The sequence below is a fragment of the Siniperca chuatsi genome, linkage group LG19, assembly GCF_020085105.1.
Source record: "Siniperca chuatsi isolate FFG_IHB_CAS linkage group LG19, ASM2008510v1, whole genome shotgun sequence".
Classification (NCBI taxonomy): domain Eukaryota; kingdom Metazoa; phylum Chordata; class Actinopteri; order Centrarchiformes; family Sinipercidae; genus Siniperca; species Siniperca chuatsi.
In genome coordinates this window covers 20,345,203-20,482,629 of record NC_058060.1, presented here as the reverse complement: position 1 = coordinate 20,482,629, position 137,427 = coordinate 20,345,203, and the positions used below count along the sequence as shown (strand labels likewise).

Genomic DNA, 137,427 nt, shown 5'->3' with positions numbered 1-137,427 from the left:
GTTTAATCAGTCTTTTTGTGGCATTAAATGGCTGTTGGCGATTGCATTCATAAATCATAAGAGATGTAGCTCAGGCTAGATGCCCGCAGGCTCCGTTTGCTCTCATTCATGATAAACGATAAGGAAACAGCGCAGGACATGACAGGGTTGCAATATTGTAATTAGTAACGGATAATGTGTGGAAAAAGGCTATGATACTATTTCAATTCCTATTTTCTTTTTTACATTAGCCTATCCAAAATCTACAAACCAGTGCCCATCCAAATTCATAATTAGTAAACCGGAGGATTTTAATTTTATTTTAGGGTGACAAAACCTTGGATGGTTAATCCATATTGGGGTGAAGAAAGTCCTGGATAATCATGATATGTGCAAAAAAAACCCAAAAAATGGTGCAACAAAAGAGAGCGATGGGAATTATTCTCCCTGAAACAAGTAACGACGAAAAAATACTTTTGGAGTAACGCGCCCCACTGAGAGGAGAGAGGAGGGACCCATGAGCACTTATGTATTTCAACCAAGTCTCCTCGCCGCCCCGCTTTTTCCTCCACCGGAAGCGGGCAATTAGAGAAATAGATCTGCAATCGCTGGGCAGATGAATTAGTTGGCATTCACTGTCTGTATGGAGGGAGAGTTCAGCGCGCAGGGGACAAGATGTTGGGGATGTATGGAGTCACGACGCAACGCAGTTCGTCATGACTTGAAGTGAATCACGATGGGATTTCTGTAGTGACGTGAAATTTAGGTTAGATGCAATTAGTCTTGGCTTACGTGCTGCATATTTACCAGCAGCTGTAGCATATAGATGCTTACTGAAACCACTTCTCATCACCTTTCGGCTGCAGTTCATTTTTGCTTTTGTTTTATTTGGGAAATTTGGCAAATTTCCATCCAAAGCAGAAATTTCACTGCGCCTGAACTTATTCTTGCACTATATTTTCTATGAAGTGAAGAGAGTGGCTGCGCTCTGCGTGGAAGCGCTGACCGAGTGCGCCGGTGAAGTCAAGTGTTTGCGGATTTCTCTGGGAAGACGCTGCTTTATGCTTCGTGCACCTGTAGACGCCTGCAGAAAGAGCACCGTGGACGCCTTTTGTGCTTCTTTTCCCCCAAACCTTTTATTTTCTAGGTGCTCTCCTGCAGCATAAAGCGTCTATTGGATGCACGGCTGGATTTTCAGCAGTCGGAGAGGTCTGGTCACATTCAGCACCACATCAGCTTTGAACAGCTCCGGGTCGTCGCGTGTGGATGGGCTCTGTCGGTCTCCGTGTCTCCTGCAGCTCCTAACTACCGGCAACAATGGCATCACACGGTTTCTGGTCTCTTGGCGGAGATAATGCGGGGGCCAATACCGGGAGTCAGAGCCCCAGCATGAGTGAGTGGCTTTTTGTCTTCAAACCACCTCTGGTGGACCGGGCGCAGCACTAATTCCAGTGCATTGTCTCAAGCCAGTGCGCTGCATTTGGTGTTACTGCCGCCGAATGAAAACCCAAACAGGCCTGCTGTATTTATAGTCGACACATCTGCCTTGACACCTTTCCTTCTTCCACCTTTCCTTCTTCCACCTTTCCTTCTTCCACCTTTCCTTCTTCCTTTGTCTAAAGCGTTGTTTTCCTACAACTTGCATGGCGCTTTTTGTGTTTCGGCTGCTATCTTAAAGTTGGACTCTGAACTCGAAGCCTGCGCATCCTTATTTGATTTATCTTCTCTCTTCCAGCCAGGGCTTGGTGCCAAGCGGCGGCCCAGAAATTTCCTGGAGGAATTGGATCGAAATTATGTGGTATGTTGGTTCACAGCGATGGGAGTGCGGGGGGGTGCTGAGGGGTGGGAGTGGGTGGGGACGCTATTTGGGCAGACGTGTTTCCGTTATTTCCATCATTATGTTTACGGCCGGGCCTTGTTGACAGATAATAAAATTATGTCATTGCTGTTTTGTGATTTCCAAAGCGCTGCTCAATGTCGGGGAAGTGGAGAAACCCGCCGAGCCGGCCGCCAAGCAGCCGCCGCAGACGGAGGCTGCTGGCACCTGCGGCTGCAACAAATCCTGCAACTGCACCAAAGCTGCTGTGGGCTTCTCCGACCTCTATTCAACAGGTACAAAAGCAGGCTGTAAACCTGGACTTTTAACACTGTGAGGCAGAGCTTGGCCTTGCTTTGGATTGTCCAGATTTATTCAGTGTAGAAATGCCACAAACAAGTTTTTTTTTTTTTACAGTAAGTGTAGTCATTTCTTCAAATAAATCAAAAAATACCAATATATGAATTTATTGCACTTGACATTTTGAAAATCGACTTTTTTCAATATGTGTCCTTTAAATGTCATTTTTATTGAGATTCTTAGAGGTGTTTTATTCTTTGTCCTCACCTTGAAAAAAATACACGACACACATTAAAAAGAAAATGGAAACAAACGACAGAACATACGCCTGTTTTCGATGAAATAAATCATTATCTGTATCTATATATTTAGATTTAATGTCTGCAATATTCAGCGAGTTGAACATTTTTGCAGTGGTGGACTATTTCTGGAGAGGTCACCTTCAGCAGAATCTCTTGTTTTGAGGTGTTGAGCGTCGCAGAAACTGCGGACTTTTTTTTTGTTTGTAGGCCTAAAGGAGAATTTCACAGCGAAATCTCCATTTTAAAGGCCTACACATATGCAACTTAATGTTGCATGAACACTTGCGAGACTCCTCTCCACAGATTCATCTTTCCAAGTCCCTGAAATCCAAATCACAAAATGTCCCCCTTTTTTATTGTTTGTTTTGTTTTACAGACCTGTTACCTGCCATGGACGGTGACACCAAAACAATGACCTTCCTGCAGGAAGTTGTGGATATCTTACTGGCCTACATCGTGGAGTCTTTCGACCGGGAAACTAAAGTTATTGATTTTCATTATCCAAACGAGCTGCTGCAGATGAACAACTGGGAGCTGCAAGAGGAGCCGGCGACTCTGGATGATATCTTGATCAGCTGTCGCGCTACTCTGAAATACGCCATCAAAACAGGTAGGCCTGAGTTTGAATGCTGGGATACATTCTAGATAAATAGCCTACTTATTTCTGACTTTTCAAATATGCCAGAAACATGATCAGTTTGGCACGTTAGGAAATATACCCCGCTTTAAAGCTTCACCTTTTAAATATATGTAGGCCTAAATCCCGGCCTGCTGCCTGTCTTTGTGTTAAATATGTCTAAATCACAATAGACATTTAATGGCTTTCTAAAATGCACAGAAATATAAGAAAACGTATAAAGAGAAAACAACTAGGCCATGCATAGTACAGAGCCAGTCCTAAATTGTAGCACAGAAAAACAAAAATACGTAACAGATGACAGACTCTACTAGAAAATCACTAATTGGCGAATATGAGTTAAAAGAATTTTAGGTGAATACTGTCTACATTTTTATTGAGGGATATCCTCCAGAAATTTACACGGTGAAGACAGACGAAAAGAAAGGGGGAAAAAAACAGAAAACAATCTGTGTTTAAAGAAAAATATATAATAAATGATGTCTATACAAAACAAATCAACCTGGAAGTTGTCCTCCTTTCCCTCCTCCTGGCCACTAGACCGATAAATGCAGTGACGCAGTAAATCTGGTTCACCATGTAGGAGATAATGGGCTAATAACCAGGCTTCATGGGCCAAGTCCATTATTCTCTCCTGACTGTCACACGCAGGAGGAAATTTACAGCAACAAAAAACAAATATAGATATATTTTTTTATCTTTACTTTAACCCCCCATTTAGCATTTATAAACAGTTTATAAACATTTAATAAATGCTATATAACACACTGTAGTGCAGTTGTAAGCAGATATAAGAACCTTTTTGAGTGTTTATTAATGTACAGTATTTGTCAACGATTATAACTTTTCCTATGAAGACATTTATTTTTTCTATTTTGTCATTCACTATCTGTCTAGACACCACCGTCCACTTATACAGTAGTTGTAGACAAATGCATTAACAAACACTTATCTGCTTAAAACTACATTATAGTGTGTTATAAACCATTTATTACAGTCACTGTTTATATGCTGCTTATAAATGTTACATTGGGGGGTTGAAGTAAAGTGTTACGTTGCATGTTTATAATATAGAATAAAGGAAAATTCAAGTGTGTCTAACTTTCATCATGAATCAGACGCTTACAAACATTAAGTTTGTCTTGTTTTTTTTTTAAAAAAACATCCACATATAATTTCCTCATTTTCAAAGCTTTTTGGTGTGAGATGTTGCCTGTATTATAAAACAAAGGTGGAAAAACTCAATTTGGGCGTGTTTATACCCTCCACTAAACTCCTACATTACCCTTGCATTATTTCTCAAGATGATTTTAAAACGCCACCGCAGCTGCATATCTAACCTGCAATTAAAGCGTTTAGCAGATGATAGTTTCTGGGCCTTTTGCACAAACTCAGCATAAACACATAAAAAGCACATTTCAATTTTCTTGACACCAGATAAAAAAATGTTGAAATTGCAGCCATCTCACACCCTTCCCCTCTCATTTTTCCTTTGCTCCTTTTCATTCAGCCCACCCTAGGTATTTCAATCAGCTCTCTACAGGATTAGACATGGTCGGGCTAGCAGCCGATTGGCTAACATCCACTGCCAACACCAATATGTAAGTATGTGGCCCGTGCTTCATCGTGATTTTAAATGGTGATAATGGTAATGACAATGAATTCTATTTCCGGTCCATCCGAATGCACTCTGCTCTGCGTCTGCACGGGCTGATAGCAGCTTTTTTTCACTCAATCATGCCAAATGAAAAGGGTGAAATGAAAGGCAGACCCCCTCCTCCTCCCCTCCCACCTCTGCCTTTTATCCCTCCCCCCTCACCTCTGATCCCCATGGAGATTCAAGGGGAGAAAATTAGCTCTGAAATTAAATTCAGACTAATCTGAGGCTAATTTTGGTGTGTGTGTTTTTGGGGTGATAAACTCTAAAGTCAGCCTTGGCAACTGTGAGCCGCCGCAAAACCAGCCTGCTGTTGACACTGTTTTTTTTTAAATGACTGCAGCTAATACATTATGCATTAATAGAAAAATATAACAGGAGGCACATACAGGAAATTTTACTTTTTACTGCAGCAAGGATGATTAAAACGTCAGACTTCTGTACAACAGAGAGCACATTTTGTAGCCTACGACGTGGCAAAAGAAATGTAAATCTTCAAAAAACAGTTAATTTTTATGTGGATGCTGGTACATTTTGTTCAAAAGCATTAGTACAAATTAAGATATTTTTACCGCTTCAGAAATAATGGACATCTTTAGTACACAAAATATTGGTTTTTGTCCTTCAAGAATTAGAATTATTTTGTGTTTTGTCAGCCTCTGCAAGAGCCATCAATTTCAACTCTAAATATTTCCTGAAACAGCCAAACGGCAGAGGGAAAAATGTCTGTTTACTGGCTATTTTTCGGTGATGAGTCATGGCACATTTTGTGTAACCAGCACCATGTGATGTCCCTTGTGTAACGCAGGTTCACCTATGAGGTGGCTCCTGTCTTTGTGCTACTGGAATACGTCAGTCTGAAGAAGATGAGGGAGATCATTGGCTGGGCGGATGGAAGAGGAGATGGCATTTTCTCTCCTGGTATGTACGTGAGGCGATGCCAATCCCACCACCCCTCTGTTTTACTGAAAATGGAACAGCCTGTGTATGCGTGCTGTAATGTGTCAATTTGCATTTTGATGATATAAATGGAACTCGTTTCAAAGCCAATTAGCATAAAATAATTTTCTTTTTCCAACTTAAGCCCCCACCTCGTCACCCTCCAGTCTTTAATTTCTCCCATGCATTTCCGTTTGACACATGATGAGGAGCACTCATTGGAGAATTTAATGAAAAACACTGTGATTGGCTCTGACACTGTGGACAGTGAACTGTGATTTTGGATGCTGTGTCATCTCCCGATATGCTCTTGATACGCTGCAAACAAAGGATTTGTGGTTTTGTTTCATTATTTTAAACATGCACGGACATTTTTAAAATCTGTTACGCTTTGTGTCAGTTAGAAACCCTGCATAATTCCCATGAGACTTGCTAGTTAAGGCTGTGATGTGGACTGACACTGACTGGCTGTAAATCACTGAGCCCTGTCCGTCCTCTAGGTGGTGCTATTTCTAATATGTATGCCATGCTGCTGGCCCGCTTCAAGATGTTCCCTGAAGTGAAGGAGAAAGGAATGTCATCTGTTCCCAGACTGGTGGCCTTCACGTCCGAACATGTAGGCATTTATGTCTCAATTCAGCTGCATTGTCAATGTGTGTCTTATTGGATCAAATAATGAGTACTGATCACAGTTTTCTGAAGTCAAATGTCAAAGATCTTCCTCTCCAGTAGTAACTTTAACTTGCACATTAGCTGTGCTTGATGTGTGTTTTAAAAGTGACTTTCACACCACCAGCGCTGATATGAAGCTGACGTTATGCGTCAGACGCTGAAGGACACAAGGTGGCGACGGGTGTGTCTGTTACATTACATGTCACCTCCTTCATCCTCCAACATTTGAAAGATGTTGTGAGCAAAAAGCCATTCAATAACACACAAACCTTTCAGCATCAAAACTGTTGGACAAGTTTTATTATTTCTATATTTTCTTCCCTCCTGTGACCTGGTGTACAGACAGTTAAACGCATCATCTGTGTCATCTTTCAGAGCCATTTTTCAATCAAAAAAGGTGCAGCAGCTCTTGGCATCGGGACAGAGAGTGTGATCTGCATCAAAGCAGATGAAAGGTAAAATATTAGAAATTAGTTTATAAATTCCAGTGGTGGAAAGTAACTGAGTACATTTACTTAAGTACAGTTTTTACTTGCACTCCATTTTCTGCTACTTTAAACTTCTACTCCATTACAATTCAGTGGGAAATATTGTACTTTTACTCAACTTCATTCATGTATTTATTATTTATTTATTTATATAACAGCTGTAGTTACTTTGCAGATTACATTTTTACCTAAAACAACATGTGATGAGTTTAAAACCAGTGGTTTCCCATTTTTTTGACCTGTGACTCCTTATAAAAAAGTAATGTCTCGACTGGGCCCTTTGCCAACTTTCAGAAGTCTTTGAGAGACTCTAAACTTCTCAGATGGTCTAATTTAAATACTGTTTGAGGCCCAAAGGTAAAATTATCCAATATTTCACAAATAACAGCAAAGATTTTGAGAAAAGTCCAAAAACCGAAAACAGATTTGTATATCAGAACTTTGTGTTTTCTTTTTTTCTCTCCTATTAATCATCTCATGACCCCTCAGATTTATCTTGTGACCCTTTGGAGGGGTCAGACCCCTAGGTTGGGAACCACTGGGCTAAACTACCTACAGTAACTGTATATAAAGTAGTTAATACAGTAAAATGCAGCTTACACATTTATGCATCAGTATTAACAATCTTATAATATCATATATAATATTATATCAGATAAAGGGGCCATTTCTTCCAGAACAAGTACTTTGATACTTTAAGTGCATTTTGCTAATAATACTTAAGTAGGATTTTGAATGCAAGAGTTCGACTTGTAATGGAGTATTTTTACGTTGTTGTATTGGTACTTTCATATAAGAAAATGATCTGAATAATTCTCCCACCACTGATGAATTCACAAACAACTCAAGAAGCAACTAAAGCTTGTTTTTGCTTTGCAGTGGTAAAATGATCCCAGCTGACCTTGAGAGGAGAATACTGGAGGCGAAACAGAAAGTAATGTGTTACACACTTACAACACAGCTATTAATAGTGTAGACAGTCTGATTTTATGGTATTTGGTCGACTGAGTCTGCACTGATGATGGGGGAAATTTGGAACCACATTGGCATTGTTATAATTGCATCAGTAGCTGCTTTATGTACAATAATTTTTTTGTTTGTGATTTTGCAGGGATTTGTGCCTTTCTTTGTAAGTGCGACTGCTGGAACAACAGTGTACGGAGCATTTGACCCTCTCATTGCCATTTCTGACATCTGCAAAAAGTACAACATCTGGATGCATGTGGATGTGAGTAAAACAAATTAACCTTTTGTGTGGAATCTAAAGGCTGCAGACACAAAACTGCATAAACATTTCCTTTTGCCCCATTTAAAACACTGTTATTACCTGAAACCTCTGTGATGCACAATATTTGCCCACAGCAGGGATTTTTGTGAAGGAATGCATAGAAATGCAGAGCTCAACAGTGAGTTTGACAAATCTATTATGTCTGTCTCGCCTCTAACTGCTTGCGGTTGACCCAGATAGGAGCCAGCCATTTCCTATCTAACACTGGGGATTAGAAAAACTGGAACAGAGGCTGTAAATCATCTTCTCCCCTGACTTTGCTATCATGGGCCCTCTTACTGAAGAAACTATCTATTAATGAAGGTGATTTAGTCCTGACAGGGGGACACCTCTATTAAGAGACATAAATGGCCTTATCTATCATTCCTCAACTGGCTGAGATGGGAAAAAAAACATTCTGCTTCGGAGTGTTGTGGCAGCTGCTGCTTTTGTCGGAATATGTGCTTTTGTGGATGCCGTGATACAAGTGTGTTTGGTGGCTTTCTTAAATCTCAATAGTAAACATTATAATCCACAAATGCTTGCAAAAACATCCACACAAGCTTCTGACATGTAGACTTACAGTATATGTAAACCTTTTTGAAAGCTGACAGCCAATATTTAGAGTAAAGATGCCAATCATGTCGTTTATTCCTCTAAGGGTACATTTCCCACAATGCAACTTGATATTATCTATTGTTAGACCCTCCACACCTGGTAAATGACAAAGCTCCTCCAGAGATACAGAAGACTTTATGCATGTTAAATCAGTGGAGTGTCCCTTTAATAAAAGTTTGAACATATATGTTGGACAACTCTTTGACACTCTACCGCTGTCTTGTGGCAGTGCTGAATGACCCATAACCAAGTGTCACATTATCATCTGTCTGTCCTGTCAGGGTGCATGGGGAGGAAGCCTCCTCATGTCCAGGAGACACAGGTGGAAGCTGGACGGAGTTGAGAGGCAAGTGACATTTTTTTGGGGCGGTGAATACAAACTTACAAGCGTGAGACGTTAACGAGCATTTGCAGTAATGATGCCTGGTGGATGTTTTTGTTAACTGCAGGGCCAATTCAGTAACATGGAACCCACACAAGATGATGTCCGTCCCTCTGCAGTGTTCGGCCCTGCTGGTCAGAGAGGAGGTCGGCCTTGTCCCAGTTAACAAAATCTCTTTGTCACATACAGTGAATATTTGTTGTTGTGTTCTTGTGGTAATTATAAACATTCTGGATCTGACTCCACAGGGTCTGATGCAGAACTGCAACCAGATGCACGCTTGCTACCTGTTCCAGCAGGACAAACACTACGACCTTTCCTACGACACTGGAGACAAAGCGCTGCAGTGTGGACGCCACGTGGACATCTTCAAGCTGTGGCTCATGTGGAGAGCTAAGGTAAGGAAAAGCTAGCATGGACATTAGCGCTTTTGCTCATATTTGCACACAGTTATTTGAAATGCAGACTGATTTTGTGGTGATAGACATCCTGGACAGGTTTAGTTCTGCCTATGGTCATAGTGTGGCATCAGCCTCTACATTATGTTACAAAAGCAGTGGTTTCAGGGATTTTTTCTCTACACATTTTGAACCTAACTTTTTCATCTTTTAACCAAAGCAATTCACAGGAAACAACATGGAAAATTTGATGAGACAGAAAAATATTGTAGTGTAAAAGTTAAACATACTAGGGATTTACCTAATTTCATTGGAGTCAAACTACCCTGAACCAAATCCTTATTTTGTCTTGTATTCAAGTCTTGGATATTTAAACTCTAATAGATGTTCTTATACTTCCTTTAATTTAGTTTTTGCACTATTGTTTCCTTTTAATGTTGCTTTTTGACTCATTTTTATTATATGTTCATGACAGATGTGTGTCAAGAGACTGAATTAAATGCAAATTTTGGACATTCTTAACCAATTTTCTAGCAGAAAAATATGATTTGCGCCTGTCTCTTCTTATTTACACAGCCATAATACCTTCAGTTTCTTTAAATGTTTCTAAATAAATGTTTCAAAACTAACACTCTTTCCTTTGACAGGGCACTATTGGGTTTGAGGCTCAGATTGACAAGTGCTTGGAGCTGTCAGAGTACCTCTACAACAAGATCAAAGACAGAGAAGGATACGAGATGGTCTTTGATGGGAAAGTATGTACACATTTAACTTTGACTCTCCACAAAGATAATTTATCTGCAGCCACATTATCGTAGAAAAGTAGCTAACATTAGTGCATGTTGTTTCTTTTACCTCAGTGTATTCAGTGCCATTATCGTTGACTTGATTGGCATGCAGTGTGCTCTTGCTTTGTGTTGGATGAATGCTACTTTTACCTCTTGCTGCCAGTATAATGTGCTGCTATTATGTGTAATGAATAGCATAACAGCCTATAATTGCTCATATGCATATGAATAGCATGGCGTCTGAAATGTCCTCTACCGAGCAAAACTACAGCAACACAAACATATGCAGGGATGACAGGGTTATTAGCTAAAAACTCTTTTATAAAAGGAGTGCTTGGACACCCAAGAGTCATTTATAGCGAACGCTCTTTAATTTTTCAAGGCTTATTGTTTTCCTGCTGAGCCACAAAAGGCAGAGCATCATAACCCAGAGGGTGATGGGGAAAAGCCAAGTCCTCTGGGTTTTGGCCCAGGTGTTCACTTGTCTATGCCTCCCATTGAGCCATTACATCAATCTGATGTTGAATATACTACCGCCGAACCAGCCCGGCTGTATAAATGAGGCTGGTGTGCATGGCTAGTCAGCTGTTGGTAATGAATGCTTTCCCACTCACAGGCAGGCAGGCAGGCTGCTCCAGCAGGGCTTCAGATGCCAAAAAATAGAGCTGTATGGGGCTTTTAGACAGATAGAGAGTATCTTAGAAAGAGGCAGGATACCTGTCTGATGCTGGGAACACCTAATGGATTTCCTATTTGAGCTGTAAAAAGCCATTTTCAAACAGAATCTGCTCTTGCTTGAAGAAATGGATGGGCTACGGTTACTTTCGGCACTTTTTATTTTGAGGTATCAGTAGGATTTCAGGCAAGAAAGATTGGTGTAGATGTATGTATGTACTGCATATGTAGATGTATAAAGTTGTAGGTATAGGTATATCTATATCTATATGTAATACGTGTCTTCATAGAGTATGTCTACTTGCGCATAGGGCTGGTTGGTATGTTTGAAATGAATTTCTGGCCCTTTAGCTGCTAAATGCTCCACTGTGTTTACTTGCTATTTGCTAACTTTGTCTGTCTGCTAGTCTGTCTACAGCGGCTTTATGCTACCTGCTAAAATGACCCCACTGAGAGACTGAATCAAAGCAGTAAAGTTGCCATAGAACCAAAACAATGAACTCCAAAAACGCTCCATAAAACTGAGGGGAACTGCAGAGTCGGGTTATAATTCTCTGGGTTCATTATTATGAGCAACTCGATATCTTAAGTGTTTTTATGGAAAAATGAGTCAATCCCGGTGATTAAAATACTACCACTGAGGGGCGCCAAAGATAAGAAATGTTCAAATTCTACACATAGTGGTTTTAATTTTAACCACAGAATTTTTAAAAACAATAGCACATCATATCGTCATGATACAATTCCCCTGAAAGGCAGTGATATTGAATTATTTCCCAGCCCAAAGTGTGCATGTTTTGCTGTCACACGACTGTGGAAGTGTATTCCTCTCATCTCTTGTCAACTCTGTGTTTTCCCACAGCCTCAGCACACCAACGTCTGCTTCTGGTACCTCCCTCCTGGGATCCGCTACATGGAGGACAAAGAGGAGAGAAAGAAACACTTGCACAAGGTGGGCGAGTGGAGATAAGAAGCCTGACAGCAATATCTACCAAAAACACCTTCCACTGCACCTTTCATATCCTATCCAGCTTGACCATCACATGTCCTCCTCATTAGGGACAACAAGGACTTATACTCAGGATTAAAAACATAGTTTGTGATGCACGAGCTATACTTAAATTGTGACGCTGTCACAGAGGAAGGGCATCACAGGCCAGACTTGAGTGAGGCTATTCAGTTAGCTAAAGTGACGGCCATTCAGAGGATCCCATAGCATCAGGGGCCTACTAATTGACAATTAGGACAAACAGATGGTGTAGATGCCTGCCATACAAAGAGCTCTCCTCTCTCTCTTTCACCGTAAAACCATCCACCGTAAATTGTTGCCATCTTTGTCATAGCACATTAGATAGAGAGATTTCCTTTTGTTTTCCAAAGTTTGATTGAAAAAACACTGGATATGCTTCACTGAAGATGAGTGTTTCGCCAGCTCACTCTTTTCCACAGACTCTGACACCAACATTGAGAGATGATGTAATGTTGCCCGATTAGCTCGTTTAGGAAAAAAGAGCTTTCCTCAGTTTCCACTTGCCATAATGACTACTCCTAAAGGACAAGGATAACTGGAAAATTGTCAAAGGACTGATTTGACGGAAATCTCCTGCTGCTGATTGATTATTTTACAGAAAGTGCAGGCCTGCCAACTGCAACAGGACACCTGCAAGAGATTTAGAAGGAATGATGGATTATGTGATGAAAACTACAGTACTAGCCACAGCACCGTAGCCTTTATGTACTGTAAGACCTGTGGTGGAAGAATTACTCAGATCCTTTATTTAAGTAAAAGTAACAATACCACAGTAAAATAATACTCTACAAGATAAAAATATGCAAGATAATAATTTCTGCATACAAGTTATCGCAACAAGATGAAAAATACTTCAAATCGGGACTTCAGGGGCTCATTCTTATAAATACATGATGACCTCATGTGAATCCCAGCATAACTTAGGTGAAAACACCTGGTAGGGAATATGGGGCCTTTAATCTATAAGAATGCATCATATTTAATAAGTTGATCGTATGTTTTGTGTGTAAAATCAAAGTAACTGGTAACTATTGCAGTTATATAACTGTAGTGAAGTAAAAAGTACAATATTTCCATCTAAAATGTAGTGGAGTAGAAGTATAAAGTAGTATACATTGGATATACTTCATTAAAGTAGTACTTAAACATTAAATGTACTTTAGTTACTTTCCACCACTGTGTAAACCGTTTATACACAAGTAACTACTCCAGCAGACTCAGATCATACAGCTGACATTGAAACCAGCTGCGGCTGCTTGAGGAGTTAGTAGAGTTTTAAAAGTCTATTTTAATTTTTCAACTTAATACACCCAGATTTATTAAAATTCTTGCTAGATTATGGTGGACCTCGAGGATCCTGTGTGTCACAGTTAACTTAAGATCTTAAGCTGAAGCGGCAGCAAACTGTCGCCTCAAGTTTTGAATCTGATGTGCATATAGGCCTACTTAAGTTGATTATGGGTCACAATACTGCACCAAGTATGACAATTTTTAGATCCTATAATATTCACAAAAACAACAAGCACTAGCTCTAAAATTATACTTTTTTTTTTTTTTTTTTACTGTTTTTCCTCTGTAAAATGTCTTAATATGTTTTGTGTTGGACAAAACAAGGAGTGTGAGTTCCAAACTTGTAATTGAATCTGTCACAGCTCATCACAGCACATAATCCACACCGCCATCAAAACTCTGCTGAGCACAAAATAAATGACTGTCACAGTATTACTCTCTGAGATAACCTCTCAACTTGGCAGCAGCAGTCAGAGTGCTGTGTGAACCCGGCTGCTGTCAGATTTAGCTGTCACACTGGAGGGAGATAATGGCCTACATGGACCAGGATCAGAGAAGTCTGAGGAGAAAGTGTGACTTGTTTAGTTGCTGAAAAAGCAAACAAAAGAGGAAACATAGAGACACTTCTCCAAAAATGTATGGTATTGAAAGGATGCAATTGGTTATCGTTGGTAATTTTTCACACAATCACTACTCACTTACTCATGAGATCACACCTTCAGTTCATTTTCTTTGGTTTATTGCAGTGGGAAAATGCTTATATTACTCAGTTTTTTATTGATTTGGTTGATTTAGATTCACACTGTTCATTTCCAGATGATCTAGTGTTTGTAACCTTCTTGCATTTGTGTGAACTTTGTTTGAATTAAGACGGTGTAGTCCCTCATTCGTCCAGGAGTGTTCCATCGTAGAAAAGGTTTCAGTCGTAGTCATCTGGACACTGTTTTCAGAATCAAGACGTTTCGGCTCCCATCCGGAAGTCATTCTCATTGAGAATAAACCTTTGTTTGAATTGTATTTTTATTGCAGACTACAGATTGTTTGACAAATGACCGACACTCAACATTTTCATTCTTTTTAAACAAATTAATTAGTACCAGCTGAGTTCAAACTGCATTGTTCTCCCTATGGCAGTTTATTAATGGGAAAACTAATGAGTAAACAACATAAAAATTAAGCATTAATCAGTCAGTAGGCAAGATGTTTGAGTCTGCAAGGAGGGATTTAAGAACAATCTAGGGAAAGATTTAAAGGAATAGTTTGACATTTTGAGAAATGCACTTTCTTGCTGAGAGTTCGATGAGAAGATCGATACCACTCTCATTTCTGCCCATTATATTATATTAAGATGGAGTTAGCGGCTCATTAGCTTAGCTTAGCAGGGGGGAAACAGCTAGCCTGTTTCTGTCCAAAGGGAACAAATTTCACCTATTAGCACCTAAAGTTAAAATGTCAAGATATTGCTTTAAGTCCACAGGTACATGTTTCTCAGCATAGGTTTTTTAGTTCCTGAGATCAGTTCTCAAAGCCAAAACTTAGTTGCACAACATTAAAGGTTGCAAGAAAAGTAAACGCTGTTACTAACTCAAATCTACAGACACAGCTCCCCTTGGCTGATCAGGACATCTATTATGCTCACAATTCTGACTCTGAATGCTCTCAAAACTTGTTTTGCACTTCAAATCTTCACCCTAAAAGCTCATTTCATCAGTGATATAATTTGTTTTGTACTCGCTTGGTAGTTTTAACATTAAGAATGCCATACTCATGATGGACATTGTCTCCAGAGTTTATACAGTATATTTTTTCCTGTATTCCTCTGAAGCAATAATAATTCATGCTGTACTTATTGGATCTTTCAGGTGGCTCCAGTGATAAAGGCCAGGATGATGGAGTACGGGACAACCATGGTCAGCTACCAACCACAAGGGGACAAGGTCAACTTTTTCCGCATGGTGATCTCAAATCCCGCTGCAACCTTCGAGGACATCGACTTTCTTATTGAGGAGATTGAACGACTCGGCCAAGATCTATAAGACTCATCTCACCAAATCCTCCTGTACTTTTCCCCCTTGACGGATGAATTTTTTGTCGTGAATGTACTGGTAAACTTTTTCTTTTCTCTCTGTTTCCTCCAAAGTCACATATTTCAGAGTATATTTGAGAAAAAAGATACACAGATATATCTCTATATTATGTATTGTAGCTTTGCAGTGGACTAACTTGGTCCAAAGCTATGTTAAAGTACTTCTGTCTGCCTTTCCTATAGTGTAATAGATCCCAGATTAGTGTAAGTGATGTAACTTTATATGTACTTTTTGTGATATGAAATGCTTGTGCAATAGGTCGATGAGGAAGAGTTTATTTTTGAATCATTTATCATTTGCCAAGTATGTTGTTAAGTGCCAAACGTGGTTGTGTTCTATTGTAACTTTACATTTTAAACTTCTGGTTTAAAACAAAAAAAAGCACTTCACCTTACCTCAGCTTAATCAACTGCCTTTACATCTGCACACAGTTCTTCGAGCAGTGATTTTGGCCAATATTATCTTGACTGGTGATGTATAGCAGTACCAGCACATGTTAAATAAGTATCCCAACCAGAACAGGCCATCCTAGGGATTTAGAAATATGTACAAAAGATGGCAAGGAAAATATTTCCATCAAAATTACACACCAGTAAAGTCAATTCAAAGCATTTATGAAGGCATGTCGGTCCATCATGCATCACCTCGGCCTCTGACAGTTTGGTCTGCAGCTTATGAAGCTAATTTAATTTTGTTGCTTATTACTTCTGACACTTTCTACTCTTTTTACACACACTTCGTTCTAGTGTATTTAAGTTGGTAAAGGCTTGTTAAACCCATTTTGTTTGATGTCACGAGCTACATGCACATATCAAAATGGGTACTATTTCCAACCAGGCTGTAAATTTAGCTGGGCTCAGTGTGCTTTACATGTTATAATGATGAATCATGAGAAAATGAGAATAATCAACACTTCAGAGGTAACATGAAGTTATAATCCTTAAGAATGTATTTATTTCATACACCATTTTTTGCTACGATGAATGCCCAACATTTGTTTAACCACAAGCAAGTAATTCAATGGACATTCTGATAATACAAAGCATCATGTCAGAGTGTTTGTGGCAAAATTAAATCATTGTCTTCTTTTCTTGTTTTATGGGAAGCAAGGCTGGATTACCAACTGGGCAAAGTTGGCAACTGCCCAGGGGCCCCAGACCCCAAGAGGAGTTCACTGTATGTGAACTGGTTTTGGTCATTTGGTTAATTGCAATTTTGCCGCACTAAAGAACAATATCGACGGGCCCTGCAATGTTAACTAATCTTGTGGCCATGTGTTTTAAAGGGACCCTAAATCAAAGTCTTGATGTAAGACTTTTATTATTTTACTTTATATTGTGCTTACCTGAAGCATATTCTCTAAAACTGTATCTAATTTCCACAACACTAACACCACTAACACAAATTAAGTATTATTCCAGTATAGTACTGGTTGCACTGGACTTCAAGGGAACTTGGAGGTGACAGGGTACATTTGCATTGCACAGAGAGCAGTAAGTAGGGGCCCAATTGCAAATTCTTGCCCTGGGGCCCACTGATAGCTTAATCCAGCCATGATAGGGCTTTTTGGGCCAGTGGGCATCGCATGACCTGCAGTACCAACTGTGGCCACTACTCCAAAATCTGGTCATTTGGAATGGAAATCTGGGACCTGTATTATTACACTTGCTGTTATCACCAGTAACCACAGGTGTCTCCAAATCAACCAGTACTAAAATTTTAAGGATTATAACTTTGAAGATGTAAACATCTCATCCACAGTACCATAATGAGAGAGGCTATTTGTCAGTGGTGTTTTGGATGAGCACTTAATGAAAGATCAAAGATCTTAAGAAACGGGGAACGGGGCAAGAATGGTGTTTTGTCTGAATATAGGAACTTCCCCAGATTTGCAGCTACTGTATACCTGACATCACTTGCACTAATTCTTTGGGGGAGGAGGAGCATCCCTTAGCATTGCAACTGAGATTTCTTCTTTATTCATTCACAAGCAATATTCGAGTATGGGTCCAATCTGTATACCCTGCAAAATATCAAAAGAAACAGTGAATTCGAGTGTACAATAGTTAATGATAATTAAGTTTCCTACTACGCACAGTAGTTAGCAAAAAATAAACTAAAAACATGCTTACTGTAGGCAGGTTAGTTGATAGAATGTGAACCCTGATTTAACAAGCAGAGGTTCTGTAGCATTTTCATTAGAACAAGTTAGAAAAGCACAATTTGCTCAACATGGTCGGTCAGTGTACAATCACTTTTGATCATAGATTGTAAATAGTATTTCAAGATGTCCTAAGTACATATCTTTGTGTATACATATGTGTATATAAGACATATAACCAGAGACTATTTGTGAGGTAAAAGTATTAATATTTTCTCTATCTCCAATATAGATTACCTGTATTTTCATCCTGTTAGTCCAAAAGGCTTTTTTCCTGTGTGTATGTACTGTATGTATGTCAGATACTTGACTTGGTTTGTGACTCATCTAGCTATTTCAAAGAAAATGTGTTTCAGGGACTGGCTTTAAAGAAATGGACAGACTTCACCTTGGAATATTACGAGTCTTGCTCAGAGACTCTGGTGTTTGGATTTTAAACGAATATGCAAAGCCGTTTGACTCTGAAGCACTGTGTTTTTTGTGCACAAGTGATACTTGACAGTATGTGCCAATGTGTACCTTAGTGTGTTTGTAACTGTGTTGCCTTAGTATAAATTTGCCAGTATTGTCTAGTTTTCCTCCAAAGGGGAGGTTGTGCACTTTAGAGTATACACATGACCTAATAACGTGCAATGTCCAATGGTTGTTCATAAGTTGATGTTAAAAAAAATTACTCAAAAATGTAACTTAAGCTCTTTGGCCTGAATGTGAGGGTCTGTTGGAAATGAAAGCATTTCATTTTTAGCAGTTTGTAGATATTACAAAGCTTCTTGTTTAACTGTCTTAAATCCCAACAGAGAGCACCCAAGAGTTTAAAATACTTTTTAGATTTATTTGTCCTAATTCTGTTCATTTCCCAGAAAAAACTGGCGTACACACTGTGACACAGACAACATCAGATTTATTACAAAGGAATCTCACTGTGGTAGTCTTTGGAAAGCCAGACATTCTGTTTCTCTTGCTGCTGCTGCTGCTGCTAGACTTGCTTCCTTTGCACGTGCATGCAATGCCTCGCCTATCCAGCTTGTTTGATATACGGTCTCCTATATACCTATTTCTATATATATATATATACATATATACAGTATGTGTAGCTCCTGTAATTAGCTTTAGTGTCTGATGTATAGCTTAGCCTGTAGATTAGTGCACTGTCGCTCTAGCCTTTATATGTGATCTCTGTGTCTTGGGCTTCCTGTAAAGTTTCTCCGTGCCGCAAGCATGCTAACCTCGCCTAGCATTGTATTCCTCTCCGCGCTTGAACTGACTATCTCTATCCTCCGTCTTTCTCTTCTGCTTGAAGACTGTCGCAGCTCAGAACGTAGAGTATTATATCTATATGTGTAGTCCCTCAGCATGTCTCTCTTAAAGCTCTTCTCTGCTCTGCACCTGTACGACCTTTTCTCTCTTTCTCTTCGCCCTCTGGTAGCAGTAAAAATGTATCCTCGCGCTTTCCTCTAATGTTTCTTGGCTACCCGCTGTCGTTCTGTTTGTGTGTCTGAGACAATATGTTGACTCGTGTCATGGTGCCATAACGTCACCGTTTCTGATTTTGTTTCACAGAGACCCTTGACTCTATGGGATGTACGAGAAACAGAATTAACAGAATTTAGATTTGATAGTCCAAATACTTGTCCAATGCAAGTGTTGTCAGCCTTTAACACAGAAGTATAGAAAAACTATAAATATATACCCTGGTTTCTTGCTTACAGGAAATATTGTTTGTTTATGAGAACAATTAAAATCCCTAGTCAGAGTGCAGTTCATTTTCACTGAATATGGTGCAATTTTTAATCATATATTCTGCAAACTGCTGTGCTAGCTTCTCTAAAACATTCATTTGTCCTGAACTATATGTTACTATTGGGGAATATAAAAATAAATATTGTCAAAACAAAGATTATTGGAATCTTCTTTTTTCTTCATACATACATACAGTAACATTTTTAAAGCTAACTTTGTTGTGCTTCATACCGTAGGCCAAAATCACAGTGTTACGTGAACAGAAGAGTTGAAATTGTTACATAAACTGGTGAGAAAGTCCTTGAACATGCAAAGTGGCACTTTTACAGCACCACAAGGTAAGGATGTATCAGTGGTGCCAGTACAGCATTGGTCCTGTTTATGTCATCTTTTTCTGACCTCTAAGATCATTGTTTTAGTGCCTCTCATATTATAAATTGATGCTAATCACTAAGCAGCACATTAGCATAGAGAAGGGCTTTGTAATCATTGCCTGTAGCAAGGTATCTAGATTCTGTGTCCAAACTGGACTCAAAAAACACAGCACTTGTATAATTACATGCAATCGAATACAATAACCTTTCAAAGCTAGCACCTTTGTGGTATCTTTATGAAGTTTATAACCTAAGAAAATATTACCTTAAACAAAATTACCGATTATGTACAATAGTTTATTTATATTGCACATTTCATTTCATTTTCATTTCACATTTCATAACAATGTGCTTCACAGACAAGTAAAGAGCATTAACTATACCTGTATGTACACATGCATACAGAGCTACTTACAAGCAGTCAACAGTCAAAGCAGATTAAAACAAACAAAACAATTTATCAAACGTGCATAAGAAAAGATATTTTATCATGCATTCCAATACAACACCATAAACTTTGAACACTTCTCTCACACAAAATATCAAAATAATAATGTAAGCATCACAGTAGTAAATAATTATGCTTCTTGTGCCACTCCAGTAAAAAATGTGATTTCTCTCTCTCTCTCTCTCTCTCTCTCTCTCTCTCTCTCTCTCTCTCTCTAGGTGGCACTGCTGTCCCACAATTTAGTCATGAGGGAGCAACAGTGAGTGTATTTTTTAACTTGCCTCAAAATAGACATGTACTGCAAATGTGGCTGGAATTTTTGGCAAATAAAAATGATTTTCCGTTTATTGTCTCAATGAGCTGTTGTTTTTACATTTTCCTCTCAATCATTTCTGATTACAACATCCTTTTATATCCAAACTCAAGAAGCAAAGATGAAAAAAGACATCCCAAACTATGTGAAAGGTTCCCAGATGGTTTGCCTCATCTCTCCTTCTCATACACAGACGCACATACAGCAGATAAAGAGGAAAATACCACATGGGAATAATCGCCATCTCTCTGACAAAGACTCGACGCACAATCACGCAGAGAATGACCATATTTGTTTATTTAAGTGACATAAAGGCCCAGATAACAAAGAGATATATATGTATGTTTCAAACAAAACATCTGGAGAGCACACTGGAAATGGATGGATGGTTTTAACATTACACATATGACATGTAATCATTCAGTTAGTTAACTGTTTCCACACAGAAGTTTGTGTGGTTTTGTATGATGAGGTCCAAGATAGTTCAATGCAGTCATTAATCAATCTCCAACACCTGAACAATACACAACAGGAGAGTGTACAATAAGAGGTAAAATGGTTAGTCTGCATCTTTGCAGCTTCAGACTAGGTTGTGGTTACCATGTGGTTTACCACAGCTAAATGGATATTTACAAATGTGTGTGGAGGGGGGGGGGTTGTTTTAGTTTGGGTTTTTTTTTTGTTTTTTTTACATAAACAAGTTCTCTTTTGTTTGCTTAGTTGCAAAATGGGTGATATGAGTCCTGGTTAGCTCTTTCTAAATCTGTGCTAAAAGGCTCTAGAGGCTGCGATGTCAAGTTCCACAATCTGAAACAGTTGAAGGGATGGGCAACATGCTGGTGATGTTGTATGTACATTTGTCCTAAGGAAAGTTTTTTCCCCTGGGAAGCATGAATGTGTCAAGCAAATCTAATGGCAATCTGCCTGTTAGATTACGAGATAACTAAAACTAATGCAGTCTAATAAAAAGTCAGTACGCTGAACTGCAGGACGCTGTAGTTTGTAGTGCTGTTGAATTGTATTGCATTATACAGAGAATATTAGTCTATCATTAATTATATAAATGGGGTTGACACTCTGACCTGAGGGTGGTTCATCTTCTGGGGATGACAATCTGCCCATTTGATTTTGATATTTGCTGCATACATATAAGAGCGAGTAGAAATGTTGGCCTAACGCTGGAACTAGAGGAAAGGCCAGAGGGGTTACTAGAGACATTAGGATCCTTCCTCTGGGGACAGTGTATATTTAACAAATTTCCATTTTTTGTCTTAATTTCTCAATTATTTTTCAATACCTTTGTGTACAAATTTGCCCGAGTGTGGTGCTACAGAGCAGCTCAAGGAGTATCCAATACGGAAAGGGTTCATCCTCTGCATGAATGTGTTCCATAATTTTTAATGCAATCTGGCCATTAAAGGTAGGGTAGGTAACGTTGGAGAAACTAGCAAGAGACAGCTAGATTTTGAAAGTATTCAACTGAAAAAATCCCACCCCCTCCCTTCAGGCCTCCCTCCAAAGCCACTCCCCCAAAACACATTTTCATCCGCAATGAGTGCACTGGCAGAGTGCACGCAGCGAGGCAGGCAGGTAGGTAGGTATACAGGCAGGTAAGTCAGCCAATCATTTGAAATGATAGGATGAGCTTATTATAGGCCTGCAACAGCCACAGATAGAGGATTTAAAAAAAAACAATTCAGAGCAGTTGATTTATTGATTGAGAATTTCAACAAATATAACTAAATGCTTCTGAAATACATGACCTAACCTAGCTTTAACATTTTGATATTTCTTGAGTTGATTCTGGCCTGATGGTTGCGCTAGAGGAAAGGTCAGGGGTCTCACCAAAATTTAGAGGATTCAGCTTTTGGGGATCACAACGAAGTTTCGAAGTTTCTTTGAAATTCAGCCGTTCATTTTCAGTATTGCTTATCACTGACCGGAGGGTTGGTCAAGAGGAAATTCTGACAAGATGTGTGGTGGTAAATAAATTAATTGACCAGATATTAAATTTCATCTAATAAAAATAACAATCTATTTGTAGAGCATTTTTTAAAACCCAATTTACAAAGTGCTTCACACAAGCCAGCAAATTGATTAGATTTTACAATAAAAAGATAAGACCAAATCTAGTAATATAAAATAAAAGAAATATGAAACATGTTCAAGTAAAATCAAAAAGTAAAATCTAATACCTATATCATCAGAAGTTTTACTGGACTGAAGTTTTAAATGGACTGACCAACCACCTGACCAACATCAGCTCCCACTGCTAGCAAGGCAAAAATCACAGGTAAGCATTTAGAAATAGACTGTAGTTTAACATGAATTGGTGAGGCCAATGAACCACAGTTTTTGGAGGGAAACATAGCAAACTTAGCTGACTTAGCTAACTGCAAAAGAGGAACTCTGGTTTAAAAAAAAGATAAAAGACAATTGGCAATGATGTTGGAAGATCAGGAAGGTAGCCATAGTGATTTTAACCCCACAAGACTTTTAGGTTATATATGGGTTTCACAAAAAACACATTGAAGACATAACAGGGACACTACAAATGCACTGACATATAAATTAATGGACAAATATACAGTATGCACACATGAAGTCATTATGTGAGCTATCCTCCATTACAGCCCACAAGGGGAGTTTTACGATCCACTGTTCTTGCTGCAGAGACAAAATGACTTGTCAGCTCATCCTCCATTAATTATCATCAAGGAACTACCTATGTGTACTCTTGACATCACATTTTGGATTCTGGTGTCATGAGACAAAATTAATTTCAATCAACCTTGACACGCCGTCTCAAGCGGCCTTTGCTGCTGTTATCTTCCTGACAGGCAACTCAGTCGTCCACAGAGTGTAAATATTTTCATCACTGCCTTTAACTCTAAGAATAATAAGAATAATAACTAAATGACCAGGTCTGACATTTCTCAGAGATTGACCCTGCAAGTTTCCTTCCTCTCAGTGAAGAGATGTTCCCACATGAGCAGTTTATCACCAGAGTCACATGGATGATCTGCTCAGTTTTTGCAGCAATCCCGACCATGTGGAGCACATCACAGGCCCTGTAAAGTCCCAACACTCTAATCCTACATGTGATTACACAAAGAAGAGAAGAGCTGCTCTATCCAAACACACGGGTTGCAGAAAGGAGAAATGTAGAAAACATGTCATAAAGTTTAAGTCAAAGAAGTTACTCTTTTCTCAAACTTGGCAGTGATTTATGAGCAAACCAGCAGATGGTAAAATCAGGGTGGCTGGCTTGAGAGAGGCTTACCAAAGCATTTTGACAGAAAGGCCAAAAGGATTCTCATGCTTCTATAAACGACTGAAGTCTTTCCTGAAAACAGACTGTGTGTATGTGTGTGTAGGGCAGCTAAGCAAAGCCAGATGTTAGTGTCTGTTGGATTTGGTGGCATTTACCTCACAGTCCTCTGAGCCGTACGTTGCCTGAACTCTGCCTCTACCCTAATGTCAACCCAGAAGCTGGTAGGTCATCCGTTAGTGTTTGGTTTCACTCTGACACATAAAAGCCTGGTCAACTATAGGGGAGAGGCTGCATGCTTTGTTGACAGCAGAAAAAGTTGCAAAGACACATTTGGACACAAGTAATCCACATTAAAGCTGCTCTAATCGATATTTTTAAATTTACAGTGGATCAAATGACTATGTGTAATAAGAAAGGGGTCACTTCTAGTGACAAACCCACGGACAATTTTCACCAAACTCTGCAGTTGCCCTCTACAAAGCGTTTCAGTGTGTTCCAGCTCATTGTTTTGGTTTTATGACCCGCAACTTTACTTTGTTTTGATTGATTCTCAATGCTCTCATACCGCCATCGCCAAAGTTGATATAACTTTATAAGGTGATAGTATGTCTGTGTTATGTTTAGAGCTTGTTGTGTTGCCTCCAGGTGGCCCAAAAAATCAGTTAATGCAGGTTTAGGGATAGTTCCAGTTTATTACAACGTTGGTCTTATTTTTAAAGGTGTGATCATCATTTGTATCGGCACACTGTACTTACTGTTCAGATGTGGGAAAACTGCTACATCGCTTAAACAAATCTAATGAGGCAAGAAGCACAATCAGTCAATCAGACTCATTTTAAACAAACATTGAGGTTATCCAAACTTCTTTAAAAGAAACTACGAAGTTGATGGGTAAGGTTTACAGTCCGACTCCTGGTTCAACTTTGACTTATTGCTCTTGACTCAACTGTGCATTCACACAGTTTTCATGCACAATGGGGAATAATTACCAACATTTCGGGTGTGCTCACTTTTGGTTTTAGCTCCAAAAAAGGGCTGAAAACATTCTGGTTAAAGTGTTTGCTTGTTCACAACCTGCCTGATCATCTGACCTCTCATGTTTTTCGTAACCTTATGGCCAGACAAGAATTTTGATACTGGATAATTCTGCAAAACCATGAATTACTCATGACGATGTTTTTAAAATTCTCGCTTTTTTAACAATATCTGCAAATGGCAACTACAGGTTAAGGTAATGGAAAGATTATGACAAATTAACTATGGTTAAGATAGCCCGACATGCTACATGCCCATTCACCACACCCTTACTTTCCACCTCGCCACATAAAGGGCACAGTCCACCCTGCACTAACACTGAATGTTGGCATTGGACATAAATCATGAGCTGTGAATTCATCCAATATGGAAGTAATTCTTATGGATACTAGGCTGTTTTTTTTGCCCCATCTGACTAAGTCATAAAAATGTCTCCATGTTCCCAGATCTTAGCAGTTATTTTAGGAACGTTAATGTTATAATGTTAATCATAACCAAAAGAAATGATGGCCAAAACTACAAAATCAAGACCAAAGGTGTAATAAATTGAAACTATCCTGGGCTTAAAAATGTTCCCTTTTCAACCAAATTTCATCTTGTTACAAGATAGATAGGCCTAGTTCTTTTCATCTGCAGATTACCAAATCCATGCTTGCTCGGTTGCATCCACTCCAATAATATAAATGCTGGACTATTACACTTTTGTTGAAGACAACTTCAGCCAAAGATACTCTGTTGAGCCCACTTCGTTAGTCAAAGTCAGTCATACTCATTAGCTTCTCTGACCTCGCTGTGCACCCTGCATGCTACCTTAGCATACACTATGTTCTGTTGCAAAGCACTGCACACGCCACTGCGCTCAACTTATTGTGGTATATGCAGAGTCATTTGTATGGATGCATTCAGTGAGATAGTTAATGTGTAAGCGCCTGCCAGAGAAAGCAATTAACCTCACAGACCACCAGGGAGTTGATATGAGGGAGAGAGCATCTCTCCGCCATTTAAATATACACCAGAGGGACTCATTCGCTCACTTTCATCCAACCTATTATTCACCATCAACGCTTTAAACAGCTTTTTCATGGAGACAGCAAGACAGGCCTTACTCCTTTTTACATATACATGTGTATATTATACACACACACAGGTATTCATTTACACAGCCAGACTGACTGATCCCCATGGCTCTGGTGTTTCAGATTGCCCTTGACACAGAAATGATTAAGGTCAGCTAAAGAACAAGAAAATTAAATGCTGCATTCCTGGTGATCAGGGAGTTTAACCAGTCACTGGAGGGAACTATGCAGAGCCCTTGCCAAGTCTGGAAAAGTTAGATACAGCAAGATTATTTTCAATTCCAGTATAGGTTTCAGTTGGCCAAAATATCCTATACAAAGCAAGTATTGCTTATGCTATACTATGAAAGACACAGTTTTCTTTGATAGACTTTTCCCTGTTCAATGATGTAGAAAATCTCAGGAATTTAAAGAGCTTGGTGGTCAACTTTTTTCTGTTTGTCAGACCGAGAAACTTTCCACAGGCTGTTCAATATGAATCCCACTTTGTGTTTGTGTCTACTGACCTGCCAGCCCATTCCCTCATGCATCAGTAACCTCTCTAATGAGGAGAAAAACACCAGCACAGATGGACGAAGGAGGGGAGGAGATTGCGACAGATGAGTGGATGCACAAGAAAGGGAGGATGATGGAGAATTCATGATGAAATGAAGACTAAGAGAGATATGATGCAGCAGTTTTGCACTTAAGCCCAGACACATCTGAGTAAGTCACATATTGGACTTTTGGTTAAATGTTTTAGGTAACGCCTCTCTTTCAACTCCAGAGAGAAACTTTAAAAGCTCTCAGAGCAAACCTCATCTGGAATATCACCAGCTGAATGATGTAGCCTCATACTTTTGACTTGAACACAAAATCTCTTTTCAGGCACAAATGACACCACTGAGTTTCCTGTCTAAAGGAAGTAATCCACTTGATGTCATCCAACTAGCATATGGTTTAAAGTTTTTGGCATAACAGCAAACCAGAAAAATTAAAACTTGTTTTAAATAAGATCTATAAACAATGTTATCAAGTCAGCGATTGTTGGCCGCATATATATATATAACATACTAAAAGCACAATTGTTTTACTCCAAAAATTAACATAATTTAATACAGTACAGAAGTGGTTTTCAGTGGTATATTTTAACTGTTGCAGGCAAAATCTTCCAGAATTAAGACATTTCAAATGCGCAATGGATTTAATTTCTGTATTTGGACTATTTAGAATGATCAATTCTCAGGCAAAAGCTGGATAAAAAATCAACAACATCATTACAAACCTTCTTCTCACCCTATAAATCCACTGTAACACACTGTGTGGAGGACTGCAGCATCAAACCTGACCACATGGTCTAAACATTTCTCTGCAGACAAGAGGCCTTGGCTCTTACAGTAACATCCGCTTCTGATTAAAGCAAGCTTGTCTCCAGCTCTGTCCTTTTTAAGTCAACATCGGAGCACACTGGGGCCAGGTTTGGGTTAGGAGGGTGATCACCTCGACCACAAATCACTGTGACTTATGTGTCTATTGACATGACACCATATTGCATTTTTTCAGTACACATGAACAAATGATGCAGATTCACGTTTAGAGCATTAAGTTAAATACTTTCTAAAAGCAAATAGGAGTAATATTAGACATATTGGATCATTTAGTTGTTGAAACAGTTGTTCTTTTGGAATCATCAGAGATTTCTGTTGTGTTGAAGTAACTTCCTTGCATGCCATTGACTGTTTGACTGAAATCCAAACACAAAAACCCTCAGAAAGCAAATAAACTCACAACAGATGCATTGTGGTGATGAATGATGTCTTTCTGTTTTGCCACAGATACACTGACATGCAAGTCTGCAGCCCATCAAACTGCATGGCACCTTTTGTGTTTTTACATCACAACATTTAAGTTTACTGAAATTCTTTGGCTGATTAATTTATGTTGGCTGAGGCATCCGATCTGTGCCAAACTTTTATTAACTCTTGGTTTTGTGTGTATGTATGAAAGATGAATGTGTATGTTACCCTGCATGATAAAATGATAAATAATATGCACCACATCACTATAATCAATATTTTTATATAAACAATGGACATGACTACTTGTATGTGAAAGGTGTTGCTCATAGTGATGAAGCCACAAAGAATTATCACCTGACGGCAGTTCCCCTCAGCTCTACAGAGCTTTATAGCGACTTTCAGCTCATAATTGTTGATTGGACAAAGTTCTAAAAACCGATTGTATGCCTCCTGCCCAGTACCGAACAGCAGACGGACAAAATTAGAGACTAGTTTTTGAACATAGTGGAGCATTTAGAGAGTGAATATTGGACTTAAATTCAACAGGTGGACAGAAACAAAACTCCAAATGAATGCTAATTTTGTTCTGTGTCTGCTGGGTCTTTATATCAGTTTTGTGTGTTCCACTGCCTCCAAGTAACAAAAAAATCAGTTGTTGTAGCTTTAAATGTTTAAATGATCTGTAAGAACTGCTCAGGTTTTACACTAAAATAGGTAAAAGCTGCATGAATCTCTAAAATTGCCTATTGCAGACACACAGCAACATCAGCATTAAATTTGTGGCCAAGTCAACTTTTTGATGTTGTTGTGGGCGAATTTACAGCTTGAGTTGAGATACTTTTTTTTGCCGTGGAGTGTGACAAGCGAGTCAAGTTTACTACTGATGAATGACCTAGATATATGTAGTCTGCAGATTTCTTGTCTCTGTGGATGATGTCTTTTTTCACTTGTTTGGGTTTGATAAATCTTGCTGGGGTGTGTTGCAAGTAGTTAATAATTTGTGCTGTAGATCAACGTTTGCTTCCAGGTCTGCTACTTCCTCAAGCACGAAAAATGTGAGCTGACTGTGGTCTATGGACTGGGGTGTGGGTTGTTACTGAACTGTTGGTGGTCACAAGAAAGTGGGTATAAAAGTAGCCCAAAAGTAGCTAAACTTTGTCGAGTGCCGCCATGATGGATCTCACCTCTGTGCATTAGGTCTCACAACAATCAGTGTGCCATATCCCAGAGTCTGGATGTTTTGTTTCTGACCACCTGATGACTGTAAGCACATATTCTCCTTTTAGCTTTGGCCTCCACCCATTTCAGGAGAAAATATCTGGCTCACTACAATAGCTGCTAGATGTTGGGCTTTGCAGCTTCACCAGCTTATCGCTAATGGTCTGTCTGCCATTTGGTGCTAGGCAGGTAGCATTTAGTGAGCGCATCAGAGCTTTTTTGGCTGGAAAAAGCTGCCGGCTGCTGGAAACAGGGTTGATGAGAGTGGAATTTGTCAGTTGTACAACCAAAACAAAACTAAAAGAGGCTAACTAAAAGAAGTATTGTTGAGCTAAGGGGAACTACAAAGATGGGTGATAACTCTCTGTGGCTTTGTCAATAAAGTACAAGTGACCCCTTTCACATTACATGTAGTAATTTGATCCATTGTTAATATAGAAAAGTTATTAGAGGAGCTTTAAAGACAAAGTTTTCAATACACACACCCCTCTGTTCAGTTTTTTCTCTTTCCTGCTCTGTTTCTCTGTCCCAGTTTCACTCTCAGATGTCTCTGAAACTCTGCAAGTGCTGTGGGTCTCATTTGATCTATAGCGTCTGACATCTGGAGCACTGCTCAACTGAAACACCTGTTTTCAATTCAGGCAACCGACAGAAACATTTGATTGTTTCTCACAACCAGACCTTTTTTTTTCCCTCTCATTGACTCACAGGCTATTTGTTATGTTTAAACCAACGAACAGCTCTCCTATAGGTAATAGATGGAAGAATAATTTGAACTTGATTAAGACCAATTGAGAGAAAAATACATTGTATGATTTTCCAGGTATTATGTGCTCAAATTTGGCACCTTAGCTGCTGAATAAGGCTGCTTTCAAATAGGTTCAGTATGTTTGAGATTAAATGGAATGAGTAACGTCTGAATGTTAAACTTTTACCCTTTAACTTAATGGAAAATAATATCTGTTCACTATGAAATGTTGATTGTCATGATACGTACGTCCACTATAAAATCAATGCCATGATATTGGAATTAAGGTCACGTGAGAGGTCAAATGATGTGGCTGGACAGGAATGCTTTAGGTGCACATTATGTAATTACATTATTATGTAAATTAAATACATATACTGTAATCATCCAACAAAACTGTGAAATATCTTTCATCCGATTGTTGTGGATTAACGATGAAAGTATTAGGTCCTGTTTTCTGCCCTAAAGCTGACGTTTTTTTTGGAATAAAACCAACAAGGCAACTTAGCTTTTACAAGCTAGACTGAAATATCTTTTCTGGCAAAATATATGTACATTTTATTTGGTGTTGTTGAACAAGTATGCATGCATTGACGTTCCACAAGACATGTGCAGGGAGCCCAACCAGAAAAGAAAATCACTAAACATAATGAACTGAGAATAAAGCTGAAGAATTTCAGTGGCAGCTTTGCTGCCAAGTCCCTGAAACACTTAATTATGCCTAATTGTTTAGAGGACAGAACACACACAGAGGCAATTAGGAAGGATATGCATGGGCAACTCTTCACAGGGAAACAGCATTTAGGCAAAAGAATAAGAAAGTATGATCTTTGCACATTCCATAATATTATGTTAAACTATATGTGTGCAAATAAACGTATGATAGAGGCTATCACTGCATATATTTGAATATCAACACTGCCTACAGTGCTTTACCATGTACTTGACATATTTTTATATTTTTCTCATGTCTGACAAACTATTCATTCTATAGTGTAAATGCAAAAGTCTTGTTTTATAAAAGGAAAATAAATATCATCAAAAACATAATCAAATACCAACTCCTGCTTATTGAAAGTTTACTACATAGCATTTGTGTATAGCTCTTTCATGACAAACTCTTCAGAGCATTAAAGAAATGGTTTGACATTTTTGAAAATGCATGCATTCACTTTATGGCATAGGATTAGATGAGAAGATTGCTGCCTGTTAGCTTAGCTTTGCACAAAGACTGGAAACTGGGAGAAATAGCTAGCCTGGTTCTGTCCAAAGGTAACAAAATCTGCATTGCACCTCATTTTTTGTACCTCTTTGTTTAAACAATTCACCATTTCAGGAGCTGTTATTTCTTGGCTCTGAGCGTTTGCCAAAACTCCAGGAAGTAACTGGTCTTGGCCAAGAAATACCCCCCCCCCCCCCCGTTACACTGCAGTTTTTGTATGGATTAAACAAATGAGATATAACGTGTTAATTAGTGAGCTTTAGAGGTGCTGGTAGGTGGATTTTGTTACCTTTGGACAGAGCCAGGCTAGCTGTTTCCCCATTTCCAGTCTTTGTGCTAAGCTAAGCGAACCGGCTGCAAAAAGTGATATCAATTGCAAATAAGCTTATCACCAAATATGTCAAACCATTGTTGTAAATGCCTAACGATATAATACAGAAAGGTTTGTTATATACAGTACGCAAGTAAAATATGTGCAGGAATGAAAGGATATACATATTTATGACTCACACACGTATGCAAAATGCATGCCAATGTGTGTACTGTGTACACACACACACACACACACACACACATACATACATACATATATATATATATATAAGCACCACTGCACATGTATGTGCACACACTCACACATACTGTACACACACACACACACACACACACACACACACACACACACACACACAAAGAATTGGTCACTGCTCAACCAGCCGAAGTACTTCAAGCAAAAACAGTACTTACAGTTTGTAAATCATACCCAAAAGAGATTTCACAATAAAAGTCTAAACAGGTGATGCATTTAAAACAATAATATGACAAAATATGTGTAATAGAGGAATAAAGTTTTTCATCAACCAGTATTCTTCCTTAATTTGGTAAATTGTTGAATCGGCTCTGCAATTCAATATCGTGCAATTCAATATCGTCTTTTTTTCACAAAGTGTATTAATGTCAAAGGCTTCATCCCTTCTTGGGTCACACTGCAACCCAGAGGATTGAAATGTTAGTGCCGCCCTCATGTGTTATCTGGTTAACGCGTCCGCGGATACAGTCCAGAGTAACATAGACAGCTGTACCATTCTGGACCTGAAATGAGGCCCTCAGCCCAATACTGGCCCACTCACTCCCTTCAGGCATATATCCAGACACCTGCTGAGCTACAGGACCTGCCTGCCCGCCCTGACCCCCCACCCGCTGCAAAGTGAGTTTTACAATATTGCAAGAGTGTATCAGCTTCAGGTTAAGGGCTATGTTTGCTGTCCCTTTCTCGTGGAATATAAAGTTCTTCCGGCTGCTTGGCTCCCCTGAGCGGGCCAAATGAACCTGCGTCGTGTCCGGGCTGATCTGCTGGAATAACAGCGGTTTATTCCTGACTGCACCAAAGGGCAGACCAGTCCTGGACACAGTAGCAGTCAGAGTTGACGACACTGTTGAAGGAATCCAGATAAGGCTCAGCATACTGATCCCAGTGCTGTCCCCAAAGTAGCGGATGTTGCACTGGGACGGAGATGTGATCTCAAAGCTAAGTGTGTCTCCACTGTCCACGCTCACAGTGCCAGAAAGGGTGATGGAGGTGTCTCTGTAGTTGACCCCCGTCTTGAAGGCTTGCATCGCCTCCTGGCCAGTCCCATTGTGGTTAGTGTAGGCAATCAGTGAGAAACCCTCTCGAATGCAGGTGTGCCCCATAGAGTAAAGAGCCTGTTGGAGGACGAACTTCACAACACCACTTTCTGTGAAGCGCACACCGCGGTTGTCATGGGTTAGAATGATCATATACGGGTCGGACACTGAGGTCATGCGAAAAGTTGGGCGGTAGCTGGTCTGGTAGTGCGCCAACAAGGACATCTGAGCCGTCATAGCTACAGCACCGGTATCATGCGACAACCAGAGCAGGCTGAAGGCTGGAGTGGTGATGTCATAGACATGAAGATCCTTGCTCTGGTTGCAGTGTTGATTCGGACTCTTCAGCAGCAGAGTTAAGGTGTGGTTAGGCTCCACTTCGACTCCACTGCTGACGCTGACACCCTGGAAGTACTTCCCATCCGGCTGTTCGATGCGAACACTACTGAGGTCCTGACCCTCCTCTTCCTGGCTCCCATTCAGCCTCATTCCCACTTGAAGGAAGTTCCTGCAGCTGTGCTTAATCGCAAAATTATGATCCAACCACACAAGGCCATGCTGCAGGAACATCACCTGCCCTGCCTCGTTGGACAATAGCTCAGTGCTTTCTTTGCCTCGGATGTTTAGTTGAAGCCCGGGGAAGATGTGTGTGCCAGAGGTGCGGGCAGGGGGAACTGCCACTTTGGCCCCCCAAGACTGCGAGAGTCGGCTCTCTGAAGGCTGGCCGCAGACAGAGTCACTGATAGCTGTGCAGGAAACAGCGACAGGCTCTCCATCACAGTCAGAACAAGCCTGACACTCCTGCAGCTCCTGGTTGTAGAAGTAGTCGTGACCACAAAAGCCCATCACTGCTTCTCTCTCAGAAACTCCCAGACACCTGAACCCCCCTGTGCAGTTAAAGACCAGAGAGAATTGAGAAACCAAGTTGTAAAAACATGGTTTAACAGCTCTGCAGACATTTGATTCAGTACATGTTTGTTTTGTCAGGACAAAAAAATGTCTCTGTTAGTCAGCATTGTGCCCAAAATGGTTCCAAAAGAAAAATACTAAGGAGCTAATATTATTTTTTCACACTTCCCACAATTAGGGGAAGTTAATTATAAATAAAAACTCACCTGGAGTATTAAGGCATTTCACTCGCTCTCCACAAATGTTTGGTAATTCAAGGCATTCATCTCTGTCCTGCAATTCATACAAATTAATATTATCATCATGAATACATTTCACCCGCGAATATTAATAATAGGATTCAGTCAATTTTGACTGTATTTCTGAAAGCTGATACCAATATAATTGCTTTTGTACTGAAACTGCAGAGCTGATATGTTGTGCTAGTGTTCACTACCTGATGAGCTGACTTTAAAATTACAAAAATAGAAAAAAGTATCCATGTTTTTCCTTGAAGTTTTTATTATAATCAGGGATGATATTCGCCATCAAGGCCCAAGAGTATGAACATATTCACTCCAAATCAGCTGTTTTTTATCTTTGGAGTTCCTGACCAAGCCCTGTGACATCACAACTATCAGCTGAAACCGATTCACACTTTTGTTTGCAGTTGGTTTTCATACATCACAGATAACACCAATGTATAATAAATATCAGTCTCACCATCATATAAACAGTAATGTATTTAAAATACAGATACAACGGTGTTAGCCAAAAAGGCAATATCAGTATTTTAAAGGACAATACCTGGCACATCCTGTCTGCAGTAAGAGAACACTGTGAGATCAGAAAGAAGCCCGGTGGACACATGGTGCACTTCTCACACTGAGGTGGGTCCCTCTGAAAATCACAGAACTCCTCCTGCCCACAGGGGGAAGGGCATCCCAGCAGAGGTTGAGGAAAATGAGCCTCTCCGACTACATCCATCACCTTTGAGCCCATGTCCATTTTGTGGACAGCATAGGACTTCTGCAGGTGGCTGCGGGCCTGGCTCTGCAGACCCGCCAGGTGGTTCTCAAAGTAGCTCTGCAGCTCACCCTGCAGGCCCTGGAAGGAAACCTGTTTGACGGTGTCTGAGAGGAGGCCGTATTGGGCCTTCACCACATCCATCTGCTCATACATGCGCCGCTGCTGTTCCAGGATCTCCCTCTGCTGGGAAAGTAGCGCCTCCTGTTGGTCAGCGAGCTTCTGCTGCAGGTCACGAATGATCACCTGCTGGGCTCGCAGGGCCTCCACCAGCTTCTCCTGCCCCTTGGCCAGCTGGAGGTGCAAGATGAGGGCATCTTCTGAGGGAACTTCATTCTCCCCTGAGAGGAAGATAATGCAGAATGAAAGATGGAATCAGACAAGTTCTTATTGTTACACGCTGCAGTGGAGGAAGTGATTAAATGAGATTAAGACTGATTCGTTTGATTTCTGCAAATAATGCTGGAACAAAGTGTGAACACCCAGTGACCCTATTCTATTGGTCTAGCCATGGTAAGTGCAATGGAAGTTTCCTATATGGACCAACATCAAAGCACTCTACATTTTCTGGACAATTGACTCTGAGACATTTTTCCAGTTCAGCTGCTCTAGTTGGTCTGCAGATATCATTTTGGGCTGAAGGTCAACAAAGTCTTCCTTTGCTTTTAGACCATAACCCCCTTTTGCTGATCACTGGTGGGTAAAGGGAGTTAAAGTCAATAAAGAGTAATATGCATTTGGTTAAATTATAGGCATACTGCTTTCAGTGTAAAATAATGATTCATCAACTTCTTTTGAAGATTGTTATTCAACCAGAAGTGTCTCACAGTGGTTAGACTGGTGCGCAAGTGTGCACTTTTGAAGAATCAGCATATAATCATCTAAACACAACAGTTAACATTTTAGATGACAATGATCATGATGATAGCAGACCTGGCTTGATGTCACATGTGAGCTGGACACCCAAAGGCGCGCTGCCAAGTTCCGGCGACGGATATCCAAGCTCCGGAAAATCTCCCAGAAACTGTGCGGCTCTGTCGGACAGATGGACAGGAAGAAGCTGGCTGGCGGCGGCAGAGGAGAAGCTCTCCTCTGAACCGGCCAGACATCCCTCTCCCACACAAGACTTTGTTCGCGCTTTTGGCCGTATCCTCAGTGGCAGTCTGCACTCGATCCCTCTGCAGTCTCGGGTGTCATTAGTGGGCTGAAATTGTTTCACAAGAGCGGCGCAGTCCGTATCGGTGCACCCTGCAAGTAAAACTTCAGGCGCTCTTATCCGTGCGCCACCGCTGTTGTCAGCGTGCCGCCCGCGAAGTGGCTGGGCAGCCGGATAGGCTTCCGATGCTGCTCTTGGAGAGCTCGGGTACGCATGGTGTTGGCTGGCAACTATCTGCGCCGCTCGCCCCTGCGTTGTCGGGTTAAAGTGCCGCGGCGGTCTGGAGGATCTGCTCCCCGGACAGTGCGCTCCGGTGCACGGTCTTGGATCTCCGGTTTCCGCGCCGTAGCAGTGAGTCCCCCGACAAATCTCTGCGACAGCTTGCAGTGATACCCAAGACAGCAACAGCACTGGTGTTACTAAAACCATTTTGCATCAGCTATATCTCTCTTTTTCCCTGTAAAAGAAGAAAATGCGAGTTAAGATTTTGATTCCCAAATGGCAAATCTGGAAAAATATCCAAAACGGTTCTAGAAAAAGCTTTAAAGCCCATCACTGATCGTCACCTTTCAGTTTAACCCCCTCTCTGTCACAACTGAAAACGAACTTTATCATATTTAACACATATATAACACACACAGAGACTCTTGATCTGCAGTTTTTGACGGAACCTTACCTTGAGCTCCAGGGTTGTGTGAGACTGGCTTTCTGTCAGTAAGGAATAAAAACATTAGACACACGCATCACTGCTGGCTCTCTCACCCACTCTGAGGGCTTCTGCACTACAATGTCAGTATGTGGCATTCCTAAGACTTAATTAGTATCAGGTTTCCCCGGCCACAAATTAACCCTTCACCTTCCCTGCACTCCTTACAAGAATTGAGGTGAAAGAAGGCACAATGAAACATTTTCTAAATAATAAAATAGAAATATTTGCTCCCATTTTCATGTTAAAATTAAAAACAAAGGGGGATTTTTGTCTACGTATTGCCAAAATGATGTTCTACAGTCCTGTCATCTTTATTCCTCCAGACTGCCACTTTTCATTTTGCTCATTGTTGACTTTCCTTGACCTTATGGCCATCCAAGTTGCAAAAAGTGGTTGTTTAGCACATTCTGAATGTTGAGACAGCTGCTGGTCTTCAACCCAGTGTCTTTCACATTATACTGGCCTTGTCAACACCGAGCGCCCCTCTTTATAGACAGAGCCAACAGAGGTCAAACTTTTGTTGAAGGGACCTATGGCAGAAGTCAGGAATGTGAAACCCACAGCTGGTTTTTGGTCCTTCTATACTCTCATTTTAGTGCCTCAGTACAACCACATGTCCAGTTGGAGGTTATCTGAGGCTGATGTGTGGTGGGATGTTTGTAATTTGGCAGGTTCTGATGTAATTTTCTGTTTGATTATTTCAAGGTCAGGCAGGTATGGAAGCCAATTTCTGCCAAGAAGAGAGAGAAAAGGATGAAAAATTAGACATTAGGCTATGACAATAAAAGTTATGTCAAAAATTTGACTTATGTCATAACTTTCACTGAGACTCTCTCGATTTTGACTTATAATTCTGACTAAGTATCTCATCATTTTAACTTAATAATTAAACATTTTAACTTATTGTCTCAAAATTTTGACTTCAGGCCAAAACACACCACTGCCCCTATTATTTTCTATGTACAACCCCCCCACACCGATGGCAGCTGGACGCGCAGCGGCACATCCCTCACGCCACTGCCTATTTCCAGCGTAGCCGGCCTTGAAAAAAACGCTTTTTTTTTTTGGAAAAAGCTGTTTTGTATTTCAATACAATGTTGGCCCAACTACAGATGTTATTTACTAGTTTGTTGCTTGCTTTTCACAGTAGTTTTAATTATTTCACTTGTGCCTGTATCTACATGGCAAAAATTTAGTAAATAAATAAACGCCACTCACTTGTACATCCATGGCAGCTCGACTTCCTGTCCTCACCTTTTGCTGTCGCTGTCTCTCGCGTGTGTAGATTATTGACTATATATAATATATATACATATACAGTCTATGGTGTAGATCAGTGGATGAGCAGAGACAGTTGTTGATGTGCTGCAGCGCGGCACTTCCTATTGGTGCTAGGGGCGGCACTTGACACGCGCCATATGCCGCGCCACTGCGGCGACAGTATGTTTTCCACTTTAGTATCTCATAATGTTCAATTAATATCTCATATTTGTACAATCTGGCAATTTTGCCTTAGTTTTTCATAATAATGCGAATTATTAATTAAAATCTTGACTTAGTATTTCATAATTTTTACTTATTCTCTCACAATTTTGTCTTAATATCTCATTATTTTGACTTGGTTTCTCATAATTTTGATTGAGTATTTTTTAATGTTGACTTATCTGATAAATTTGACTTATTCTCTGATTTACTCTCACATAATTCTGACTTATCTCATATGTAACATTTCATATTTGACTTATCATCTAATAAATTTACCTTAGTTTTTCAAAATTTTGAATTAGACATTTTTGACTCACTATCTCACAATTTTGACTTAATGTTGATTTAATATCTCATAATTTTGACAGTATAAGTCTGACTTATTATCTCATAATTTTGATTTACGATGCGTAAAGCATGAGTATTTTTGTTCTTATCATGTCTAACTTTTCATCTTTTTTTTACATGGCAGGAATGGGCCTCTATAGCCAGGCGAGTTTGACTCATATTAGTAAAAACAAACCTTTTTGTTGGATTCTGTTGGCAAATAAATCCTGCTGAGCGGGGGGGGGGGGATTGGAAACTTAAATTAGTTGCATGCATACAAAAAGATCCTGCTGAATGTTTGTTATTTTCCTGGTGTAAACATGCAGTGTGGATCGGTGCTCCATAAAGAAAATAAGAAGTGCAGGTTGGTAGCATGAGCTGCTCTGTGCCACCCACTGAGTTCAGAATTGTTTGGCATGTACAGTACAGCAGAGTACAAACAGAGGGCACTACAACACTCCTATATGCATCACTTTTCACATCATCATAGTGACAGGTTTGTCCTCTGCAGTACTACATTTGACAAATGCTTTATTGTGTTGCAAGGTGCCCACTGGTTTTGTCATTATCACCCCATTTTCTTTTAGTGCAGAAAAGCCCAAGACAGGTATTTAGAGGTGTGTCGGAGCACTCAGATTTAACATGATGGAGACTAATGGCTTAAACGTATGCCCTTACACCTCACACCGTACCATCTGGGGTTCTGCAATAAAACCAAAATACTGCTCTTTGTCAAGTAGGGCTTTGTTTTGCAACCTGTAAATGCTTAACCTTGCAGCTCCTATTTTATTTGAAATGCACAAAATTTGATAAACACACTAAAACATAATAATCCTCTACAGTTTCTTGACTCCATGCCATGATGTATGAGCTAAAGCATACATGGGCAGAAACCATTATAAATATCCACTCTGTTGGACCCCTCCTCAGTGACTGAAGAGTGACTGCAAAGACAAAACAAAGTGGAAGGTCCCGAGCTCCGCAACCGTTAATCAGTGTATCTATTTGAAAAATGTTCTCCGAGGCCCCAGCGTGCTAGTGTTTAGGAGATGCTTGGAGCTAATGTGAGGCTGCCGTTGTTCCATCTGTTTGTCAACCCTTGAGAGAGGGAGGAAATGAGCGTGGTTGGGACACATGCCTGTACCCGAGTGTTTGTTTAATACATCACGAGTCATGAAAGGCTCTTGGACACGTTCAAGGTTATTTGGTTTTCCCCCGTGGTGTTCAGCTTCACTGTATGATGACAGGATTTGCCACAGAGAGGGTGGTCTGCCTTTCCCGTTGGAGCTAAACAGATTAAGGAGTTGAAAATGAGGGAAAGAGAACATTAAATGTTAATAACAGCATAATAATGGAGGCTCTGTAAACTGAGATTTTAAAAAAAGATGTGAAATCCTGTTTTTTGGCCTCCCAAGTTGACTCAAGGAGAAATGCAAATAAATAGAGCTATCTGTGGCTGCATGGTCAGATAAGAGCCAGAGGCTATTCATAGCTTGACAGCTTGACTCTCCTTGGTTCCCCCTGAAGATAACTGATCTTGTTGCACCACACCACTGTCTTAAGATATTTCTTCCTGATTTTTTTCCTTTATTTTTCCATACAATATTGTGCGACAGCATTAACAGCAATAAATATAACAGACAAAAAAAAGCAAAAGAAACCCCCAAAAAACAAAGACAGGGATAAATACAAGAAAGCTATGCAACTGTATAAACATAAAGGTCATTTTAATATTTTAATGACAGAACGAGCCTGTCATACAGCAGTGGACTGTTTCTGTCACAGATACATAGGTGCATGAGTATATTGGGGGGGAAAGGGGAGAAAAAATGTAACACAATAACAACAGCTGAACAGTACAGGACATGTATGCAGGTTTTTCACACTCGAGAAAAAGAAAGAAAAGAAATTAAATTGAATCAGGTCAGAGTATCAACTTGTGTATATAATTTGACGTCAAACTGCTGGGAAGAATCGATTGTTTTAACTTTATTTAAAAATTGTACAGCAAATAATTCTAAATGTATGGATCTGTCTAGAGGCAAAACTGTATTTTTCAGAAGAATTTAGATCACTGGAGTCTGATATCCTTTACTGCTGTGACGTGCCACATTACCACTCCTTCTTAAAGTCCTGCTGTAAATCATTTTCAGAGAGGTGAATTGTTAACCAAGACTCATGCTGATTCAGCAGTTCTCTCGACCCCACAGAGACATTGCTTTTTAAACATTTCTTCCAAAAACTTCATCATCTGCTCAAGTAGTTGTCAATCAGCACCATGATTGGAAGTCACAGCAAACTTGACTGCTAGTTTTCTCTGGGTCTGTCCACGTCTGCAGCTTTGAAACAGTTGCAGTACAATGCAGATAAGGTGGCAGTTAAGGGGGACGGCCCAGTGCTGCCTAGACAAGACTGTTGTGAAAATGTTGAACTCTTAGCAGGAATGCAATGACAGGTCTGGACCTGAACTTCCGCATTAAGCAGGAAGAAGTTAGTCAGAGAGCCAGATGCAATCCACATCAACACACCCAAATCTGCCTGTATATGACTGTTTTTGGTGTTGAGATTTATTAGAGAATAATATTTTGAGGTGGAATCGATGTCCATGAAGCTGTTATCTTGAAACTAACTGGTGAAACAAGGATTAATACATTTGAAAAGGTGAGTTAACTCTGTTAAGTTGGATGTTGTACCTTCAGTTAACGGTGAACACCCATAGCTGCTTTCCGCTGCTCGTACATGACTTTGACTATTGTGTATATGAAGCTTTGTTGTTTTCAGTTTATTATGCTTTTCTCCTCCAGCTACAGCAATTTGTATTTAACTGGAAGTATAATACAGATAATGTTCCTTAATACAGACTGAAAATCTTAGACATCCTGTCAAATAATGTGATTTAAAGACTCCTATGTACAAAAATGACACAAAACGGTTATTGTCACCCAATGTATCTTTGTACTCATAAGATAAGGCTTAATTAGGTTGCTGTACAGTGATAAGGCAGCCATTATTCATATTTTCATATAATTAAAGGGGGTTAGTTCAAATGTGTTCTTGTCTGCTTCCCAACTAGGTGGACCCGACTCTAATTTCAGACTGCTGTATGACTCAATAACTACATGAAACCAATAGGGTTGGCCTCTTATTTTAAAGCTAATAGTGCTGTCAGTTTGTCACAGATGATAGGAACATTTTGTACATTTGGCTTTTGAGATGAGATTAAGTCACAGAAAAATGGACTGAATTACTTGGAAACTTTATCATTGCAAGTGTCCATTTGGAATAACGGTGTATAAACCATTTAGTTGACAGGCTGTTTACTGTCTTTGACTGCTGTCAAGCCAGAAAACACTGCAATATATGTTTAGACAGACTGTCTAATGACTCATGTGTAATGTTAGAAAAAGGTTGAAGGATTATTTTTTCCATGTAAATATAACCTGTTGGTGGAAATTAGTGCCCATGTTTTATTTCTACGAAAACAAAAATTGTCAGTTCCTGTTTTTATGCCCTTCAGTGCTTTGTTTCTGCTGCCGAGCCCCTAATTTGCCTACTTACCAGTTCTGTAAACACATCTGCCAAAGACCCAAATACAGATATTTGATCCGAGTAAGAGAGGGAGTTTCTGTACATTATGGTAAACATGCTGTGCTTCGATATGGCCACTTAGAGTTGTTGTCTGGTTTCCATTTTCTTGCCTGAAACTTGAGTTACACACATTTGGACTGAAGGCTGAACCATATATTTGAGATTATTTAGGGGGGAATCGTTGCCTGGAAGAATTTAGTGGCTTGCATGCTATATTTTTGTCTTTTTTATTTCTTTGGATAACAGAAGTACAGTGGCGTGTTTTCACAATGTATTGTGTGGATTTGGAAAGGTGCCAGATTTCATGCCCAAGTGTTTCCAATAATATTTATGAATGCTGACAAATCGCATATTTTCTGAGTGGTTTCTGGAAAGAAAATGGCGCAAAGAGGCAACAACATACTTTCATGATTGTTCTCCTTTATGCTGTAACATCACCCAACGTAATGTGAATATGAATCATGAGTTTACTTGGTTAAACTTTGTTGTACAGTAAATGCAGTTATTGAAGGGAAATTAAATTATCCCATTATTCTCTCCATCTCACCTTACAGAGTTCAATCTACAGTCATCAGTTTGTAGAAACATGTTCGATTAAAATGGAAAAGTGAACTCACTGCAGAGCACTTTATGCATCAGTAATGGTTCTTTCAAATAGCGTTAGTCATGCCAAACTTTCTCTTCCAACTATGAAGGTTCTCCAGTATTACTGATAAAAATCTTTTGCATGATTTCAGAACAGATCCATGTCAACCCTGATATCTTGAGCCAAAGATGTTACAATTTTTTATTCATGATCGTTTTTTTGAAGGAATAGCTGGACATAAGAAGGGGAAATAAGCTTATTCGCTTTCTTGCTGAGGTTTTGATGAGAAGACTGATACCACTCTCATGTCTGTACGCAAAATATAAAGCTGTAGCCAGGAGACGATTAGGTTAGCTTAGCATAAAGACTGGGAACAGGGGCAAACAGCTAAAAAAAATCTGTCTACCAGCACCTCTAAAGCTTGCTAATTAACATAGTATCTTGTTTGCTTAATCCATAAATTATTTTACCTTTAGACAGAGCCAGGCTAGCTGTTTTCCCTTGTTTCCAGTGTTTATGCTAAGCTAAGCTAATCACCTCCTGGCTCTAGCTTCATATTTAACAGACAGATATTAGAGTGGTATCAATTTTCTCATCTAACTCTCAGCAAAAAAGCAAATATGCTTATTTCTCAAAACGTCAAAGTATTCCTTAAAGTAATACTAGTAGGCTCTACTGATTCTATTGTGGTTGTAATGACACCAGTTTAAGATGAACTCCTTTTTCTGTGGTTGTCTGTGTTTTATTTGCAACGTCACACCTACAAAAAAAAGTGTTGATTCAATCATACATTTATCTGAACAGAACTGACTATAAACTTAGCTTTCACCAAAAAAGAGCAACTTTTGTCTCCATCTGCAGAGGCGTATTTGTTTTCAAGGTTTGACCAAAGCTACACTCACCCTCTCTGACTTCTCTTGACTATATGAGAGTTGGGAGCGCTCCATCTAATGCATTTGGCCTGTAAAAGCAGCTGCTGGGAGTGACCTGACTGACAACTTTTTCCTTGTGTGACTTTTAAAATACACAGTGTTTATGTGTTCTGTGTGGTTGTTTGTGACCAAAGAGCTACGTGGACCAAAATCATAATGTGGTTGTTAAAGGGAAATCTGTTGTATTGCGATTGTCATAACACAAAATAAAATGTGACACCACAAGAAAAAGAGGAAAAATTATTCAGGGATTGAAAATAATTAAGGAGTTTTTAATTATGAGAACATCTGCTTTAGTGTTTTATATCAAGTTTCGCATTTTTGAGACTGCAATCGCTTAACGTTATGTTTTGTTTAGCCATTATGCACAATATCACATACGTAAACAACAAACTAGGTTCATGCAGGTGGCTGTTCATGTCACCATTTCCTATACGATTTCAACATTGTAAGTGGCAGGAAGCTCAACCTTTACCACTTCCTTCTACAGGGACAAACCATTCGTATAAAGGGGTGGAGGAGTGGGCCCATGCTACAACAGTTAGAAAGCCTCAAATGGAAATTGTTGCCTGACACTCATAGAAATGTAGTCATTATGGAAAATACTTCGTGCAATACCATCACAACCAGAGAAGTTTTGTTTCAAACCATTCATGCGCTCGCCATGTGTTAGATGTTGGAACAACACTGATCCGTTTCACATTCAAATGAGAAACATCATGTCACAGAATGGTATGAACTCTTGCCTGGAACAAAATAAGTCAATCTTGTCTCCTCCACAGTGTGACGAAGGGTTTGCCTTGTGTGTCTTAATTTGTTTTTCATTAATTCTCTGCAAATGACTTCTTTTTTCTTGATGGATGCAAAAGTTTACTAAACAGATTTACAGAACTAAATCTTTGTTTAGTTCTCTGAGGGAGAGAAAATCTATTGGTTTAACTCAACCAAACAGATTAAATTAAAGGGTGGGTGGAGCTTAGAAAATATTTGTTTCTAGGTTAGTGGCAAAAGGAAAGCCTATAAAAACCGGTAGAGAGTGTGTAGCCTCCATAAGGTCTGTCTGAAGTGTGTAGAAGTCATAGCTCATTGTTACTGATTGTTACTGCAACTTTAACCACACCAAACCTTTGCGTAACCCAAGCTATTTCTAATATTAACCTGAACACAACCATATTCAACTTCATATTCAAATATAAGCATCTCAAGTCTTACAGTTAAACCTAACCATGTTTAATCATTATGCCACAACCTTCCAGTTTTACAGACCAATGAAGCCACAGTATGTCAAGTGAAATTCACACCATGAAACTTTCACATAAATCAAATGCCGATTGTCACACAAGGCTTACTTCCTGTTGTCAGTAGGTGGCGCAATGACTATGACTCCTAATTGGCTTGTTGGTGAGCTGGTGAGCCTACCTGCTCTTACACTTTCAAGATAGCCTAGCTCATAGCTAGACTGTACCAAAATCATCAATGCTAACGCCTTGAGTGAACAAAAAACTTAGTTTGGTTTATTCATATTTTGTTTCAAACTTTATACAAAATATGTGAATGTGAATTAAGTATTATACAACAACAATAACTGGGTTTGCTCTTGCTGCCATGTTCCCATCTTTGTGTCTCATCTTGTGTAATCTGTATAAAATACTGATGGATTTTGACATAAGACTCTATAGCCATGCTAGAAAAATTTGACTTCATGGAGGAGCAAGAGGAAAAGTCAGGGGATCACCAAAGTCAGTAGGATTCATTTTCTAGGGATCATAAATGTACAAAGTTTCACGGCAATCCATCCAATAGTTGTTGAGATATTTTAGTCTGGATCAAAGTGGTGACTGACAGGCTGACTGACACTGCTATCAATAATATCTGAAGGAAGAAGGTAAAATGAAGCACCAAAATGAAACAAGTCTGGCATTTCAAGTGTTTATTTAAAAAATGTCATTTTCTAATTCACAATTACTAGGCCAGTAGTAGCCCAGTGAAACTCATTAACAGCCACAGAACCAAACACTAGTCACTACTGGTAATGGGGCTCATCCAAAAACTCAGAATTGACTGGTTCAGCAGTCACAGCAGCCATACTTTCTGTTGAAATGTCCTAAATCAGAATATTGTACCCTTACTTGCTCAGTCACTGTAGGGCACGAGGGACCATCAACATGCTTTCGATTCGGTTAGTACAGTAGCTCAAATACAGCGCATTACATTTCTGGAATTAATGAAGTGAAAACCCCATCTAAGCACCACTCTACTGTAACTGAGTGAACTCCCACTGACACCTCCACACTACTGGTCATGTTCCACTGTAAGAAAACAGGTCCTCTGTTTTGACTGCACATTCTAGCCCATCATAACATTTGCTCTGAGAAATGGGGATTCAAGTAATACATGTGTGAGAGACAGCATACTGTACATAATTTCAGATGGAAATCTCAAGTGAATCTTCTGGAGTTGTTTTCAGGGAAAACACAGCTACCACAGTCGTTCCACGGGCTATTTTGTTACTTTAGACTGAAATTATTAACAGTGATGATGCTGACATTTCACTCTATGCATCTATGTCTGGGTTAAATTATATCAGTCTTTAGCAGTCAAGTGTATGAGTCTTGAGACTTGATCAGCAATTTATAGCTAACCACAGTATACAAACCTGCATACTTTCAGGCATCATTTTTTGTCATAAAGTATTTGAAACGGATTGTTACTGTCATACACAGTGATTGAAACTAACTTTGCACATTGTAATTGTGTAATATGCGTGCATGATTCAACACATAATGGTCTTTAATGACATCATAGGACCGATTGCTGTAGTGAGTTGCAAGATCCTGTGTGAGATTTTGTTTCATTCAGTGTTAGTGTAGCATTCAAAAGCAGGAGGGTTAGAAGATGGAATTTATAAACATGTCAGAACTGTATCAGTTCAGTGAAATTAAAATCAGTACCAAAAAAAAAAACACAGGTTTGTCAAGAAAAAAAGGACATTTTACTTCTGACTCTGAACGATAATACAAAAATGAAACAATATCCCACTCTCCAGTTCAACACAACAAGTTCTGGCAAAACATGAATGCCGGAAAGTTGTGCATGCATACTTTTCTTCCTCCAGTCTGGGCTGGAGATGTTTTGCAAGATATCATAGCCTCGGGGCACATATTACAACTGCACACATTTCAGAGTAAAGCAGCAGTACTGTGTCTTACCACTGGCTGCGTAACATGCATGTGTATTTAACATTTGTTTCACCATGCAGATGGATTTTCATTCCACATATTCCTCCACTGTCATTCGTCATGACAGCCATATCCAATCAATGAAAAATTCTTTGCGTCCTTGCAGCACAGATCAATACAGGTCATCGATACATACACGCACAATCAGTTTTTGTCACGTGATAAAATATTTCACAGTCTGATCTTTCTGATGTTTTTGTGCCTGACACTTCTGCTGTCACTTTCAACAGATGGATGACATTGACGCCATGTTCAGTGATCTGCTGGGGGAGATGGACCTCCTCACTCAGGTGAGCTAAGGCAGTTGTCATAACAACTATAAGACATAAAGTATGAATGGTCCTGCAGTTTTATTCTAGCACTTCACTCTACATATTAAGTCTTTTGCTTCTTATTTATTTCTTTGTTTCCTATTTTATTACTTATCACTCATTATTACTTATTATTATTGTTTATTATTTATTGGTATGTAAGTAGTATTGTACCTAATTGCTGTTTGCTTTTTTCAACCTATTATGTATTTCATATCAATTGCTCAGAACAGTTAGCAAAGATGAACTCACAAGGGTAGTTGCAGGAATAAAAAAAACCCAACAATACTTAGTTAAAGTTAAATTCATTTTAAAAAGGACAAATAAACAGTGAGTAAATGATGAAAATGAAAGTAAAAGAGCGGATGGATTCATAATAGCCTAGAGTTGCATTACAGAACAACATTAACATCCACTTTTTTGTTTCACTTTGTTTCATAGGCCTAAGAAATGATTTGCAATAGCGGCCCCTGTCTATAATTTCAGTCTATAGGTCATTTTATTATTATTATTATTTAAGATATACTGTACATGTAGCCCAAAAGGCCAATTTAAAAAATAGAGTTTCCAGTGTAAAGTACCATAGGAACGTACCTTTTTTGCTGTCACAGTAGAGTGCATCAGATCCACAGTTTTCGCAAAAAAATTACATTTTTGAATGCAAACAATTGTACACACTTTAATGCAACAAATACTGAACACAACAACACATCTTCTCCAGACTGCTCGTGGTTAATTCTCTCACCTTATACCTTACATAGACTTTTCTTCTTTCTGAGACAGATGACAAACTCACTAAAACCCACCATCGATCACAGAGACACTCTAGACCAGCAAGCACAGCAGGGGGGAAACACTCTTTGTGATCATCTAACAACCATAAATTACACTAACTTTTGGAAGAGAGGTCAAATGGCAAACTCATAAGCCAGCTAGAGATTGCATATTTTTTTCTTAGTGAAAAGTCCTGCTGATCACTTTGATGTTGTTGTCCATTTTGCCAGAGGGGCTTAATATTACACATAGAAGCCCTGTGTAACATACACATGTAAAGATTATACTTTCTTACATAATGTTTGGGGACAGTTTATGTTTCAGAGCACTCAGAGTGTGTTGTGGATTAACTCACTGAACCTCTGGGGGTCTTGTGGCTGTACAGATATTGTATTCATGCTCTTATAAACACACCGCCTTGTTCATTCTTCCCTGCAGAGTCTCGGTCAGGAAACAGTACCTCCTGCATCTCTCCCCAGCACCAACAAGGAAGTCAACTTCTCCATTGGCTTCACTGACCTAAATGGTGACTTAACATTTTGTCTGTCATGTGTGTAGAAATACTACAAAGAGCTAGGTGTTGAAGTTTTGCGCCATGACTTACTACAAAACTGCAGTTGTGCAAGGGCAGGAAATATTGCATGTTTCATCAATTATCAAGATCACTTGGATAATTGGTAGTGACATAAAGAGGCAGAAAAACAGCATTCAGTTGATCTGCAGTATATCTGACTACTGTTCAAGAGCTGATTTCAGATGAAGATTGAGGTCACTGTAATTACGCTGGCTGCTTTCATTTGGTTGACATTGCATTGCTTAATGAAAACACAAAGAAAGGAACTTAAATGAAAGCTCTTAATGTTAAGGGGGAAAGCATATGCCATTTCAAAAAAGGAACTAGTTGCATCTTCTACTTGACAACATTTTAAAAGGCATTTGCTGAGTTGTCAAACATTTTAAACACCTCAGATCGACAGTTTCAAAATATTTTTGGCACTTGTCTTTAACAGACATAGGCCAACTGTACCTAAGTCAGTTCTTGATAAATAAATTCATTTTTTAAAAACCAGAGTCCCTCCATGAACTGGAAGACAATGACTTGGATGCGCTCATGGCTGATTTGGTGGCTGACCTCAATGCAACGGAAGAGAAACTTGCAGCAGAAATAAAAGGTCTAAAGGTGCCATCACCGCCCCCGCCAGACCTGCCACTACCACCGAAGGGACTGAGCACACACCCTGCCTCCTCCCTCGCTTACCCAACATCAACCGCGAGCAGCACCAGCAGACCTGTTAGCACCCCGGCCTCCTCCGCCACCTCCCCTTTACCACCTCCACCTCCTCAGTCTGCAAAGCCTACAAAGGTGAATCAGCCAGTGTACAGTTTGTAAGACAAGCATAACATCTCCGCAAGTACCTCTTATACTCTCTACTGGGAACTGGTCCAAAATTTAAGAAGTGAGAGTTTTAATCAAGCCTTGTCAGAGTAATAGGGATTTGATTTTGGTTGGTATGGTTTCAAAGAAAATGCCACAATAATGGATGACAGATAGTGAAGAAGAAAAGAAAATGTCCGTGCATTGTTAGGGTCTTAAAATATAAAATGCAAAAGCAGAAACATGAAGCAGAAAGAGGCAATAATGTCACAATCTCTGTTTTATTGGTGGCGTGTCTTGGTTTACAACAAGAAAGCACTTTCTGAGCCATGCGTGACAAGACAGTGTTACAACAAAAACATCACCAGTTCCCAGCATATATATTTCTGGTGAGTTCTTTTTGTCTTTGTGGAACTGGGAAGAGTGGTATTCTCTTATAACAGTTGGACGGTGAGATCATGGCGAAGTTGTTGCTGGACGGAGGCATCTGTTACAATTACAGAGACTCGTGAGGCGGAACAGCCGAGAGTCTGTCTGGAACAGATCAAACACATTCAGGAAAGAGTAACGGGATCAATACCAAAGGTTGGAGAAGGGGAGGTAAGATGTAGCAGTTGGGGGGGGGGGGCTTATTGCTTTAACAGGGCTTGTTACTTCATCCTTCTGAGGTAAAAACACCAGCTGTGCTGAGGCAGAGAATGTGTCATTGTTAGGTAGAGGTGTACACGTTCATTAAAACTGCACTGTAGGCAGGATTTTTATGTAAAAACACATCCAATTTATAAGCCAAAGAAAAGGGTCTCCTATCCCTGCTAACTGAGATCCAGTAGATTAGATGTAATGTCCCAAATGAAGTTCTTAAATGGACACTCCAGTTATGAAATTAAATCTAAATCAAATCAAAACAAAACAGTACACCTCCTGAACAGCACTAACGTCCTACATCCACAGAAATGAACTCACCACAGTTATAGTAGATCTTTTCCTCTCATTTACCTTTAGTACAATCTTTAAGCAATAGCTCAACATTTTGGTAAACATGCTTGTTCGCTTCTTTGTTGAGAGTTAGATGAGAAGATTGATACCACTCATATATATAATACAGTAAATATGAAGCTATAGTCAGCAGCAAATTAGCTTAGCTTTGAGGCTGGAAACAGGGAGAAACAGCTGACTGTCCAAAGGTAACAAAATCCGCCTACCAGCACCTCTAAAGCTCACTAATAAATAACTTTTATGTTGTTTGTTTAATCTGTACAAAAACCAAAGTGTAAAAATGGCAAGTTGTTGTTTTAGAGGCAGGTTTTGTGCCGGACTATTTCTCAGTCCGGGAGCAGGGACTTCCTGGAGTCTCTGCTTGGCAACTTCACAGTGATGACCAGACTCCAGAAAGTTACTGCTATTGTCTAAGAAATTGTCTGTCGGTTTTGTTTTTTGTATGGATTAAACAAATGAGATATAATGTATTAATTACTGAGATTTAGGGGTGCGGGTAGGCGGATTTTGTAATTTGTAACCTAGCTGTTTTCCCGTTCAGTTTTTATGCTAAGCTAACCAGCTGTTGGCTGTAGCTTCATAGTTAACATACAGCTACGTCATCTAACTCTCTCTATGAACTCTTAACTATAATTCAGCTGTCTCATTACATATTATTATTTGTCCTCTTTAGGAGGAAATCGAGGCGCAGATGAAAGCAGACAAAATCAAGCTTGCTCTTGAGAAGCTCAAAGAAGCTAAAGTGAAAAAGGTAAGACAACCAAACACTGAAGTGTACTCCTCTGAGCTTACATCCACTGGTGACAATAAACTTTAAAGACAAAGTGAATTACGGCTACATGGACATCACTGTAAAATACGTAATGTTCAAACACAGTAGTATGGCTCTTTGTTTTCTTTTGGAAGAGCTATCAATCATAGTAATGGATGGCCACTTTCATCCAGCCCACGTCCTGCAGGAAAGCACAGTTTCCTCTTTGGGTGATATGTGGACACTTTCTCATCTTCAAAGCAGTCAACAAAAGCACAGACATGTGGTCTTGCATGCAAAGCTTTAGATCAGGATCTGCAATTTTACACAAAATCAAAGTAGTTTCGTGCCAATTGTATCATATTTTTTTCATAGGCAATGTGACTGATGATATGCCAAGTTCTACACTCTCATGGCTTGGCTGAGACGTATTATAACTTACATGGGTGTGACTGCATTAATGGCCTGTTTACCTGTTAAGATAGTAATTATAAATTCTTAGAAGTTGTCTAAAATCTAAAGGGAACCAGTAAAAACAGCTTCTCTAAATTGCCATGTGTGTGCAGACACAGACCATTAGCCACTTTCACAGGAGCATCTGTTCCAGAGTTGTTAGACGCAGAAGCAAAAGGTGCAACCTCAGTGGTTTCAGCAGAATCGTCTGTGGCAGAGGCCCTCAAGTTTCAGATAAACCCACTGGTTCTACAGCATGCTTTTGACATGGATCAAGTATTTTGAAGATACCTTCCTTGCATGAGGAAGTACTGTAAGAGGAAAATTTATTTTATATCCAGTGACATTTCATTCAACCACATGCCAAACCTATGATTTCCAGGGAAGGTCGAGACCGAGTAACATGTGATCTAACACTCTAAATCCTCTTGTGATAACATCTCTGAAAAACCACATTTTTATGACACAAGGCAAGTGACTGGCTGACCTTGGTTCTGTGAAACTCCTCAGCTTCCCAGAGCTGGATTTGTTTCAGATGAGAGGAAGTGTGAAGCCATATGAGCCTGTGAGGACAGCACTGCTCCGCTCCAGAGCAAAATGAATCTCAGCCGACTTGGGGAAAAAGGAGGTGCTAAGACTGTAAAAAGAGACAAATATAGTGAAAAAGATATGACTAAAAAGCCAAACAAGTTCAACAGAACGGAGAGACAGAAGTGCTGATGCTCCAACTCTTCTAGTAAAACTAACGTTAGGAAACAGAAACAACAATTTACTGTACATACCCTGTAATTAAACTGGCAAATAAACAAGCTGAATGTGCTTCGAGGCTTGATTTGACTTCTGAGACACCTGCTGCTGTCCACAACATGTTTTACTTCAATCTGTCATGCAGATGTTAGTACCAAAAACACTTCAAGAAATAGTTTGATGTTTAGGGAAATACGCTTATTAACTTTCTTGCTGAGAGTTAAATCGAAAGATCGATATCACCCTCATATCTGTCCATTAAATATGAAGCTATAGCCAGGAGGAGACTGGAAACAGAGGAGGGGAGTATGTTCTGTTTCCAGGCTTTACTTTTGTAACCAGCTGCTAGCTGTAGCTTCATGTTTACCGTATAAGTGGTATCGATCTTCTCATCTAACTCTAAGCAAGAATGTCGAACTCTTCCTTTACGCAAGAGTTCCCACTGGTTGGAATTTGAATTTTTTTTCTTTTATTAGTCAGGGAAAACACAGCAAAGTAACGCAAAAGTAAAATAAAGTAAATTTATTTCGCAGTTGGTGGTGAAGGTGCTGTTGAATGACGGCAGCTCCAAGACTCTGATGGTCGACGAGAGGCAGAATGTCAGGGAAGTTCTGGAAAACCTGTTTGAGAAGACTCACTGTGACTGCAATGTGGACTGGAGCCTGTGTGAGACCTACCCTGACCTGCAACTTGGTAAGTTAATGCACTATAGCATCTAAAATACTGTACCATGTGGTTGATGCGACACAGTGCTATGACTGCATCTGTATAGCACGTTTCATACGTGCACGTTAAGTGCAATTCAAAGTGCTTTACAGATGACAAATATAAACAGTAAAACAGTTTGAGACTAATGCACACAAAAAATTGAAATGATGAGCGTGAAATGATTAATATAAACAAATAAAGCAGAGATTAAAGATAATAATAAATAAATTATAGACGGTAAAACAAAAAATTACAGGAAATAAATCTAAAGACTTTAAAATGGGTTTAATGTGTTCCATCCTTCTGGTCCTAGTCATGATTTTTTTGGGTAGACCAGAAAGGATAGCATTGCAGTAGTCTAGCCTGCTGGATATAAAAGCATGCATTAGTCTCTCTGAAACGCTCAGAGTGAGAAATTTTCGCATTTTAACTATGTTTTTCAGATGATTTGGTGACATTCAGCACATCAGCCTTAAAGTTAAAGATGACACGGATGTTTCTTGCATGTTGGCTCCAAGAAAGTCCAACAGAATGTAATTTTGTTTCTCTCTCCAGACACTAATATATCATCAATAGCTCTTGTGTCTTCTGATGACACAGCCACATAAAGCTGTGGGTCATCAGTATAGGTATGGAAAGAAATGCAATGTCTCCTGATGACACCACCAAGGGTTATCATATACAGATTTAGAAGTGTTTGAGAAGACTGTAACATGGGTGGGACTACTGGGAAATTAAGCCCTAACCCTGGCAGTGCCTCTATGTCCATACACACAGGCTGAGGAGCATTTATGATGATGATTAATTCATCAACAATCACCATTGCTATTAATGTGTTGTTACTAGTTGATATAGCACCATAGTGGTTCAATCTGTGGTCATTTCATGAGAGATTTGCTGTTTTAAACACCTTGTGACATGTTAAGGATTTTCTGGGGGGAAATTAAAAATCCTTTGGTGCACATTTCCAGCAGCAGTTTGGAATAAATCAAATAACTGGGTTGCTAGAATAAGCAAACGACCAAAATTTCATGAACAGAAAACACAAATTCATACTACTGGTGACACTGATTTGGTAAATTTAGTGCAGAAACACCACAGCAATAGGTGCAAGCTGGGCAGCAAATATATCAACAGAAGCAGAAAAACACAGCATTGGTAATGTAGACTACCACTTTAACAACATAAGCCTTCAGTGTGTTTTTACATGAATTATCAACTAAACACACACACACACACACAATGTGTAGAGTGGGGATATTTCATTCAGGTCCAGATGATGGACTGTGTTTTTATTGGCACGATGGCAGCCACACTGCAGCGAGCTCACAATGAAACATTGATCTTACTGTCATCCATCTCTCTCTCCCTCCTCCTCTCTTTGCTATACTCTCTCTATCCCTGTCTCTCTTACACACACACAAACAGTGTAGACAGGTGGGTTTAATTTGCTGTATCGGACACTGTCAGTCATCCTCCCTGTCATGCGGAAATAGAAGCCTTATGATCTCAATCCTCTGTCTGAGCCGTCTGTGCTATATTTACTTCAGCTGCTGGACTTCGCTGCCATCACATTCTCCGGCCGCTCGTTACCACTTCATCAGATAGTAACAGAGATAATTCATATTTTTAAAGAAGCAATCTTATATATCATGAATGGGCAGTCATTTTACTCTGTCCTGAAACTGTTTTAATGAGATACTGGTGGTAAAGTCATTAACCTCTGTGAGAAATAAAATCTAAGTCAATATTATTTTGCTTGAAAATAATATTCAAGTAATTTTATATGCAGCTAATTAAGCTGTGAAACACTAAATTAAAGGATAAGCCTAGAATTATTCCATATTTTTCTTATTTTCAACATATATATATATATATATATATATATATATATAATTTCAATAAACTACAGTGCACATATTCATGGTAATGAAGGAACATGTCACCCAGTGCAATGGTGTGTCTCATTCATGTGTTTTTAATAGTTTCTGGACAACAAGATCTACGGCACAGAGGAATAAGATGTATCAGGTTTTGGATACACAGACAATAGTTATTAGGATTTCATGGGATTTGTTGATAATAAGAAAAAAAACAGAATATTACCAGACCTATCCTTAACTGTTTGCTGCAAATACTTAGTCATACGTCACAGAAAACATTTACAGTAAGTAACTGCAACTTAAGAAAACACATGCAAATAGATAAAACACAAGCAAATTAAGAAAACATCTTCATTAATTTGACAACACATGAGCAGCATTTCGAAAACATGCTGCTAATGCACACAACACAACCAAATACAGAAACACGCTGCAAATCCACAAAACAACAACAGAAGTGTTTCTAGAGGACACTAAAAAGGTTTGTGACTCCTGAAGTCGGGTCCGTTTCATCCATTCATTGTTTTTCTGTTATTTTGTGCATGCAGCGGTCACTTTCAGCGCATGTGCAGAGTAGAGCAGTAGCAGAAGTCAGAAACCCACAACGTAAATATAAATGGATAATACACGGACCCGACTTCAATAATTTCATGAGTCTCAAACTGTGGCAACAACAAGCGCATGTAAGCCATGTTCAGCACTTTTTAGTGTCCCCAGGAAACACTTCCGTTGTCGTTTTGTGTATTTGCAGTGCATTTGTGTATTCGGTTCATGATGTGCATGTGTTGTCAAAGTAATGAAAATGTTTTCTTAATTTGCTTATGTTTCGTCTATTTGCATGTGTTTTCTTAAGTGCGTTTGCCCTTGTTGGCCACCGTAGATTTGGTACAAACAAAGGGAACTGAGTTGTACTTGGTGAGAGCCATTCTTTTTATTGTTGTGTTACTGTAAATCCTCTCCCCTTTACGTGAACAGTGTACCAGTAATGTTACCACTCTAGTCACAAACTGTCTGCGACTCACAGCGCAACAGTGAATCCACTTGATCACTGTCCCAGCTTACACTACGCAAGGCAACTTTATTTACAACACATTTCATACAGAGGGTAAATTCAAAGTAGTAAATTCACTGAAAAAGCAGAGGGATATGGCGTTGTGTAATGTTTACAATGTAGATCATTGACATTAGGTCTGGCAATACGAGTAATTTAGTGCTGCTAAACCTAGTCCACACATGCAAAATTAAATTATATAGGTGGGATGTCTAAGTTTCAATCTGGTCCAAATCTTATCACTAATGGAGAGTGATTGCACCTGATGGTCAAGATGATATATGCTGCCAGTGCAAAACAAATGAGGAAATGTGTGTTTTGCTTTGGTCAACACAGTTTATTTTTAACCAAATGATAGCCCATGTTTAAATTTAAAGTATGTCATCCATGCAAAATTTCTTGACTCATGAGCATGGGGGTGGACGGGGTCGCTGACTAACTAGGCAGTCTGACAGCTTGACAATGGAAACAGTTCATTTTTAAATGCCTGTAAACCCCCCAGAGTGTGTAACACTCTAACTACTATACATTTTTGCCGACCTTTAATCTTTATCAACAAAAAGTCAAGTAAACGCCCACAAAGCTCAACAGCAACACCATCTTCAAACAAATCTTCACTGTTACAGTAAATTCATCCATGTGCTCACCATGCACACCACCGAAAAGCACCATGTGGTTAATGCAGTTCAAAGGGATTTTTACTCCTAATAACTCACTCTAGCAGCAAAGTCACACCATTCACATCCATTTAATTGTAATAGTCAAACTATGGACTGGAACCCTGGCAGCAATTTATTTAATGCCTACCTCTGCCTCGGCTGGTATCCTGTAATTGGGGGCCATGGCTAAACTACAGTCAAATGGCCAGTACATGATGGTGATCTATGGCACTGAGTGTGTGTGTGGGTGGGCAGAGAGGAGGAGGAGGTGGAAAGTGTCCTTAATGTGTTTTTGAGGTTTAGTGCCATTTAAAGTCCTTCCAGCAAATGGGGAGGCTTGTATTTTATTGAGCCCTTCCTTAATTCATCCCACTTGAAATATACAATTGTACAGCTGTGAAACTGACTTTGAACCAAGCTCAGCTGATTTAACTGAACTGTACATATGGTAAAGCATTTGTTTTGACACATTTTATGGGACAAAGCTAAAACAGAGAGGACACTGAGAATATTAAGTGAGATTAAACACTTGTCAATTCTGGTTTAAATAATAATATGCTGTAGAGTGTGAGAAAGTAAACTGGAGACATGTTTAATCTTCCAAACCCAGAGTATTGCCATATACTGTAAGTGTTTGAATGTGCTGAGAAATTATCTTTAATGGCTGATAGAGGAGAGATTTGCTGTGTTTACTGAAGAGGTGGAAAGTAAGCAAGTATATTTATTAAAGTACTGTGCTTGAGTAAAATTTAGAGGTACTTGTACTTTACTTTCAACTTTGTAAGACTTTTTACTGCTACTCCACAACATTTTGAATGACAAAGTTATCATTATATCACACTTGAATGTTTTTTTAATACATTTTTTTTTTTACATGGGACATTTTAAGGCACCGACCAAAGACCTATATTATCGTTGAGGGATGAGGACTTTTCATTTCATTTCAAAGGATAATATTCTAGTGTTGATTCCACTGACAGCCACTTTGCAGATAGAAATTTTAAAACATATAATAAGCTCATAATAAATGATGCATCATAACCCTAACCCGAAACCATATATAGTAGTTAGATATAGCACCACATGGATCAGCTTCAATATTGAAATTCAGCTTACAAATAACTTAATAAACAATTTTATTTAGAAGTTACAATGTACTTAATGAAAAGGGATATTCTTTTACTTTGATACTTAAGAATGGTTTGCTGCCAACAACTCTGTACTTTGACTCCAAAAAAACTTTGAACGCAGAACTTTTACTTGTACCATGGATATGTACCAAGACAATGGACCTCAGGGCCCATACACATAAAAGGCCCCTTCTCCTACCTACCAGGTGTATGTGTGGCAAAAATAAACAAAAATATGATTTAAAAAATCAGATTGGACTAAAGGATTCAGGTAGGTATGAGGAGCAAACACCCCCAAAAAAATCGGGACATCCCCACTGGTCAGGAGATCCATGTGCTGACTTGAGGACCCCATTACCCCTGTGGGCCCTGGGCCTGTGCTTGTTAGGCCCACTCAGTAATCTATCCATGACTTGTAATGGAATATTTTTACATTGTGATACTTTTACTTAACGCTACTATGTGTATAATTTAAAAATTTCAGACTTTGGCACCCCCCAATGGCACCATCAAAAATCTAGATTGCACTAGTGTTCACCAGGATTGTCTCATTTTCTTTAAACCAAAACTTGCACTATCAGAGTAATTTGAAAGATGCTACAATTAAAATTTAAGTAGATAATCTGAATACTATATCTGCTGACGTCTAGATTTGCTTTTCTTTTGACAGAACGGACGTTTGAAGACCACGAGAACCTTGTGGAGCCTCTCTCAGCATGGATGAGGGACAGTGAGAATAAAATCCTCTTTCAAGAGCGGGGGGAAAAAAATGAGGTTTTCAAAAACCCACAGGTTGGTCCCTTCATTGTATGCACCTTTATATGTAAATATATACTGAGTGATCAGAGGTGATGTGTGTGTGATATTCTTATTCTTGGCCTTGGTTTGTGCAAATTCTGTCTCCACATTGTTTCAGCCCAGCGCCATCTGGCTATTTTCACTGTTGAATTGTTGTCTGAATTATGAGATGTCTTTTCGTGTAGTATGACCTCTTCCATTTATGTCCTCACTGTAATATATCAGACAAAACAGCTTCAGGCAAAAGACATCAAGATTTTGGCATGTTTGTTGATATAATGGGAACCCTTTATAATCTCAATGTGTTTAATGGATTCGGTCTGTTGGCAGAGACAAATAGCCGGGTTGGAAAAACCGATGAGATATTCTCGTTTTTAGTACTCCATCATGTCTTCCACGTCCCCCAACAAAAGACAGATCTGTTTAATACAGTACGTCCCGATCAATTTACAGTTGTAACTTTTGACAAGAACTACCAAAATAGAATTCCCCTTCGGGCTTTCTCTCAGCACAATGAAAACATAGGCCCAGACTATGCTATGAAATTAAACTAGCCCAGTCACACAGGGACAAAGAGCAGGGTTCGAGGGCTTGTGAAAGCTGATTGTGAATGAAAAAATGTTTTTTTTATTTCTGTTGAAGTGAGCATGCTAACAGGTTCAAAATGACATTGCTAATATCCTCATGTTAAGCAGGTATAATGTTAACTATGTTCACTAGTGACATGTTAGCATGTTAACATTTGCTACTTAGCACTAAACAAATCTCATAGTTGTTGAGACATTTCACTGGAAACAACAAATGTCTACCTCATGGTGGCGCTAGAGGAAACGTCAGGAGCTCACCAAAGTCAGTAGGATTCATCCTCTGGGGACCACGAATGTCTGTACAAAATTTCATGGCAATCCAAGTCATAGCTGTCGAGGACGAGGCTGTGATCAGAGTCACGAGTCTGTACCAAAGTCATGGGCCGACTGACCGTCCTACAGTCAGACATTATCATCCCTTGAGCTACGCCACTAGCATGACTAGAAATTGCCAATGTATTGTCAAATTGTCTAAATCAGTCTTGCTGTAATCATTAATGCACTTTATGTTTTATTCCTGCAGAACTTTTATCTATGGAAGAAGGATAAGAAAGCTCTCAAAGACATAAAAGACAAAGACAAGGAGTTATTAATACAGGTAAATAAGCTTATATGAACACGCGCACAAACCACATGTGAAATATTTTCTTTAAAGAGACAGTTTTCCCAGTGGGAGCTCCTCTTAGTGACCTCTTTCATCCCTTCTTCACCTCTGCAGGAGAACTTCTGCGGGACTTCCATCATTGTGCCTGATCTCGAGGCGGTGCTGTATCTCAAAGAAGACGGCAAGAAGTCCTGGAAACAGCGGCTCTTCCAACTGAGGGCCTCTGGAATTTATTATGTGCCCAAAGGGAAGACCAAGGTCAGGGGTCAAAAGGGGACATCATTCTGTGGCAAAGACCAGACTATAAAGACACATCCAACAGCTAATACTCTAATCCAGGACACATTAAGTTGGGCTCAAGCAAGTTGAACAGCAGTGGTGAAAGATTAATATCAAGCAGCCCCTTCTGGCAGTGAGAGTAATTACACTAACACTGTCGACGCGTGCTTATGATGTATGCCTACAGTGAGCTCACCCCAGCTCCTGTTCAGAAATAGCTACAAAAATACAGAGAAATTTCCACAGTTCCAACACAATAATCCATTATTTAGGTAGAATAAATGTAATAGCTACATAGCCTTCAGCATTATGTGAACTCGTTTGGCAAGGGCTTGAATGTAACTGACGTTTATATGTAAAGTCCTGCACTCTGGCTTTAAAAAATATATGGTCGATTTTTTTCAGTTTTCACTGGGACCACAATGTGTGTAGTCTTTCTGCTTTATGAACCACACTCTTGTTTCACGCAACGCTGAATATAACTAGAGCTTTTACTCTCTGCTGGTATACCTACAGTATATTTACTTGCTGTATATCTAAGATCTCTTGGGAGCTCTTACTCCCAAACATACCATTCATACAGGACTACTATGCCCCTACTATTGTGCTTGTAGTAAACAGGAGAAAAAAGACACTACAGATCAACTTGTAATATAATCCCTTATTTCTTTTCAGTCATCCCGTGACCTCATCTGCTTTGTCCAGTTTGACAATGTAAATGTCTACTATGGTAAAGACTTTAAGACCAAATACAAGGCCCCAACTGACTTCTGCTTTGTTCTGAAGGTAAGTTTGCTCTAAATGCTCTAAATTATTAATCTAAATTGCCTCACACACCCGAGGTCACACACCCTTTTACTGTGGAATTGATAAAAAGAGAAATTGCAACTTCCCCTTACCATGATACTAAATAAAACATTTCAAAGTATCACTCTGAGTGCCTGTTCCACTAGTTGGTGTTATGAGGCACATATCACACCATATATTGCATGGTGTAAGAGATATCAATGCCGAATTGTTGCACATTTTCTAAGTATATGGTCAGGTACACAGCTGCATGCTTTACTGGAAATGTGAAATGCAATAAATAGTTTAATATGAAGAAGTGAAAAGAGATGGGTTTATCCAATTTAGCCTGGACAAGTGGTGAGACAAAAAGTGACTTCTTAAGCAGTTCCTCATATTTCTTTAAAATAAAGTACTGTAAAAGCACCATGCATTTAATTTAGAGTTCTTTCAAACTGAGGTATTAGCAGTGTATTATATATATATTAGCAGTGGTGTGAGTGACCTACAGTACAGTACTCATTTAAGACCAAGAAATGCTGACTGATGAATTAGATAGGTTAGGCTGGTGGTCAGTCTTAAAAGGGATGTGAAAGTCTGCTTTCTTTCTTTCCCCCTATCTTGTTTGAGAAATACTAGAATCAGCAGATACCACTAGACTAGTTGTTGAAGCAAAAAGAGCTTAGAGAGGCAAAGAAACTGAATTTCCTCCCACTGAAAGACAGAGTCCACAAGCTTTGAGACTTTAAGGTGCTCCTGGCCAAGGGCAAAGGAAAATTACCTGTCAGAGTGGACATTTTGGAAGGCTTGCCAGGTTTCACATGGTCTCTTGCCCTTGTTGTTGTTTAGGAATCATTCAGTAAAACTTGATAAAAGCTGCTTCAGTTGTGGTATGCGGTGATGAAGATGATGAGACAATAATAACTGAAGCGGTTTTAAGCAAGTGTTCAATAAGGGTGTGTTTTGACACATTGGTGGTGCTTATGGACTACCAAACACTGCAGCGACCCAAGGACGAAAGCAAAACAATTTAGCTTCATGATTTAGCTGTTATAAATTCGGAGGAGATGCCTGAGGTGATCACTAATACCATCCTCATTATGTACAACTGATATCATGACATTATGGGGGAAACAATCAACTGTGGGATTAATGTTAGACCCATACAGTATACATTGCACAGCAAATATTTTTTGCAATAAGCAAGATGGTGTACACTTACTGGCATAAATAAATAAGACTATTTGAGCATCAAACATTTCATATTTCCTAAATTACACTGGATTACAGGATGTATTAAATGGCATGTTCGTGTTCAGAAATGCTGACTGGACTATACCAAACAGGAATTGAAAATATAACATCCATTTGACTGGTGCTGCCCATTAACACTCTGATTCTAGACTCACTCTGCCCCCTTGCGGTACCCTGTGATACCCTTAAAGGGGAACTCCACTGATTTTACACATCTGTCCAAAGGTGTTATAGGAGTACAATGCTAAATCGCTGGAGTACTCTTTTAAGATCAACAAATTTAATGTAAAATACTGAATCATCCAATCAATGAGTGAATGTAAAGGCTCTTAGGCAGAGTCAAGGTGCTATATGACACTCCAGAGGCTAATTTTGGTGTGTTTGGGTTCGTCATTGCCCAAAAACAGCTTATTACACATTTATTATTATTATTTTGTGAGCTATACTGAAAGGTGTGTTGGTGCAGAGTAGTGTAATGGCAGAAAAATGTCACTGTAAACTGTTAAAGTATGTTACCTTCACAGTTTTTATGATTAGATTCCCCTGGGAAATGAGAGGAGTTTTTATAATGTAAACTAAAAATAAATGTCCTTAATTTCTTCCAGTCTGTATGGGATGTTTCAAATCTAGCAAAGTAATGTGAAAGTAACCTCTACTCTGCAATTCATAAAGTATGTTATCAACTGCGGTTATGATAAGGTAACTAGTAACTGTAATAGAAAACATGTTAAAGGTATCCTACAAACGCCTGTTGACAGGACTCTTAAAGATCTACGGGAAAAGACTTTAACAAAGTAGGTTTTTACTAACCTGATCTGTTTACCATTTGGATTTGTCTCTACAGCATCCTCAGATCCAAAAAGAATCTCAGTATGTCAAGTACCTGTGCTGTGATGATGCTTGGACCATGAACCTATGGGTAACCGGAATACGGATTGCAAAGGTAAATTTAACCAGCTCTGCATTTTATAACAGGAAGTAATCTCCATTTAACCAGAACTCACGGTCTGTGGTGTGTTTCTTGCACTTCCAGTATGGTGTGTCGTTGTATGAAAACTATAAAACCGCTGAGAAGAAGGCTGCTGTCAGTTCTGTGTGGTCGAACCGCAGCACCCCATCGAGCTCCAATCCATCAACGCCCTCACCCACCATCAAAGGTAGCACGACACACAAGCTGCCCTTACTGAGTGTTTCAGTGATGTGAAACAATCCAGGTGTGGTGATATTAGTACAAACCTTTTGCTTGCACTATATGCTCACTCATTATGTTTCTTCTTCTCTGCTAGCCAAATCACCAAGCCAGGCCAATGGTCATGCTCCAAAGCCCCAACTGAGGCCTGTTTCTGAGGTATGAAACTCTTCATTAGGATGTTCATGATCGATTTATCTGTTGATTATTATTGTTTAGTCTATAAAATGTTAAAAATTGTGAAAAATGCCCACCAATTTCCCAAATCCTAAGGTGATTTGATCAGATATTAGGGCAAATATATTTAATTTACAATGATAAAAGACTGAGAAAAGCTGCAAATGGAATAACACTTTATTTTAAGGGACCCATATTTTCCAACCTTTCCTAGAAAGTAACTGATATACTGTCAATTCATAGACAGATTCCTGGAAAGGATGTTGGAATTGTAATAGTAATTACAGGGAAAAAAGATAAACTGTTAACTTCAATTAATTGCTGGTGTGACCTAAAAAGTCTTTTAATTAGTGCACAGCAGGTCAGCTAAACCTACAAAAATGTAAAATTTATCTAAACATACAAATGAATGTACAGAGGAATAAAATTACCAATAAAAAATGAATAATGAATTAATATTTACTTTACAGTTCTTTAAATTAAATTCCTCTGGAGCTGCAGCGATTAGTCGATTAACAGAAAATTAAATGGCAATTATTTTGATAATTAACTTATTACTACTCATTTTTCAAGCAAAAATGCCCAATATTTTGTTATCAGCTTCTCAAATGTGAGTATTTGCTGCTTTTCTTTGTCATATGTGACAGTAAATTAAAAATCTTTAGCTTTTGGACTGTTGGTCAGACCAAACAAGAAAATTTAAGACATTAACGTGTGCTCTGAGATATTATGAATGCCATTTTTTCACAATTTCTAAACATTTTATAGACTATAATTGATTAATCGAGAAAAAATTCAGCTGATTAATCAATAATAAAAATAATTGTTAGTTGCAGCCCTAAACTAAACGCAACTAACTGAAGTCAAATTACTCTCTTTGTCTTTCTTTTACCTACAATTTGTACCAAATTGCACTGTTTTTTCCAGGAAACCTCCTAGGAAACTACAAACCCATAAAATAAAGTATTAAAGCAATTTCTGACATTCGAGAGGCTTTTTTGCTTGATTAATTATTTAAAAGGTCGGTCCAAGGATTTGTTATTGCATTTTTATAAAGTTGGGAGACTCACAAGAGACAGATAAAAAAAAAGGTCAAAATCAAAGTGCCTTTTTAGTGCCTTGTATGAGTCAAGCTAAAAAATGCTGGATCCTATATTTCCCATAATGCCACCAATAGCATAATTTCAATTTCCTTTCTCTCTGATTGGCTTTTGATTAAAACATTGTAAAAATGTGTCCATGTTGTTTCATTATGTTATATTCTTTCTTCTCAGGACCTTGGAAATGTCGCACCTCCACCCCCACCCCCACCCCCACCCCCACCATTGGCCAAGATCCTTGCCCCGCCGCCAGCAGACCAATTCTTCCCTCCTCCACCTCCTTTGGCTGCCGCAAAACCTGCCCTTCCTCAGAGAAACTTGCCAACCAAGTTTCCTCCACCTGCAATGGACAATCTCCCTCCTCCACCGCCGTCCCCACCCATCGACAATGCCTCAGAGGCCCCGCCAGACTTCCTTCCACCCCCTCCTCCTGTCGCTGGCTTTGGATCACTGCCGCCTCCTCCTCCGCCAGTGAACTCCCTACCACCACCGCCTAGTTTCAGAGGTATGGACCAGTCTCTGCCTCCTCCACCACCAGATCCAGAGTTTTTACCACCGCCTCCACCTCAGTCAATGTTCACAGGGGCTGGAGCACCCCCTCCGCCTCCACCACCTCCTCCACCAGCAGCTGCTGCTGCCCCAAGAGCAGCGTTGCAGCCTTCTGGCTCAGTGAAGAAGATGCCTCCTGCTCCGCCAAAGAGGACTACACCATCGATGCAAGGAGGAGGTGGAGGAGACTTCATGTCAGAACTGATGCTGGCCATGAACAAGAAGCGTGGGGATCATTAACCTGAGAAAGAAATTTGTGGAGTATAAATATAGTACGAACTGTGCCCGCACAATGACCAACTTAACCTTTAGTCAGCCTTGCCTTGATTTCAGCAAAACAGCTACTCTTTACATCCACAACAATACTTAACATCTCCAACATGAAGCCAGTGGAGAGCAATACAGACTTCATCCCTTCTAGAAAACAGACAGTGATCCACCCATCCTTTTTCTAAACTGCTTATCCAAGACATAATCTTGCATGAATCAGACCAGTTTTGTACAGTGTTTAAAAACCACATCACAATCACAGACACCAGTGACAAAATTTGCTGAAAGAAAACATGATGCTAACATATCTGTTAATGTAACAAACTTGAGGTGACATTTCTTTCATATGACATAAAAAATATGCTGTCATCATACTTAAAAGAGAAAGTTTTATAGAATTGTATATACTGTTGCATGGAGGGCTGTAAATACTATGAAAACACTTTACCAGTTACTTTCCAGGCATTTACATTGCCTTACTGTAGTTTTCAAATGACTGTTGCCGAAATAAATCCTTAATGTTCCTGGTGGCATAAGAAATGCATTAACTGAACATCATTTCTTACTGGACTGAATTATTGGGTCTTCTTCCTGCCATTGACTACAACCTGCTGCCATTAGTTGTTTAAAAACACAAGGTATATGACATATGTCTATCTAAAAGCAACAACCTCCCTGGATACCATCTTATAATCAATATCACTCCTCAAAAATGCGAAAAAATCCTCAGATATGTAAAAAGCACTGAACCTAGTATCCATTTTGTCGCTCTAGTGTGTGCATACTATATGTGAATAGGGTGAAAAGTCATACTGTATATGTACCTAGATCCTTTAAAGACCAACAGGACAGCCTCCACAGTAGCATCTTTGTATTTATTTTGGTGTCAATAGGAAATTACATAATGTTTGGAAGTATTAATAGCTGTCAAGTAGTCAAAATACAATTTTATGAGCAAAATACAATTAGAGTTTAATTCTTCTGTGGCACTGAGAACTGTACCTAATTTTTGTTGATCACAGTATCCACACATAATTACACATACACATTAAACAACCATGACCTTGACATTTTGGACCAAATATATTCCACCAAATTTACCAAAATATACCATAAAAACTCAGTTAGGTTGTACTTCTTCATTTTTAGTATTTTTCTTATCCAGGGGTCACTCAAGAGGAACAGCTGACCTTTAACCTCTTAGCCCACAGTGGAGGTCTTGCTGCATAGCCAGCCTCCTCTGCAGTCTCTTGTGTAACAAAGGGAAAGGATAGGATATGGTGCAGCAGCTCCACCTAGTGAGAAGAAAATAAAAGACACCAGGTTAAAACAAATAAAATAACTTGTCACAGAAAAATAATGGGGCATTGCTTTGATTTTGGATAGTAAAATTATGCAATTTAATAGAAGTTAAATACCATATACACACCTCAGAAAAGTCATTCATCTCAGCTTTCCTTATAGCAGACTCTGCCATCCAGTTCCTCAACACATATCTAGGATTTACATCTGTAAGAAATTTTTCACAATCAGACGAAGATCTTCTAAGCAAAATGTTGCAGAAATCTGTGTAAGTGAATTTCTTCTTATTTTCTATTTTGAAGCACAATCCCATGACTCACTATGGAAATTCAAATAATTACTTTCGTGGTCAACACTATGTATATCTACAATATGCAGATTAAGTGGCTTACTGTTCATCCTGTGTTGGCGATCCAAATTGTTATCATTTTGTTGTCTGAACAGAGGAAAAAAACTTTTAAATCCAAATACCACTTGAGATGATATAATCCAAAAACAACAACAAACCGCCCTGCGGTTGTATGCCCCCGCCAACCGGTCAAGTTGCAGTTTACATCCATGTCTGTCCACACCCATAATATATGTAGTGAATACTTGGATGGAATTGAATAAAAAGTATTAAGTGTGTTTTTTGGCTAAATGGAAGTTTTCACTATACTGATGCTGGAGGCACACTGTTGTTGTTGTTGTTTGCAGTCACATGATTCCGATGACGCTCTAAATTCAGAATGAGGCAGGAAGGGAAAAGGCAGAATGGACGAGATGAAGGAAAGCTTGTACTGTGCTAGTTATTCTTTTCTCATTGTGTCGTCCCAGTCAACATGTGTGTGTGAAATCCGGAATCGCCCAATTCATTCTTAAATATTGGCTAAAAACCTATTTAGAGGTCACAATGACCTTTGAGTCAAAAGTGTCACCAATTCAGTGTCCGACCAACTGTGAAATATGGCCACAATCTCCCCTTCTGTTCCTGAGTTATGGTGTTGAATAACGGCCAAAAAAGTGTTTTTCCAGAACATTATTGTAACAGTGAAGTTGACCTTTGACCTTTTGGGGAAAAAAATTGAATCAATTCATCTTTGTATCCCATTAAACATCCATGTGAAATATGCGTATGTGCCAAATTTGAAGAGATTCCCTCAAGGCGTTCCTGTAATATTGCGTTCACGAGAATGGGACAGCCGGACGGACAACCCAAAAACATAATGCCTCCACGGCTATCGCTGGCAGAGGCATAACAACGTTATGACACAAAATGGAAATGAAGCATATAGCATGTGTTTTGAAGCACAAACAAATGACCTCATGTGAATATTTCAGAGAAACTTGGGTTACCAAACTAACTTGAGAAAGGTCTGGCATTACATTTTTTTGTTTACCTGCTGAGCCGGAGCAAGTACATGCTGAGCCAATCAGAAAAGAGCTTGTGGGACGACAAGTCTTCAAGAGCCCACATCTAATACAAAAAAAGATAAAAATCATGAAAAGGATGCCTTAAAATCTAAATTACTTCTGAATAGATACAATGGTTCTGCATATTTTTTGCTGTTACAGTAGCAGCATTTTGCATGTGGGTTACGTGCATACTAATAGACTGAGATAATAATCTGCAACACGGTCATATAGATGTATCTTTAGTTATATTTCTCACCATTTTTTCATCCTAGATATTTTACTTTTACATTTGCTGCCCTGAACACCTAATTAGAAGAAACCCAATGTCTTGGATGGGATGTCACCTCTTCAAAACAAAATCTAAAAACAGGAATGGAACATATTGCCACTTCAGCTCCACCTGTGTGAAGTTCCTATTATGAAGCTGCTGGGCTGAAACATCACCGAGCTGCCTGAAGGTCATGGTGAAGTCTGATTGTGTGTCCTCCATCATCTGGGGAGACAAACACAAATTAGATTGGGAGTAAAAAAAAATCAAATTTTTACACAGCCAGTAAACAGTGAGATTAAATTGATTTAGTAGACGGAGATGAACTATATAAGAATGGCTATCAGTGAGCATGCAACTCATTGTCATTGGCTTGCCTTAAGCAGGAAGGCAATGAGGTAGCCATCATCCTCCTCTTCACCTAGAAGCCCCAGTTTAGATTTAAATAGCTGATGAATCCTGAAATACATGCATGATTAAGGCCAGAAAATTATTTATTATTACTATCACTGCTTGGATATAGCATTGAGAACAACATAAAGAAAAGACAAATCATCATTTCACATGCAGCTCACCTCATCTGGTAAGTATCAACGTATCCTTTTAAAATAATTTTAGCCCTGAAAAAAGATAAGAAGACAAGTAAGTCCAAAATTATGCTGCCTAAGAAAATATAAAATTTCAAGGTGTAAAGAGTAGGAGCATAAAACGAGAAAAATATGATGTATGTACTACAGTTTGACAAGGTTGCTAAACAACATTATTGGCTTAAAAGTTATTTTGCATGTTCGTTCTGTATTTGTCACAGTGAAAACTGACCTCTTCATTCAAAGTTAGTAATATGCAAAAGGGTTTTGTAGAAGTTGAGCTCTCAGTGTTGTTGCACTTTATATTTTTGGCAAACAGAGGACAATACAAGTCACATATTACTTTAAGTCCCCTTAATATAAACAGGCACATATTCTTACTCTTGCTGCTGTTTTTTAGAAAGCACAGGACTGAGAGCCATCAACAGCTTCTCCAGGTTGAACAGTGCGACGTTGGCCTGAGCTCCTATTCTGTATCTGCCCTCATCATCAGATGTGTTGGGGACAAAATCTGCAACATTACAGCTTTGTTTGACATTTGACGAGAGCAGGGCATTCAGTTATTTCGATGAAACACAGACATGCATCATCGTACACACTGGGGTTATACGACTCCATGAAACCAAATGGTCCAAAGTCGATGGTGATAGACAGGAGACTGAAGTTGTCCGTGTTGCACACACCTGTCATGATAACACACAGTAGATATCAGTAAACGTTGGTACAAACCGTATGATAAAATGTTCAGCCAGAACAGGTTCTCACCATGTGCAAACCCAACCGACATCCACTGGGCAATCAGATGTGCCGTTTCATTTACAACTGTGGAATAATACATCTAGAAAAATGGAAATACAACAAAATACAAAGCATGAAACAAGGAAGTTCCTTAAAGAAACAAATAATATACAGCATGCAGATTCACAGTAACTACAGCATAATGTTTCTGAAAGATAAAAAGCCTCTTTACTATTTACTTATCACATTTACAATATGCCTGGAAAAACTATTTCAGTCAGATTAGGCATTAACAGTTTCACATAAACCTTACTTTTGTTTATTATGTTCTATACTAAAGTATGATCAAGTAAAACCTTGTGTTCGGTGAGCAAAATAATGACTGCATATTTTTTTCCTAACTTACCAAATATTTATCTGGGTCATCTGACTTGATTGAAGAAAAATGTTCATCAATCACAAAGTTCAACAGCTTTCTAAAATCAAAAGAACAATAAAGTTATGTTACAAGCTGCAGTATACTAAATGCAATAGGAGGCTACAGAATGAGAAGAAAGCACCGACATTATGATCATGTGACCAGACTCACCTCAGGAGATCTATCTCTCCACTTTGAGCCAAAATTTCTAAAGATCCAATCCGAAACCATGACTTGGCTAACCGGAGAACAACAGCTCCTGGTAAAAATAAAAATAAAAATTCTCAACTAAAAACATCTAATGTAATGAAAAATTAAATGTACTTGATAATGAGTGAAATCTGGGTTTTTAAGTGTTTTTGCATGAACCCCTGTACCTCTCTCTGTCTTCAGGTTGCCATTGTAGAACTGATCCCTCAACACCGGCTCGTCACTTACAATCAGACTAAAACAAAGCAAAGCAGATCAATAACAGAAAACACTTGACAAAACAATCAAAAGGTCAGGAGAACCTCACGTGCCTGGTTCATGGATTCAAATTTCTTCCTAAACATTTTTGCCCTTTCGCAAGTGTCAAACACAAATAAAGCACCTGTCTTAATTCAGTTTTTAAGTAAATAGTTTATCTTGGTTTATCAACCTTAATGCCAAATACAGTTGTGCACCAGAAGTATACATGTTAATAAAGATACTGGCCTTCTACAAGGTTCTTGAACATGTCATGAAAAGTAGAGAATATATATAGTCTAGCAAACAGTCATATTGCCCAGTTATTAACAATATACATTACAGAAAAAAACAGCACAAATTCTATGAATCCAATACTTAATATTAAGGCCTATTAAAAACAGACAGATCCTTTGATCTTTTTACAAAGATTATGATTAGTCACAGAGCAAATGTTAACCCTTTCATCCACCACCTGTCCCTCTCACCTGGCAGCCCTGCTGGTTGGAACACCTAGGAAATGCATGGCTTCACTGCACAGGAACTCCCTTACAGAAGAACGGATCACAGCTCGACCATCTCCTGACCTGTATTAAAATTTTCAAATTCATATTGAAATTTCAGATTAAAGATACTTGCCTTTTGCTACCATTTGGTATCACAAACATGCAATGTTGCCAAATGTGGCAAAGTGAAACAAGGGGGGAAAACAGGATGAAAAGGCTACGTCAGAAAAATAACCAACATACCTTGAATAAGGTGTTTTCCCAGAGCCTTTAAGCTGCAGTTCCCATACTTCTCCTTTCCTGTGGTACATTTTATAAGGAAAATAAGTTAAAGTTTTAACTGGAGATGCTTAAATATACAGTACTTTGAATATACAAGGAACCTAATCCAAAAATATTCTCACCTGTTGGTATACTGACCAAGGGAATGTGCTCGACCATCGCCCAGCTGACCGGCCCAGTAGCCAAACTGATGTAGAAGGAGAAATTCATCAGCAACTTTAATGTCACCAACTATGATCAGATCTAGTCTCAGATGTACACGGGTATTATCATCTTAAAGGAAATTTACTGAGATTTCACCTTTTACTTGACTTTGTTAATCAACTTGGCTTAATTTAGTCCTCAGTTGATGACATATCAGTTAAGGTTATATGTCAAAAACGGAAATGTGATTTGATTAAAGGAACCTGTATAAGAATTCAGGTATTTGTAGGGAAAAGATATCAAGTGACTCAGCTCAGGACAAATGATTGAAACATGGAGCTTGGAGCTGTTTTTATAGGAATAAGAAATGTTTTATATCTTTCTGGTTTTTGAAGAACCTGTCTGTAATTGCAAAATGTTGGTTGTTTTAATTTTTGTATATATTTAATGCAAGCCAGTAAGGCTAAGTCAACTAAAAGAATTAGGAACAAACTCTACCTGATGACCTCCATATCTGTGTGCAAGTGGCACAGATCCTGGTAGCAGTCCGCCACCACTGGCATAATGCAGGAACTCCTCAGACTGTGTCACAGCCATGTCTACATCTAAGATCCCTTCAATGACATCCTGTTGAGACAAGTTTAAATATAAATGGATTCCTCCGTTATTAAACATACACTATGTGATGCTGATGATGATACTACAGCACCACCTTGGAAACTGCTGCCAGTCTTAATGGGCCTTTCAGTGGGGTTGGAATGGATTTGGAGAATATGCAGTTCTTTACAGTGCGAACAAAGTCGCCATCAACCTCATCTATTGGGAATGCCTCTGCAGAGGACAGAATGGTGACAACATTTAATTACATATTAACCTCTATTTAAATATATTAACCTGTAATAACATAATAACCACTTTTACCTATGAGCTTCTTGCAGGAGACACTGAATTGGTCCAGGTTCTGTATGAGGTTTGAAACACTCATGTTCCACCTGGATTTGACAGTGTCTAATGCCTTTTCATCATGACTGTGGCAGTCACGGTCAGTACTTTGGCAAACCTCCAGGCCATATACAGGTGTGAAGATGGTTGTTGCTACTAGAGCAAAGACTAAAACTGTGTGAATACTACACATTCCCACAGACTGAGCAGTTGCCTTAAATATACCTGCGCTGTGAGCACTGATGTAGCTATAAATAAAAAAAGATAAATAAATAAAATTTGCACTTAAGTATAGTAACAGTGCTTATATAAATGTACCCTAAAATTAAACTGTAAACCGCACTGTGGAAATAAAAAGGTAGGTTAACGTAATTTAGGTTTATTCGTCAAAATATCCCATACAATAGTTAGCTGAAAACACCAGTAGCTACAGTTAGCTAGCGCTTAGCTACCCAGCTACTAGCATCGTCTTAAGTATGCTAGTATATTTCTGGAGACGTCTAAGAACACAAATTTTTATAGCTTCAGTTTAAACATAAAACAACCGTAGTGTACATCTGCCACTGCATTCCTGATCAATATTTAATTTTGAAGGAATTTACTCATGTTTCTTTCAACTCTCTACCATCTATGGTTAACGTTACTTCCTCGGTATTAAACGTCATCAACCGAGCGACACCTAGTTCTGGTTACTGTTTTCCGGTTCCGTTCAAATATATAACCTGTGCCAATGCATGCTGCTGTGGAACATGGCGGGTCCGTGGTCGAGGCAGTTTCGGAGGTGGAGTACAAAGTGTACGAGCGCGAGTTTATTTGAAACCTTGTGGCATTTTAACGGCAGGTCTGTGTCCGTCTCTGCGTCCAATCAGGGGCGGACATCCTGGAGCTCCGGGCCGGGGAGCAAGGTGAGTTTGCGGCTGTTTGCAGGACACCGGTCGGGGAGTCCTGTCAAACCCTGGAAGGTCATACATACCGCTGAGCTTCAGTGTCTGTGGCATTTCCTAGCAATGTAACTGCTATTTGTCTTAAGCAAGAGCTTCTTGTGTTTTGTAAGAATTTCTTAAATGAGTGGTGTCTTGTTGCAGGGGGTGTTGGCTTGTTCAAAGCATACTCAGCTGGCATAAAGGTCAAGACCCGCTCTTGACATTACAGGGCAATTACACTAAGCTCTGTCCTTTTCTTAGCTAGTTGTCCACCTAAGTCTAACCAATGTCTTGTCAAGTCCCCATTCATTTAGCATTAATTCATTTGGCATAGGCTCACGTGTGTTACTACACTTATTTTAGCTTTTATACTTATATCCACTTTGTAACTTGTTAACTTATCTTACCTGTATTATAGTGTATTATATTTTGATTTGCTTAAGACGGTGTGTCGTAGAAAAGGTTTCAGTCGTAGTCATCTGGACACTGTTTTCAGAATCAAGACGTTTCGGCTCCCATCCGGAAGTCATTCTCAATTGTGGAAAAAATGGGACGGGAACTAGAAATTTAAGCTACTCTGTTACATAAGCCCTGCCCTCAGGAAGGAATCTACCTGAGTATCTGTTAATAACTAGTTTCACCTGAAACTGACCTAATAGTTTCCAAGATGGCCCAATAATCAGTAATCAGGCCTATTGTTTTCTGGCTGTTAAGTACCTGATTAGCATTTTTGATTTGCTTAGTACTTCTATTCCTTATATTCTCAAGTGTGCATCTACGTGATAGTGAGTAGCTGTAACGAAAGAGTTCCCCCTCGGGGATCAATAAAGTATTTCTGATTCTGATTACTCAAGATTTCCATAACAAAACAGTTACTTTTACATATGTTAAAAAGTTAAAAACTATAAAACTGCATAATCAGATCAGGCCCGTGGCCAGTATTTTACAAATACTGAGGTCCCATCAACCCACTCCCACCACCTTCAATCAGAATCTCAGATTTTTTGTTGATTTATTTGTATTTTTCATATTGTATTATTGTAGGTAACTGTTCAGTTTGTGTACTAACACAAGGTTCTATATGTTGTTTAAAGCTGCCAGGATTAACATTATTGGGGAGAAATGCTGACTCCTAAAAGTAATCTTAATTTCTAAAGTCCTATTGTATCATGTGCTCCAATCTTTCAGCGGCAGCCATCAGCACTATCAACACAGATAAACCCGAAAACGTTAAACTTTACCTCATCTTTCACCAGGTGAGTTGTCTTAACCAAAGAGTTTGCACAAACTATTTACTGCATTTTTGCATATTATTGTAATGGTAACCTTACACCACCAGGCACACTATAATTAACTACTTTTTAATTTAATTTACTACTAACACCATACAATTTTGGTTAAAGTCAAGCAATATAATATTTACATAATCACATTAAATTGTTGTAGTAATCTTTTTTCTTCTAGCTGATGGGCATACAATTAAACAAACAAAAGATAATAGTCAATATTAGCCTGTTAAATTTTGTTTTGTTTTTTTGGGGGGGTCTAAGTGTGTCTTTAACTTGTAATTAAATTGTATGTCACATTTACTGTTTGTGTTATTTTTCTCTCCAGACACAAGTCACGGTTGTTGGATCCCACACTACAGTCTTGCTGTTGCACGATACACAGTGATGCGAAACTGAAGGACCCCTTCACATTAGCCCAGAAAGATTTAAAAAGTTTATACGATGACATCAGAAAGGTACATTTTCAATACTGAGTGTGTAATTGCTATGTGTCTCTACAAATTAAATAATGGAAATTTTCAGCTAACATTAGGCTCCAGAGTACTATCAGTCTATCCAGAGCCTTTTTGTTAGTGTTTTTGCTTGGATTGGACCTTGCAGCTGCAGAGACAGTTCAATAACACAACGAATGAGCCATCCAAATGTTGTTATCTCAAAGATATTGGTCAGAACTGAACAGAAGACATTTTACTGTCATGTGGCGTTTGGCAGATCTTGAACACTGGTTGATTATGATTGAGATAAAAGACATGCATTTTATTACTCTGCCACACAGGAGCTATTTGTATCCAAAGAAGAGCTGAAGTCTCTCTGTGACTACTACTTTGATGGCAAGGGCAAGGCCATCCGACCAATGATAGTTGTCCTGATGGCCCGGGCACTCAACATCCACAGCAACAGAGCCGGGTAAAATTGGATCACTCCACTCTAGATCTACATATTTCAGCAAAATATGTTTTATTTACTGCTGCTACTAACCCAAAGTGACCCATATTACAGTTGTAAGAGTGAAGACACACCAAACCCTTTGATAACTCTTTAATTATTATATGAAACATAATCCAGGGTTTTATTTCATCTCACTTCCTGCAATCTGTTGTCTTGTCTTTGTCCTCTGTAGAGATTTGCTCCCAGGGCAGAGGGCCATAGCTATGATCTCAGAAATGATCCACACTGCCAGCCTGGTGCACGATGACGTTATAGACGGATCAGATAAACGAAGGGGAAAGAGAACCATCAATGAAATGTGGGGTGAAAGAAAGGTAAGGGGAATCAAATCAGCTCAAAAACTACAGTTCTTAATTTTCTCCTCACCTCATATTTCCTGCTGTACCACTTCATTGTCATACATTTTTTTAAGGATATAAATATCATTTGTTTTCTCTCTTCCAGGCTATCTTGGCTGGAGATTTCATCCTCTCAGCTGCCTCCATGGCCTTGGCTCGTATTGGTAACAACACAGTGGTAAAAGTGTTGTCCCAGGTGATAGAGGACCTGGTGCGAGGTACAGCAATCAAATTGTTGCCATATCAGTCAGTAATAGTCTTTATTTAAGTTGTACCTGAAGATGTACTAAACACTTTTGCACATTGGAAGCTGTAACTTGTAGCAAGAGCTGTTTAAAACATCTGAACCTCAAACTGTCAGTACCCAGAATCCACTAATATGTCCATTAACAAACTCCCTAATCTATGTTGATTGTGTGTCCAGGTGAATTCATGCAGCTGGGTTCCAAAGAGAACGAGAACGAGAGATTCAAACACTACCTCGAGAAAACCTTCAAGAAGACAGCAAGTCTTATTGCGAACAGTTGTAAAGCAGTATGTACGTTCTGTCTCCACACAAATATCACATAGTTGGAGAAAAGCCTCGGTTTCCACACTTTAGGTTTTTTGTTGACTGTTTCTTCTTTCATTTAAGGTATCCATTCTGGTAAATTCTGATCCTGAAGTTCATGAAATCGCCTACCAGTATGGAAAGAATGTTGGCATCGCATTTCAGGTAATTTCTGATCATTTTGCAGATGTGGCTGCTGCTTGAATCTTTTAGACTCCTTACCAGCTAAAGCATGTCTGCCATCTGTAGTTTATTTGATAAGTGAGACCCAAAGCTCCATTTAAAAAATGATGAGAACCCCTCCACTGGACAGATGTCTCAGTACTTTTGGTTTTAATCCAGAACATATTGGTGTGTCGAGTTATTATTTTTTTTTTTTTTAAAGCTATAGGTATATAAAATGATTATGAGTTGATTTTTCTCTGTCCTGTAGCTGGTGGATGACGTCTTGGACTTCACATCAGGAGCCAATCACCTGGGGAAGCCCTCGGCTGCTGATCTCAAACTGGGCTTGGCCACTGGACCGGTCCTGTTTGCTTGTCAACAGGTGTGACAGACATAAGCATTTTCATTGGTCATATGTGTACACGTTTTCATAGACACTATACATCTAAATCAAGTTCCGACAACACACAGACACACACCATGCATCACTGTCTGCCGTCACTCTTTACCTCAGTTTCTTTATTTTCAGTTTCCTGAGCTCCATGCAATGATCATGAGACGTTTTGGCTCCAAAGGAGATGTAGATCGAGCCTGGCAGTACGTCCTTCAGGTATGACCAGTAATACATTGTAAACAAATAAAGATTAGCAGGTTCTCAATATTAAATCCGTTAAATGTAAGGCCTTGAAAGGTCTTAAATGCTTACTGATACAAGTTTCTACCTTAACTAGACTTTAAAAATATCTGCTTACTTTGAGACATTTTTATTGTAAATAGATAAACATTAAAAATGAAGGTTTGTGATGTACGAAGTAAACATTGTGTGACTAAAACCTTACCTCAAGATATCAAAACCTTACCTAAGCTGTGTGTACTTTCAGTTGGTGATGGAGGAGTGGGCTTTTAATTTGTACAGTGCTCTTTTTGAGGGGTTGTTGATGCCAAGACTGATATGCATATTTGCCTGATAAACAGTATAATTCAGTGCTCTTTACTCAAGCAGCTGGGATTCCAAAATCCTCCAAAAATGCATTCAGGGATATGGGTTTTAAATGTGAAAGAGAAGCTTTGTCTGTACAGAACATAAATGCTCAGTAAACTTTATTAAGGTAGATGAAAACTAAAACAATGTCACAACCCCTTCTTCTTCTGTTTTAGAGCGATGGCGTGCAACAGACCAACTACTTGGCCCAGCGCTACTGCCAAGAAGCCATCAGGCAGATCAGTATGCTCAGGCCGTCGGCAGAGAGAGATGCCCTCATCAGGCTCACTGAGATGGTGCTTACCAGAGACAAGTGAACCTTCACTGCCGTGCTTCTCTTCAGGCAGCTACCTGACCCTGTCTGCGCAGGTCAGGGTCAGACAAAAACGGTGAGAGAAGCGATGGCAGTTTGGTTCGGAAGGACCCCTGCTGCTGGTTTTAGTGCCAGCTCTGAATGAATATGGCAGCAAGCTGATTTGTCACAACACATGATCAAAACAGCATGCAGGGGTCTCTCTGAACCATAGACTGTATATAAAGCTGGACGACATGACACCTCCCCAAAAGTGAAGCCAAAACATCTCGATCTCCCCTTGGTGGCTGGCTGCGGTATAGGTCATGAACCCCACCCTCTCTATGTTAGCGGATGGGACATGAGCCAAACTTAAAAAAATCAAAGTACATGTCAAATAAATTTTTCCCAAAAATGGTTTCTGTCTGTTAGGTAGCTCTTATCACGCTGATGTATGTTCACGTGTTCGTTTTTCTGAAAAGTTTGGTTCTTTGATGCTATAAAAATGGGGTTTCATGTCATGATTGACAGCTGAGGCCGGCTCAAGATGGAGTCGGCCGGGTGTATGGGTGGGACCTCGATACTGCGGCTCCAACTCTGATCACTACGGTGCGGACTCTGGCTTCAAATGACGTCACCAGCACAAGATGGCAGCTCCCGTATCTGGGATATTTTGGCTTAATTTTTGTACAGTGGGAGGAAGTGGAGATGCATCGTCCATCTTTATATACAGTCTATGATCTGAACTGATATCTGTTTTCATGGCTCTCTCAACCACAAAAATATACATGAGGTTGAGCGGCTTAATAATGATATGCTGTATAAATACACTTGGTTTTTAGTACAAATCCTTCGATTCAGATTTCTTGAATGGTATCAACAGTGATGAATTGAAAAAGGAAATATTATATAAACTTAAATTAATGGATGACACTGAAAACAGCAACCCAACTCTCCACTGCATACAGTACTGTAACTGCAACAACCTCCCATGCCTCAAACTAGCCGACTGCGACTGACCGTTATAGGCTAGTGCTGAGCTGTGGCGGCATTGCAAAATCTGAGATTTCAAACGCAATCGAAGTGAAACATTGTCATTGGTGTGTTTGTTTGGATCTGTGTCATTGTCTTTGGTGATCCGTCCACAACTCAGAGGCCAAACGATCATGTGACTTTTTGACTTGTGAAATGTTAAGGTTACTGCAAAGTGCCCTGTAACAACCAAGGCCTTAACATCTACAATGACTCTCTGCTCAATAAACCTATTATGTTTATTTTTTATTTAAACCAAGCCTTTGTTCCTTTTTGATTCCCTTCAAGTGACCACACATGCATGTTGTACATAGAATTGTTTATTATAAAAGACTGTACATTAATTTTTCAATCAACATATTATATGTACAAATGAAGGGCAGACAGAGATAGATTTCAGTATTTCTACCTATGGAATTGAGCCGGAACATATTTTTTAATTGGAAATACTAAAGCAAATGGGCAAAATATCAAGGCATTAGCTGCAGTATCCTGAAATGCTAAACAGTGACCAATGCATTTGGAAGTCAAAAGTAAAAAAAAAAAAAAAAGGTCATGTTTGAGGGACAACAGAAAAAATATAATGTTTTCAAGATGATTCCTAGACCTGAGTGACAGCTAATATTGATTGGTTGGTTTTACTTGAGTTAAAATATGTACACCTGTGCAGCCCAGAGGATTTCATGTTCAGAGCATTCAACATGGTCCTTGAACCTAGAGCAGGTTATTGTTGCTTGGTGAAGACTGAGGAGGTATTACAGTTGTTTATTGGTCTACATTATATCTGAATTGTCACATGGCAGTGTCAGGCACGACAGTCCGTCCAATTATCACTGCACACCACCTGCTGTCTATCAGAGCCATAGTCCATTATTGCCAATGTCACCAATGGATTCTACAGACTTTATGTGGATTAGTATAAAGTTAACAGTGATGTGACATAATCTTAAAATGCTTGGTAATAAGCAAAAATGGAATGTGTTATCTTACTTTAAACAGATCTAAATGCATGAAAAAGTAAAATCCATTTCATTTCCATGAAGCAAATCAAATGCAAACCGGCATTTAGAGGGTGAGACCATGGGAAAGCCTGAAATTCACTTCAGAGTCTAAAAGGTTCAGTGATTTCAACAGTATAATAAAAATTAAAAAGGTGAATACATGTACAACATAATGGAAGCATAATGGCAATAAACTTAAGATTACATTATATCGCTTAAAATTTTGCATGCTTTAACGCCAAGACTGATTTTTCAGGAGTAATTGTCTTTGAAATACCATATACAGTATTTAAATTTGAAAATTATTGACAGGCCATCTGAGTTTTTATTTTTATTTTTTCCCCCGAATGAGCCTTATGGAGTCGAGAAGGGCACCACTAATGAAAACTATCATAATCGACATTCACTGAATTCACATTACATAAACCCAAGTGACTGCAGCTCACATTATATACAACTGACAGTACAAACACGTCAACTGAAGATGTTTACATGATATTAACATTTTATTTGTTCAAACCTAATACTCTCATTCAAAACGGATTAAATTCTGAATCCCAATTTTTTTTGTCCAGGCAAGATGATGTCGTACATCATTCAGCTATGTGACTATAATCTTTGAGTTCAACCGGTGTGAGCATGTGCAGTCCAATTCTTTAGAAACTGTATTTATTTTTTTTATTTTTATTTTTTTACATATTCCATAAATGTCCCCCAACCCGCCCATAACACCAAAATAAACTAAATAGATATTACTTTTCATTTTATTTGCAATCAGTAAGGGAAAGAACATTCTGTCATATCAAAAGGGGATCATACAGTTATGTCTATGCGACTCAGGAGTCAAGATTGCTGCGGTCAGTCACTCAGTGGATTATGATATGACTGAATAAATAGACTGTACTGTTACTGCGAGGTCCCTTCAGTCGGTGTAGTGCATGATGGACTCCACGTAGTTGCCGGGGAACAGTCCGGTGACGCCGTTGCAGACGCCCTCGAACCAGCCGTCGTCGTTCTTCTTGATGACGTAAATGATTGCCCCCTCCATGAAAGACAACTCGTCGTCCTTGTCCTTGCTGTAGTCGTAGATAGCCACCACTGAAAACAGAACACGATTAGCAGTGAGTATCCAATGTAAGAGGTTAAAAATGTTTAAAAAATTGGTTGTGCTCGATATTTTTTTTTTTAGCAAACCTTTCTCGTTGTAGATCTTGGGTGCCCACTGTGGGTCTCCATCAGCGTAGGGGTCGTTGTACTGCACGACGGCAGCATCCTCCTCCTCGTAATCAACTGGAGGAGGTGGCGGAGGGGGAGGAGAGTCGTCAAACATGGGCAAGTCATCTGGAGGGGGAGGGGGAGGTGGGGTGGGAGTATCTGCAACTGAATAGACACAGGACGTGAGATTACTAAAGAGATTTTCCTTGTCACTTTCACAGTCAAGGATCCCAGGTCAACATGAGCCTGGTGCTGGAGAGGGCAGCGGCTGAATCATGCAGAATTAATGATAAGACATGCAGAAGAGTGTGTATGGAAGGTATTTGAATATTAAATTCATGAAGCAGGCTGCATCACTGTTAGGACTTCCCATAGATCACTCAATAGCATAATGTACTGTATGTTTAAGCCTCTTAAGTGTTTTTGTACTCCTCTTGTTGTGGCTCTGAAACTATTCAGACATGCACATATTGAAAAAAAAGGAATTGCACAGGATTTACAAACACTTCAATGATCTTCTGATCATTATTACATTCTGAGTCATGCTATTTAGTAGGTTAGAGGTATGTATGACAGCATCTACATTGGGGGGAAAAGGTATGTAGCTTTACAATCATTTTAACTAACACTATAATTGCCTTACACCTTATTCGTTAAAGAAATGTCCGCCACAAAAAAATCTAAAGTTGCTTTCTGTGAAGAAATAAAGTAACTAATACTTCCTCAACTGTAATATTTGACCATATTTCAGGTTTTGAAACAGCAGGGGGCAGCAAAGAGTCTCATCTTCTCAAGTCCTGTTTTGCAGAGACCTTTGGCACTTTTTCCCTAAAACATTATCATTCACCTCAGCTCAACCCTGCAGTGCTACAAGAACATTCAGCATATGAATACCAAGTTTCAGTCAGCGATAAAACCCCCTGCATGAGTCACTAAATCACAAAAAAACAGTAGGTGGCGGCCTTTACAGTCTGAGTTGGTTGCTTTTCCACTGCACATATTTTAAAAATAAAGTGATTATTCCAGCAGGAATGTATACCCCTATTGCGACTAAGAAACTGTAACAAAACTCTGTGTTCAATGTAGTTTCATAGCTGAAGAAATAAATCTGTCCCCAAACAGCAGATAAAGCTACTTATAAAAAGCTACATAAACCATGACAGGACTCTAATGAGACACATTCTTGGATGGTTCATTGAGGTTGGTATTAACTGTTCTCAACAGACAGGGGGAGAAAGAGGATGAACAAGCACAATGCATGCAGGGTGTTCTGGAAATGGGAATAGTTGGCACAGATGAGGAGGAAAGTATGTCTTAGCCTCTTCACTTACTGCTCTCCTGCATCCTGGCCACAAAGCCAGTCAGAGGTATCTGTGGAGTCAGCTGGGGCATTGGGGGAGGAGGAGGAGCGATAGACACTGAAAGCCAGCAAAAAAAAAAAGACAGAAAGGCAGAGAAAGAGAGCAAAGAGAAACAAAAAGAGAAAGCCCATCAGTCACCAAGAATGCACACCAATCCCAAGCAAACACCACACTGTCACACACCAAAGACACACATCTAATAGAACAGGACAGAGTGATGTGCAACAGTGATAGAGCTGAAATGCTTAGTCAAATTAATTAACCTGTCGGCTAACAGAAACATTATGAATTAGACTTAACATTTTAAAGAGAAAATTAAGAAAATTATTGAAACAATCATCATCAGATTAATTCATTCAACTGTCTGTAGCTGCAGCGTCTCCACAGATTAGACACTAATGTTGGTTGAAAAGTTCAGTGACGTCTGTGAGTGTGATGAGATTTCACATGGTATCTGGGGAACACTGAGGCCAGAGGATAAACCGCGGATTATGTCTGATTTCTGTCAATCAGACGGTTCCGCTCATGGCTCTAAAAGTGAGAGCTGCCAATGGCCAGAAGGAGGCACTGTTTGCTTTGGATGTCTATCAACCTCAACCCCACTTTTCCCTGATCATTTGATCAATCCCAAGTTAGGGACACTTGATCAACAGTGGTCCAGTGCTTCAGTAAATGCACATCTAGGCTGATGATCATCTTATAGAGATGAGGCACTAGAACCCCATTGACACCTGGCATTAACATGCAGTCTGTTTCTGGATTTCCTATCTGGATAAGGAAAAAAGCATGTTAACGCCAGGTGTAAATGCACGCCGAACACATTGAGGGGTATGCAATCGGCCACATTTGGAGGTGGTCTGGCTCGCATTGTGATCTGATCTCAGCCAGGTGTAAATGTGATCCATATAGTGTGACCACATTCTTAAGAAAAAAATCCTCCCAGCAAGTTGAAAGGTCATGTCTTAACTTTGCTTCTTCCTGCTACATCAAGCTGCAGGTAGTAGCAGTAGCTAGCAAGTTTTCCCTTAAAAAAAGCTACTTAAAAATGAATGACATCCATCCATGGCATTGCTTTTCTTGACCTGGGATACGTCGACTAGCCCTGCCTAACTAATTTGCATATCGAGATCCGATCACGAGGCAGGCAGAAGTGAGATAACGCTTATTAGTAACAGTTGTAAATGCAAAGGCCCCTGGATCGGATGTCATCATCCAGATAATGTATCCAGATACTGATCACATGTTAATACCAGGTGAAAATGAAGACTAGATGTTATACAGTAGCTAGTTAAGTTTTAAAGGAATCAAAACCCACGATATACATAGAGAACGACGAGGCATTCTGCATCAATACTAAAGATATCCCACAGTTAGATAAAAAGCCTTAATCTGCACTTTCAGACTTAAGGGGAAAAGTCAATAATTCTTACAAGCTTGACCTTCAGAAAGCAGTGACTCACTTGCAAATATGAAATATTGGTCTGTGGCTACAAAGGTTAGCTTGCTTTAGTTTGTGGCTGTGCATGATTTGGAAAAATGTGAAGTTTTGTGCTTCAGTGAGAGTTCAGGATCTCTAAAGCAGGCTGGGACTGGAGACAGAAGGGCCTTACTTGAGTTCTGGCCATAGCCAGGAGTGCCTCCATTAATATGAGGCAGTTGTTGTTGCTGCTGCTGTAGTTGTTGCTGCTGCTGTAGTTGTTGCTGCTGCTGCAAGGAGAACTGGGAAGTGACCGACGGCGCCCGGCGGTAGGTGCCCGTGGCCGAAACCATAGAGACAGAGGAGTTGGAGGGGTTGTGCCGCGAAATCTGCCGCGAGATGGTTCCAAACTGGGACATTGGAGCGGGGCCCAGACCAGGCCCAGGGGCCACCACTAGAAACACCCAAAGACAAGGAAGGAAGAGAGGAAAGATAGGCAGGACCGGGGGGGGTTTGGGGGTTAGACAGAGGAGACGGAAGAGGGGGAAAAAAAGCACCCATGAATCATCAAGATCGTAAAACATAATGTGAGCTTTTAAATTATGAAAGAGCCCCACACCTTATGGAAAGACAATCAATAACCAATTAAAGGAAGCAGGTGAGCTAGGGAACCAACACAGAACGTTAATTGATAATACTATTACACAGACATATTTCACGAGATTAAAATGAAACAAAAGAGTCCTAAGATGTCATCCGAATACATCCTGCACCTAAAGGTTTTTTAGAAATGTAGCAAAGGAAAACTGAAGGAAAAGATTCAGTGAGAAGACAGCAGCAACAGAACAGACTGACCCTTCAGGCTTCAGCAGAACTGGCAGTGAAAATAACTTCTTCACACACTTTTTAAAGACATGATTATAAATGTCTATTTGATCGCAAGGAGAGGGAGAGTTCATGATTGAGTGCACACGTGTATCATTGCATCGGCTGTCTAAGAATAACTGAATCATCTCTTCGAACAACAGCATTGTTAGAATACGCTCAAATATTTGAAGATTATAGATGCAGTGTGTGAGTAAGTGTGTGTGAAAGACAAAAAGGGGTTAAAGAGTATTTCCTGTTCATACTTCTAGATAACATACTGCCTCTCAGGAGAGGCCCTGCTCTTAGATAGGGATGGGTGGAACCAGAGGAAGTAAAGCTTCAGAGGAACACAGGAGCAAACAAACTTCTCCATATTGTCACCAGCAGAAGTCTAGTGCGCACTGATTTTCTGAGGATAAAATGTGCATGTTTCAAGCGATCATCTTGCTCAAGATTGCAGTCAATCAGATATAAGCAGCCACTGTACAAACACACACACACACAGTAGTTAATACAAATCAAACAGCTGGATGCTTTTCAGCCTTGCAGAACTCTGACAGTAAATCAAAGCCAGTATCAGTCAGTAACTCAGAGTCAATACCCCATGTAAATTAAAGTTACATTAGGCAAAACTGAATGTTTGCAGCACTCAAATGGATGTTTGAATGTTTTCATTACCCAGAAATCATATTAAGTGACATCAGCTGTGAGTCTAACTGTCTCAGAATTGAGTGCTGGCTCACTGTTTTGTATTTTAGCTATCAATTCATCACTTAATGTGCATGCAGAAGATTTTCTACCAGTGAACTTAACTGGAACCTGGCTATTTATAAATACATTACTTCTTAAGCTCTTAGTAACTACTAACTAAATTCAATGTAGTGATTTACTAAATCAGGTTGCATCATTAAAACTTTAAAAAATGTCTTAGCTAGAAAGCCTTAATGTAATGTGTAAACCTGTTGCTATGAAACATATGTAGCGGGTGTAAATATTTTGTAACAATTCATCTCTACGAAAGAACTCTTTTGTGTGGTACAACCCGTTTTCATTTAGTGATGTGTAAATTTCCACTTATTAAATTTGAACAGCTGGTGCAACTGGCTCCAGATCTGCCTTTAGCAAATGAAACAATCTGAATAGCCAAAATGGTTCTTCTCTGTCGCAGCCCCAGTTATGATTTAAGCTAGAATTCAGAAATTTTTGCCTGATGCAGCTTTACCCACAATCACTTTCCTGGTAAAAGGTAAAGGAACTAAAATGAAACATACATTGACATTACCATTACCATACCTGTGCAAAAGAAGTCTCACAATCATTAAGGTGAATGGATTTTATATCTTTGTATGGAAATACTACCCACAGTCTGCCAGTACCTCAGCTTGGAGGGTTTCAATTTTATTCTTGAATTTAGGTTGTAAAAGTTATCATCTACTCTGTCAATGCGGATTGCCAACAGGTTTTGATATTGTTCTAGATATACAGCAGTTTGAGGTAAAATGTAAATGAATACATATTAGAGATTCTGCAGGCAGTAATTAACTTTTGCCGGGCCTTAGGTGATATGAGACTTCTTTATTAGCCAATTACAGCAGATCGGTGAAGAATAAGGAAGCAGAGTACCACCACCACTGATGATTGAGAATTCCAGCAGCACTTGTAGTATATGGAACAACTGTATTATTAGACCAACGCGTTTCGGCTTGTGGCCTTCATCTGCGGCAAGCCGAAATGCATTGGTCTACCAATACAGTTGTTCTATATTACAAGTGTTGCTGGAGTTTTGACCTTTGACTTTTTCCCTTCTCCATGCACCTTGTAAGTAGGTGAAGATGTGCCAGAAACCCCTCCTCTGCTTCTCCAAACAGAAGCACATATACAGTCTGTTCACACTGCAAGCAAGACAATCACCAAGTCATTTTCTCCAGAGCTGAACAATCAGGGAATCTGGCTGATGTTGACCTTCCACACATCACCATCAGCCGTCAAGAGCTAATCGGATTTTCATTCTTCTTCGTTTCTTAAATAATGTTATTTCATCTAATGAGCCATAGTTCTACCTAGAAAGTGCAAATTATGGGAAGAAATTAAAGATACTCAGACTTTTTGTGTTCTGTAAAGCTTTAAATTCAAACACAGCAGAAATAAATATCTCAAATGAAGTTTGGAGAACAGCTGCATCCATTATTAAAGTTTGAAAGTAAGCATTTAAGTGTTGTATGCCCATTTTCATTAACTATTGATTTATAGCTAGCTTTGTTTACTCGTTAATTTAGAGCAAATTAATATAAAACAATGTATGTGCAGCCTATTTTTTTTTTTTTTTTTGGACAAAGCTTAGCCCCGGCATGATGACTTGATTACACAGAAATAATCAGAACCTCTTGCTTGCAGTGTGTACAAACAGTCAGACACCCATACACACACACACACACACACACAAAACACCCTTAATTGTGCATCTCCACCATGACAGGATCACAGTGCTGATTATCCACCGTCCGGGCAGCAGAGGCAACAGGAGTGGCCTCGGAAGTCGAGGAGTCTCACCTATAGGTGGTGGTGGTGGGGGGCCGAGCCCGGCCATGAAAGGAGCGGGAGGAAGTGGTGGAGGAGGGGGTGGGGGTGGTGGAGGGGCTCCCAGTGGAGTGGACATGGGCGGGACTGAAAGGAGTATTTACATTAGTAACCATTTAATGCAGAGGCAGAACAGAGTCTGTCCTCGCCCATCTCCTGCACCTCGACGCTGTTACATAACATCACATCATTTTACTCAAGAACCCTTCGGGGCCGAAGGAGTTCTTCGACTTTGTCAAGGCGCAGTGCTGCTCCGCACACACTTCTTTGTGGTATGAAGTGAGTGTTTCCATAGCGACCAGCTTGCAGGGAGAACTGTGGTTAGTTCTGTGCTGCTGGCCTGATCCTGGCGCTGAGGTAAAACGGCTGCTACATAAACCTAAAATATTTCTTGTTCAGCTCAAATCATTTGCAAAAGTTAAACACAAGAGTATCTAAGGCTTGTGTATGGTGTAATGCAGTACTATGTGTAGCTTGTGCATGGTGTTATGTGGGCCTTACTGTTCCACTATAAAGCAGCAGGCCTAACGCAGCTTGGCCTATTTACACAGTAGGATAGAGAATCAGCTGTGCTTAGAACACAATGGGCCTCCATAATCCCAGTCTGGTAAACATAGGCTTTGTGTAGCGTAGTCTCACACTCTGCAAATAGCACGTTACATTTACACCTTGTCAATTAATGCCTATTATTGCTATACACATGTATATTATATTTAAAGAAATAAACTTGTTTCCTGATGTTTGTGGCAATTTTTTTGCAAATATTTTGAACTAATACCTTAAAATTGGTTATTTTATGCAAGTAGACACAGATATGCACTTTGGACTTAAAGGCATGTAGTACTTAGTAGTAGTATGTAGTGTTATGTAGTAGTTACTCTGTCTACTGTTTAATGTATGTACCAAAGTAAACAAAATACCCTGTATTTTCATCATTGCCTGTCAATGTTTAAAGAGTGTTATCTCATTTCACACAGGTCAAAGTTTTTTGTAATATAAATAGCAGATAATTGTTATTTTTTATACTTAAAAGTGTTCTTGTCGGGACTTTTAACCAGTTTGGAGCATGGGAAAGGCTAACAAAACTAATGAAATTCTTAGGTGGGTTAGCAGCACTGTAAGGCAGGTTTATTGCAGGCTTTACAAAATGCCTGAAGCTGGTTTAGTACAATCCTGCACTCACTTAATATCAGCAAGGAGAAAGGATGACTGTGTTAACTGTCACTGCATGATGCGCAGCCAGCAAAGCTCACCTGGACCAGAGTTGGGGATGGAGGGTGTAGGCACGGCGATGGGAATGCCAGTACCGCTGCTGCCGCTGTTCTCCCTACTGCTACTACCCCCACTGCTTCCACTGAGGGAGGAGACAGATAGAAGAGAGAGAGGACATTGTTTTATTCAGGGCAACCTGCTCAGACTGCACAGCAGGTAATACTGCAGATAAATGGACTCCGCTGCATCTGTGCTTATGTCCTATTTAGAATTATAACACTGCAAAACTCCATATTGCCCTTTAAAGTATACCTCAAGCATCTGACTGTCCATATTTTCACTTCTTCTCTCATACTGATTGTTTTTGTCTATTGGCTTGTTAGGACGGAGCTGCAGAGTGACACACCCAGGTGAGCAAGACATGAGTCACTCTAGTGACGACTTTTGGTCAGAATCAATAAATAAAATGAATAAAATGGAATATAGTCCAATGCTTTTTTCATTCAAACCACCTAAAATATCTTGCTTCAGATCCTCTGATTGCCCCAAAACACTTCAACTAATTTACAGTGGTTATCATATGCTCTGTCATACTCTCTATTTAGTATAATAATAAGTTTTGCTTTTATTGCATTAGTGAATAAACAAAGACATAACAGTTTTATGAGAACAGTGTTCACACATGGATTTGAGGTGCACTTTACCAAATTGTAGCCACAGATGCAGATGCTGCTAATATAGCCAGTCAATATTAACAGTAATTGTATCAGCATACAATTACTTATTAAGCGTCGATCAACAGAAAACCTTTAAAAAAAAGGCACTTGAATATGTGTTTTGCATATTTATAGTCCAAAAACAACAGGTTCATATATGTGAATTCATCACCTTAGTAATGCTGTTTCAGAGGTGATATGCCTGTATGTACGTTTATAATTTGTTATTAAATGTCAAACAGTTGTTTTAACATGTGATGTCTTAACATTTCACATGTAAGATCTGAATATCACATGTACCTGCATCATGTCAATTTGTCACATGTGAAATGCCCGAAAACCACATACGAGGTGTGCCTATATGTGAAATTTTTCTTAGTTTCATATCATTGTCAATTGAATATCTTTAGGCTTTGGATTATTTCTTGGACAAACACAAGTAGGCTAATATCAAGGCGTCAGTTTGGGCTAGATAGATTAATCAATAAGGAAAACTATTAAAACTAGTTGAAGCCCTAACCAATATCATGAGATTATATATATATATTTTATCTATCCCCAGTTATCCAGTTATTTCACTTATTTCACAGTTAAGAGGCATGGTAAGCAAATAACAAATAACTTTAAACTTGGCCATCATATCCACCCCTCTAATTTTGTCAGTACTGCCCAGCCCTAGCATCTGAGGATATAGGATATGGGAATGTAGTATGTATGTCAGCTCTGCAGTGGCCTTTCTAAGCGCTGTTTCACCCTCTGTGTGACCCCGGGGCTCGTAGATCAATGCCCTGGCTGACTAAATCCCCCCTCACTCGCTCTCTCGGGCTGGCCTTGATCCTCATTTCTGCTCCAGCCCCTCACCCCACCTCTCCTCTTTCTGCCTCTTTCATCCCTGCTCTACAACTGATCCTTCTCCCTACCTCTCACCCCTAACCATCCCTCGACCTTTTCCTCTCCATCGCCTGTAAAGTGATTCCCCATTCGTCTCCCAAACCCCTCACCCCCAGTCTCCTCTGATTCCCTCCATCCCTCTGAACCCCTGCTCGCTTCCACCTCCCCCCACATCTCATTTATCTCCTTTTCCCATCATCCCCCTCTCCCCTCTCCTCCTCTCTGATCCATGTCAGTCAAGCCCTGGGGCACTCCAGGCACAACCAGCAGGGGTTACCCCTCTGAAGGATGTAGATGGCAGTGGGAGCTAATTGTCTGTGGGGCTAGAGGCTAAACAATATCATGTCATCCCTCTCTTGAAGTGACCGGCGTACTTCTTTCCCCCATCTGCATGTTTTGGAGATTTATCCATTCTAATCCCTCTATAACTTACCCGTTCCTTCGCTAACCCATTTATCTCTTCCCCAGCTTTTGCTTTCCCCGTCCTTCCACTTTGTTTCAAATTGCTCACTGTGAAATAAAACCACTCAGCTCCATCTCTCCTGCTCCACCTTCCTGTCTGCCTCGCTCATTCAGCCTCTACTCAATACAGAGAGTTGTTTATAAATCAACTGTCTGTAACACGAAGCAGGGCTTAGAAAAGTTCCAGCTCACTTTCTCACAGCTGACAAAAATCCCTGGAGCCAATGAAGAAAAAGACAGTGTTCTCAGTGTATGGAACAAAAAGTTAGAACAATATGTAAAAAATATGTGCTTAGGCATTGCGACATCATATCAGACTTGACATAAGCGGGAAAAATAGACTTACAAAGTAGCCCAGAGCATAATCTAAGATGAAAAAGATTGAAATCTGCTGACAAAAAGGCTTTAGATGTGCATAAAGAACCTAAAGCGCATAAACAGCAGAAAATCAGTGCTTCTTAAAGAACTGGTACAAGATCAGTTATGCCAAATATAAACTTTACTGCAAAATATTTTGAGACCATTTGAGAATTAACGATCAGCCTTCTTGCCAAAAAAAAAAAAAGGAAAAAAGCTTGCAGATGTTAAATAGGATGGTTCACTATTAAGGTGAACATGATTAAAAAGTAGGGGTGATGTTACTTCAAAAAATGACGTAGGCGTGTTTGCCAGTTCAAGGTTTTGGTTCTTTAAAACCATCACTAGGAGGAGGTGATTAACAAAGTTACAAACAGTGTGCGTAATACAGAACCTTCAGACCTCTTAATTACCACGTTTGACCCACAGAAAACCTCAACATCATATATTTTGGAGTCTCAAAAATGAAGGTAATTATTATCTATTTATCTACACTGTAATGTTTATTTGCATGTTGAAATGTGTAATGGTGACCAGCACAGAAAATGTGACTGACATGCAGGTAAACAGGCAGCTAACAGCTGCAAAGTGTGCAAACTATAAATATAGGGTAGCTGATATATTTAACCTCTGCAGTTCTGCTTCGCTTCTGCATAATTGAAATGCCTCATTTAAGTCTTTAAAGTCCAAAAACATAAATGTAAAACATATGCCAAAGTTCCTTTGTAAAAAAGGAAATAAAATGTAAGTTCTTTAACATTCCTTTTATCGCTGAACAAACAAATGAAAAATATAAAAAGATGCAACTGTGCTTTAACAGTTTCAGTCTGGATGTAATTTCCAAAAGGTTCCTCAAATTTTTAAACTTGTTTTAAAATGTTTTCAGTAACATGTCTTGTTTTTCACAGGATATAATATGTGGCTGACTTGGTCTTACTCTGTTTTGGAAGTAACCTATTGCAGTATTGTGCACACTGGTAACAAATTTTATTTAATCACCTTTTCTTGGGGGGGAATGTATTTATTGGAGAGATTGCAGTAGAGAGATGACAGGAAATTATGGGAGACAGATGAGGAACAACATGCAACAAAAGGTCCTCGGTTGGACACAAACCGGGGGACGCTGTAGTTCATGGTCAGCACCTTAGTCCCTTGGCCACCAGGGCGAACTTAACTACTTTTAATCTGGTTTAAAATGAACAAAGAATGGAAGAAAGGAGTGGAAAAGGATAGTAGCTGAGGAACATCAGCTGGCACAATTTTGAAAAAGTGGGAAAGGCAAGTTGAAATACTCCGACATGACAAGAAGATGAAGTTAAACTGGATATCAACTTTTTTAAATAATTTATTGCATTTTAATGTATCCACAGGGTCATACACTCTTCTACAGTATGCATCCTGTTTAGTTTGAAGCAGGAATCCTGGTAGTCAAATCTTATTATCCGGATACTATGGTTACTGTAATAAGTATGTTTTCTTAAAACAATGACACCTGCATATGACAGTGTAATCTTTCCCACAGAAATATATTAGAAAATAACAGGGAGCATACAGTAGGAACACGCATATGCCTATATTGAATTTAGACCTCAGGTGAGGATGGCAGAGATGGATGAGCTGAATAAGCACAGCTGACTGCCTGTGTAATCAAATAGTGATGCCACAGCAATATTAGCTGAAGCAGGGCGAGTACAGCCCGACTCTGAGGATAGCATCAGTTTGTTACAGGGACATTAGGGTGGCTTTAAACCACAGATCAGTAACAGTGATGCTGAGCAGCCAAAAGATCTGCCCACTTGTTTTGTTGTTGCTTCACAGCCTTTAAGCATTTGAAGCCACTAATTACAAGAAGACGTAGAGTTTGGTTTTAATTGATAAAGTAGAAGAAGCACTGGGGAACTTCTGTGTGAATGAGTAACTTTGTGCAAACATACATGAGAAGTTGGGCAAGGGTAGGGAAAATAAAAAGTTATGTAATATTTATGAGCATCACAGTCAGCATAACAAGCTTTTTAGCTAATGAGGCGACTTCACTCACTCGTAACTCAAATTTGATGAAGGCGCCTGCCGCTCTCTCCACATGGAGATTTCTGGGTAACAATCCTTGAGAGCCATGTTCAAGGGTTTCCATGCTGCAGTTGACTTAGGGGTTTTTGAAACAGCACTTTATATCAGAGGCTTTTACAGATATTAATATCAGAGTGATTCAGGCCGCAGTGAGAAACCCTCCAGGACTTGTCAGACAAATGCTGGATTTAGTGAAGCGGAGAGGAGGAAGAGGTGCGAAAGTGCTATAAGCCGCTGAACTAAATGAAGAGATTAGAACCATCTGACACGAAGGGGACCAGTGGTTTTGGAGAGATGCTTTTCTCACATTACTGAAACACTGAGTGCACATTTAGCGTTCAGTTTAGAGGTGTAGCTGGAACACTAATTCCACTCATACCTATCCAAAAATGGAAAAAATATATATAAAGTACCTGTCTCGCTCTTTATTAAAAACTATGCAAAGTTGATTAACATTTCAGTTGCTGATTTTAGAGACTTTTGTCCATGAAGTTTGTTGTGCAAGTTTATATCTTGAACTTCGATTGTATCAGCAGGGGGCAACAGTGGTTTTAAACTGTTTATAAGCTACATGTTGCTTAAACATCAAATCCTCATTGGTGTATCGTGATTCTGCTACTAGCTTGGTTGTATACTGTAGAGTAATTCTGTTATTGTGTATTCATAGTATTTTGTAGCGTTAGTTCTTGTACTGTACATTGCAATTCTACTACCATTTCTTCGTCTACTCTGTACGTGCTGCACTTACCTGCATATCTGTTTTGGAAAAGGGATACATCCTCTTCCTGTAGTTTTTTTTTTTTTTTTTTTTCTTTTTTTTTAAACTTTTTTGGAGAGTTTTAGGTTATATAAATAAACCTGACTTGACTTTAAAGTAGTGTGTCAGTGTGTGTGTTGATCTGGTACTGTAGCTAGTATCACAGCTAATGTATATACGTACTGTAAGTGTCCACATTTGCAAAGAAATATGAGCATAAGTCATCATGTCCCAGTGTGTCTGTTACGCCACAAGGAAATCTCTCTGCATCTTTATTAGTGTCTTTATCAATTAATTTATTGATTAATCGATTAATCGATAAATTGTTTAGCCTATAACATGTTTGAAAATAACAGTAGATTACATCGAAGTTCACAACGCCCACAATGGCACCTTGTGGCTGTTCATTTGTCTCAAGCAACAGTCCAAAAGACATTCAATTTACAACAATACAAAACAGAGGAAAGCTGTAAATCCTCACATTTGAAAAGCTGGAACCTGATAGATGACTTAAAAAAAATGTATTAATCAATTATCAAAATAGTCAATTAATAACCTGTAGATCAGCACTGGCTTGTGTATGTGTGACAGACTGTGTGCCTCCTCTTTTCTTATCTACCTGTGTGTGCGTTGCCTCTGGTTGAGTGACGCCGTGCGTCCAGGGCTGTGCTGCTGGCCGTGCTGGCTGCCTAGTCGGGCGGGGCTGGTCATGTAGTCGTTGGGCACCGTGGGCGGCTTCACCGGCTCCAGGGTCTTGTAGGATGTGTTGCGTCTGTAAGATGGAAAACAAAAGGCAAATAATGATAAATCAAGGACAAGAGTGATCATAATTCAGTGCAAATCCTACTATCAGAACTGCGAGGCTGTGTTCACTAGAGCGTTGTAAATCTTATCAGTTTACCCAGCTGGATGCTGTGTGCTACAGGCCGGAAATGTACCCTTGGAATTAATATCTGATTAGTGTCACTGACTGCTGCTGTGCATCAAACGACGACTGGCAGCATCAGAGCATGACACCTGTCTGACACTAACAGATAAAAGTTCAGGCAAGTTCCCAGATTTTTCTTTTTCCTGGATCCCTTTTCTCTGGTTTCACTTACATCAGTTTTGCCATTTCAAATGACTATATGAGCCAAAACCACAAAACACAGCCATCAGGACCACACTTGAGTTAAAAAATAATGTCCTGGGGCATCTTGTTAGCCGTTTGTTCACTGTGTTATTTCATGTTACTCTTGACATCACATTTATTTATTTAAAAAAAAGCACAAATGACAAAACATAATCAAAAAAAGAAATATACTTTAACTGCATGTTCTTTAATCGCTCCCACAAGAGCTGTTTTTTTCATTCAGTCTTTAATAATTAGAGGATTAGTCTTCCCTTCATGGTGACTAAAATGGAAATCTTACCCAAGCGTGCCACGCCCTGACATGGGAGGGCTCGGGGGCTTCTGCGTGGGCGGATTGGTCCTTGATAGTGTTCCTCCTCTGATTGACTGATTGTTTCCATGTTGCTGTGGTTAGAGGAAATAAAAACCCAAAGACGCTTATTATTATTATTAACAAATTACTTCAGACACTGCGGGTGATTACTACTTGTGTGACAAAAATCAAAAGTTATAGGCTTCCCAGATGACGACGCTTCAGCAGCATGTATATATTTCAGTTGGTAATATTTGAAGTGTTATGTAATGCCAACAAGGGTTCTTGTAAAACATGCGTGTCTTAAAAAACATGTAACTACTAAAAAGCTGAATATCTAAAGCTTTGGCAACATTTAATTTAATTTAGCAACATCTGGATTTACAGTATTGCAAATTTCACATAACTGTTCATTAATACTTCATAAGAAACTTGAGGATATACAGTATATGCTTTGTCTGGGAAGCCTATAAGGACATATGGACAACTACACGACATGTAGAGTAAATGACAACAGAGTTGGTAAATTGACAGGGAGGGTGTTACAGAGCCTCAGACTGTGTGTTCTGGGCTAAGATGACTACAGTACAAGTTGGTTAATGGGAATAACATGGGAAATGACAACAATAACCACATGTATAGGGGTTTGCTGTAAAAGGGAGTTGGACAAATCTATCAATAATGTATTATAGTAAAATGGGTCATGTGACAAACCAGACTTACCTTGGCTTTTAGCCACTTATGTGGGCAGAGGAAGAAAAACAGGAGAGAGACAGAAAGAGGGCATGTCAAAATGGCCATGTCTAAACAGATCAGTAGAGTCAAAGTATAAGCGAGCAGGAGAAAAACGATTCCTCGTATTTACACTGAGTAAACATTTAGTAAGTCCTGGGCAGGTCAGCAGTCACAAGTCATACTACCAGAGGAAAACATTGTGGCTCCTGGCTGTTGCTTTCTTTACTTAGACCTATAGTACCACACCCAGTACAGTCAGACTGGAAGGAAACCGCAGGTATCTGATGGCAGAGCGATTGTGCACAAGCGAAATAAGTTTTATCTTAACAGGGTGTTAAATTTACCTTTGTACATCAAAAAGCTGTCAAACAAATATGAATTTTAAATCTATGGAGTATCATTGTGTTCACCCGACTAATTTTTGGTACATATCCAGGTTGGGATATGTTACTGGGAACATTACTGGCACCGATAAAAAAAAACACCTCTGTACTTGTGTGGGGTGATGTCAAAGAGAATATAGAGCCAACATAGCAGTGGGGTTTGACAACTGCAGAGTCAAGTGGCTCATCTATAATGCAGCTTCCCCAGTGGCCTTTGCAGAAAGCATTGTAGCATCACAAGAGAGAAAATGAAACCAAAAGCAAATTCATGGCATAGGTCAGGATGAAGGGATCTCTGCCTCTTTAAAAACAGAAAACACCTTCAGTGCAGCTGTGAATGGTAAGTTTCACGTTAAAATGTCACTCTCCCTGGGTTATCAGAGCTAGACGAGATTCAATTTACAATCTAGGTCATGCTAGAAATGCCAGTGCCTACTACTGCCTTCCCTTATTTTCCTGGCAAAAGCTTTATCTCTGTTTTGCGGCACAAACCAGACTGTCGGTGTGGAAATGCTTTAGCAATGTCCGAGTTGAATTATGGACAGACAGGTTCAGATTAAGGTCATTATCAAGTCCAAAAAAGCTTACCATGTCGAGGCTGGGTGAAAATCTATAGATCAATGCAGTGTGTCAGATTTGGGTGAGTCTGTCAGGTCAACATTCGGTATAAAGGACACAAACACTTCCTGAGGTTAGGGTCGTCATCAAGGATACATCCCAAAAAATATAGTCCAAACAAGATGACAAATAAGTTGTGACATGTGACAGTGGCTAATGTGTAATTGTTTTGTGTTTGAAAGCTACTAGAAACTCAAAATCAAGAACTTCAAACTTGGACACTGACTTTGTGACCTTACCATTAGCTCCTAAAAAATGTGACTGACTGGTTCATTAATTAGCCAGTAGATTTAAAATTATAATCCTTAAGATTTTCATGAAATCAAACCTTGTTTTTGATACTATTTATGGTCTTAATTTTTTCAGCAATAGTCATTAAATTTATTTACATTCTATAATTAGCTCTTTATATATAATTTTTTATTGTTAGTGGTGGGTCTGCCATTTCCATCCTGGATTGAGATTGCCTACCTTCGCACAAAGGATTCACAGGAAATGATGTATGCGTGTAATCCACCGTTACTGTTTTTCATTTTATCTCACTGAAATCAGCCTAATTTCTTACTGTTCACTCTCTTTACACTGTATCAGAGCTGTATTAAATTACTGTTAATGCAAACCTAACATTTCCTACTGCTGGTGCTTCACATTAAAAGCATTCAACTGGCCAAACACGGGGTGGCTTTTGTTGTGATGCAGTCACAGAAAACGCAATGTCACCGCAGTTAGCGCTGATAGCAGTTAGTCAGAAGTTAGCGAGATAACAGTCATTTTGGGGATTTTTTTGCCGCACTGTAAACAGACATACCAATTGCTCTTCTGCTGTTTTTCTGAGCAGGAGCAAGGAGTGCTGTAGTATTAAACCACACTTTGTTACCACCAGTAACCAGAGGTGTCGCCAAAACAACCAGGACTGAAATCTTAAGGATTAGAACTTAAAGAGAATGGTGACTTTCAAACCGCATAAAGGGAAACAAAAAAAGCAATCATGACTTCGTCGACTCAAGAAAAATATCAAAATTTCTCCAAACCCCAAACTATCCCTTTAAGTTAATCTTGTAAACTCATAACTGATACAACACAAAATATCAAAAGATTGCAATCTAACTTCAAACACCTGACATCATTGTCCCTAGTTTCCAGAAAGCCCCGCTGACTAGATTACACATCAGCTGATCGGAAGAATAAATCTCATCTTTCTTATTAAAGCTAAAAGGCATAATGTCAGTACACCTTGAGATGCAGGAACATCCTGATCTGTCAATTGTGAGATTCCACTTATAATTGATACGATGCTGCGGCATTCAGAGAAGAATCTGATTATCTACCAGATGAATTTCACCTTCTCTTTTCTTTCAATTTCTCTTTTTTCTTTATTGCTCCTTTGGAGCAATTCAATAATATATATAAGCGCTACATGATGTTTCTTCTCTGTATTACAGCTCATGCTTTGGTGGTTAATTATACAAGCATGGTGTGAGGCCATAAAACTAATTCAACATTTAGGCCGGTGCAAACACTCAGATGTAGATGTAGCGAGTTTCACAGTTAACTGGAGGCAATAGACATGATTTAAACTCCCATTAAAAGTATTGATTTTGGTCAGTAAGTAAACCATGGCTGTAGATATTCTATACAAGCCTGGCATCTGACAGCAGCCATCACGGGATACTATATGAATTAATATGGAGTATTGATGTCAAGTATTGATTGGCTCTTTGGGCTGTGACATGCATAGATGAGAGGAGGTGATGTAGGACTGCTGCAGGAGCGTGTGTGGTGTATGTGTGCTGCATTTATATAGACATTTAAAAGGAGAAAATCCACTGAGATTAGACCCAGAGTGATACGTAATGTTCTTAAAATAGATGCATCAAACACTCTCAAACCAGCCATGAAGCATGATGGTTTCAGTAATTTGACACTATTGTGCAATCATGTCATGGTATCCTAATTTTGAGCAACTCTTCTATTTAATGTAACACAGTAGAGTCAGAACTGTGGATGATTCACATGGGGTCACTGTGATTTTGCTTGCTTTTGTGCCCTGTGATTATATAAAATCTATTCCGTACTTCTGTTATGAATTGGCGCTATATAAATAAAATTTTATTGAATTTGTAATTTTTAAAATTATTAAAATCTATATGATTCTTTACCTTGGAAACAGCAGCTGACAAAACAATCTCACCTCAAAGTCCATATGGTGGCTGTTTTGGAGCTTTTTAAAAAAAATAAGGAACAATAAAAGAACATTTAAACATCTACAATTCCATGAAAACTGGCTAAACACCATCTGCAGATGAAGATCACATGATAAGACAAAAAGTGCCAGAGTAGCTGCTAAATGGAATCGGAGGTGAGATTGTTTTGTTAACAATATAATCTGTTATTTTAATAAATGTGCTCACTTTTGGGCATGTACGTAGATTAAATGGTTAAAAACTTGTGTTTAATTGTTTTTCACAAAGTGCTACATTATCCATGTGACAGTTTTATGAATCTCAAAAATTAAGCTGTAAATATAAATATTACATTGTTGTGCAGAAATACAATATGGAACTACTATCTTATGATAACAGGAGTGTTCCATCGTAGAAAAGGTTTCAGTCGTAGTCATCTGGACAATGTTTTCATCCGGAAGTCATTCTCAATTGTGAAAATGGTCTGAGACTGAACTCAGAAATTTAAGCTACTCTGTGTTGCTTAGGCCCTGCCCTCAGGAAGGAGTCTTCCTGAGTGCTGTTTACCCTGCCTAGTTTCACCTGAAACCTTCTTTGTTTCCATGATGGCCCATGCCATGATCTGTCTACCAGCACCCCTTAAGCTCACTAATTTACACTTTGTATCTCTTCTGTTTAACCAGTACACAGAGATGTACTGTAAAAATGACAAATTTGGGTTTTATGTGCAGTTACGTGCTGTAACTATTTCTCTGCGTCCTTCAAGTCACCACGCTTTTATCCTGCCTTATCAATGCCTGTAACACTACAGGACGGTAATGGCGGGCCTGTAATCCAATCTGTCTGACAGCTGCAATTGATTGGCTAATTGATGGGGCTGAGGGAGCTCAAGGGGGAGGATGGAGATCGCAAAAATGCCTGTGGCCATCAGGAAATGATGTCATTACCACCACTGTCAGGGCGACCCAGTGACCCCTAAAGTGAGCCCTAATGGCAGAAAGGGAGTGAAAATGTCACATTTGGATCATCTGAGTTTCTACTTGGGAGAGTTTATCACATCAAAATCAGCTTCTTTCCTGTCTTTCAGATTGTACTGATGTTTATTTATATTTGTAATTATATTTGTAGTTTATTTTCACAACATCATTCCTCTGCAAAGGTTTAGAGAAACTGGAGAATGAGATTACGAGGGCGGTCGGGGCCTAAGTGCCTTTTAAAATGTCTCACAAATTTGTCTCCGCTCGCCATTTTCCCAACACTCCAAGAATAGAGCTGTTTTCTGAATGATATATGATGTAATCACTTTTTTAGTTCATCACCACCCCCAACCATCCCCACCAACCCACACTGAAACATATTCCTGTAGGGTCAGAATGGGTGCTTTCTGAAGATGAAAGAGAAAGCACAAGAGATAGAGTGTGAGCGAGAAAACAAGTCAAAGTGGGAGAGAGAAAAGAAGGAGGGAGATAGGAATACCTCTGGCAAGAAAGAGAGGAGGGGGAAGGGAAGAAAATTAGATATAGTAGAACAAGAAAGTGGAAGAACACAAGCAGAGATAAACTAATGCATTAAGGGAAATCTGATCGAGGAGCAGATCTGAAGCAGAGAAAAAGACCCAAAAATACACAAAAAGAAAAAGGAAAGTCTGCTCACCTTAACGCCATGGCCGACGTCGTCCAATACAGTGTAGTCAATGGGCTTCCTGATGTACCTGACCGGCCGCTCCACATTAGCTGGCGCTATGATCTTATGGGTCCTCGACGTGTTCTTGTTGGTGGTCAGGATCCCGATCTCCCGCCTGGCTACCTTCTCTTTATGGATGTCCACCGTCTGTAAACGACACAGAGGGGACAGAAGAGGGGATGTGATCGATGCCACAGTGGAAACAGAGACACACAGTACAACAGGGACCTCTGAGATTGAATGAACTCGTCATACAGCAGCTTAAGAAGGCTTAATTAAATCATGAGGCTGTGCTTTTCATCAACAAGGTCGTAATCTTTTTACAACAGCCAGTGCACACTAATGAAATCGACTGCGGTAGAAACCAGGTCCTGAACAGAATAATGACCGAAGCATGTGTATCTGAACATTTCTGACTTCAATAATTAATTGATGAGAATGAGTTTACTGGCCCCAAATCTAGATGTAACTAATTAAAAATTCAATTATTAAGGTCAAAATACACAAAAACGCAAAAATATAAGATCAAAAATTATGAGTTAGAATCGAAAGTGATGGGATGAAATGTGACGGAAGTGATGCAATTGAAAGAACACGGCATTCATAATTGAGAAGAACAAAACTAAGTCTATTGTGTATTTAAATCATCTTGTCACAGAATTCTATTAGCAGAAAAACGTCTCTTTCATCTTCCTTTTGCAAAATGCTAGGGCCAAATTGTGATGCATTATTTATGCTCCATTGGACCAATGTTCAATTAATTACCCAGTCTCCTAAAACCCTAATTATTTTAAAGATTCATTAGGCTCCAAATCTGAAATGATGCTACCCTTTTTTGATACCCTGTATGGTACATGTTTGCAGCTAGGATTTGATCATAAAGAATACTGTATCATAGTTTGAATGAGGCAGTGGATCTAAAGTTTCTGAAGTACTTGATCACTGTTATTTAGGAAATCTGATTTTTTACATTTCATGTAGCACCTGATTTGGACGAATTGTCCATTCAAACTTAATCTATGTCATACAAACTTTTGTGGATGAGAACTCTATTTGTCGCTGGCCTGTGATATGTGTATATTTCTACAAAATATTACCCAATGCAGCTTTAAATCACTAGTCAGCCAAAGGGGGAATGCCTTGGAGCAGACCTTCTTGGTTACCATTTCTTTAATTATCAAATTATCTCTGGCTTTCTACTATCTATAGCCCAACTTACACTGAATTTTTGAAACCGTTACTGATTTGTACATACAGATCCCTTAGATTTGTTTTTTAAATTGTGACCATGCTACATACTGAGCGGGACATTTTACAGTGTAAAAATAAACCTGTCAGTGCTCTTTGGTGGAAGAAACTATGTAATGGTGACATTCTAAATCACCTCAAACCTAGTTTGGCATTTCTGTACTTTGTTACTTATCGGTCAACATATACACCGATACCAATATAACATCTTCAAATTGCTTGTTATGTCTAACCAGATCCAGATATACTCGATTCACACTGTTATAAAACTAATGAAAGCAGCAAATCCTCACATTTGTGAAGCTAGAACCAAAGAACCAAAGATTTGCTTGATAAACAATTAATCGATTATCAGAATCATTGACAATTAATTTTCAGTTGACTGCCATCAAGGGGGCATATCAACTATCATGTTTAAACACCAGTCAAATCTTCAACAGATCTCAACATCATCACACACACCACTGAATTTCCATTCCCTGCTCTGTCTTCACACTCCCACCAAGCCTAGAGGAGCCCAGGAGCAGCTGCCCTTCCTTTGAGAGATGAAAGGCTGCAATGTCTGCTGAGGGCAGACCAGTAAAACGATGGTGTCTCGCAGGGGGGAAGGAGTCAGTGACCAGCGCCAACAGAGGATTCCTTTCATGCCACAAGGATCTGGAGCTGGACTGAGCTCTGTCTCTTTATACTACACTGTTCCATGGCCGACTTAGCCTTCAAGTATCACTCATCCCAGAGTTGAGGGAATCAACAACACTAGTGGACTTATATGTAGTCCAGTACAGTGCAAGCTGACATCACTGGACAATATCCAGTGTAATTTTAAAATTGTGACAGTAATGAGATATAGGCCTGACTAGCTGACAAGCTCTAATATCTATAAAAAAAATTATGCAAAGCAGATTTTACATACTGGACATGCAAGGGTATAAGAAGTGGATTGTTAAAAATTACAGGGAAAAAAAGGAATCAATATTTCATAACAAGCAAAGTTGCGCATACATAATTGCTCCCACAGGAACATCTGTTCTGTTCCAATGCCCTATTGTGTCTGTTTGAATTAAGAGGGATGACAGAACTACAGTCATCTTTTTTAACCTGAGCTGGGCTGCCAGAATATGAGAGGCTCTTAATATTAAAAAGAACTGCAGTGACAAAGTCTTCCTAATGAGGCGAACAAACCAATGCACTAATATTCCATTTTGGCAGCACTTCAAACTCTGGTGTGGAAGAACTCCACTACGATTGGATTTGAGCTACTAACTTGACTTCACAGCTCAGAGATAATGCCCAAAATTCAAACTGTCATAAATCATGATCGTCTGGAAACAACTGGGCCAAAATCTAATCAGTCTTTTTGGCTTCCATTTGCAGGGGAGTGATGGGGTTTTGTGATTGGCTATGATGGACCCAGACAGGAGGAGTAAAGGAGAAGTAGCAAATAGCTCAGTCATTCTAGGTCTGGTTTTACTTCCAAAACAAAGCTTTACACACTCACCAAACACACCGACCTCTCCACAAGACCTTGTAAAGTCATGGGACATTGTTGTTATATTATGGGGAAGAAGCTTTCAGACAAAACTCAAAAAGAGGAAAAGTTCCACTACAAACCATTGAAAGAAACTCCTCCTAAATAAGAGAAATGTTGTTGAAATACTGCAGCTAAATTTGGAAAGCATCTGGTCTTGGCTGAACATACTACCCTTATCAGAGAACAGCGTGTGGACAAACATCATCACAGCTGGCAAAGGAGGGAAGCGAGAGGGCACAGTGGTATGAGTTCATCTCCTTCCTGTATGCCGAGAAAATAGCCCTGCTGGCCAATGTTACACAAGTGTTGACAGAAGGGTAAATTCAAAACCACAATCTTTAGAAAACTTTCACACAGCGGGTGGTCGCACCCAGTCGAGAGCACTTTTCTAATCCACTGACCGGTGCCCAAAGAACATTAAATGTATCTGACAAAAATGCAAAAGTCTAAAGCGCAATCTGGCTTGATCCCTTTTAACTGACCCAGTGAGGATCTCCAATCTGAGCAACAACTACTTAATAGCCAGTCTCTTCCCTCGACTGCTTCTACTGACTTTTCAACTGGCACTAAAGGTGTTCACTTGATCCCAATGGTCCATCTGTTAGGTAGAAAGAGAATGAACCCTGAATACATCTTGCCAAACTGAAAGGTGGATGATTCACATGTGTTTTCAACCACTGTCACCCATATGTTTGAGCCCTGCGGTTGTTTTCCCCAGAACACTGAGCAGTTTTGGCTCTGGTGTTTGGCTTATTTCTCAATTACAGGCTTTTAGAATTTAAGGGCCCCAAATCTCTTTTTTGAACTGCTCTTTTTACTCATTATCTCCATTATCTTCTACTCTTCTCTTCCTTCCACCCAATTCTTCTTCTGCATCCTTTTAGTTTGGTCTTTTCTCTATCCCTAATTCCACCCAATTGTTCCCATACCCAGAGAAGAGTCACCCAACTATATGACTAGTTTGAGGACCTAGGTCATACATTGGAACTGCTGCCAACACTATCATCCACACGTTCTAGCCAGAAAGCAAAGAAATAAAAAAATAAATCTAGTCGAGATCACTTTGGACTGGAAAAGTTCTTCCCATTTTGGGATATGAGTGAGTCAGCGCAGTGGTTGCCATGATGAGAGGTTCTTGTTGTGTTGTTAGTAGCAACAAGTGCCTAAATATTTGTGATTTATTTATTTTTTTGCCCAGATTGTTGCCATTTTGGTTGCGGCTGCACTTGGAAAGCTTGCAGCTCCAAATGGGACAAAGGGTCAGCTATTTTATATGTTTGAACTTCAACACCCAGGAATGTAATGACGTGACAGTGTGTCAGACAAAACACTGACATGTTTACGAACGTGGGATCGCTTTTTGGAAACCAGAGAGATGATGGCAAAAGATCCAGCGTTGCAAAAATATAGTTTACTCTGGACAGAGTTTCTGCTGATTAGGAGACAGTCTGTAAACGCATGTGATCTCATGTTTCAATCTGTTATTTGCCTGAATTTCACATAAGCAAAGAAGGTGATTCCACACAATTAGGGGGGTGGCACATTCCTCTGCTTAAACAGCCCCAATTTATGACTTAGTTTGTTATTGTTTGCCTAAAGATTTTGCCAAGTGTTGTATGAAATTTTGTCCATCCTGCCTGCCTGGAAGAAGCATTTCACTAATGGGAATCTAGAGGGGCTATAATGAATAAAAAACTTTGGAAAAGGGAACTTCAGGATCCATACGTTGGACTCTACAACTTCGGGGACTTACTAATGACTTAGATATGAAAGCTATGCAATAATATTTATCTTTAGCTTATTTTGTAGTAATTTCCTACGTTGATAAAAGATTATCCTTTTATTTATGACGCTTTAGCACTAGATGTTTTCAGGTCATTCTGCTGTGTCTCACTGCCTTTATGTAACTATTTGTTTAACCTTTTATTTGGACATTGACAAAAATGTACTTCTATTCAGGGGTGGACAATATGATGATATATATTGTGACATGACCTACATTTGTCAACTGCCATTGACTTTGCTATACTTTTGATACTATGGTACCTATGTCTTTAACATGTCTGGGTGTATTAGCCCATTGTGGGCAATGTTGAGCAAGACCACTTTATGACAGTATTGGATTGAATATTTTAGCAACAATATGATGAAGTGCTTTGATTTGTTTGGCATTTTATTTGCTGGATTAGGCAAATACAGACTTTCCTGTCTGGTTATGTTATCTATTAAAAAGTTGTTTTCCAGAAAATTTACTATATCACAATACTGTATATAGATAGTGTGATATAAATTATGTATGCCATTGATAATGGATTTCATTCAAATTACCCACCCCTACTTCTATGTTATGTTTCTTTGGGTAAGGTCCTTTGTTTTGGTAGTTTGTTTTTTTGTTTGTCAAACATTAAAAGATAAGTAAAAAGATAAGACAAAGACATATCTTTATAAAATGCTGTGTAATTTTCGTAACAGTTTGTCTTCTATTGCCGCAAGTGTGTTAATCAATAATGACTCTTCCTCCATTGTATATTGTTCTGTGTGGTTGGTATGTCTCATGTTTGACTGAAATGTGTATGCAATGGAGATAAGAGTGCAGGTGCTTTGATTTCTTTTCATTTACACAATTTTTAGTATCCAGCACCTTTTTAGAATGATAAATCTGAAACTGTAGTACTAGATTATTCCCACAGTGACTTCTTTGACCTAGCCTCCCTCCCTGGAGTATTTGGGAAACAGATCACACATTGACAGAATGCATCCACAACATCAGCAAACAGGGCATAAATCTCTCAGTCCAGTGGCACAGCCAATCAAAGGACCAGGAATGGAATTTCAAAGCCTTGACAACTTGACAACTTCCCACCAGACAAACACACACTGTTTCGGAGAGTGAGGTAAGAAGAGATCAGACAGAAGAAAAAAACTTGTCTGTAGACTTTGATATGGAATTGAGACAGCCGGTTTCACTTCAGCACATGTTGGAGGAAAAAAACTCAGCCTTTTCAGTGATTTGGCAGACTGGCCATGGGATGATACCCTCAATAAAATTCCAGCTATGCACAAACATTCAGACAAACAAAAAGGCTGCACAGCATGTAGTGTAGGCGTAGTAGTGATCTTACACACAACATGGGGAAAAGCCTGCAACTAGACAAACACACCCTACATACCAATGTGTCTGTGTGCATGTGTGGCTAGCCAGACCAGACAAATGTGCCAATGAGTTCGACTGCAGATGATTATAAGACTTGAACAAATGTTTCAGCAAACTGGCAGCAAGGCATATTATTCCGGCTCGTCCGAGATACCACACACACACACACACACACACTGAAAAGTACTCAGTTCCCATGGTACGCTGTCCAAGAACATTAGGACATTAACTATTTTTACTGGCGTGTAATATAAACCAGAACTACACATGATTATGAAATAAGACGTGGCACAAGGTCTTATTAAAGGCCATTCCTGGCTGAGAGCTAAGATAAGCTTGTCTTTACAGCAGTCCAGGAATTGGAAATCCTTGTTCTGTGGGATTATGAGGAGATAATAACTAAGAAGCATACGTCTGTTAGATACATTTGAACCTCACTTTCAGGCTTACTGTACAAGAGGATTTATCACAATGGCCGAAGCAGCTAACAGGTGAAGACAGCCTGATGGGGACATGAACATCTCTTCTAACTGTTATTTTTCCAGGGCAAAGTTGACTGAGCCCGAATGCTCTCTCAGCAAAGCCCTGCTTCACGCTCACACTATTATCTACGTTCACCCCTGAGAGTGGGATGTGAACAATTTGTGATGCTCAATGTGTTCCAGCAGTTATTTTATGATGAAGTGCTGCAAGTGCTGAAGTGTGCTTTTTCTGCTGCGCCCACCTTCTCTCAACCTGCCTGGTTGGCTTCTACTACAGTTATTTCCTACATTTCCTGAAATAACTTCCCCAGAGAAGGGTCCTGGACATGTTGCTTTTGTGGAATCTGGAAACAAAGACACGTATAGAGCTTGGTAATGTGATCATTCAGCTCTATCATTAAAGACATCTTGTGGTTTTGTTGCATCAATGTGTATTGAGACTCCTGTTGGTGGAGAAATTGCCATATTTACCTTTGGTTACATTGGAGTTCTGACTGTATTGACTTTTAAATCTAAGGAAAAAAAGAGGTGAGTCTAGAGCAACGGACTTTTAGGGGCAGACACCAAATATTGATACATGCCACTTAGATATTCTAGATACCTGTGTAACAACTATTAAGACCAGTTGGGAATGAGACCAAAACAGCAGTGAACAAAATTTCCAAAAAATGAAAAGCCCATGGCAAATCCTTTTAGATTCACTGTAAAGGACAGCAGCTTCCAAACCTTTTGATTTGTGACCCTTTAAAAACGAAGCAATGCCTATGTTGGAGTCAAATGAAACCTTGGGTTAGATATGTCAATGAACTGTGAGTATAACTGAAGTTTGATTCTTGGATACCTTCTCTTTCCTATGAATAGGGCTGGGTATTGAACCCATAGACTGTATATGGACGACGCATCTCCACTTCCTCCCACTGTACAAAAATGAAGCCAAAATATCCCAGATACGGGAGCAGCCATCTTGCGCTGGGGTTATTTGAAGCCAGAGTCTGCACAGTAGTGATCAGAGTTCAGGGCTCAGCTGTCAATCATGAAGTGAAACCCCCTTTTATAGCATCAAATAACTAATTAAAACCAAACGTACCAGAAAAATGAACACTTGACCATAAATCAGTGTGGTAAGAACTACTTAAAATGACAGAAACCATCTTTGTGAAAAATCTATTTGACATGGACTTTGATTTTTTATTCTGGACCATGTCCCATCCGCTAACATGGAGGGGGCAGCGTGTATGACCTATACTGCAGCCAGCCACCAGGGGGCGATCCAGATGTTTTGGCTTCACTTTTGGGGAAGCTAGTATTTCACAAGAAAAAGCAAGAGAAAAGTCAGAAGAAATATTCTCATTAATTTCCATGAAAAATGTTTTCTTTGTTGTCAATCATCTCATGACCCTTGAGGTTGATCTTGTGACCCATTGGGGAGCCCAAGCCCCAGAAACCACTGCTCTAGGGCAACTTGTCCTAGATTTGAACTGGTAAACTTCGGGTCACATGCTTCTTAACCCTCTTGGCTGCTGTAGCTCCCATTCTTCTGTTTTCTGCTTCTCACCGTGTCCGGCCTCATCTGTAGGAGCAGTGCAATCCAACACTCCCAACTCTGCGCTGAGCCAAAACGACTGTTGAAGCAGAGCAAATGCCTCTTTGTCTGGTCTGTTTCTCAGCATGATTACAGCCAGCACATCTGAAGCCCGTTATCTGCGGATTAAACAGTTGTCCAAAGGCCCTTCGGTGGGGCTGTTTCTCTGAGCAGCAATACAGAGAATGTCAGAGCTTCCATCTGCATTCAGAGCCAAAATGGGAGGTTAAACACCCCGTGGGGAGTTATCAGTTTGGCAACTTCTTGTTAAACATCCCTCAAAAACTGGATTCCTATGGTAAATCTAGCAACCCATGTGCAGTATGATGGAGCCAGAAGCGGAGGCTGTGATGATTGGAAGTGTGAAACCTCGGAGACATTGTCTCTTCCAGCAGAGAGAAAAAAAAAAAAAACAACCCTCTATTAAAAAGAGCCAGGACAGCATGCCAAGGTCGACGCTTTGTTTGCTAACACAGCACATATGGAAACACCTCGGCTGACTTTCGTCAATCTAACCTTTGGGCTGAGGCCAAAGAGCATTCTGACTGAGCTCTGAAGTTTACATACAAGCTAAGAGCAGGCCTATATGTTGCCCAAACTTAGAGCCTGACAACAACAGAGATAACAAACACTAAAAGCTGAATCTCAGCTACATATTGTGTCTTTTGTAAAGGTAAATAAGTATTTATTAATCGGCCTTGTTTATATGGAGCTGTCAAATAATTGCCTACATTGTTTTTACACAGGAAGGAACTGCAGAACAGAGGTGTAATGATTAGATGTAATTGCAGAGGGTTGTTAAGTGGGAAAGAATGCACTGATAATGATGATGGTGCTCTGCAGTAGGGAAGAGGGTAGAGAAGGAAGAGCAGGACAGAAAGTAACCAAAGAGCAGAGCAGCTGATGATTCACTGAACAACATCAGTCACATCATCACCTCTATTCATGCAGGACAGAGTCATGATGAACGTTCAAGGCGTTACAACTCACACAGAAACCCACACCTTCCAGGAAGCAGATGCAGCATTAAAGGGTAGTAGTCCTGATGATTAATCAAATAGAGATCGACAGACAAATCAACACCAATTTTGACAATTATTGATTTTGAAAAAACTTTTTTTTTTTTTTTTTTTTTTTTTTAAATGCTGGGATTTTTTTTGCACAGTGCTGAGTATTTTGGTTTAAAAAACTCATTTTCCAGCATTCCAATTTTTTTAGCATTTTCAATATCCCCCCTACTGACTCCCATTAGCTGCTCAGAGATGAAGATGATGTCAAAAGTGTGCAACCAATATCACATGATGTTTCAGCTAAAAAAAAAAACTAGAACTGCAAATAACTTGTTTTATTATCATTCTTTTTTTGGTTAATCAATTACTTTTTAGTCATATAAATAAATTAAATAAATTTCCATTGCAAATTCTCAGAGCTGAATAGGTCATCTTGCAATTGCTTATTATCTCTAAACCCAAAGGACTTTAGTTAAAACAGCAAATCCTTACACTGGAGAGGCTTAAACCTACAAATATTTGGCATTTTTATTGAATCCATTGCCAAAAATGTAATAAATTACAATTCATCTATTATTATAATTAAAACATTAAATCACTAAAAATGACACAGCAATATTATAAATACAGTCTGATATTTCTATTGGGCTTTGACTGTTGATAGAAAAGGTTTGGCCTTCTTGAATCAGAGCTGAAACGATAAATAAATCAGTCGACAGAAAATGTATCTGCAACACTTTCGATAATCGATTAATCGTTAAATTTGTTTAATCATGCAAATATTATCTGGTTCAAGCCTCATAACTGTTAAGATTTTATATATGTTTTATATCATTTTAACCCAACTATCTTTGGGTTTCGGACTGTCCTGAATTAATCGATTCATTGAAAAAAATTATTGTTAGATGAATCGATAATGAAAACAATCATTAGTTGCAGCTCTACCTTGAATTAAAGTAATAGATTACTGGATTTACTCATCCAAAACATCCTAGACACACTCTGAATCCAAATCTGACACTTTTCAATATCAGACCCATAACCTTTAAATAACCACTGACGGAGGGAATGGACCACACAAAGATTCTGCCACACACACACACACACGTCACTATAATCCACTGAAAAGAGAAAGAGGCATGTAGAATAGTGTAAATATCCAACAGTGAAAGAAGAAAATACAGACAAACTGCATGGAACTCTGCATTTCACAGCCAGGCGAGTGGGAGAGACCACCAGGAGAGGCAGGAGAGAGACCAAAATACACAGGCAAGCAGTGGGATCAGCAGGAAACACAAGGAGCACACACACACCCACACACACAGGGAGACCTATAAGGCTTCATTTCCTGTTTGGATGAGTGCCATTCTTCCTCGACGGGAGGTCAAAAAGCCAGCACTGCAGCACACAGACACAACCCAAAATCTTTGTGTGTTTGTGTGTGTGTAGTGACATGATAAGAACACACACACACACACACACACAGACACACACACAAGCAGCAGAGTGTATTGGTGTGCAACTGTACACCCGAGGAATGAGGACTGGAATGAAAAATGACCAAAACAATCAAATTCGTGCCAAGCTGAGATCATGAATACAAACCGAATCCTCCTTTGAACACAAACGTGGGCTGACTCATGTGATCAGATAAGATTATTGTGTAACTGTAGTAACAAATCACAGTGAGCCTCACAGCTGTGGGAACAAACTCGGAGTGCACAGTAGATGTGCGCGTGTCAGCTGCTTTCTGCATCCAGCCTGTTGTTGTGCTGCTTCTTCACTGTGGTCACTGGGTTCAATCGGCACACTGGCTAGCTCCAAATGTAAGTGCGAGCCATTTACATCATTGTGAAACACAAAATAGTGATTAGTAAAATGTATTTTCTACAATCACATCCATAAATCCATTAGTTGTTTTATCACCACATTGCCAACTGCTCATTTAGATAAGCACACTCAAATTTCCACTTGATTATTTATCACTGAGTGGTAAATTTCATTGCCTCTAAATGTTTTTAAAAGTCTTACAAGATTCAATTTCTTGCACATGGTTGCATTTTGACAAGAGTTTCCCACAATTGTTGCCTGGGACTGACTCACTATTTCCTCCATGACTGACATGCTGCCATAAGACCGATGCGGAAAAATTGCTCATTTGTTCTTGCTAATAATGTTCCAATGACAATTTCAAAGAATTTACTAAGAACTGAGGGCATTTTCTAAAGAGAGCGGCACTAAAAATTGTTGGCTTTTTGGCTTTATTGAGGTCACAGGTCTTCACGCTCAATTCGTCAGTAATGATCCCATCTATGTTTTGTGTTCGTATCTACTCAAGAAGACTTGCCTGCACTAAGGATTTAACAATATATCACGGCACAATCTGCTGCAATAGCAAAATGTGAAAAATCTGAATTTTTGAGCTAAAAATGCTACTAATAATTGTTAGTTGCAGCCCTATTTTTATTCCTCCAAAAAGGAAAAAAATTACTATCTCAGTTTGTTTTCATTTCAGGTTTATTAAAAATATTATAAGTGGATCAAACAGTGACCCCTGTATTGTGTATCGTACTGAACTGTGAGCTGAATGTATTTTTTTTGTCGTACCCTTCTGAACTCCATTCAGTTTTAGTATGTGCCTGAGTTTCTCCAAATAAAGTTGCTTTTATTCCATTGTTATGTCTCGTTCTCCACACAAACACTGCCTAAACAGAGCTGCCACTGGCTCCAAAACTACGACTGTCTCAGGTGAATGACAAGAGGGTTTACTTATTTTCATGGCGATGATGACAATTTCAGTTTAGAACTTTCAAATACAGGTCACCTGTAGCTGCATGCCTCTGGGTTCAATTTTACAAAACCAAATTTATGTGGTGCAGAACAGATTTGAGGAAAAAGCTATTCCATTAAACTTCAGATCTGTGTTGGGGGGGGGGGATTATAATAAGGACACAGGAGCTGCAGCATGAACGTAGGCTGTATTTGCATGATCCCCCCGATACCCACACCCACACAATTCTCCCTCTCTATTCGGGGTATCACAGAGAGATTCTCAATGTGAGGCTTTTTCTTCCGCTGGACAGACAAAGCGCTCCCTGTTCACAGCCTCTTAGCAGCCACTTCACACGCAGCACAAGGTGGAAGCCCCGCGAGCTACTCTATTTTCCCATCAGCCCTTCCACCTCAGTACTGCAGAGAGACCCCTGGTTTGTGAATGGCAGTAAAAGCAGGGGAGGTGACACACAAACAAATACCTGTCAACACAAACATACACACAGACTCAGGCACACACACGTTTTTGCTATTAATTCACACTGCAGCCTGACCCTGACATCCACTGAATATCAATAAGCAATTCAGGTAAAGATACTACATACTTAATAAACACCAAATACAGAAATTATGTTTAAATGTACTTTAATTCTATCCCATATGATTCAAACTTTGCAGAGAATAAAATTGTTTTAAGAGATCCATTCCAAAATGCTGATATTACTAGAAACTGAACAGTTGCTATTGGCATCTTGATTAGTGTTGCAACACTTTCACTTAGTAGATTAGTAGATCAATTAGTAGATGAATCCAGTGGTCTCATAAATCTGAGATATATATGAGATATAAATATATATTATTAACGGATAGGAAAGCAGAAAAACATATTTGGGGCATAAATAAATAAGTCATTTGATGCAACTGGGTTGAACTAGTCACAGATAATATGCAACCCGTGGCGAGTGGTTGCAAGTTAACTATTGCTTCATGTAAAGGGGTCACCACAGGATTAATCAGGCACTAAATGGACAGAAACGTGATTAACAACAATTTTTAAAGTCAATCAATCAATCATTTAAGCAATTTATTGTGGCAAACTGCACTAGGTCCAGCTTCTAAAATGTGAAGATTTGTTAATTTTCCCTGCTTTACATGACTGTAATTTGAATATTGCATTTTGGACTGTTAGCAATTTGATGACGTCACTTTGGACTAAAAAAAAAAAAATATTCACAGATGAATCACTGAAGAAATTCATCATTAGTTGCAGCCTTAGAGTTGTTTAAATGCACTTTTTTTAAACACAAGATTCAAAAATTACAGAAGCTGAAGTTGTTTAATTGCTAAAGACATTTAAAAGATGCAATATAATACAATACACTTGGTATCCAACTCAGAAGGATGCATCAGTTTCAGTCACTAAGTAGACGCACCCTGACCAAAGCGAACCCCTTGTAACTGACGCCAGGTAACATCTCACTGCACACTGACTGACACGTTAATGTAAGAGAGCTACATCCCAAGGCATCTGAGTTTCAGGCATGGATGGGTACAGAAACTGAACAAAACTATTAACGGGAAGACTGTGGAAAGAAGTGGAAAAAGCTGGTATGATTATGTATAGCCTAGTAAATTCTGAGGTGTGTTTATTGTTGGTGTATCGAGGATAAGGGAGTCAGATTTCTCGGGTTTCAGTGGTATTCACCTGAGAAAACTTCCTTTCCTTGCCTTTCCACTGTTAAAACAACATACACCCTACGAGCTGCAGGCTTTCCTCTCCATTACACATTCAGCAGAATGCAACACCGGCCTCGAGGGCCACCGCTAATCTCATATCCATGAGAAGCGAGGGCAACACGATAATGATCCACCTCTGAACCGGACAGTGGAGAGCAATAAAACACACCCACAGCCTGCAGAGCGCACAGCCCTGCCTCTTTATTATTAACACAGAGATACGCTTCAATACGGCAAACACATTAGGACATAAAGCAAATTAGAGAAAGATGAGAAATATCGGAGGAGTAGCGTGTTATTCTTGTAGCTAAGATGATAATCAGCTGGAAGAAAACTAGTTTGAAGTTTGAATTTTTGTTCCAGAGTGACTTCACGTTTCTGCATTTCTTGTTTCTTGAAACAAAAAGAAGAAGCCCAAAAGAAGGGGAAGACACTTATTTAATGACCATCAGCTGACACCATCTAGTTCATCTTCACCATGGCTACACAAAGTACACAAGCATGGGCATATTTATAGCATAGGGAGGATGGAATTTCCCATGCACAAGACAAGAGACAGTGATGAGCACTAGTAGTGGGTACAGAAATCAACAATGTAAGCTAAGCCTGGAGTTTAACGTATTGCAATGGCTTCTTCGCTGATCTAAAGTAACTGATGTCTAACTGTCTTTCATATGCTTTTTCAACGTGGCCCAGGGGGTTGTCATGGAGACCGAGGCAGGCAGTGGTGTCATTGTGACCTTGGTGTCGGCTGAATGCTATTTGTCAGGATATTGACTCAAAACCTGAAAGAGTGTAAATATGCCTTTTTTGGTCTCTGTATTTGCTTGTCATCATCTATCTTCCATTTCCGTCTGCCTTCCCTCTGATTTGCCGGATCTCTCTCTCAAGCCCTCGAGTCTCACAAGTCCTCTTTCCCTCCATTAGACTGAAAATCTGACCTTAACTGTATCCTGAAAGAATTTCTGGCACTCTTAGCAAAGCTCTGTCAAAGGAAAAACCCAGATAGCGGACATGGGAAAGACAAAACCAAAAGGAACTACTCCTTCCAGTCCATTACCGATCACGCCATTACAGCATAAAACAAACAACCAATTTCTCATTTTTAACAATTATTTTATATGTTTGGATTCAACCATGAGTGTGTTGTAATTGTTCCAGGTTTGGTCAATGCCTCCCAGTTCTAATCTATGAGAAGCCACATGGCTGGAGCTCTTCGTTTGATTTGTCTGAGCTCTTAATGCCTTCATTGGATGAGCGGCTAGATTTACCTGCACATGGCAGAAGCCTCATGCTTTAGAAAGATAAAAAAGGTTAAAAACTCTGATGGTGTCTACAAAGACGCAGTTTGCCATACATGTTTAAGTTAGGAACTACCTGATACACAGAAGGGGTGAGCGATACGGATAAATTCCTTTATCATACATTTATATCACAATAACTATCGTGATATAATAAAGTTTCTGGAAAATCAATTGAGAATTTGTTAATGATACAATAGCCAGACAGGAATGTCTGTTTTTGGTTGACTAATAAATACCTGACAAATCAAAATATGTAATCACATGAATGCAAAAATTATACATCTTGCCATAAAACAGTCCCTCTTTTTTTTTTTTTTTTTTTTTTTTCAAGTTATATATGATATTGCCCACCATTAGCCTGATATATTCATATTTCATTACTTTAAAAAACTAATTGTCTTATTGGTCCAAATAATTTTTATTGCCAAGATTTGTGGATCTGGCATTTCTGTGTCCATTTGTTACTGTTAAAGAAGCCACAGAATAAATGGAATAAATAGAATAAAATGATCTTTTGTTTAAAGAAATTAAAATAGACATGTTTAAAAAGTTACCCTGTTTGCACAAATGAATGCAGGTGATATATGTGACAAAATATTACTGCTGGCTACGAGAGAGACCTATAAGTATGTCCCTATGTGCATTAGGGCTGCTCAGTAATCAGTACTGCAGTACTAATAATTGCAGGCTTAATGAGTTAGACTGATTGTGGTAAATGTAAATGTTTTGCAATGTTTTTAGTACCCCTGAAGACGACAAGAGCATAAAAGACCGCCAGTCATTTAGCAAAACACACAGCCAGTCAGACACTTGGACAAGACTGAAACCAATATAAAGGAACCATAGATACTACAGAAGGCCTCATACTGTGTTTGAAAATAACAGAGTCTGTGTGAAAGTGAAAAGAGAAGTGGGATATGTGGGGTACCATTCTTCACAGCTGTATGGTCTGTGGTGTGTGTGTGTATTTCTGACCTGGGAGATGTGGTTGATGGAGGACTCCATGCGCCGCAGCTGCGAGGCCTGGATGTCCAGCAGCTGGAGTACATTGTTGGCTAAGGCATTGATCTGGTAGGCCACGCTGGCCAGGGACTGGGTGGTGTAGGCTTTGGTCTCCTCCAGTGCTTTCCTCTTGTCCTGGGCCTGTGCATGAACAGGGATTAGAGAGAGGAAGAGAAAAAAAAAAGATGAAAAAAAAATGGAAGAGGAACCCAGTTACTGTTAATATCACATAACAGTCGCATCTATCTTCTAGCCCCGTATCCAGGTCAGCTTTGTGGTGGATTCAGGCCAACAGAACAGCCAAGACATCCTTTTCCCCCCAACTTTCATTCCCCAGATACCACGCTCTCTCTGGAGGGATTTGAGATGATGTAACGCATCCTGCAGCAGCCATATTGGAAGCTCTGAGAACAGAATGTGAACAGCTCGCTACATTTCTGAACTCAAAGACTTGTCAAGCTTAACATTGAACATACTTGGCATATTCATCCATACATTGCTTCATTTCTGTCTTTTTTTTATGAGAAAGTATAATTTTGCCAGTGACAATTTTGAATTGTTAAATCATCTTGAATTCTAGATAATGTTGACTTTTTAGCATCTGTTCTACATTACAGTCATGTAAATGTATTTGGTCTTCACACTAGATATTTAAATACTCATCCAAAAACCAGTGTTGTATAAAACACTCACTGCCTGTGGGCTTGAATGGTCAAGACACTAAACTGTTTACTTTTGTAGCATTTACCTATGTTTGCTTGGTCACAAATGGCAAACACTAGTTAACTGCACTAGCGACAAAAAGAAGCTGTGTATTTAGCCATATTTTGGCAAAAATAAAATGAGTGTTTAAAATATACTGAGCATATGAACAGACAGAGAGGAAGTGGATTATCTTTCAGATGTGATTTGAGAAGTTTATGAGAATGTTTTGAAGCTTGGTCATTGCTGGAATCTGCGGTTACTATTGTGAAGCAAGCTAACGTAGATACAAACTTTTAGGGGGGCTAAGCTGCTTCTGATGTTAAATGTAATCTTCTACTAAATACATTTAAGGAATACTCTAACTTTCCCGGCTATAGGCAATGAATGTTTGATACTCAAAACATTTTAGTGGATTATTCCTTAAATGTATTTAGCTCATTAGCATCAAAAGCACAGAGCGGCTGGTTTAATTAATTAGCCTGTGGTAACGACACGTTCTTGAGAGCCACCTCACAACAGGTTGAGGCAAAGAGTCGCGCTCCAAACTGAGCCATCATGTTTGATCTCTGTGGGCTGTTCCCAACACTGCTCACTAATAAAGTCGAGTCCAGAGAGCACTGCCTGGAGGGGCGACATTGGGCTTTGATAACAGGCTGCCTTTGCAGGGGGTAGGTGGTGGTGGCAGGGGTGGAGGAGATGATTATTGGTAGTAGTGGTTAGGGGGAAAAACAGAAAAAAAGACATTTGGTCACGTGAAAACGAGAGAACGGAGGGACAAAATGAAAACAACAATGTCACTGCGTGTCTCATCACTGATTCCCCGTGGCAGCGTGTAAATAATCCAGAAGCAGTCTGTACGGCTAAAAGCTCCTGACCTGGAGAGCTGCCGTACTGGTTAGCCTTGGCTCAGCTGGGTGAGGAGATGACGGCGTTAGTGGTGTTTCTTTTAGCAATGTGTTGTGAGATAACAGCCTCAGGAAGGAAGAGAGATTCCTCCAGAGGGCTCTGAGCAAAAGGCCATCTGTTGAAAGCACATAGTCATTCATGTGCACACACTGACACCTTCTTCTAACACCGTAATATGCAGTATAGTAGATGGAGTAACAGCTGCAGGAAAATATATGAAACAACAAAAAACAAACAAACAAAACAGCCTTATGTCCATGATGGTAATTTCTAAATTGCAAGAAGATGCAGTTTTTGCTGTATAGGGATTACTGCACAACATATGCTTGCCTGTGCAGACCTGCTGGCCTACATATCACGCTGCAAGTCAGAGATGGTGTTTATGTTTTTAAAACTATGAGAATTTCTCAGCATTAGAATTTTATTTCTACTGTTAAATCCTAGAAAAACTTTTTTGAAAGATGTTTATTATCAGGCAGGGAGGGTCTACTGAAAGACGCTGCATTCTGGGAAATGTAGGATCCAGGGTTTTTGATGCTTGACTCACACTAGGGACTTAAAGTCTGGGTATCTTGGCCCCTGCTGCTTCAATTTTAACCATTCGTTTTTAATCTGTTTCTTAGAAGCCCCCCAACTTAATGAAAGTACAATCCTGGTGCACCCCTTTAACTTGGTTTTGTCAATATCTTGCAGCTGTAAAATGCATAGACAAATAACACCATTGATGCTGCAGCTACCTAACACAAATGCAAAGCTCTGATATGTAAGGAAATACAAATTTAGCAAACATATTCATTCAAGGTAGTCCATGCTTCCACCCAAAGCACATGTGATGTTGTTTAGTTCATGTTTTTCCGATGGCTGAAACTGAAGTTTTTAAAATGTGGCCAATCTACTTTCATCCTCTTTGAGTTTATCATGCATTCTGCATGAATGCTTGCTTTATTTCCCAAGTAAGAGATGAACTTTCTTTAATTTTGACTCAAAACTCACATGGTTTCATATAAGCTGAAGAAAAAAAAATGTCAAGACCTGAAGGGACAAACATTTTGTCTTTCGCTACAAGATGAATCAGCACAAGATGACTAGCCTGTATCAGTTTCAAATTTGAAGCTGTAAAACTTAAAATGTGTGTGCCCAAGACTATTAACAGTCATCCCCTCTACTAAAGTTTTTTCTTTCCTCAGTGACACAGCGACTACATTCATTTGTCAAGAAAGCTGATACTTTGAATGGAAAGGGCTAGGGTTGACTTAGGCTATTCATTCCTTTCCTAGTTTGAGGTCAAATCTTTAGCCTTGTGTTAATCATCCAACTGTAATTATATTTTCTTAAACACAGGATGAAATAAACTGATTCATAAGAGAGTCAACATGTCAAAAACATGCTGAATGGTGAAATCAGCATCTTGCCAATTTTCTTTGTATTTCTGGATGAACTGATCCGAACTGCATTAGCTGCCAGAGCTGTGATGTGAGGTCAGTGGTGGGCGTTTGGGAGGACAGATGCAACACTTGATTGCAATGGCACTGGCGGCATCTTAGAGCCGTCTGCTCTAGTTAAAGCCCACCTCGTCCCTTGACTCGTTTACGCATCAGAGGCCGGCCGTCCACAAATCCTAAAACTAACCAGATTTCTTGTTCAAATACCCAATAATCTTTATTCCCTATGACATCTATCTTCAGTGAGGAAACAGCAGGAGTACAGAAGATGTTCAAAAAACAAACTGTGCTTGAGACATTCGCCATGAAAGGAACAAATTGTGTGCTTGCTCAGTACAAAAGGTAAATAACAGCACCGGAGAGCTGAGTTTACTATACCACAGCAGGAGATGCAGAGAATGAGGTGAGCTCCCAGAGAGCTTTAGCACTCCTGGGGCACTTTATCTCATATTTCTGAGCTGACTGTAAGGGACTGCAGAATATCCAGGCAGTAGTAGACAGGCTGTCAGCACCTCAGCTGGGTTTAAAAAGGGAGTACAAAGGAATGCACTGTGTGTACGCACAATGAAATTATAGCTGGAGGCTGAGGCAAGCTAGATAATCAAACAACCACTTGAATACAGCAAAAATACAGTGCCAGCGTAGCAATGTTTGTGAAATAAAAGTTAAAAATTGTCCAAAAGGCAAAAATCTTTTAAAATGATTGATTCCAAATGCTGTATGTGGGCTGATACATTTGGGAGCACGAAGGGAGTGGCAGTCACAAGAATGGATTTGTCTCCTGAGAAGCTTTTGAAGCTTGGAAGTGCTGAACTCGTTAAATACTTCCATTTCACTCCGTCACCCATCCAGTCTGGCAAGATAACGGCCCACAACCGCCACAGAAGTGCAATCATGCTTTTTTAAACGAGGTGGTGCATTGCTTCTCTGTCAGGGCCTGCTGGCTGCATTGAAACAGTAGGAAGGAAAAGGTCCAGACTTCCTCCCTGAGGATAGAAACTGTTCGGGGGTCAGAAGAGGTGTAGCTGCCCCTCCACCCAGAAGCCTGAGCATAAGTAAGTAGGAATGGACAAAATGAGTATTCCTCCTGATTCCCTGACATGACTAATACAAGATCTAGGGAAGTGAGACAAAATACCTAAATCAAAACTCATGAGGGTTTTCACTGAATCATCCCTCCAAAGTTTGGAACATGTCAAAAATTCAACCTCTTTATCCAAAGATTAAAATAAAGAGTTCAATAACATGCTACATCTGTTTGTTATGCAACATTTGACAATAAAACACTAAACAGCATGCCTCTCTACTGTGCAATCTGCTCCTGGATTCAGCTGACAAGCACATTTGCGTTTAATGTGCTCCCACTTGTCCAGAGGGAAAATGCTCTCGGAACAAAAAAAAACATTTCAGGAATGTTTGGAATTCTGCAACATGTCATACATCTTCAAGCTTTCAAGTGTTGCTGGAAAGTGTCAGGGTCGCATGGAGGAATAAAAAAAACAAACATTGTAACAGAACCACCAAGGATTTATTTTTCTATTCTGTCAACTGGACAGGTTAGACAAGAAAAAAACGACCCCTAACAGACAGAGTTCTTGAAACTCCCAACTTCTCTGACACTGGAGGTGAACGTCTCCTCAAAAACACCTCAGCAGGAGTGGTACTTATGGCGAAGGCAGTGAAGTCTTGAGCAGAACGAATGTAAATCCAACTGGAGGGTCGTAGAGCTCACATAGCACTTTGCTTCGTGTGATGTATCGACCGCTGATTACTGCAGACTGGACAGGGTGAGATAAGTGAGACAGGAGGCAGCTGAGAGCTACTGCTCTGTGGGCTGTTGTATTGATGTGGCTGTCGGACATCCAGCAGCTGATTGGGAATAAGGTGGTGCCAATGAATATGGGATTACAAGGAAGACATGTTCAGGATTTGACCGAGTGTTACTCAAGCTATTTTCTGGTCATTTAGTTCCTTCTGCCATAGTACACAGTGATATATTACAAAACGAATGGAAGGTAAAACCCAAAATTGACTCTGCCAGTTGCAATAAATTATTGTGTAATAGCTTCTGGCTTAAATAATGCTAAACGTTTTGAATACATGTCCTTTGTGTCACTTCCTACTACTGCTACTTCTCTACTCCTTCAATTTGATGACATACATTTGATCAGACATGATCACATGAAAGGACAAAGTTCATTTCATTACAGAGAAATTCCAGTATTTGTCAGCCTTTGTCTTATTCCCTTTATTTTTGACCATTACAACTATTGGTCGTGGTAACATTTTACTGACCACCTCTGTCATACAGATTTGGGAAATGTGGACTCTGATAAGATTGACTGGGGCCACAATGGCAGGTAGTAAGGTCACTTTTTCAAAAGATCTAGTTCGAACAAATAAGAACTAACATTTAACTTGTTTGAATTAAATCAAACCCACGTAGCCTAAATCCTAAATTACATTGTAGAATTGATGTTTTTCAGTGCATTCACAGTGCCTCTGCTACCTCACCTGAGTGACAAGCTAACAGGTGACTTCAGATCTGTTGTCGTGGTGACGTTACTGTAAAGCAGTTGCGTTTTGAAATGCAGCAGACAGCCTTACTTTTATCAACAAATTTATTTAAATTTTATTAACTATGGCGTTGAATCAAAAATGCTTTACTTCTCCGATAGTTTTGTATCGTGATTTTAGAACAAATTCGCAGCAGTAGGGATTACTAGGAAGTTAATAGAGATCAATGATCTTAATGGTTCAGAATTAACTTATTGACCATTCTCTAGACACCGTCCAACCTTGCTTGTTGGAGATTAGACCTGGATGATAACAAGAAACTGAGCTAAAGGGGAGTTCAATTTTATACGATTAAAGCTGCTAAACATATTGGTCCTAATAAAAGACTACACACCGACAACCTATTCATCTTAGATGGAGGAGTAAGCATCCACGCCTTTAAATATAAAACTGAGAAACACCAACACAAGTCACCTGAGGAGACAGACAAGGTAGTGAAAGTGACACTGGAACGTGTAAAGAATAAGGAAAACCTGCAGACTTAACATCTTCAATCCTTCCTTGAGTCTTAGCTCTTTTTTTTTAAAAAAAAGAAAAAACCTCAGCAGTACAATATGTGAATTCATAATTCCACCTCCTCCACTGGGGCAGATGGAGGCTGACTGAAAGGCCATAAGGTCTACCTGACCTTGAAGAACTGCCAGCACACAATTAAAAATCCTTTCAATATGACTGAGAGGAGACACAAAAGTCTCCACATGGAGGAAACTCATTAACCTTTCTTGAGTTTCTTAAGTCACTGTTCTATACCTGAAACAACATACTTAACTGGTAAACAACTAGAAATAAACAATCTATTTTTCAGAGGATCTGAGTGTTGGAGGAGCTCTGGTTCGGATGGATTATTCACACTTTTCTACACAAAAAGAACAGAGAGAAACAATCCATAAAAAAGCGGACACTTCTTTAAAATAAAAAGGGGCTCAATTCTGTGTGAATCCAACGACAAGGAGACAATTTTAGTCTGAAACAATGATGTCAGTATGCTCAAAACTTTCCGAAACTCCTACACTCGAAACAGAATGTAACAGATCAGTCCAACAGTCTGGACCAAACCAACCCCAATCAGCTGAGGGGGAGGAGTGACAGGTGGTCAAAAGGATGAATGGGCCTGGCTGGTCGGCTGAGAGCCGCTAGGCCTCTCCATGCTGGGAGAAAAACCAGGCCACTCCGCAGAGAGAGAGAGAGAGAGTCGGAGAAAGAAGGACAGGAAACAAGGACTCAGTAACCCAGAGAGACCGAACTGTGTTAAAAAAAAAACGCAATATTTGCCACCTGCTGTCTTCCAGAGGAGAAACTCAAATTAATTCTCCTGGGAAAACAGCACAGGACAGGTACACTAAGGTTATATGACCAGGACACAAAGGGGACGTCTCTCTTTCCGTCCGTGTTAAACTCTTAACCGATAGGCAGGACTCTCCTCTGACTACATGCTACCTGCATTAATTACGACCTAACAGCCCACATTTCAAAACTGCTAATTTAGGAGCAGTCTGAACTAAAAGCACAAGTGGGCATCATGCTGGCTCAGCAGGCAAAGTCACATGCCCTGAGCTTGCAACACTGGTCTGGCATATGATCTCTTGGTTTGCCTCTCAACATCTTACTTCCATTTCCCTATTCCTTGATACTGTATGCTGTTTATTCAACCTTTCCTCCCAGACTTTCTGATAATGGCAGTGTAATCTATTTCAAAGAAATATAGTACCAGCATGTTTTGTTTATGGAATGCTAAATTCCAGTGCCTCTGCTACCTCACCTGAGTGACAAGCTATGACATTTAATAATGACATTTTATAGATTACATGATCAATCGATTAATTGATAAGGAAATTAAACTTTAAATGCAGCCCAAAGGTTAACAAAATTCTAATTTATATCAAGAAATATCTGCTCAAAGAATAAATATGTAAACAAGGCTAAAAATCTGACCAAGCTCTGGGTGCTGCTGCTAACAGGCTGCTGACAGTTTTTGACGCTGACACCATTTGTGTTACAGACACAGTTTGGCTGATACGAAGAAAGTGTGGAGATTCAATTTAATCCCAGCTCATGTTTTTGAGAGGTTTTTAAATGAGGTCGTATGCTTTTCTGGTCCATGAGTGGAATATCTAGAGCTGCAGCAATCAATTAATCCACAGATTATTGAGTTACCTGTTTTGTCTATGAAATGTAAAAATAAATAAATAAAAATGTTAAAACAAGCCAAAATGTCTAAATTCTCAGAGCCCATAGTGACATCTTCAATTTACATGTTTTGTTTGAACATCAGTACAAAACCCAAATATATTCAATTAAGTATCACATGACAAAAAGAGGCTGCAAATTTTCTCACTTGAGAAGCTGAAACCATTAAAACATAAAAATAAAACTTCAGCAATTTTCAGAATAGTTGCAGATTAATTTTCTGTCAATCATTTCAGTTCTACAAATATCAAATACAGCCTGAGCACAGCTAATAGACCCTGAATGTAGTTTTACTGTATTTAACAGAGCGGCCAACAGCCCTCTCAGTGTCTCCTGCCAACAGGGCCAGGTGGCCCACTTTGCATACAGGCTATGCGTCCTTGTCACAGAGGTTAAACAAACATGGTGCTGACTTGCATCAATGAAAGAAAGAAAAAAAAAAAACAAGTGAGCACAATATATTTCAAGGGTGCAGCAAGCATTGTGCAGGGATTGTTTTCTTCTGTGACTACCTTACATAGAGGGAAAATATTAAAATCCAAAACCATATATTAATCAGAATAAACTCTGTGCAAGTGTCTTAATGTGAAAGGGTGTTTTTTGGCTCTATTATTAAGCCACTTCCTGACAGAGAGAGAAGGTATTTCCATGGAGCCTGTTTTGAGAGTCAGCGGGGCAAACAGGAAACATAACTCTGATCTGTTAGTGTGTCATATACTAAGTATAAACACACACACACACACACACAGAGAGCTTAAAACACTCCCTTATATGAAACAAAAGTCACTATCAAGTTGAGAAAGTGGGGCAGTGATCTGTCCCTGGTTAAACAGAGCTTTCACCATCTGCTTCAGCCTGCTGAGCAGCACTACAGTCCACACTGAACACTCACAACACCAAAGCCTCCATGACAAGAACAGAGAGAAAGAAGAAGGGATGGAAATGTGAGGGAGGAGTGCTGATTCAAGCTGAGGCATGTTGATATGTGCGCGGTTCAGCTCGGAGTGCACATTTGTGTGTGTGTGTTTCTATCAGAGGCAGAGAGAGAGAGTGAGTATCTCCAGCAGACAGAGAGGGCTTATGAAAAGTGCACTGTTAGTCTGACACTCGCTTCACACAGAGCGAGCAACGTGTGCTGAAAAGCTTAAAATCCTGCTTTTTTTAAACGTCATCGCTTTAAACAAGGTGCTCTGCGAAAACACAAGGACGGAATCGCAAATCGGTTCGACACATGAAACAGAACTTTTCATAAGGCTTAGTTAAAGTTGGAACACATTTTACATCAAATACTGTATATTGGCTTGTCAACATTATCCATCCCTACTGTACTCTTTACCCACAACTACATGAAAATGACATTTGAAGACAGCCAAGTATTTTTGTGCATTTTACAGCTCATTAGTTTGGCTTTTTAGTCCCACGATGATCTAAATACTATTTTTGGAGCCTCTGGGGTAAAACACACCAACTTATTGTCATTTTATAGAAAAGTGGTCACATTTAAAGACACTAAACCCACCTTTTCAAACTACACCCTGACACCCAATGCTAGCACTACTTGCCCACGCTTTTAGTTGTTTGTTTGACAGAGATGTACTTCCATTTTTGATGACATCTATTTTGATACCAAAACAAAACAAAACTTCTAAAATGTTACATTTTGTCTAAACACAAGCATGCTTACAAGAACTTTGCCTTAATAAAAATGGCAAATTTATGACTTCAATCAGGAACTATGAATAAAGAATAAGTTAACAAGACAGGTCTACAAATCAATGTCAACTTTACAGTTTTTGATTCTCTGTGATAGAAAAACATTTTGGTCACTATTAGGTTCAATACCCAGCACTATAAAATCATGAATTGTTATTATTTTAGAATGAAAATGGTCAAATGACAGTAACAATCTGTACAAAATATGGGCAAATACTGGCCATTAAATGTCAGTATTGGCCTTCAAAACAAGGGCTGAGTATTATTTTAAATAAAAAAATAAATAAAAAAATAAAAAACTAGTGCCAATACAGTACCCACATTTTGGTAGCGATACCAAAACAATAGAATTTTCAATACCTTACTTCAAGAAATATGAAAAAAAAAATACATCTGCAACAATTTTCTTCAATATAACAAAAGATACCATAGTTCTCAAATTTTATCTTCAAGAATAACAACAAACTTTCGGTACTCAACAGTTTTAAATAATCTGACACATTTCTGTGAGCATGTAAAGTAAAGTCTTGTCACTTCGGGAAGAAAGTGCTCAAATTTAAAGACACTAAATAGCCAAAAATATGGGCTACTGGCTCCTGTGGTCTGGACTAAAAGATATCAGCACTGGCCTTCAAAACTTGCTCATTTGACCCCAAATACTGCCATGCTGTTTAAATCAAAAGTAAATAAAATTTCCTATCATGTATGTTAACTATCAAGTTAACATACATTGGGTAACATACATCTGAACTATCACAATCAATAACTGCACAAAAACACACATTTTGCTTTTAAAAGTGGCGGGACAAAAAGCTTCATCCACTTCATTTTAGGCCTATATGGGGCAAAGATGACAACCTTGTTGTGCTGCAGCGTTTGCCTGAGGCTATAACTGGCACAAAGCTTCAGAGCCGTTCCTCACGATGCCAAATCATCCAAGGACGAAAACAAAATTACAGGGAGTCCTTGGGGAGTACAACTGGAACGGACACACCCTCCTGAAGCTGATATGGTGGGTTGTCTGTCACTCAGTTTGTTCTCTGACTTTTTAGGTCGTGGCTTACCATATATATGCTTGTATTAAAATTAGATTAAACGACAAAGCCATCTGTGGTCATCGAGGCACCATATTAAAACAAGCAGACTTATAATAATCAGTTTATTAAGACACATTTACGTCAAAGTACTGCTAAAAGTGTAACTCAAATGCAGGAGCTTCCATAACATTACTTAACATAAAAACAAGCTACTTTATCGAGAAGAACTTGTGAAGACAGATGTGAAGCAGAGATTAAAGCAAGCCTGTTCCCATGAATAAGTTGAGAAAAATCAATACCTCCAACCTTTATTGACCAACTAACAATCACATTCCTCCCTGTCTCACAGCCTAGATGCAAGCCTGCAAATCCAGCTGAATGATCTTAAATATCTTAAATCAAGTCTAGCCAGAACAAGCTGCCTTCTACAGATTTCCATGCATATATTATGCTTTAATATGGCATTATAAATTGCTTCATGGTTTAAAAAAAAACTGTGCAGCAACAATAAAAGCCATGCACTGACATTACAGCATCTGCACTGAGTGCTTACAAGTCCATAATGTGTATACATTACACTATACCTCCACTGTAATATTCCTGTAGTATCCCAAAGGGGATTTAAGCTGTTTTTATGGTATTAAATGGTGAGTTTAATGACCTTATGGAATGTAATGGACTGCTATGTTACTATAATATTCATGTGGACTTATAGTTTTAGTGTGACATTTAGTTTCCCACTAATGCAGTTATATATTTTAGGCAGTGTCAGCATCAATTAAGGCGAATAAACGGCAGTAACTTTCTTGTTAGGTGGAAATGTAATCATTTTCAGCAGCTGAAACTTGTTCAGTGAGCTGCTGTAAAACACACAGGCCTCCCTATCAGCAGTGAGAGTGGAAGCAGTTTTAAAACGAACCAGTGTAATAATAATTAAAAAAAAAAAAAAAAAAAAAGTAGACACACCCTCTGTGTAAACGGAATAAATGTGATCAATGGTCTGAACACATACAGGCTGTCCATATGTACCACAGCAGTAAAAGCCCCAACTGTTACAGCTCCAAGCTTTGGGCGGAGAGGTTCATTTCATAACCGAGCACAGTTTCTTTATCCACATTTCCTGTCCCAACAACCATTCAATCCCGAGCTTTTCGCCACAAAAGGCGGTGGAAGATAACGTGGTAGCTAACTCACTTACCTGGACATAATTGTTCTCGCAGTAGTCTGCTACTCTGGTGAGGTTTTGGTAACTCTCTACTAGCGCTCTTTTACCGGCCGGAATCTCTTCCTCTAACAACATTTGTAGCTCTGCCATCTTACATCTCTCCGCAGAGTCTCCCTTCCCTCTGCCTTCCCTTTGATTGAAACAGCCACCAGCCCAGCTCGACACACACACACACACACACACACACACACACACACACAAAAAAAAAAAATCCTCTGCCTGCTATTGTGGGATTCGTGCCCTCGCTTTAGCGTAACCTCGAGCCGAAGATCGTCTGTGCAAGTGAAGAGTAGTCACTCGATGGTTTAAAAGTGGGACCAGTGTTTGGTCTGCAAGCAAGGCATCAACATCATTATTATGTGTTAACGACCAAATGTGCTAGTCCACGGCACCATTCATCATTATATATGCATTATTATTATTTACTTTTGTTATTTAGTAATCTATTTGACTGTGCATGCAACATACATTTAATTATTTAGGACTCTGCTTCCTCATACAAATACAAAACTATTAAAGTATGTTTTCTTCTTCTTCTCTTCAGATATATATTTGAATTAATAAATACAATTCTATGTCTCTTTTTTGGTCTGTGTATTGTGGCCCAAATAAACCTTATATTTTTTAGAGATATCTTTACTTCAACTTAATTTAAATCTGCCAATAATTCCCCCAATCAATTAATAGTTGATGTCAGAAAACAGGGAAAAATACCCATCATAATATCCTCAAGCCCAAGGTCATGTATTAAAATGTCTTTTTTTTTTGCCCAATCTACAGTCCAAAATAAAATATATTCATCTTATTATCACATAAGACTAAGAAAAGCACTTCAAAATTTGATAAGTGGAAGTAGATCATGGTTGGCATTATTCCTTGAAAAATTACTTAAACATGTCGATTGATTCTAAAATTAATCGACTAATTTCAGCTCCACATAGTTTACAGCGACTTGTGGTACCCGAAAATAAAGACAAAGTGAGAGCTCTTGCTTTTCTTTGCCTTGTATCTATCACCCTTGTAGCTGAAGAAAAAAACATGGATGCTGACTATTCGCGATTACTTCGAAATATTATAACATAAAATGTGTTATGTTTCACCTCTTAATACTTTTCTGATTTATTCAGTACACGTTTTTAGTTTCTCCGTGAAAGCCGCTTTCTAGTCTTGAAACTACATTTCCACTAAAGCGTTTTTGTAGACGCGGGGGATTGTGGAGCTTGTAGGAAATATCGACATCCAATAGAAACTACAACTCCCATAGTACACCTGTGGCTGGCTTTATGTTCTGTTCATGGCGTCTGGTTCAGGGCTAATGACAGGTCGCCTTCCGACAAACAGATAGGCCGTTGACTTTAACGGTAAGTGTAATCGATTTTGAGCTTCGCCGTCGAGAGTTTGGAAGTATAGATTGTATTTAGCACAAATATCGGGGTAGTTAGATATGTGTCGCATACGAGATGGTGTGTCCTAAATACTCAACCTCCTACTGGTAGCCATAACATAACACAACATTAATGTAGATAGAGTAACTTACAAGTTTAGCTAGTCTCATTAGCGATGCAAAAGGCTGGATTTATTGCCTAAAATTGTTGTAAGCAGCTAGTATAAGTGCCATTGATGAAGCCAGCTTTTAGCATATTATTGTTGGCCCTTCTCATATCGCAGTGTTGTGTTTGTTTAACGTTACTGTCTGTCTCTAGGTTTTGTGTTGACTGTCTCGGTGTGACACAATGGAGGTGGAGAGCGTCAAAGTGGATGATGAGAGGCGTTTGACCCTGCTGAGGTTTGAAGCCGCCGTCAAAGTGATTAAGAGTTTACCCCCGGATGGTGAGTGACTACACCAGTCTGTCATTCAGGCCAGTTTAACCAGTTCAGGGGCTTTAACATAGGGTTCAAAAAGAATGGTATCAGACAGGTGCAACAGCTTGGTCTGCTTTGGATCTTGTGCGATTTAAAAGGCTTAATCCACTTTACCAGCAGTGTACAGAGACTTGCCTCCCTGCCAGCAGTCTATAATGTAATGCACAGATATGTCAGAGATAGAAAACTGTAAGAATAGTACTTACTAAACAGTTATTTTACACATTTTCAGTAAGACATTTCCTTTTTATAATTAAAGTTTATTTCCCTCAGGCCCCTTTCAGCCCTCCAATGACATGATGCTCAAGTTCTACAGTTACTATAAACAAGCCACTGTGGGAGCGTGCAATATACCCCGACCTGGCTTCTGGGATGCAGTTGGCAAAGCAAAATGGTAATGACAAAAGGAGATATATGTTTTTATTTTTGTGGAAATGCATACTAGATTCCTGCAGAGGTCATTTATGGGGCAAATATTAGTGTATTCAATTACATTATTTATTCTCTGTGGTTCTTATATTTGTCACTTTGAAGAAACATTTTCATTCAAGGGCAAGCTGAGGGCTAGCACAAGTTGAATGAATAGTACAGTCTTCAAGGCAAATCATGAAGCTTAATTCTGGATGAACCACAGAATGCTGAAATTGAAACAGTATCTGACTTTGCACAACATGTTGTTTTTTGCCCACTTTGACCTTGCTGTGCAAAACAAGACAGAGGAAACTTTTCTCCTCTCTTCTCCCTCTGATTAGTCTCAAGTTGCGTTAGGTGATTTCTGGACTCTGAATGTAACCTTTACCCACTTGGCTGGACAGTTTCTCTCATGGTTGCATTGCATTACATGTAAAAATACTTTAGTTTAGGAATAGCTCTAGTTAGTAATGAATGGTTAAGTTTCTGTCAGCCTTTGACCCACAGCTAACAAAGGACACATTGACCTCAAATAAACTGGCCTTATTTGCAGAGTTGAAAACTGGGACAGAAGTGTTCAAAACCAATCTTGATGACGTAGACTCTTTACACTAAGCAGGGCTTTGTTTTTTACTTGATAGAGTGATATAATAATGCAGTGTGTTTATTTAATTATTCAGGAATGCATGGAATTCTCTTGGAGATATGCCAAAAGAAGAAGCGATGTCAGCCTATGTTGATGAAATGAAGCTGGTATGTTACTTTTACAGAAGTTATAACCATTTTGTTATATAGGAATAGTAGCAATTTGATCCTAAAGCCAGACCTTTCTGTAACGGTTTATGGATTTGAGCTAAACATCACTGTGATTTGTCATTGTTTTTGATGCGTAGATCCTGGAGGGCATGCCCATGACAGACGAGGTGGAGGAGCTCTTGCGCGTCCTCGGCCCGTTCTATGAGCTGATTGAGGAGAAGAAAAAGATCACACAGATATCAGACCTGAGCACAGGTGGGTTTTATTCACCAGGTGCAACTCTTCCCACCTTTCACTTTGTTTGTGATGTCAAAAACAGCATGTGAAGCTTAACGTTTTTATAATTTGCTTCTTGCCCGATGCTCAGCCCGTTTGACAATATTTGCTAGGCAACTGGAAGGCAAGTACATTACTGTGTAAATATTTGAGTCTAGTGGGATAGTTTAGTTTTTGTCTGGTGTTGTAGCTCAGATGCTTTTAGTGCCTATTAGTAGTCATGTCATGCACGCTGAATTAGTGGTACAGAACACATGGCTTAGCACATTTAAGCTGTCAGAAACTTTCATTTGATACAGATAAACCTTTATCTGTGTTGAGTTAGTGAACAGCCATCCACTTAGTTGACAATGACTTAAAATTTGTGTCTCTCAACTTCATGTAAATAGGTTGTTTTGATTTAATCATTAAGTAGAGAAAGTATTACTTTATCCTTAAAGGAAGCATTGTGTTTTGGTATTTGTGATATTGCAATGAAATCCACTTTGTTGCACAGGGTTTGGTACAATGCTGAATTCAGTACCGTCGAAGAGTGTCGCAAAGAGCATCATCAGAACGATGGAAATGAACGGCACTCTGGAGACTCGTCCTGCCACGCTGAAATTAAAGGAAGTGAGGGAAAGGTCAGAGGAAGAAGCACAAGAGGAGGATGAGAATGAGGAGGAAGAGGAAGAGGAAGAAGTAGTGATGAGGGAGGTCAGAAAAGGTAATGCATTTATAAAAACTGTGCAAATATTGTCAGTAAAAACATTTATTTGCCCTGATTTTCTTTGTTGGGATTTTATTTCAGACAAGAAATCAACAACTTCACAGCTAAAGAAGAAAGGTTCAGCCAGGAGACACAAAGCGCCCCTGTTGAACGGTAAAATGGCTAACGGGGTCACCCATCTGACCAATGGGGGTCATTCCAGGGTTGCCCTGAACAGTGACGACTCCCAGGAGGGTTCAGTCAGTGAGCCTCTGCTCAATGGCCACCACACAGGTAAGGAACATGACAGTGTGTTCCATTCTGGTTAAAATGTTGCATTTGTGAATGTTCTGTTTCGACTCACAACACGTCCATGATATGTTTCAAAATGGTTACTGCGGACTCTGTACTCGCCTCACCCACTGCCTGTGCTTGTGCATCAGTGCACCATGTGATCAGATAATCTGCTAAGCTTTTATTCCCAGAGCTGTGGCAACTCAGCAGACACCGAATCTTAACACTTTACACATCAGCTGCACCTGGGGCAGTTTTAATGGACTGAATTAATGGCTCTGTTGAAATGGCACACAAAGCCCCTAAATTATGTGAAGGCAGCCTTCCTCCATGTCACTCTGTTAATTTCAGTGCAGTTTACTCTATATTACAGTGCAGGGTGAGTCTGAGCTTTTTTTGTTCCCTTTTTTGTGCCATTTGTACTGATCTCAGATCCCAGTGTAGATGTGTGTGGTCCCAGTCACCTGGCCAGTGACTCAGACAGCGAAGTCTACTGTGATTCTGTGGACCAGTTTGGCCAAGATGAGGCAAGTAACAACTTAAAACCACTTCTTTAGTACAGTGTTTGTAGCTCTTGGTCCATCATTGATTCATTTTAATGTTCTTCTTCCCCAGAGCTCAGAGCATAACCGCTCTTTGGACGACCTGGATGAAGAGGAGAACCACGTCTTGCCACCTCTAGAGGAGCCGCAGGCAACGCAGGATCCCCAGGAGGATGTTCATGGTGCACCTCAGGTCATCAGGTGTGGAGGAGAAGATGGAGAGAACTGTGGAAAAATGTCGCAGAGACAGAGTCTGAATGCAGACATGCCAGACAGCTCTTTGATCAGAAGAGGAAAGGGTAAGGTTGTCCTGGCGTTTATACTCTGGTTTGACTGTGTTTTTGTGGTCTGCACATATGACATTCTGAAGAGGAAACTTTCGTTTTTGGCTTGTTTGGTTTCATACTGTAGCATTAATTAAAAATGTAACAGGAAAAACTCAATTAAATGAGCCCAGACCCCAACAAGTGATGCAACTGCACTCCAAAGCCTATGCCTCAAAATCTGTATCTGGCTACACGTGCAAGGCAGAAATGTTATGAAATGGAAATCTGCTGGGTTGATTGCTGCAACATATTTCAGCCTTGGTCGACTTTTCAGGGCCAACAAGCTTTTTATCCCGCTGGTCATTCAGTGTTGGAGGAAGTGATTTGATTTGAGAGGACTCGTTGATCATGAAGCTTGCACTATCAATTTGTGGTTAGCGATTCAGTGAAATTGTCCCAATGAGGTAGCCCTGTTTGTCTTTTTGTCCTATACTGGCAAATAGAGCTGAAACATTTAGCTGATTCATCGATTTGATCTTCTGAAAATTAATCTGCAACTATTTTGATAATCGATTAATTGTTTCAGTCATTTTTCAAGCAAAAGTGCCAAACCGTCTCTTATTTCAGCTTCTCAAATGTGAGGATTTGCTGATTTCTTTTGTCATGTATGATAGTAAACTGAATATCTTTGGGTTTTGGACTGTTGGTCGGATAAAACAAGGAATTTGAAGACACCACTTTGGGCTCTGGGAAATTTGAATGGGCAATTTTCACTATTTTCAATCATTATAAGGGCAAAAAGATTAAATGAGAAAATAATTAGCAGATTATTCAATAATGAAAATAATCGTTAGTTGCAGCCTTACTGTCAAATGTACATTATTTGACTCGCCTCTGACACATAAACATGTTCTTTTGATGTAGGCATTGTGTGAACGTGTATTCATTATCAATCGTTTCTGTGTTTTTAGGCTCCAGTTCTCCAGGCTTCGGCTCTGGATCGCTGGTGCCCATGTACGGTGGTGGAGATGGGGATGGAGGCCACTGGGGAGGAGCAGTAACACCTGGAGGGAGCCTGAATGAGCAGATATTTGTGGCGTTGGCTAGACTGCAGGAGGACATGCAGAACGTTCTGGACAGGCTGCATTCCCTGGAGGCTTTAACTGCTATCCAGGTCAGACTGTCCTCTGTCATTGCCGTCAGAAAGAAGCGTTACATGAAAGGAGTAATGGTCATAGAAACAGCATATTAGATTAGATGATGACAACAGAGATACCAAAGTGATCCAGCTGGTTGTGTTCCAATGCAGTTATAAGGAGCTTTATTTCTGTCTAAAAACATTCCCCACATATTGTAGAAGTTCTAACTTTAATGTAGAGAAGGCTTATTATATTTTTGAATCAATATGACAGGATCTAAATGTAACTACATATAAAGGTTTATCTGTTTCCATCTATAGATTGTGACTAACAAACTTACCAGGGCGGTTAGACGGTTAAACACAGTTGCTGACACAGTTGCTGTGTGTAGATGAGGCTTTTAGGGAGAGAAGATAAGGGTTTTGCACTTTGTACTTTTCACTGAAACATTCATGTGTTGATGATGTTTACTTTTTATTTTGACAAAAGTTCATGGACGTTTTTCTTACTCTCTACAGGCAAGATCAATGTCTCCAACTTATGCATCACCCCCAGTGAAGAAGAGGAGTCAGGTAAACAGTTTAAAAGACATCACACTGTTTCAGCAAAATTTAAAGTTTTAGAATCATTAGTGGGAACTACAATGATTTAAACATTGCTTTGACCACTATAATTAGCCACAGTTTCACTTGAAATAATGCTGATTGTTATTGTTCTAATTGACTTAATTTTTCAACTTCCTAGAAACCATCCTGGTGGCCTTTTGACATTTCTCCGACCAGTTTGGCCTTTGCTGTTTTATGGCCATTTGTGGTACAGTGGCTTATTCGCCTATACCTGCAGAGGAGAACAAGGTATTATTTTACAGAAAAATATCTGCAACTTGAATATGAAATTTAAAATTGCAATCTACTACCATTTTCATGTAATACCCAATTTAACTCCTTAATTTTCTCCTTCTTTAATAGACGAATCAACTGAAGCTGCCCTCACCCAAACACCCATGGGCACAGACGATAAAGAGTCCTCTAAATGTCTTTGGTTGGGTTGCTAATGGCTGTAACTCCCCCCTGCTTAGACCCACAGCCCAGTAATTTGCTTTTGCACTATAAAGAAAGCACCTAGAGTAATGAATGCGAGGAAGATATCTCTCAAGTGTGTTGTACTGTGGATGTGGAATTGAATAGAAACATGAATGTATGAGCTCGCAGCCTGTGATTATACAGCCTTTTCAAGAGGATACCACTGTACTGGAATCTTTGTGTTTGTGTTGAGAGGGGGAACATAAGAGTTGGGATGTTAGCGTGTTTAAAAACCAACTACAGTAGATTCTCAATGATATCCATAACTAAGGCTTAGTTGGACAAAAAATGGGCCTGATACTTTGTTGATTTGAGCGTAATGCTTAGTTGCCCAGGCAATGCTGCTATCATAAAATGTTGTAATAACTGTATAGTTTAGAAGGGAGGATTGAATGTAGAAATATATTGATGTGAGATTCTTTTAAATTCTGAGAATAAGTTAATATTTATTGCTTTTAGCAACAGTTACAATGAAGGCATTGTTCGCCAGATTTCAGCTGTACAAATGAGGTATATGTTTAAAGTGACTGCTAAATATTAGTCAAGGTCTGTTCTGCATATCAGTCTGTGCTTTATGTCAAAGTGGTCTCCACTTCACTGTTTTCCAAATAGAAGTGCCTCAACATCATAAGGTACATATATACTGTAGGTGGTATTATGATTTCTTACATTCACATATTGTAGCATAACTGTTCCAGTGCTGGACCAAATAATCATTAATCATACTACCTAGCGAGCCATGAGGTGGTCAGCTATCGGATTATTAATGCATAACACGCTTTCAGGTTTGTCTATACTGTATAATTTTAATGTGTGATGTAGTAATGTTTGTACGAATATTGTGGAAAGATTTTGTGTGAGTGATAGTAATCGTGTGCAAAGCAGTGAGATCTATATAAATTGTATACAATAGCTGTACAGATTAAAATGCAGTATTTTAATTGCATTCCCATGAATTATTAACATAGTATATCATATTTACAAATGTTTGCATCTGCAATAGCACTAATCTTTCCAGAGCCATTATGTTTTAATAAAAAAAGTCATATATTCACCTTTCTACTGAAATGTACAAAGGCTTTCTCACCCTCTCTGCCTGTGGATAGACGGGTGTTTGCATGTGATAATCTATGCCTCAAATAAAATTTTCATAAAGCATTTTAATTTGTTCAGATTATTTTAAATAAATTGTTATACATTTTGGGAAATAATTTTTATTTGCTTTCTTTCCGAGAGTTATATGAGAAGTGTCACAGCCAGGCTCAAGGAAAGGACAAAACATGACTTTCTTACTAAAGATTTATTTAACAAAACATAAGTTAAACAATAGCTACATGTCAAAATGTTGGAGGGCTCAAACAAGCACAAGAGCTTCTTTCTCTATCACAGAATAGTGTAACTGATGAGACTTAAACCTACTTTTCCTTCCCAGAAAAGGAGCTGACAGACAGATTTAATCATTTACATCTGCTTGCATCAAGACCACACCAGCACCAACATTGCTGGCATCAACTTGGAGCTGGAATGGTTCCCCTAACCGAAGAGCAGCAAGTACTGGTGCCAAGCACAGTAATCTCTTAAACTGGTCAAACACTGTAAGTGGAGCCACAACAGAGGAAAACTTAGTCACGGTAGTAGCCAGCCATACCATAAACCATAAGGAAGTGCGTTAATTATTTGGTAGAGGGGGTTGGATAAGTATTAATGGCTGTAATCTTTGCATCCATTGGCCGCACTTCACGTTGCCCCACCACTTTTCCCAGATATGTAACAGTGGCTCTAGCGAACTCACATTTAATTAGGTTGGCTGTTAAACGTGCCCAGACCAGCCTCTCAAACTATGCCTGTATTCTGCTGAGGTGCTTTTCCCACGTGTCACTATAGATGACGACGTCATCTAGATACACTGCACAACCCTTGCCAGAAACAACCATATTCATGAGTCTCTGGAACGTTGCGGGTGCATTACACAACCCGAATGGCATAACAGTATAACTGTAGAGACTAGATGGAGTGATGAACGAGCAAATCTCTTGTGCTCGTATAGAAAGTGGAACTTTCCAGTGCCCTTTCAGAAGGTCAAACTTGCCTACATATTTTGCTGCCCCGACTTGATCTACGCAATCTTTCAACCTAGGTAGTGGGTAGGAATCTGGTTTTGTAACCGCATTAATCTTGCAAAAATCTGTGCAAGGCCCTAAAAGACGCATCTGGCTTTTTAATCAGCAAACACGGAGAAGCCCAAGCAGAGGAAGAAGGCTCAACCAGTCCATTATCCAGCATGTATGTAACCTCAGATTCTAATATTTCTTATGTT

At 39.4% G+C, this 137,427-nt stretch overlaps 7 protein-coding genes and 1 long non-coding RNA gene across 23 annotated transcripts; 5 read left to right on the top strand and 3 right to left on the bottom strand.

The window, feature by feature from the left end:
- Positions 1 to 344: 344 nt before the first annotated feature.
- gad2 (glutamate decarboxylase 2) lies at positions 345 to 19,381 on the top strand. Its single transcript, XM_044176851.1, has 16 exons — positions 345 to 1,372; positions 1,715 to 1,777; positions 1,945 to 2,091; positions 2,774 to 3,007; positions 4,545 to 4,635; positions 5,500 to 5,612; positions 6,131 to 6,246; positions 6,678 to 6,757; positions 7,670 to 7,724; positions 7,902 to 8,018; positions 8,957 to 9,021; positions 9,125 to 9,203; positions 9,306 to 9,455; positions 10,103 to 10,210; positions 11,781 to 11,870; positions 15,101 to 19,381. The coding sequence occupies exons 1-16, from the start codon at positions 1,297 to 1,299 to the stop codon at positions 15,272 to 15,274; spliced, it is 1,758 nt and encodes a 585-aa protein (XP_044032786.1). The 5' UTR covers positions 345 to 1,296; the 3' UTR covers positions 15,275 to 19,381.
- A 10,638-nt stretch (positions 19,382 to 30,019) lies between these two features.
- On the bottom strand, positions 30,020 to 36,276 carry nell3 (NELL (neural EGFL like) family member 3). The gene is made up of 5 exons (XM_044177288.1): positions 36,085 to 36,276; positions 35,186 to 35,865; positions 34,034 to 34,593; positions 33,454 to 33,520; positions 30,020 to 33,225 (listed from the first exon to the last, which is right to left on the bottom strand). Exons 2-5 carry the CDS (start codon positions 35,835 to 35,837, stop codon positions 31,694 to 31,696), a joined length of 2,811 nt encoding a protein of 936 aa, XP_044033223.1. The 5' UTR covers positions 35,838 to 35,865; positions 36,085 to 36,276; the 3' UTR covers positions 30,020 to 31,693.
- Positions 36,277 to 40,391: 4,115 nt separating this feature from the next.
- LOC122867088 (amyloid beta (A4) precursor protein-binding, family B, member 1 interacting protein) lies at positions 40,392 to 65,258 on the top strand. The gene is made up of 14 exons (XM_044177455.1): positions 40,392 to 40,590; positions 46,505 to 46,564; positions 47,798 to 47,885; positions 48,430 to 48,722; positions 50,404 to 50,481; positions 52,215 to 52,374; positions 57,783 to 57,904; positions 59,021 to 59,095; positions 59,216 to 59,359; positions 60,056 to 60,166; positions 62,265 to 62,363; positions 62,454 to 62,577; positions 62,707 to 62,768; positions 64,061 to 65,258. Exons 2-14 carry the CDS (start codon positions 46,505 to 46,507, stop codon positions 64,673 to 64,675), a joined length of 2,031 nt encoding a protein of 676 aa, XP_044033390.1. The 5' UTR covers positions 40,392 to 40,590; the 3' UTR covers positions 64,676 to 65,258.
- Positions 65,259 to 65,561: 303 nt separating this feature from the next.
- LOC122867089 (protein adenylyltransferase SelO-like) lies at positions 65,562 to 72,405 on the bottom strand. Of its 4 annotated transcripts, none has more exons than XM_044177457.1 (19): positions 71,714 to 72,401; positions 71,502 to 71,623; positions 71,291 to 71,419; positions 70,771 to 70,835; positions 70,610 to 70,666; positions 70,349 to 70,447; positions 69,791 to 69,858; positions 69,585 to 69,672; positions 69,402 to 69,471; positions 69,023 to 69,095; positions 68,857 to 68,940; positions 68,639 to 68,768; positions 68,246 to 68,290; positions 68,048 to 68,129; positions 67,803 to 67,895; positions 67,387 to 67,463; positions 66,400 to 66,443; positions 66,135 to 66,214; positions 65,562 to 66,000 (listed from the first exon to the last, which is right to left on the bottom strand). In XM_044177457.1, exons 1-19 carry the CDS (start codon positions 71,925 to 71,927, stop codon positions 65,878 to 65,880), a joined length of 1,743 nt encoding a protein of 580 aa, XP_044033392.1. In that variant the 5' UTR covers positions 71,928 to 72,401; the 3' UTR covers positions 65,562 to 65,877. The 4 variants fall into 4 exon arrangements, with proteins under 4 accessions (XP_044033392.1, XP_044033393.1, XP_044033394.1 ...); XM_044177458.1 differs by having other exon boundaries at positions 71,505 to 71,623; positions 71,714 to 72,399; XM_044177459.1 differs by lacking the exon at positions 68,857 to 68,940 and having other exon boundaries at positions 68,987 to 69,095; positions 71,714 to 72,405.
- Positions 72,406 to 72,419: 14 nt separating this feature from the next.
- On the top strand, positions 72,420 to 78,508 carry pdss1 (prenyl (decaprenyl) diphosphate synthase, subunit 1). The gene is made up of 11 exons (XM_044177475.1): positions 72,420 to 72,639; positions 73,846 to 73,913; positions 74,272 to 74,401; positions 74,722 to 74,852; positions 75,067 to 75,208; positions 75,339 to 75,450; positions 75,657 to 75,766; positions 75,867 to 75,947; positions 76,216 to 76,329; positions 76,477 to 76,557; positions 77,106 to 78,508. Exons 1-11 carry the CDS (start codon positions 72,469 to 72,471, stop codon positions 77,244 to 77,246), a joined length of 1,281 nt encoding a protein of 426 aa, XP_044033410.1. The 5' UTR covers positions 72,420 to 72,468; the 3' UTR covers positions 77,247 to 78,508.
- A 47-nt stretch (positions 78,509 to 78,555) lies between these two features.
- Positions 78,556 to 128,009, bottom strand: abi1a (abl-interactor 1a). 12 transcript variants are annotated; one of them, XM_044177462.1, is made up of 12 exons: positions 127,767 to 127,991; positions 115,975 to 116,142; positions 100,150 to 100,326; positions 95,301 to 95,315; positions 94,566 to 94,669; positions 93,773 to 93,925; positions 87,945 to 88,045; positions 86,665 to 86,778; positions 83,441 to 83,701; positions 81,801 to 81,887; positions 80,449 to 80,634; positions 78,556 to 80,352 (listed from the first exon to the last, which is right to left on the bottom strand). In XM_044177462.1, exons 1-12 carry the CDS (start codon positions 127,881 to 127,883, stop codon positions 80,177 to 80,179), a joined length of 1,659 nt encoding a protein of 552 aa, XP_044033397.1. In that variant the 5' UTR covers positions 127,884 to 127,991; the 3' UTR covers positions 78,556 to 80,176. The 12 variants fall into 12 exon arrangements, with proteins under 12 accessions (XP_044033397.1, XP_044033398.1, XP_044033399.1 ...); XM_044177463.1 differs by lacking the exon at positions 95,301 to 95,315 and having other exon boundaries at positions 127,767 to 128,009; XM_044177464.1 differs by lacking the exon at positions 81,801 to 81,887 and having other exon boundaries at positions 127,767 to 127,990.
- On the top strand, positions 87,978 to 93,092 carry LOC122867093. Its single transcript, XR_006375858.1, has 2 exons — positions 87,978 to 88,119; positions 88,287 to 93,092. It is a non-coding gene; the product is annotated as an uncharacterized LOC122867093 (long non-coding RNA).
- Positions 128,010 to 128,996: 987 nt separating the features above from the next.
- On the top strand, positions 128,997 to 136,268 carry acbd5a (acyl-CoA binding domain containing 5a). Of its 2 annotated transcripts, XM_044175579.1 has the most exons (13): positions 128,997 to 129,154; positions 129,497 to 129,623; positions 129,930 to 130,050; positions 130,748 to 130,820; positions 130,961 to 131,078; positions 131,596 to 131,805; positions 131,890 to 132,081; positions 132,514 to 132,608; positions 132,697 to 132,922; positions 133,861 to 134,063; positions 134,547 to 134,600; positions 134,773 to 134,882; positions 134,997 to 136,268. In XM_044175579.1, exons 2-13 carry the CDS (start codon positions 129,527 to 129,529, stop codon positions 135,007 to 135,009), a joined length of 1,512 nt encoding a protein of 503 aa, XP_044031514.1. In that variant the 5' UTR covers positions 128,997 to 129,154; positions 129,497 to 129,526; the 3' UTR covers positions 135,010 to 136,268. The 2 variants fall into 2 exon arrangements, with proteins under 2 accessions (XP_044031514.1, XP_044031513.1); XM_044175578.1 differs by having other exon boundaries at positions 131,596 to 132,081.
- Positions 136,269 to 137,427: the final 1,159 nt, after the last annotated feature.

What these genes read in the sequence shown, in the direction of transcription:
- gad2 (XM_044176851.1), top strand. Translation starts at nt 1,297, where the DNA reads ATGGCATCACACGGTTTCTGGTCTCTTGGCGGAGATAATGCGGGGGCC. An exon ending in AATTGGATCGAAATTATGTG is followed by an intron (nt 1,778 to 1,944) that starts GTATGTTGGTTC and finishes TGATTTCCAAAG; the next exon opens with CGCTGCTCAATGTCGGGGAA. An exon ending in AGATGGCATTTTCTCTCCTG is followed by an intron (nt 5,613 to 6,130) that starts GTATGTACGTGA and finishes TCCGTCCTCTAG; the next exon opens with GTGGTGCTATTTCTAATATG.
- abi1a (XM_044177462.1), bottom strand. Translation starts at nt 127,883, where the DNA reads ATGGCAGAGCTACAAATGTTGTTAGAGGAAGAGATTCCGGCCGGTAAA. An exon ending in TCAGGGCGTGGCACGCTTGG is followed by an intron (nt 93,926 to 94,565) that starts GTAAGATTTCCA and finishes TCCATCTTACAG; the next exon opens with ACGCAACACATCCTACAAGA. An exon ending in CCCACCACCACCACCTATAG is followed by an intron (nt 83,702 to 86,664) that starts GTGAGACTCCTC and finishes GGGTGTTTCTAG; the next exon opens with TGGTGGCCCCTGGGCCTGGT.
- acbd5a (XM_044175578.1), top strand. Translation starts at nt 129,527, where the DNA reads ATGGAGGTGGAGAGCGTCAAAGTGGATGATGAGAGGCGTTTGACCCTG. An exon ending in TAAGAGTTTACCCCCGGATG is followed by an intron (nt 129,624 to 129,929) that starts GTGAGTGACTAC and finishes TATTTCCCTCAG; the next exon opens with GCCCCTTTCAGCCCTCCAAT. An exon ending in AGGCTTTAACTGCTATCCAG is followed by an intron (nt 134,064 to 134,546) that starts GTCAGACTGTCC and finishes TACTCTCTACAG; the next exon opens with GCAAGATCAATGTCTCCAAC.
- LOC122867088 (XM_044177455.1), top strand. Translation starts at nt 46,505, where the DNA reads ATGGATGACATTGACGCCATGTTCAGTGATCTGCTGGGGGAGATGGAC. An exon ending in ACTTCTGCTTTGTTCTGAAG is followed by an intron (nt 60,167 to 62,264) that starts GTAAGTTTGCTC and finishes TTGTCTCTACAG; the next exon opens with CATCCTCAGATCCAAAAAGA. An exon ending in AACTGAGGCCTGTTTCTGAG is followed by an intron (nt 62,769 to 64,060) that starts GTATGAAACTCT and finishes CTTTCTTCTCAG; the next exon opens with GACCTTGGAAATGTCGCACC.
- LOC122867089 (XM_044177457.1), bottom strand. Translation starts at nt 71,927, where the DNA reads ATGTGTAGTATTCACACAGTTTTAGTCTTTGCTCTAGTAGCAACAACC. An exon ending in CAACCTGAAGACAGAGAGAG is followed by an intron (nt 69,673 to 69,790) that starts GTACAGGGGTTC and finishes TATTTTTACCAG; the next exon opens with GAGCTGTTGTTCTCCGGTTA. An exon ending in CATGGAGTCGTATAACCCCA is followed by an intron (nt 68,769 to 68,856) that starts GTGTGTACGATG and finishes GTAATGTTGCAG; the next exon opens with ATTTTGTCCCCAACACATCT.
- pdss1 (XM_044177475.1), top strand. Translation starts at nt 72,469, where the DNA reads ATGCTGCTGTGGAACATGGCGGGTCCGTGGTCGAGGCAGTTTCGGAGG. An exon ending in TCCTGTTTGCTTGTCAACAG is followed by an intron (nt 76,330 to 76,476) that starts GTGTGACAGACA and finishes CTTTATTTTCAG; the next exon opens with TTTCCTGAGCTCCATGCAAT. An exon ending in CCTGGCAGTACGTCCTTCAG is followed by an intron (nt 76,558 to 77,105) that starts GTATGACCAGTA and finishes CTTCTGTTTTAG; the next exon opens with AGCGATGGCGTGCAACAGAC.
- nell3 (XM_044177288.1), bottom strand. Translation starts at nt 35,837, where the DNA reads ATGGTTTTAGTAACACCAGTGCTGTTGCTGTCTTGGGTATCACTGCAA. An exon ending in CTGCAGACAGGATGTGCCAG is followed by an intron (nt 33,521 to 34,033) that starts GTATTGTCCTTT and finishes TATGAATTGCAG; the next exon opens with GACAGAGATGAATGCCTTGA. An exon ending in GAAATGCCTTAATACTCCAG is followed by an intron (nt 33,226 to 33,453) that starts GTGAGTTTTTAT and finishes TTAACTGCACAG; the next exon opens with GGGGGTTCAGGTGTCTGGGA.